We start from the raw sequence: 121,896 nt of genomic DNA on the forward strand, positions 1-121,896 counted from the left end.
ACTCGACAACGTCACGTAGAACAACTCAGGTGTTGTCATCGATTTTTTGCCTCGAAGGTTTACCTGAAGTAATAGAGTCAGACAACGGCCTTCAGTTCACGTCAAATGAATTTGAAACATTCTGTAAACACGATGGCATACATCATCTTAACTACTGCACCGTTCCATCCACAGTCAAACGGCGAAGCTCTGCACACACCAGGTATCAAGCATTGCAACTGTTCTCGCCTCGTATCGTTCGTACCCACGAGATGGACCACCGCCGGTGGAATTGCTTCTCGGCCGCCGCCATCCGACACTGCATTCTGCTCCACCCTCCTCAGCATCCGGCGCCGAAGGAAGGCCGCAAGTATCGGTTCGCGCCCCATGGTATTGTCTTTTACAGGTTTTTAGTGGCATCAGACGGTGGGCGAGAAGCGATATCGTCTGTAGACTTGGCACTTGCATGTATCTTCTTTCAGGTCCACATGGCTTGCAGCGCCACCATCAAAATCATCTTCGCCTCTGTCATGTAAACGATGATATTTCAGTGTCACTTCCCCCAGATTCGCGGATCCAGAGAACAGCGCGGCCACAGCAGCCGCCAGAGGATCACGACACCGCAGGACGACCCCATGGAGACAGAGCCTTCGCCTCCTCCATTTCCTCTCGTCCTACCGATGGAGCTGGACCCGCCCACACCGCAGCAGACGCCGCCTTCTTCATCTTGTTCATGCCAGCAGCAGGTGGACGTGTCCCCTTCTGGTCGTTTTCTGGGGGACGTTTCCGTCAGAGCACAGGCCTGATGGCGGGGTACGGCCAGAAGCTTGACGTCCCCTGCAGCCACAGCTTCTGGCCCAGCGATGCGCCCACACTCCTGCCTCCGTGGTCGCACTCCCTACCCGACGACGGTATGTTGCTTTTGGGGGGGGAGGAATGTTCTGGTGTAACCACAAGCGCCGGAACGAAGATGAAGAACGCAAGAGAATAGAAGGCGGTGAAACGACGTTGGCCAATGGTCCTCTGATTAGGACCACATCACGACAGGAGCGGCCTCCGCCTTCAATATAGGCTCAGAATTCGGACATTATTAGCAAGGCCTATCAGAGAGTGCTATGATAGCAGTGACATGTGATCCATATCAATTGCTTGCATGAACACTTATTTGCATGTCGCCCATCGCTTGCAACCACTTGTTGTAAATACAAGTTAAGTATTGTCAATCTTCTTATTTGTAATAAAAACTGTTAATGTTATTTGCTTGAATTATTTTATAGCATTCCGAGAACGCAGCATCCTTTATGCACCCTATACAAGACGAGTGGGCAGGGCCTTACATTTATGAACCCCCCCCCCCACACACACAAAAAAATACAAGCCATAAATTTATGTAAATGCAATCAACAATATAACACAGGAATCAGCTTATTTTTCAAGAAACTTCTCGACAGAACAGAAGGAGTTACCCATGAGGAAACTATTCAGATTCGATTTGAAAGCATGTGGATTACTGCAAAGTCCTTTGAATGCCTGTGGTAGCTTATTGAAAATGGATGCAGCAGTATACTGCACACCTTTATGCACAAGTGTCAAGGAAGTGTGATCTAAATGCAGATTGAATTTCTACCTAGTATGAACTTAATGAAACCTGCCAATTCTTGGGAATAATGTGATATTGTTAACAAGAAACGATAGTGAAGAATATATATATTGAGAAGCCAATGTGAGAATACATAGACTAATGAACAGGAGTCAACAAGAGGTCTGCGAACTTACACCACTTATTGCCTGAACCGCCCATTTCCGAGCCAAAAATATCCTTTGAGAATGGGAAGAGTTACCCCAAAATATAATACCATATGTCACAAGCGAATGAAAATAAGCAAGGTAGACTACTGTCCATGTTGAACTATCACTTCCTTCAGATACCGTTTGAATAGCAAAAATTCAGCATTAACTCTTTCAACAAGATCCTGAACATGGGCTTTCCACAACAGTTTGCTATCTATCTGAAAACCTAGAAATCTGAACAGTTCAGTTTCACTAATCATACACCCATTCTGTGAAATTAAAACGTCTGATTTTGTTGAATTGTGCGTTAGAAACTGTAAAAACTGAGCCTTACTATGATTTAGCGATAGATTATTTTCTACAAGCCATGAACTGATGTCATGAACTGATATTTGAAATAGTGCCAATGTTGCACACCATATCCTTTACTATTAAGCTAGAGTTATCAGCAAACAGAAATGTTTTAGTATCAGCTGTAATACTGGAGGGCACATCAGTTATATAAATAAGGAACAGGAGTGGCACCAGCACTGATCCCTGGGGCACCCGCATTTGACTGTGCCCCATTCAGACCCCACATCATAGCCATTCTCGACACTGTGGATAATGACATTTTGCTGTCTGTTGTTAAAGCAAAAAGTTTACCAGCTGTGAGCCACTTCCCATACTCCAGAATAGTCCAACTTCTGGAGCAATATTTTGTGATCAACACAATCAAATGCCTTTATTAAATCAAAAAAATATACCTAGTGTTCGAAACCTTATGTTAAATCCACCCACTGCCTCACCGAGAAAAGAGAATATAGCATTTTCAGTTGTTAAAACACTTCTAAAACTGAACTGTACATTTGATAGCAAATTATGTGAAATAAAATGATCAATTATCCTTACATACACAGCCTTTTCAATAACATTCCCAAACACTGATGGCATAGAAATCGGTCTAAAATTGTCTACATTACCCCTTTCTCGCTTTTTATAACGTGGCTTTACTACTGAGTACCTTAATCGTTCAGGAAACTGATCATTCTTAAAGGAAAAATTACAAATATTACTCAGTACAGGGCTAACATGTGCAGCACAGTACTTTAATATTCTTCAAGGCCTTCATCATATCAATGAGAGTCCTTACTCTTCAGTGATTTAATTATTGACTCTATCTCCCCTTGTCAGTCTCACAGAGGAGTATTTCAGACATCAGTTTGGGACAGGTATTTTCTAAGAAAGTTATATAATTCCCTGTAGAAACTAAGTTTTTATTTAATTCACCAGCAATGCTCAGAAAGTGATTGTTAAATGCTGTACATATGTCTGACATATCAGTAACAGCAATATTTCTACTGTGAACTGACTTTATATCATCGATCTTGTGCTGCTGACCAGACACTTCTGTCATGACTGATCATATGGTTTTAGTTTTATCCTGTGAATTAGCTATTCTATTTGTGTGCCACATACTCTTTGCCTTCCTAATATTTTTAAGCATCTTACAATACTGTTTGTAATGGGCTATTGTAACTTGATTGCGACTACTTCTAACATTTTGATATAATTCACGCTTTGTTCTACACGATATCCTTATCCCACTAGTCAGCCACCCAGATTGCCTTTTACTGCTAGTAGATTGTTTAGAACGTTCTAATGGAAAGCACTGTCAAAGAGTATGGAAAATTATTAGGGAAATCGTTATATTTGTCATCTATGTTATTGAGACTATAAATATCCTGTCACTCTTGTTCCTTAACAACGTTTAAAAAACTCTCTATTGTCATTGAATTAGCTTTTCTACATAGTTTGTAATTATATATAACATTTGTTTGAGTGCAAAAACCTTTAAGTGTTAAAATTTTCTCATCATGGTCTGAAAGGCCAGTCACCCTTTTAATAACAGAATGCCCCTCTAGTAATGAAGAATGAATAAAAATATTGTCTATGACTGTGCTCCTGTTCCCCTGCACCCGGGTTCCACTACATTATCTTTAGGTTCCTTGACCAACGTAAATTACGAGAAATCCAATCTTGTTTGCAGTCAGAACAAGAATCAACATGAAATAACTGGTGTCCATAGAGCTCTGATTTACAAAACACTATCCCTTTGTTCATCAAATGACAACTGTGAGGATACTGTTCAAACCAGAGTCGTTCTGGTTTGGATGTTGTCCTGACAGCCATTGGGTGATGAATGAAGGCATAGTGTCATGTAAAGCAGAGATCTACAGACACCAGTTATTTAACATTGGCTCCTTTGATGACTGCAAACCAGACTGGATTCCTCCCAATTTACATTGGTCAAGGGGGCTGAAGATGGTGTAATGGAACACAGAATCTGGTTGCATAGATAAATCAAATACAAAAGGGATGACTGCAGGTGTTTTATTTTTCATCTCATATTGAATAGTTCAAGTCCTTGTAACCATCTCTTACAAGTACAGACATACTAGTACAAAGAAATTTCACAGTGGTGAACCTTCATGCTTTTCCTTTCTGATTCCCGACATAGCTCATTTCCATATACACACCTACTTTCGTTAAGACATCCATGCCATGCTTGTTATTTAGTCTGTCTCGTTTTCATTTAACTTCTTCTTACACATATGTCTTGTGACAGATATGTTATTTCCTCTTAAATGAAAATATGTTTAAGATTTTTTAACTTACTCCACATCCGTTAGGACCATTTTGACTTACTCCACATCCACTAGGACCATTCACTTAAGATCTGTGGAAGGGACAATAGATGCTTCTTTTTTTAAGAATATGTGTTATGTATTCTTGATTTATGATATGTTCTACATCATTGAGAATCTCCTCACTGTAATCTATAGTACAAAAAATATATGTAATCTAATCTAATAATGTGACTAGGCACTTTCGAAAATTACTCGTATAATCGTCATTTATTGGTGTTTCACAATTTCAGTAATTTAACTTGGAAACAAGTTATCATTTGAATGTTTGAATGGAATGTTTTAGTCGACAGGTCGAAGGTTCTTGCTCAGTTCTGTATGATGCAACATGTTGATTGTAACAGAACGTACATAGTTAATCAACGATTTATTTATTTATTCATTAATTCAAGTGCAGACAAATTTCAATGTATCGAAGTAGTCAGGACATAAACAGTTTCAATTTTACTTATATACATTATGTAACATAGAAATATCTTAACTAAGCCAAAACTTAATGAAGTAATCCTTGGATAAATACCCAACACTATTCCAAGATCTCCTTACCTTAAGCTGGATACGATAAAAATATAATTAATTACACCATGATGTCTATGTGTTTCACACACTCATCCTCATATTTTCACAATTATGAACTCTCACCATTTCATTTTTGCAACATAAACCATGTACTCCCTAATGTTCACTAACTTACCTCTGGTAGCCTGACTTTGTAGCAATATGTGTGTTTAGGACACCTTGAACAAACAAGAAAAAAGAGCAAGCAGCAACAGGTTTATTATAATATAATGAGAAAGTAAACACATTATTTATTTATTATTCTTGGTTTGTCAATACACAGATTGCCTTAATAACTTCTTATTTGAAGGTGATCCTCTATACTGTTACATTCTAGCTAATCTTTTGGCTATATAGATATGAAGAGACTAAATAACTTCTTAATTTATTTTTGAATACTGATATCTTTTCCATCCATTTTAATTCTGAGTGATAATTTATTGTATGAAATGTGCCCAGCAGTACTATCGCTATCAGTTCAGTTCAACCACTTCAATGTAGATTATTTGCGGATTCCTCCACCACTTACAATACAGATAGTAATCATTTCTTAGTTATTGATTCTTCCATCTCTTCTTAATAGAATAATTCCATATTTAAGGCTGAATACCAAGTAAGATTATTTTTGTTCTACTGATTTTTGTTTATTTCTAGCTAGTTTTCGGCTTATTGGGCCGCTTTCAAGAAATAACTGACTAGCATCCCCAAGGGGCACTGGTTCTTAGGTAACCAAACCTTATAAGCAGAGAAAGTTGTGCACCAAACTTGTTTTTTAACATCGTAAATCACAGTTTATGCAATGGACGCTATGAAATGTAATAAATAATTACACTATACAATATTACAGTATAACAGATTCTATGGTTAAGATGCTATAGTTTTTGTGGTCATGACTTTGGTTCAGAACTGTCTAGTTCAGTGCTAGTCACTTATGTTGTACGAAAACCACGTTTTGCATTGTAAATTATAGTTTATGCAATGGACAATGTTAAACACAGTCATGTAATGTTGCTATAATGTTGAAATTAGTGAGGTAAGTAGGATATGGAATTTGAAATTCTTTTGTGTTTGAATTTTATGCAGCAGTATGTGTCATTATGACTGTCTGTGGACAGGTTGCTGGTTGATTGCATCATGTGACGCTTAAAAGAGCGGATGTACTCAGCTGTAATTGAGTATTTAGATGCAGTTAGAATGTTTTGAACCAAGTTTTCGTTTATCTCAAGTGCTTCGTACAGGCTTAGTTTTCTTCCTTTGTTGGCTATATGTAGCACTTTTGTATGGACTTGGTGTCTGTCTCCTTCCTTCAGCTCATGTTCAGCAAAGGTGGCGGAATCTGGCTTATGCGATCTCCAACTGCATTAATGTACAATCCTGCCTGTTTCACCAATATACAGTTTTTAGTAGTAACTGCAAGTGATTTTATAAATACAACTGTTACTTGATAAATCTGTTTCGTCCTTGCTTTTGAATTAGATATGGGTTTTAGTGTCTCTTACATAAAATGAAGTTTTAAATTGCAGGATTTGAGAGTGCTGGCTAATTTGTTGGATAGTTTTTGTAAATATGTGGTAATACACCATTGCTGTAGAGGGGGCATACACGTAGGGCAACATTTTACTTCTTTCTTTCATATGTAGAATGTTATCAATTACGTCAGGGATATAGCTACTGTTAGATGCAATGCATTTAATGACGTCTTATTCTGTCTGAAAATAACATTTTCATTGTTGTGGATGTAAGATGATGTATCATGGAATGGAAGACAGTATTTTTGTCTATAGCTGGATGTTCTCAACATGAGCGTATTACCATGTCTATTGTTATGAATTTTTTATAAATTTTGAAACTATGTATACTTTTAGTCACATCTATATTGAAATCTAGGAAGTTAATGGTTTTTTCATCAATCTCCATGGTGAACTGTATGTTTTTGTGATGCAAGATTAGATTATAGGAATGTGTTCAACTGTCTTTTGGTAACAGTCCACACAAACAGTACATCATCTACATACCTTCACCAATATTTGATATTGACACTGAGAGATTCGTATGTTGGAACTGTTTATTGAAATGGTCCATCAAGATTTCTGCTAAAATGGGATTGAGTGGAGACCCCATTGCAAGCCAGCTAACTGTATGTGTAGAGTACCTTCGAATTGAAAATAATTTTGTTGTTAACATATCTCAGTGGCCAGTCTTATGTCTTCTACTTGCACATGGTTAACACATGCTGTGTATAGTAGTTCTGTCAAACTATTGAGGCATTCTTTGACTGGTATATTTGTAAATAAGCTGCTAACTTGAGAAAATACTAGTTTTTCACTATGTGGAATAGGGATGTTTCTAATTTTGTTAATGCGGTCCACAGAATTTATGATTCCAAATTTAGATTTAAATTTTGTTTTGGCTTTGAAACAGAAATGTAATTCTTTGATAATTTTGTAGTATGATACATTGCGGGTTGGTCCAAGAGGTCATAAAGGTTGACCTTCCTTGTGTAGTTTAGGAGCTACTGGTTTCATATTGATTAGATACTTACTTATCTTCATATTCAGGTATTATGCTTTTGCAGGTCTTGGTTAAGCCTTTAATTTCTTCATTAAAGGTTTTGGTGGGATCTTTGGTCAGAATGTGGTAAGAATTTGGTGTGAATTCTTGTTTCACTTTCTCAACATAATCACTTTTTCCCACGAGAACCAAAGCACTACTTTTAGCAGGTTTCATGAGAATGTTGTTAGTTTCAGTAATTTTCTTCTTTAAGTTCTTCATTGTGTTCTGGTCCATAGATGTAGGAGTGTCTGACACAAGCCATTTTTTTGTATCATGACTTACTGTGTGTTTGGTTGCAATATCATTGATTACACTTTATTCTATATCAATTTTTAATGCAACTAACTGTTTTTGGAAAGTTTATAGGGAGAGGTTTTGAAACCTACTTCACATATTGTAATCAAGCTTGTCTATATTTAACTAAGCTGTACTATTTTCTTCTGTGTGCATTATTGTTGCTACTATATATATAGTAAAGTGACTGTCATGATATTAAGTTCTCTAAACTTATTTCTGCACGATTGTCTTGGGGTCAAATTTCCAATGCACAACACATTTCTTCTGAACCTTCACTTAACATATGTATCTGCACACGTGCAGCACATGCCTTGACTATAAGGCAGTATGATGAGTGGGAATAGATTGCAAAATTACATTGTTGTCTTTATTTGCTGTTCCAGGCATCTTTCTCAAGAAGAATATGCTAGTGCTTATTTTTGAGCATACTTTGCTGATATGATGCTGCGTTTCCAAGTGTTTATCAATGGTAACACCCAAAAACGTGTGACTCCTTACTTCTTTGAGAACTGAATTACCAAGTTTAAGGCAAATGTTGTTAATCTTTGTAGTTTTATTTGTTTGTGATTATATGTATATTGTATTATTTATTTGCATTTACAAAGAACTTGTATTCACTGAAATATTTGTAAGCCCCCTCTGATTTGCAAAGGTACTTGATACCAGTTTTTCTATTGAGTCACTTTTTACTGTGAGTGAAGTTTCATCTGTAAACATTACAAACATTACTACATCATCACCCATTGCTGATGTCATATCATTTACATACAGAATGAAAAGGCTGGTTCCCAGAACTGATCCTAAAGGTAAACCATAATTTCCTAGCTGATAATTAGAGCATGTATTTACAGTAGTGTCACTTATTGTTTTACTACTATACTCTGCTCTCTGTGTCCCACTAATTCTTTTATGATGTCAGCTGCCTTGCTTCTAATGCTGTAACAGTTTAATGTTTGTATTAATCTGCTGTGAGATACACAATTAAATGCCTTTCAAAGGTAAAGGAAAATTCCACAGACTTTTCTTTGTTCATCTAATGCCCTAATAATATCAGCTACAAACTTAGGTGTGGCAGTAGACATACTTTTTCTAAAACCTTATTTTCGTGTATAATATATAATAATCTTTCCTTGAAGGCATTTTTCATAGTTTTAGATAAGACTAATGTAACTGTAATTGGGCTATAGTTTGTAGGACTTTTCTTACAACATTACTATAAAGAGACACAATCTTACTGTTCTAGAAGCATCTAGAAAATATCCTATTTTCCTTAGCTGAGTCAATCAAAGCAGTCATAGGTCTTTCTAATCAATAACCACATCATGTTACTACACAAATAGGTATAACGTCAAAACCTTATGTGTTTTTGTGGTTTACAGTATGTATTATTTTTGCTATCTCTGCATTCTGCTACACTGGAGATATTATTTATATTTCGTGATTTTTGGGAGTTATTGGCATCTTTTACGTGCTTTTCCTCTACCTCATCACAACGTTAATTAAAATTATTGCTGGCATCATTTGGATTTCTACATACCTTCCCATCTTTCTCTAAATTTATATTACTGTTATCTTTACTATCAAAGCCATTCCCATACCAATTTTAGTGGGTCCATACAGTCCTAGAAATGTTTTTGGAAACTGAAATTCCAGTTTAGTAAAAACTAGATTTAGTTTCTGTTATTATCCTCCTATAAGTTGTCTTTTTGTCCTTGCAAGTGTCAGTGTTGACTGTAGTTTTGTTTATGAACCATGATTTGCCATTTGCAGTCCACCCTTTATTTTATAATGTTTGATGTTATCCATCTCTTAGCATTTCCCATATTCAGATTTATGGATACAATGGGACAAGCAATATTTATGTGGCTGCCTAATGTTGAGCAAAAGTATTTCCATCGTACTCTATGTCATTTGAGGAATGGATTTTTCCCCAGTGAAATATGAAATGTCATTTATTCAACTCATTACATACAATTTAAAAATATTTTGATTTTTCTGTGTGGGAGACATGTCGTATTTTTAGAAGAAATTCACAGAAGAGAAGCTCACATTATTTTATATACATTTTGGAGATACAGTTGCACAAATACTTATCACAGTTTTCAGCACACAGTAAAATAAAACAAAATAAAAAGAAAAATGGGCCTCAATGCATTCTTCAATAGAATAGTGGCACATTCTCACCTGAGAAAACAAAGAGCAATGTTTTTTAGTGAACCAGCTGCATATCTCATTTATTACTGCCTTTTACTTTACTGTAAATTTTTAACCTCATGTATTCTGGTGTCTGGGCATACAGCTTTAAAAAGTGTATTGGAGGTTAAAAACTTTCTTTGTGATGAGTTGTGGTGGAAATGAAAAACTTCAGTTGCACATTCTTTTTTTGTATAATAAAATCAACACATCGTTCATGTAAAGAAATGAAATGGATAATATTATTAAATTTTTTAGCAGTGGTCCACATGATACCCACTGTTTTGCAACACATTTGTTCCTAATTATTGCTACAATGTATAACTGACTCAAAGTGGTAGTGGTAGACTATCTTTCTGGTGTTTGTGTTTGTGGCACATGACAAAATACATATTTCAAATGCTAAGCTCTTGAATTTATTTGCTATGTAGTCAATGTATACCTTCAAATTCAAATTATTATCAAAATTTACACCAACGAACTTCACATTATTTGCTTCTGTGATGTCCTGATCATGGCAAGTTATTTTTATTTCACTCTAGCCTAACGATTTGGTTTCAGATTGCAACATTTTACTTTTAGTTACCTTTAGCTTCAGTCCATTTTGTTGAAATTGAGGTTCAGGATTTTCTAGAATATTTTTACACTTTCTGGGATTATTTCAGGTACCTCATTTTCAATTAAAGCTGATCTGTCATCACCAAATACAACTGAATGAACTGCAATTACAAGCAGTAGGTCATTTATGTTGAAGAGCAATAGACAACGACCAAATATCAAACCTTGTGGCACTCCTTGGGAAACAGTTTTCCAGTTTTAGGAGTAATTGTTTGAATTTGAAGTTACAGTTACACTAATCTTTATTTTCTATCTGTTAAGTAAGAGTTGAACCATTGGAAGCAATGTCCCTGATTCCATATATCTGTAGTTTGTGTAGGAGTGAGGTGTAGCTCACTGTATCAAATGCTTTTTGTCAGATCATAGAATATGCCTGTGACCTTTCTATCCTTATCTAATGTGGAGCGTATTTCTGAGGACATTTACAATGCTTTTGCCATTTTGGAAACGAAACTGATTTTTGAAAAGTATGTCACTCACAGCAAAAAAAAAAAAAGAATATATTTTCCTGCAATCTTTCTAAACACTTTAGAGAAGACTAGCAGAAGAGAAATGAGGCAATAATTTTACATATCTTCTTTCGAACCTTTTTTGAATAATGTTTTTATCTCAGCATATTTCAATAGATTTGGAAAAAATATGTGCTGGTTTATAATAATCAACAGTAGTATTGAAACACTACCATGGAACCCTTGATTACAGATACGTGTATTTCATTTCTGCAAAATGAGGTAATTTTTATAAACAATACTTCATTTTCCGCATCCTTTAGGGGGGGGATTTTTTCAAATTGTTTAAATGATATGTTCTGATTGTTTTCCAAAATTATTAAATTTACTTTGTCTTAATAGGCTTCCATTCTGAATCTGATCTTGATACATTTAAGAACAATAATTCGTTTACATAACTGGACACTGGAACAGGGTTTAGTATAATCAGATCCAGTTTTCTAAATTGCTTGACGTTTGACTTTGGCTCCAAATTCTGACTGAACAACTGACCACACGGCTTTCCTGAACACAGATTTTAGCATTTAATGTAGATATTAAAATGAGGATTTCTGTTTGATTTTAGTTCATTGTGAAGCTATTTCCTTTTGATAGTAGAGATTTTTATTTCTGGTGTAATCCACTTAAGTTTGCTGCTTACATTCTTTTGCCAAGTTCTGGTAGGAAAAGATTAATTGAATACAGTTAAGAAACAGTTTAGGAACTTGTCATAGTTTCTGATGCTTGACCTATAGTGGTCTACAGGTCACCTTACAACACTTACTTTACTGTTAGGAATATCCATGTTACTTTTGCTGAAATTCCTTTTTTATGCATTTCTGGAGTCTATAATTTATTTGATTTTGGGGACTCAATACCAGAAATGAATGATTTGAAATACATGGTTTGAGCAGTACTTATTTGTGTTGTCACATTTGTAGATAATAATACCAATGCACTGCTGGTTTTTCTAGTGCCTTCAGAAAAATTTAACTGGAAACCAGATTTTTAAGTGAAGTCACGGAATTTCGATGATACACTGGTTTCAACTAATACATTTTATTTTAAGTTTATTACCACGTTTCTGAATTTTTCCAAGAGACATTGGACTTTAAATACGAACACCTATGTTACAGTGTATCCAGGAATTCTACAGATTGTTATAAACACAGTATTCAGACCAGTCAACTCTACAGAACAACTCCAAAACAAAGTTTAGTCCAATGTTTAAAATTTTGTCTTTCTTTGTAATGTACTGAAGAATCAATAAGAATGCCGGACCTCCTGGATAACTTAAAATTATCAATATTATATAAAACTTTTATACAGTATTCTATTAGTTCATTAGGAAAATATTTCGATATTTACACATTACGAAAGTAGGATTTTAAATTAATCAGTTTGAGAATATTTGAGGTTTGGTAGTTCTGCTGTTAAGACAGTCTTAATTAATATTCGTTATCTACTTAAATTTTTTGACTTCAGTTGTCTAAATACAAAAATAATTTTTTCCAAGCAAACACTGATGATATTTAAGCTGCTTGTCAATGCGGTATTGATTACTTACACTATTACGTATTCTGAGGAATACTCTGTCCAGTGAATATCTCTGTGAGCGAATGACTTTGAGCGAAAGCAAGTCTTAATATGTTTTCTGCTAGTGAACATCAATAAATGATGTTTTGTGAAATTTTGTGGCGACCGAAGTTTACGATGTAGAATTGAATCTGATTTACCATTTGGTCACTCCTCCCTGTAGTAATAGGTGGAAGTCCTAAATGTAAGTTGTTGGATAATAAAAGTTTAATTAATTTTCCAGTCGATCTATTTCTTTGACGTGTAAATTAGGGAAAATAGCCAAGTAAAGAATATTTCTATCGCCTGGTCGTGGAATCGATGAGTTTATCAACATTCTCTGAGGCATTTGTAATTCATCGTGTCCAAATATTTGTAAAATTATTGACAAATAAGCTGCTGGAACTGATACTGAAAACAACAGTTGGGAAACTTTGCCACGAAATTTTACGTTAGTTGGTAGTAACTTATCTCCAAAAACTAGGGTTGTTTATAGTAACTTGTCGTGATACGGTAAATATTGATAGTATAGATAAAGCACCCTCATTAACCTGAAAAGACTAAATACATGGTACATGACGATCAAATGTAGGATAAATGACTGCATCGAAAATTACGATAATAAATACATGTGTGCAATGAGGATCGTTAAGACAGTATTAGGTACAGGTAGAAGTTATGAAACATTTTCAAATGACATTACTACCACTACTTCTACTTCTCGTTCCACTTAGCCCGTTGGTTATCAACAACCATGCCAGTGTTAAGCCGAGTAAAATAGAATTACTCCTATGTGACTCAGTCTTAACGTACCAGACTACTGATCTAAAGCTCGTGTTTTCGGTCCCCAGTCAATCTAGAATGTTTATCTGTAACTTCCACTCCCACTCACCATAAGTGTCTGGCTAAGTAGTCTCAGTTGTAGGACGAAGGCAACAGCATACCACCTCCAATAGGATGTTACCTAGCAAAGCACTGTGGTGTTTAAACTGACATATGGGTGTCACAACAGCTTTACATTTTTAACTTGCCCTCATTAAAACTAATTTCAGCAACAGAAAGCACTGTAACCAGAAGGCATAGGTCTGGAATCTCTCATGAGATGTTCCACAAGGATTATTGCATGGACCAGTGCTACTAATAATCGTTTTAAATGACATGCCCTACAATACAGGCACCTTAATGGTTTACATGACTCAATCCAGACAATGTTTTTATTTTTGGCAAAAGTGTAGCATACTAAAACCACGGAACAAAGTGTTTATTAAGTTACATAATACTTGGTTTGAAGATAATCAGCTGACTATACGGACGGGGAGGGGGGCTTTGGAGGAATGTTATTTTCAACCTATGTCCAAACTTGATATTGAGTGATTATGTACCAGAAGATGACCAGAAGATTCTACCCTGAAACAATGTGGCAGGAAGTTACATCCAGCAGTTCTCCAGATATTTCTTAGAACAGTCTAAATTTTTGGAAGTTTTGAATATCAAAATTTGAAAATAGTTCAAAAGATGATGTTATTTATTTAACATTTCAAAATATCAAAATTGTATGTTCTTTCTAAGCTATTTGTATTTTCTACTGTTGTATTCTGTCATGTATGTGAAGTTACATACTTAACAGCATGCAGCTCAACATTTAACCATTAACCACATTGTACAGAATTGAGAAATAATGTTCACTGAATCTTTGATCTTCCTTTCTCTCCATTTGTCATGTGTACTGTCATTGGCAGGGACTGATACTATTCTGTATGTAGCTAAGCTTTGTAACATGTCAACTCCCATTGTAAAATATATTTTAAGTTACTAAGAATGCTATTGATTGCCTTAAAACCCATAAGTGTGCATGAATAAATAAATACACCATAAAAGAGTTTGGTTTCGTGATATTGGTATTCACAAAGTATAATGTAATACTTCCAATAACTAGGTGTACTGGAAACGTGATGTATGCTTAGTCATAAATCTGACTCTGCTGTTATGTCTTACCAGTTTTATTTCAGATTACTCACTGAATGAAATAGTGCAGTGTTTCAGACATTGTACTCACATTTGGATGAGACACTGTTCATATCCCTGTCTAGTCACTGAGATCTAGATTTTGTATAATTTCCCTGAAATGTTTAAGATGAAATACAGACTGGTTTATTTGAAAAGCTTGATATCTGTCTCTAATGACTGTATCATCAACAAGACATTCCATAAATTATTGCAGTCTATCATATTGGAAGATAGATCATGTGAGGGTAATCATGAGATGGATGATAGACTATGGTAACAGGAGCAGTAAGTTTCCTTACATGTCTTTTGATGAATGTGACGACAGAGCTTTGATAAAGTGAGTTCTGTGCCTAGTTTTTGATTTATTGTTAACTCTTACCTTTCATCTTTAATGCATTCACTTCATTTGGCTTTACAGATTTTATAGTTTCACCATGGTGGTTGTACAGTTGTTCATTGCTGACATTTTCTAAAATTTTTGTGAAGGTATCTCACCTGAGGAACAATAATATCCTCAGCAAATTACTGTTTGGATTTAAGAAGAGATTCTCTAATGACAATGTTCACTCACAAAATTTTACATGCATTAAATAGTAAAATAGTGCTGGTTGGTATTTTGTACAACCTATCTAAAACATTTGACTGTGTGAATCACAGTATTCTTGTAGATAAATTGAAGTTTTAGGCATTTGAGGGTATAGCCAACCAGTGGATGTCATATCTATCGAAAAGAATGCAGAAAGTTGTACTTAGTAATCCAGCCAATACAGTCGGGCTGTGTTATTCCAAGTGGGAAGAAATCACTTGTGAGATTCTACAAGGCTCAGTCTTAAGTCCAGTATTGTTTCTCATAAAAACAACCTTCCATCTAATATACAATAAGCAGAATTAGTTCTTTTTACAGATGACAATAGTATTGTAATTAATCCAGGTATATGTACAGAAACAGAACGAATGGTAAACAATGTTTTCAAAAGTATCATTGACTGATTTTATGCAAATGGTCTCTCTCTGAATTTTAAAAAGGGGTACTACTCCAATGACAAATGTAACACCTGGTGAGGAAATAATAAATTTGGTGGGAACTTCGAAATTTTTGTGTGTGCATATTGATGAGAATTTAAACTTGGAAAAGAACATTCTCTACCTCCTAAATCAACTTAGTTCAGCCACATTTACACTTAGAATCGTTGCAAATCTTAGGGAGAGATAAATCAGTAAGTTGACATATTTTGCATATTTTCATTCAAAAATGTCATATGGAATTATGTTTTAGAGTAAATCAACTTTAAGAAAGAAAGTCTTCATAGCTCAAAAACATGCTGTAAGAAATATATGGTGCTCACCCACGATCATGTAGTAGGCATCTGTTTAAGGAGTTGGGCGTTCTGACTACTGTTTCATAGCATATTTATTCCCTCCTGAAGTTTTTTTGTAAATAATTCATTGCAGTTAAAAAGGAAGTGATATACAAAATTACACAATACCAGAAGGTAAAAAATGACATTCATTACTCGACATTAAGGTTGTGTTTAGCACAAAAAGGGCTGTATAATGCTGCAGCTAAAAATGTTTGAATACTTAGCTGGAGATATAAAATGTCTGGCAGCAGCAAAGTTAAATTTAAAAACAAACTGAAAAGTTTCTCCATGACAACTCCACTCTGTAGAAAAATTTCTGTTATTGTAACGTGTAAGAGGTGGTGGGTAGCAATTACTAACTCACATCTGTATGTTGTTCTTTTTGTTTCTATCTTTATTTTTTCTGTTTTTAACAAAAAATCAATGTTCAGCATGCAGCCATATTTACAAATTAATTTGCAATGTGAATGTAAAATGACTTTTTCCACATTGCTATTTATTGTACAAAATGATCTGTAGAACATGAAACTGACTGACTTCGTAATCACCAATGTGTTTGATAACATTAATGGTCAAACCTGATGGATTCTAGCATATTCATGAATACTTTTGTTTTTGTATATGTCAGTGTTCATACAAATGAGTTCCAATGGGAGAGACATTGGAATATAACAATGGGCAAATACAGCTTGAAGATATGACCTTAGCAGAAATTTTAGTCCACAGTAGCATTTGGAATGTGAAGGTATATTTCAGTTTGTGTACTAATCAAAAGTGACATTGTGGGTTCAGCCATATCCAATACATTTCTTAGAAATTAGTGAGCAAGCTGTTTTTTGTACTCTAATAATAGTAAATAGACAAGTTTCCCATTTTGTCTGTAATACCACTGCTGCTGCCAGTTATGAGTATTGAAAGTGAGTGAATATCACAGTAATTAAGAGGGGCAGAATTATTATTACAAGCTTTGTAAAGTGTGACAACCAAATGCAAAATTTTGTTGCTTGTAACTTAAATATGAGGTCAAATACATCAGAAAACTTTTAGCAGTGTGCTATATTATCTTTTGATAGCAAATAAAATTTCAGCCCTGAGAATTTGCTGTCTTAGGTTGGAATTCTGTAACTTAAACATTGACCTCATGCAAGAAGTAACAGCAGAGCCCTCGAGCAACTGAATTGTGAGATCAGCAGTGGTGCATATATATTATCCAGTTGTCTGTGAGTGCTTTGTCAGTGTTAGAGCTAGGCACCCTTTACAGGGGAGACAGGGCCCAGGGAAAACCTGAGGTGTTTTGTTACAACTATCAACTATCCCCTTAACCAACAAGTTTGAGGTGCTGTCTTCCACTGAAATAAAAACTGAGCCAGTGAGACTCATCTCACTTGTTGGGAAACCTACTGTGTTCTGTGGCAAAAAAAGGCAAATACAAATTGTTGGGGTGTATTAATCACCAGCAGTTCAAATGTATGGTCTATAATGGTACTCCTTTGGAAAATGATGGCAAGGGATGAGAAGAAACACCAGGAGCACTCAGTGTAAATATCTGGGAGCATCATTCAAGAGCCTGTTCCAACAGCCATTCAGAGAACAGAGTGCAACCAATTACAGATCGTGGCACACATTGGAACAAATGATCCCTGTTATCTGGGCTCCAAGGTCAGACTTGGATCATTCCAGCAATTGGCGGAGAAGGATGAGAAGACCAGTCTTGATCACAGAGTTTCAGTGAAGCTCACAGTTTGCAGCGTTGCTCCAAGAACTCATTGTGACCGCCTGATTCTGATCGGAATGGAGAGACTGATTCAGAGACTTTGAAGGTTCTGCGACAAGCTAGACTGTGACTCCCTGGACAAGTGTCACAGGGTTGAGAACAATAGGGTCCCCGCTAAACCTTCAGAGACTGCTTTCCAGATAGTTGATTTTTTTGGGGGTGCACCCTTTTTTTTTTTTTAGATTAGATGACATTCCAAAAAGTCTAGATAATGATAGCTGTAGAGGCTTTGAAGTGTCACTATAAGATAAAAAAATAAAATAAAAAAAAAGAAAAACCCCCTACAGGTGATACTATTAAAATTCTTGTGATTAACTGCTGGAGTGAAACTTCCTGGCAGATTAAAACTGTGCACCCGACCGAGACTCGAACTCGGGACCTTTGCCATATATATATATATATATATATATATATATATATATATATATATATATATATATATATATATATATATAAAATAGAGGGAAACATTCCACGTAGGAAAAATATATCTAAAAACAAAGATGATGTGACTTACCAAATGAAAGTGCTGGCAGGTCGACAGACACACAAACATACACACAAAATACAAGCTTCCGCAACAAACTGTTGCCTCATCAGGAAAGAGGGAAGGAGAGGGAAAGACGAAAGGATGTGGGTTTTAAGGGAGAGGGTAAGAAGTCATTCCAATCCCGGGAGCGGAAAGACTTACCTTAGGGGGAAAAAGGACGGGTATACACTCGCGCGCGCACACACACATATCCATCCACACATATACAGACACAAGCAGACAGATATCTTTAAATATATATATTTTCCTGGCAGTGCGCACAGTTTTAATCTGCCAGGAAGTTTCATATCAGCGCACACTCCGCTGCAGAGTGAAAATCTCATTCTGGAAACTGCTGGAGTGTTCAGAACAAAGTGTCATAGTTTTAAGCTCCCTGGAAAAACAATGGAGCTCATGTAATACTAGTTACAGAAAGGTGGTTAACACCCAAAATTGATAGCAGTGAGATTTTTGAGGAAAATTGAAGTGTGTATTGAGATGATATAGAAATGGAAATAGAAGTGTATTTTTCACAGTAGACAAGAAACTCAAATCCACTGAGACAGAAAATGAAACTGAGCATGAGATTTTCTCTGCAAGATTCATTAATAAAGGTGAGCATAATCTTATAATCAGATCCTTCTATCAACAACCAGACTCACCTCCAGATGTAACTTCACCAATTGCACTGTCATCGTCAGAGAAGGCATAAATCATTCAACAGTCATTTGGCAAAAGTTCCAGTTTTTGTAAGTGGTGTTTGTGACAGGAGACAAATATCCTGTGACTCATTGCAAAATGCATTCTCTGAAAAATAATGAGAGTAATAGTTCAGAAACCCATTCGTGATGGAAATAAGTTAAATCTAGTGCAACAAAGACACCTGACCCCTTTGAGGAGGTCCACAGTAAAACTGGTTGTGTGTGAAGGCTATTAATCATTCCAAGACTAGTTCCAGACCCATGTGGATGACAGGAAATGAAACTGAGGGTAGCAAAGGAAAAACAGAAATGCTGAATTCCATTTACAAATGTTCCTTTACAAAGGAAAATCCAGGAGTATTGCTCCACTTTAATTCTTGACCACTGCATATATGAGTGATATAGTAGATTTAGTCAAGTGATGTTGAAAAACAGATTAAAATGCTAAAACTGAACACGACACCAGGTCCATTGGAATTCCTATCAGGTTCTATATTGAATTTGTGGCAGAGTTAACCCCTCATTGAACCATAATCTACTGTAGAGTCCTCAGGCGAAAAACCATCCCCAGAAGCTGGAAGAAAGCACAGATCACAATCTTGTAAGAGGATTAGCCGAAATGATCCATAGAACTACTGCCCAGTACCCTTGACATCCATTTGTTGTAAAATCTTAACATGTATTCTGAACTAAAACATAATGAGGTATCTAGAACAGAATGTCGTCCTTCATCCCAACCAATATGGATTCCGAAAACACTTATCATGTGAAACCCAACTTGCACTTTTCTCACTTGACATGCTGAAAGCCATGGATGATACAGCGAGTTAGATGCAGTATTTCTTGATTTCCAACAAATAGTTGACTCAGTACCACACCTATGCTTATTATCGAATGTATGTTCATATGGGGTACTGAGTGTAATTTGTGACTAGATTGATGATTTCGTGGCAGGGAGACTGCAGCATGTTATCTTGGATGGAGGGTTATTGACAGATGTAGAAGTACCTTCAAGTGTGCATTAATCCTTGCTGTTCGCATTGTATATTAATGACCTTGCAGATAATGTTAACAGTAACCTCGGACTTCTCACACATGATGCAGTCATGTATAATCAAATACTGTCTTTTAAGCTGCACAAAAATTCTGTCAGATCGTGATAAGATTTCAAAGTATTGCAAAGATTGGCAACTTGCTTTAAATGTTGAAGATGTTAAATTGTACATTTCACAAAGTGGAAAAAAAGTAGTATCATGTGACTAAAATATCAGTGACTCATAATTAGACTTGGTCAACTCATACAAATATATGGGTGTAACAGTTCGTTGGATATGAAATGAAACAATCACATAGGCTCAGTCATAGGTAAATCAGGTGGCAGATTTTGGTTCATTGGTAGAGCATTAGGGAAATGCAATCGATCTACAAAGGCTATTGCTTACAAAACACTTACGTGACCTATCCTAGAATATTCCTCAAATATACCTCTACAAAATAGGATTTATGGAGAATTTTGAATGTATGCAGAGGAGAACAGCATGAATGTGCATAGATTTGTGTGATATCTGGGAGAGTTTCATGTAGATGCAAAAGTAACTAAACTGGTAAATACCGTAAGATAGATACAAGCCATCCCAAGAAAGCCTACTAGCAAGAACCAGCTTTAAATGATGAGTCTAGAAATATACTATATCCCCTTCATGATGCTCCCTTAAGGTTGCAAGTATAAAATTAGATTAATTACAGTGCCCATAGAGATGATTAAACAGCCATTCTCCCCGTGGTCCATATGTGAATGGAACAGGAAGAAGTGCTAATAACTAATACAATGGGAAGCACACTATGCCATGCACTTCGCTTCATAGTGGTGTGTGGAATATGGATGTAGATGTACAAAAAATCTTATGTTTGTTAACCTCGTTTTTCCCTAGCAGTTTCTCATGAGAGGCAGAATGACAAAACATGTGCACAATTAAAGGCATGTGCTGTTAGAATCATAAAAATTTTAATTAACAGGCCCATAATTTTAAAAATAAAGTAATAAAATAAAACAATGTTTTGTGTGGGGGTGGGACAGTTATAAACATTGATTTTATATACACACAATTAAAACTGAGTAATATGCCTGCATTTAGAAGAAGCAAGATTCAAACACATGTATGACATCAAGATTTAGGTTTTCCATGGTTGCTTAAGGTGAATGCTGGGGTTGCTCACAGGCACTAAAGGCCAATCTGTTGTGCCCCCACACTGACAACAACACATAATAATAATAATAATAATAATCATGTGGGATTATGCTGTTTCAATGGGTGAAATCCTGTGCAGGCTCTTCAACTATGCCATCCTAGAATTCACTTTAAGCAATCTAAGATTGTACATAAAATGCATTGTCTATTGTTTATCTTGCACATAAATTGGCTTTGTCATTGGTCCTTAATAATATAGTAGACCTACATAATAATACATTAATTACTGAAAGTAAAAGAAACATTGTTTTGGTAATGTCATTATCATGCATATAAAAAAACTTTAAGCAATGAAAACTACAGATTGTAATATCAACAATATAAGGAAAGGTGACATCTTGAATGCAGACAGACACAATGAAAACACTGCTATACATTTAGCTTTCACCCAATGCCTTCTTCAGGAAAGGAAAGCACATGCACATGCACACAAACCAAACACACCTCATACACACATAACAACCATCTCTGGCAGCTTGGACTGGCAGCAGTGTGTGTGCATGAGGTGTGATTGCTTGTGTGAATGAATGTGTATCTCTGTTGCCTTGCTGAAGAAGGCTTTGGCCAAAAGCTAAATGTGTGACAGTCTTTTCATTGTGCCTGTCTGCATCTCAAGGGGTCATCTTTATTGTGAGTTGCAATCTATACATTTCCTTATATTGGCAATACAATAAAAAAATAAAATAAAATAATAAAAAAATTTAGTGGCATGGACTCTGCAGAGTTCTTTGTAAAGTCTTCGTGGATTCACTTAGAGTTTCTGTACTTAATCTTCAGTTTAACTATCATAAATGCTAAGAGCTGGGTAAAAAAAAAGGACAATTTTTCAAAGACTTTTTTTTCATGCAATGGAAATGTTAATGTATAAGGATTGTCTTGAACAAACGTTTCCAATGAAATATAGGATCAGAATAGCACACAATAGGCACCTGAAGATAGTCATTGTTCACAATGACTGTTTCTGCATGAGATACGATACCAGAGGTAAGTTATTCCAGGTGTGAATGGTACTTTGCAATTAATGTGAGTACCTAAAAGTTTTACCCAATAAAATTTGTACATCTGTTCATAATTCCAACAGAATATAGCACGGTTTGGTTGGATTATGTGGTAGTTAATAAATGGTAAACCATTTAAAAGCAAATTTAAGACATTTTTGTTATTTGTGGCTGAAATGTTCAAGTGTGTTATAGGTAATTATATTCCAGAATGAATTTTCACATTACAGTGGAGTGTGCTCTAATTACCAACTTACATAACAAACTCATGTGTTGGACTAGGACTCAAACCTGGTCTCTTTGCTTGTTGTGGGCAAGTGCTCTAGTGACTGGGCTACCCAAGCACAATTTGCGACCTACCTTCATAGCTTTACTCCCAGCAGTACCTCTTCTCATACCTTCCAAACTTCTCAATTATTCTCCTGTACTCTTTGTGAGATTAGCACTCTAGGAAGGATATTGTGGATAAATAGCTTAGCCACAGTCTAGGAATTGTTTCCAGAACAAGCCACTGCTAGAAGGGTATGTTCCAATCCATACCAGTCACTTGTCAAGTGTGTTAATATTTAGCAAAAGTAATTGGGCAGTCATGGATACATGGTGGCTTTTATGATAATTTTATGCCAGAATTTTTTTATTGTATAGATTTATAATTACTAATGTAATTATAATTGCTTTGGCCAATACCTCACAGTAACATTGTTTTCAAGGACAAAGCATGACTGCCACGGACAGTTTTTAGGTTCTGCAGTATTTAATGAACTGGATATTAAGCCCATAATGCTTGATTTAACATAGTGAGAGGGTCATATAATAATAGTGAAACATACTGTTCAGCCTATTTCGTTCCCTATCCTTCACCAAGTAGAGCTTGTGATCAATATCTGATGACCTTACTATCAACGGGATGTTTAACACTAGTTATTCCTTCCTTCTATTATCAAGAACTGAAGTTAAATTACAATTAATACTGTGCAATCCTACACCATATAATAAAAAGGAAAAATGCAATACTGATGTGAACTATTATTATGTAATAAACATTAAAATGATGATGTAAATGAGGTTCAGTCCCTTGACAATCATGGGGGTGGGGGGACGGAGGTAAACATCATCTGTCACTCATATATCTCATCTTTTTAATTTCATTCTTGTATATGGTGCCTATTTGGGATCAACATATGCAGTTTCTTGAAGGTGTTTTACTCTTTTTAATTACTGATGGTTCATTACTCTGATGTGCTATTAGTGTAGTACTTGGAAAACCCTAATATTTTAAATAAATTATTTGGATTGAGAAAATCCAGCTGTAATTCTCTGAAGCTGGTATGAAAAGTAAACATAATTGATAGCTGCATGCTGAAAATTCTTTTCACTTATAGAATGAAGGTCTTGCCTCTAGGCTAAATGCATTCCATCATATTGTAGAAAAGATCCAAGTTGAATTAGCTGTAATGTTGCAGAGAGCATAGGCAGGTAGCAGTTTCTGCGACAAAACCTTCTAAAATACCATAGAAACCATTTATTAATGAAATAACAGTATTGATTCCAGCTATAAGGGTGTTTCTGACAAAGCATTAAATTCATGTGCTACATTTCATGTGACATGCTATCACAAATCTGTGCCCCCAGTTAACAACCCAGTGGCATTTTCTGACAGTCTGCAATGCGTATTTGTAATGCCCTTTTGTAAAAGTGTAAACAAGCACAGAATATCTGTTTACAAACATTTCACAGCTTCTAATTTTTGCAGTTTTAATTTTTTTATACAAAAGTTTTGAGAAAGTTAGCTGTAATATATTAACAATCTCTCAATTCAGCTTCCACAAGGCTTCTCTCAACAGTAAGTTTTTTTTTTTTTTCCCCCTCCCATAACTGAAGTTCTGGCAAAATGAAACTTGGAGAAAGTCTTGTTGGTATTTCTATAACCTTGCTGAGGCTTTTTATTGTGTAGAACATAAAATTTTTTTCATGCGCACCTGACAGCAGCTTATGACTGCTTCGGATAACTAAAATTGCTTGTTTATTATCTGTAAATGTTGATCTGTCTATTTATTGTAACATGAATTACAGATTTGAACTAAATCACAAAGATTGAATAGAACTGAGGATACATCCAATCTTTAAACTTGGGCTGACATTTAATATTTTCATTTCATGTCCTCATGTAGTGGTGATGTCAACCATGGCTACTTCCTAATTTTATATGAACTTTTACCAGCAGGGTTTCTTAAAAGGGCCAGCAAGTCACTGTGACCACTGTCTCACACAAATTACATGCAAGAGCCACTGAATGTATGACTACAGAGTTGTAGGGCATCCAATAAAATTCTTAGTGTAGAAGGTTCAGGAGAGTGTCTCTTTTACTGTAATACTACACCACAGCACAGTGTCAGTTGGACTTGTGATCCATTTATTGGGCCATAGGTTTTACCTCACATTTACACGGACCATGTTTCAGAAGTTAGTTTGGATCTGATAAAGACAGTAGCCAACACATGTTATGAAGTAATGTAGTAAATAATAATTCATAAGCAGTCTAGACTATTATTCAGCTATAATTTTTGTAATATTTTTACATTCCATCCTGGATTTTCCATTGTTTGATTTTGCTATTACACTTTTGCATGAGCTGTATTGACCTGTTAAGATTCTAGCGGCTTGTCTGTAAATTTTGTTTGATGGGTAGGCTCTACTGGCATACTTACTTGACAAGCACTTCAAATTCCATCAGAATTACAGTGGTATTTCCTAGACCCCTCCCAACAAATCTGAGTAGTTCTCCATTCACCTTACCACCGATTTACCCCTATTAAATGCCATTTCCGAGTACAGCCCCTGGATATGAAAACAATGTGTGACAGTCCAGAAGTTACCACTAATATTGTATTGGATGCTACTGGGTTCATTTTCTTATGGCCATTAACTTGCATGTATCCACATTTTGGAGGGTTGCTATTAATCACATGACATGGAAATTATGTTCTGCATTTCTGTATGATCATCTAGTGGTGATTCTTTTCTGTGGACAACAGCCTTTCATGGGAACAGTCTGAGCCTATCTGATATTTTTTTTCTGTGCATAGAGGACATTAGCAGTGCAACTTGTCTTCCTTTGCAGGAAACTGATGTTACTTTCATTTCTGTTGAACATTTCCTCTTCCAGTATAACATACTAAGTCTTATAATCCAAAAATTCTCTAAGCCAATCATATTTATTTGAAGATACATCATATAATATTTTGGTTATAAGTTGACACAGCAGTATAGACAATGTTGAGGTTCTGCAAGTTGACAAATGGGAATGAATGCATGATACTGTGCACTAGTGGACAAATGCTGCTATCAGAGCACAAAACATGTAAATATCTTAATTTAAGAGACTCTGACTGAAAAATGGGGTACCAGCTGCCTCATTCTACCTTCCTCAGCACCTTTTAAACATTTTCTCAAAAATTTGGCATGCAAAAATAGTCACACTTTTTTAAACATACAATTCGCCTCAAACTCCCATAAGCTCCCCTAGCTGTAATTTTCTCACACCTGCTAGCCCATTGCTGTAAGTCACTCATTCCCATCCACTCACAATTACCATTTCTCTCTCACTCATTCAGCCCATTTCATTGTCATTAACTCTTTGTGTGTGTCTCTGTCAGTGTCTCCTTTGTTACAGCCCCAGTCTCCTTCCACTGTCACTATCTCCATCTTGCTGTCTATTACTGCTAATATTTCATTTCTTCCTTTCTTCCAACTGCTGCTATCTCTTCTCACTGTCACTATCTCTCTCTTCCTCATACTAATTGTCATAGTCATATACTCTGTCTCTCATGATCACAGGCTCTCACCCATTTCCACTTTCTCTTTATTCTCACCCCCTGGCACTGTCCTCTTCACTCCTTTTCTAGAACTGGTCTGTCACTGTCAGCTATGTTCCACCGGTACTATCTCTCTCTCTCTCTCTCTCTCTCTCTCTCTCTCTCTCTCTCTCTCTCTCTCTCTCTCTCTCGGCATAAAAAAGCCTGAACATTTGCACATAAGCCGGAGAAGCACAAGTCTTCTTCAGCTTCTCTCGCTAGGAAGGGGTCCCCTTGGGTCACTCCCTCCGCAGGTTTCTTCTAGTGGGAAAGACGACACCCACCAATGGCTGAAGAACCCAAAAGCAGCTGATCGTAGGGCTTCACACTCATCCTCAGTCCTGGAGACTGAGCCAGTGAAGTTCTCTCAGCCAGGGAAACCCAAGGAGCAGCAAGAGAAATAAAAAAAGAAAACCCCTAAGACCAAGGAAATTGCAGTGGCACCCATACCGTCACTACCTACAAGCTCTGCGGTTGAGGATAGGGTGGAGATTTTGGCATCTGCTGAAGACCTAGATCTCGCCAGACCCTCAGGCAATAGATCGGTGGCAGCAGGTGACTCTGAGGCGTAAACTGCCTCATTGAATGTTCCATGTCTTCCCAGTCTCAAGATGTCATCCTCCAGTGGAATTGCAGCAGTTTTTTCCACCACCTGGCTGAGCTATGGCAACTGTTAAGCTTTACACCTGCTATCTGCATTTCCCTCCAGGAAACCTGGTTTCCAGCAATGCGGACCCCTGCACTCTGCAGCTATAAGGGCTGCACTCTGCAGCTATAATCAAGTGTCAGGTGGAGTTTGCGTTTAAGTCCTAAACTCGGTCTGTAGTAAACATGTGCCCCTTCAAACCCCTCTGGAAGCTGTGGCTGTCAGAATAAGAATGACGCAAGAAGTAACTGTTTGCAATGTGTACCTTCCTCCAGATGGTGCAGTACCCCTGAATGTATGAGCTGCACTGATTGAACAACTCCCTAAACCTTCACTACTTCCGGGAGATTTGAATGCCCATAACCCCTTGTGGGGTGGTACCATGCATACTGGCCTGGGCAGAGATGTCAAAACTTTACTGTCACAATTTGACGTCTGCCTCTTAAATATTGGGGCCGCGACACATTTGAGTGTGGCTCATAGTAGTTACTCGGCCATTGATTTGCAGTCCAGGACTTCTTCCATCTATCCACTGGAGAGCACATGACGACCTGTGTGGTAGTGACCCCTTCCCCATCTTCTTGTCATTGCCCCAGAGTCAGGCACACGGACGCCTGCCCAGATGGGCTTTGAACAAGGCGGACTGGGGAACTTTCACCTTTGCTGTCACCACTGAATCTCCCCCACACGGTAACACTGATGTGATGGTTGAGCAGGTGACTAGCACAATTGTTTCTGTGGCAGAAAATGTGACCCCTCACTCCTTAGGGTGCCTGAGGCTTAAGGCAGTCCCTTGGTGGTCGTCGGAAGTCACTGAAGCAATTAAGGAGTGTCGGCGAGCTCTACAGCAGCATAAGCGACACCCTTCCCTGGAGCATCTCATAGCCTTTAAATGGCTCAGTGCCCGTGTTTGCTACCTTATCAAACAACAGAAGGAGTGTTTGGAGAGATACGTCTCCACCATTTGGTGCCACATGTCACCTTCCCAAGTCTGGGCAAAGATCAAATGTCTTTTCGGGTACCAGGTCCCAACAGCTGTCCCTGGTGTTACCATAGATGGCGAGTTATGTACCAACACAAATGCTCCTCAGTGCCCTTGCACATAGCCCCAACACAGCTCCTGGGTCTGATCGCATCCACAGCCAGATGATTAAACATCTCTCATCTGACTACAAGCGACATCTTCTCGTCATCTTCAACCAGATCTGGTGCGATGGCATCTTTCTATCGCAATGGCGGGAGGGCACCATCATTCCGGCACTCAAACCCAGTGAAAACCTGCTTGATGTGGATAGCTATTGGCCCATCAGCCTCACCAACGTTCTTTGTAAGGTGCTGGAACGTATGGTATGTCGGCAGTTGGGTTGGGTCCTGGAGTCACATGGCTTGCTGGCTCCATGTCAGGGTGGCTTCCACCAGGGTCGCTCTATCACTGATAATCTTGTGTCGATAGTGTCTGCCATCCGAACAGCCTTTTCCAGACACCAACACCTGATTGCCATCTTTTTTGACTTACATAAAGCATACGACACCACATTATATGAGTGGGGTCTCTGGGGACCACTCCCGATTTTTATCCAAAACTTCCTGTCACTCCATACTTTCCATGTCCAAGTTGGTGACTCCCATAGTTCCATCCATATCCAGGAGAATGGAGTCCCGCAGAGCTCTGTAGTGAGTCTCTCTCTATTTTTTAGTGACCATTAACAGTCTAGCAGCAGCTGTTGGGCCCTCCGTCTCACGACTTCTGCATTTCGTACTGCTGCTCCAGTACTGTTGTTGCTGAGCAGCGCCTCCAGGGAGCCATCCACAAGGCGCAGTCATGGGCTCTAGCCCACGGCTTCCAGTTTTTAGCCGCAAAGTCGTGTGTCATGCACATCTGTCGGCATCATATTGTTCATCTGGAACCTACACTTTACCTTAATGACGATCCACTCACTGTAGTGGAGACATATCAACTCCTAGGACTGGTTTTCGATGCTCGATTGACTTGGCTCCCTCATCTTTATCAGCTTAAGCAAAAGTGCTGGCAGCACCTCAATGCCCTCTGTTGCCTGTGCAACACCAATTGGGATGCAGATCGCTGTACACTGCTGCAGCTCTACAGAGCCCTTGTCCAATTCTGAATTGACTGTGGGAGTGTGATTTATGGTTCGGTAGTGCCTTCAGCATTGCATTTACTCAACCCTGTGCACCACTGTGGAGTTCGATTAACGACAGGAGCTTTTAGGATGAGTCTAGTGACTGGCATACTGTTGGAGGCTGGTGTCCCTCCATTGCAGATCAGACGTGTGTAAAAATTACCGTCTCCTTTTCCCGCCCGTGGCAGTACATCTCCCACATCGGTGGCCCAGATCGGGCTAACAATTGCGGTTCGCGTGCGGTCCCTTCTCTCCGAGCTGGAGTCCTTCCCTTTACCACCTCTACTTGCGGTCCGTTCACATATGCCTCCATGGTGTATGCCTCAGCCACAGCTTCGTCTGGACCTTTTGCATGGCCCTAAGGACTCCATTAACCCCACCGCTCTCCGCTGTCACTTCCTCTCGATTCTTGACGTGTTGTGGGGCTCTGAAGTGGTTTACACCGATGGCTCAATGGCTGATGGTCACGTAGGCTTCACATATGTTCATGGAGGACATATTGAGTAGCAATCCTTGCCAGTTGGATGCAGTATTTTCACTGCAGAGCTGGTGGCCATATCTCGTGCTCTTGAGTACATCCGCTCATGCCCTGGCGAGTCATTTCTCCTGTGTACTGACTCATTGAGCAACCTACAAGCTATCTGTCAGTGCTACCCTTGCCACCCTCTGGTAGCATCCATTCAGGAGTCCATCTATGCCCTGGAACAGTCCCACCGTTCCATGGTGTTTGTGGGAACCCTAGGACACGTCGGAATCCTCGGCAATGAACTTGCCGACAGGCTGGCCAAAAAAGCGATGCGGAAACCGCTTCTGGAGATAGGCATCTCTGAAGCTGACCTGCGTTCTGTCTTACACCTCAGGTTTTTCCAGCTTTTGGAGATGGAATGGCATAACAGCACGCAGAACAAACTGCGTGTCATTAAGGAGACTATGAATGTGTGGAAGTCTTCCATGCAGGCCTCTCGCAGGGAATCAGTTGTTCTCTGCCGGCTCCGCATTGGCCATACCTGGCATGGTTACCTACTCCGTCGTGAGGACCCACCTCAGTGTTGCTGTGTCTCCCAAATGACAGTCATCCACCTTTTGCTGGACTGCCCACTTTTAGCTGCTCTGCGGCAGACTTTTAACTTTACTAGCACCCTGCCTTTGGTGTTGGGCGACAATGCCTCCACAGCAGCTTTAGTTTTAAGTTTTATCCGTGAGAGTGGGTTTTATAGTTCTATGTAGTTTTTAGCGCATGTCCTTTGTCCCTCTGTGTCCTCCACCCTAGTGCTTTTAGGGTGGAGGTTTTAATGTGTTGCAGAGTGGTTGGCTTTCCCTTTTTATTCTCGTGGTTGGACAGCCACTGTAATCTGCTTTCATGTTTTACTCTCTTCTGTTTCTAGCATCTCTCTGTTGTTTTCTTTTCCTCTTTTGTTCCTTTTAGTGTTCGTTGCCTTCCCTTCGTTCTTGTGGCTTTTCCTTTCATTCTGTTTTGTATTATATGTTTCGTCCGTTTTATTCTCACACTTGTGGCATTGTTTTATTAGGAACAAGAGCCCCATGACCTCATAGTTTGGTCCCTTCTCCCGCCTTTAAACCAACCAACCAATGTTTGCACACCAAAATTTTTGAGAAAATTTTTAAAGGTGCTGAAGCAGGTAGAATAAGATAGTTGCTAACCCATTTTGCAGGTATTCTTTTAAATAAACAGGGAGATATTCACATTGTAGTGTGCATTTTCTGCTGGTTCCCTTCATTACCCTGGTGCAGGAAGGCATGTAACTCATATGAAAAGAAATGTATTGGTCAGTAAAATTGAAATAATTTACTTATGTGAAACTGAAATAATGCAAAACTAATTTTTCACCTCAGATTGGATTTTATGTGCAAAAAAGTTTGGTATGTGCTTCACTACTACAACATGGGATTCCCAGATGCTAACAGAACACTTTACAGCACATTTCTCTTTGCCACATCACTTTATAAACTACATTTTCGCCTCGCACTGGATTTTATGTGCATATTTTACGTGTTCAAGTTGGATAACTTCGAACATCTGATCTTGGAAAAAGATAAAAGATATTAAGAAAATTTTCATGGTTGTTAGAGATCAAAATCTCAGGAATACATTGTAAAAATTACAGTGATTTGCTGTGTGTAGCTGTCTCTGAATCTGTGGCTGGGTTTTTGTATTCAGAAAACAAGTTTTTGGGGCATTTCTTGATAATGGATAAAGATTTTTAAAGACAGGGAGATGGCTCTTGTAGATAAATGCCTAGAAAATATACTGTTAAAATTAGAGCAAGTTATCTATTATTTAGATTTTACCTCATAGTGGATTGTACATGTAGAAGTAGTGCAACTTTGAACCTCTGTACCTTGGAAACTGATAAAGCTATCAAGAAAATTTTCAAGGTTATTAAAGAGTGGGATCTGAGGAATATATGGTAAAAATTTCAGCTATTTGCTTTGCATAGTCATCTTAGAGCCTCAACTGAGTTTTGGTCCACTGATGATGGTGAAAATATAGAAAAAAAATATTTTTGTGGGGTTTTCCGAGGGACCGCCCGTGAACTAATGGTGCCTCCACAAGTCCCATGAAGCCCACAGTAGACCATATCAAATGCAAAAAGAACCGACTGATTTGCTCCATTTGCTTAAACAGGAGGAAGTATGTAATATTCATACTTCGACCCTGTTCTGTTGGATAGTGACACTAAGACAATCCTGCAGTTGGGTATACAAATGGTCCCTAGTCCAAGGGCTATTCAAAACACTTGACCTTATCTTTTTATCACCAATAGACCCTGAGGTAGGGCACTGGAAAGTGTCATTTTTATGCATGAAACATACTAGTTGTGCATGCTTTCACATGCGTACTGCTTAACTATCTTACTTGTTATGATATTGCAAATGCTATATGGATTGCCCAAGCAGCATGAATCACCAAGTTTCTTACAGAAGTGAAGTACTGAGAACCATTTGTAATCATGTAATATAAAACTGTTTCAGTCAAAAGTAGTGTAAGAGGTGATTCCTTAAAAATATTTTTATTTTCAGGTAAAATTAAATTTATATTTTTAGATTACTAGTTTTGATTCTGTCAAAGGACACATTGCTCTGAAAATGACCACATGTTACACTCAAAATTAGTAATCTGAAAATATAAATGTGACTGTGTCTGGAAATAAAAATTGTAATAAGACAAATTGCAATAAAGCATAAGTGATAAAAATGTTGTATTTCATAAAAACAGGTAATTTCATTTTGCAATATTGCCCCCGGCATTTGTATACCCAACTGCAGGATTGTCTTAGTGTCACTATCCAACAGAACAGGGTCGAAGTATGAATATTATATACTTCCTCCTGACAAATAGCCACTAGGAACATTTTCTAAGGTTTTGGCAGAAATTGCAATTGATTGTATGTTCTCATCTTGACCTGAAGATATTCAAGATGGTTACATCAAACAAATTATCACCAGAACTGAGTAAGCAAGGCAGGTGATAAACATATAGATCTTAGACACACACTTTAATGACCAGGAGTGTTATAATGCCAAATAACAGTCAAAAAGTTACTGATGAGGTGACTTCTTATGAATTTTTTTGCACACTGTTGGAAGATGGGCTGTGAGAAAAGTCCTAAAGGATTCCATTGGTCCATACTAAATCCTGCACTGCTTGTTAGATGTCAATTTACGACTTGAAGAAGACAGAAGTAGAATGGTGTCCTGATACAGTCCTAAGCCACAAACTGATAATGAGAACTTTTGATGTAAAGCTCCAGAAGACCTACTGTCTGACTGATAAGCCTGGATGAATGGGCTGCCATAGATGTTATGATAATGGTGTGAAAATGTTAGAACACTAGGATGCTATCACATTGCTGTAGCGATTGTATTTGACAGAATCCATAACCATAATTCTGTAGGTGATTCTGAAAAGCATTTGAAAGTCAGGCCATTGTTTCCCAGGAGGGGGAATAATGCTGCAGTGGGTGAATTGTTCAGTGCTCTGTAACTCTTGGAGCTGTAATCTGGCAGTGTGCAGGTCCCAGATTCATTTCTGAATTCTTGCTGACATTAACAGTTTCATATATTAAAATTCTACTTACTTAGTATTAGAAGAATGTTTTAATGATCATACAAAATTTGACATCACACTCACTGTTCAAAAAGCAGTAAGATCTTTTTGTGCTTTGTTTTGTGTTCATGTAGTAAACCTGCTTTCAAAATTAAGTTTTGTCTTTCATTGATGAACCTTCTCTTATATTCAGTACAAGGCTTCAGTGGCTACATGACAATATTTCTTCCATTTGTTGAAACCATGCTTACTGTGAGTTGCATACTTCATCAAAATGGAGCTGATATTAATGGATGATGAAAATATAATTGTCTACATCTACAGGGTGTTCCAGGAGGAATGGTCAATATACAGCGATTAGACAAAGGAATGATCAATATACGGGGATACCACACGAATGATCCCTTGAAGCAAAAACCTTCATATGGACATATGCCCTATTCTGAATGGTTTTTTTCATATGTACTCATATGCAATGTGTATTTTACAAGTATCAATTGAAAAAGACATGTTTTTAACATATTCGTCTCTAAGCATTATCATACATCTCGGATAACAGCTGCTGTTCAGTTCACAATAAATGTTCAGATATCCTACCTTCAAGTTCAAATGCATATATGCTCTCTTGAGAGAATGTGTTGTGTTGCTTGTCTGAGTGCCTCTATACATTCCCTGATGGTGGCAGAAGTGTCCATGTTGCAACCAAGCACTTCATTTGATGTATTCACCTTTTGTTTGTATACCTCAGACTTCATCCAACCCCATAAACAGAAATCTAATAATGTAAGATCTGGCCAGTTAAGTGTGCTACTTCAACAGATCCAAAAATGTGGATAAATGCAGTTGAGATGTTCCTTCTCGTGTCTGGTAAAACGTTAAGGGGTTTTATTGTGCTAGAAATGCATTGCAGTTTGTGTGGTCAAAGTAATGTACTGAAGGTGTTCAGCAAAAACAAATTCCAAAAAATACAAGTCATGCTGCCCCTTAATTTAATCTTCTAAAATGAATGAACCTATCAACATGTTACTGATCATACTGCACCAAAAGTTGATTGAAAAACAAACTTGGAAATTGGTTTCCACTGTAGCATGTGGATTTTCCTGCGACTATTGGTGCTTACTTAGTTGTGTTGTTGGTTCCATTCCGTGTTAACATGGTTTCATCAGTGAATAGTGCTAATGGAAGCAAATGATGACCGTCACTTAACCATGGACAAAATTTAAGTAATGTGGCATCATCACCAGTGTGAAGATTGTGGACACACTGTATGTGTAATGGGTATTAAAATTTAATGTTTGGCGTACATGTTTTCTGGGATACTGATATGTGCAGAAAGTCGTGGTGTGCTGGTAGTAGGACTATGCTTTGCCATTTCAACAGTGTGTTGCTGTTTCTGCACTGGTTGTTGAACTATACTTTCAGAAGAAAAATGGAGACTTAAGAGAATACCTGTTTCATGCAATGTGCTGAAAACTCTGGTAAACACTCTAAAATCTGGAATTTGACATGTCGGAAAGTGCCGACAGTATTCCTCAACAGCAGCTGAAGCCATAAACGTAAACTATATTCGCATTTTCTTCATTAGTGCAGATGTGTGGTATTTTAGCTGGTGCATGCACAAACACAGTTAACCAATTCTTCTCTCTGATATACTCTCAATCCCTCGCACTGCTTCATTCACAACAGACCATAGACAATTGTGCATTCAGTGGGTTAGTTTAATATCAGAAAGACATCCCAAGCAAAGAGGTTGAAATCGGTGAGGTATTTTGGGTTAGAATAAAATGTCAAATGGATTGGGTGGGTAAGACATATACGTGTGTGCCACTAGCCTAAAAACAAATGTACATTAAATGTGTTCTGTCTCAAAAGTCATTCAGAGTAGACATATGTCCATATGAAGTTCTTTGGCTTCAAATGAATGTTCCTGTCACATCCCTGAATATTGAGCATTCCTCCTGGGATACCCTATATATTCCCCAAGTCATGTTATGGTGTATTACACACAGTTTAAAGTGTAAGTAAAATAATGCTGGAATGATCACCACAGCGTTAGATAAAACTCTCTTTAAAATTAGAAATTGGATATTCAGTGGAGACCTTTTTTAAATAAATTACTGAAATGGTATGTATGGATAGTAACATACTTTTATTTGAATAAACCATAATTACTTGTTAATAACAGATATCTACAAACACATTTTAAGCACTCTCATTCTCAGGTTTTGTGTGCAAGTTATTTTATTACAGCATGTATAGGAACTGTCAGTTATGTGGATCAGAAATCAGAAGTACATGGTCATTTAGGTTATGGCTTTTGACTGTGCTAACATCCTTGGCCACATTGTCTATGGTGCACCCAAATAAAATAATGGAGCAACTGATAAGAATGTGTGTTCACAAATTCCATGTTTAAAAATAAATATTCATTTGAAAAGTTTGTATCTTGCCATTTACTTTGATTGTTAATAGCCATTCAGAAAGTTCATTGCATGCAGCCAAAAAATACATTATTCACAACATTTAAAACATCCATATCCTGTTGCAGAAGCAAGGTAAAAAAAGTCATTCTGTTGGGTAATGTGATGTGTAGAAACCACTGGAAAGGAATAACACATGTAGTCACAGGAGGTCAGTGTGGGAGAAGAAGAATGGTCTTTTCCATGGGTCCTCAGAGACTTTGTCATTCTATTTCCACAACAACAGGTTAGCTGGTTCTATGCACTGCAACACTCCTGTACTTATCCAAACTGTTGTTCTAATTTTATAGTGAAGTGGAAGTGTGATGGAATATCTGCAGCTTCCATTGACACTTTACAGTTTCATCAGAGGAGACTGCTGAACTTGAAAATAATTATTCTGAAGAATCAACAAGTCTTCCACTACTGCACTACACTGAAGAACTCGACAGTGTACTACTGGCTGCTTGTAGTGTGTGTACTAACACATCACAATGAAAAATACCACATCCTTTTTTGTGGTATGTGATATGACAGTTGTGCAGCTGTTGAAAAAATTTGAATGTATGAATGTAATTGTGAATAGTGGGTGTGTCAGACTGAAAGAGCACTTGCCACACTGCAACAAACCCACACTTTGGCTTTCTGTAAATAACTAGCTCCCAGTGTCTGTAATCCCCTTATTTGCATTTTCATAGCTACCGTTTAAAAATGAAGAGTGTTGCAGATGTAATGGCCAATAGAAACCTATACTGCTCATAATTACTTAAGATGGATACATGATCAGGCTTAGACTGCATGTAGAGGTGGGAATCAGGATATTTTTATTACACACTCCAAGAGATGTCTTTATTGCTACTTAGTGGTTTTTCATAATTTCCACAAGGCCAGGTCCTGTAGCATGTGGCTCCCATCATTGACTACAACTGAACTGGTTCCTTTTTGTAGTGCCTATTAAGTCCCTCTCTTTGTCCTACCTGCTTGTTACATACTACTCCCTTTCCTATCATTTCTTCTTTTGTCTCTTCTCCTTACCATTTCACACCACGGCTGTAACCAGTAGGGCTAATGAATGGTGGGAATGATGGAATTCTACTTATTGTGAGTATATAGCATAGTGGGAGGAATACGTGATTAAATTTGTAAGTAACTTTGAAGTAAACAAGGTGTGAAAATAAGTACACAGAGCAGCCACCTGTGACTGCAACAACAGCTGTAACCAGGCTGGGTATTGGGTGACGCTGGACTTGGATAACAGATGCGGGTACATAATTCCATGTTGCTTCAACTCTGTACCGGAGCTCATCAATCTTAGTGGCTGGTGAGTGGTGACACATCAGTCACCTAGCATCCCATAACCAAACTTTTTCAGTGGATGATATATCTGGGGAACATGCTGACCAGGGCAATGGATGGAACACGCTCTTTGATGTGGTAGGTCAGGACAGCACTGACAGTCTTGCATTATCTTGTTAAAAGGTAAAATAATGGAAATCATAAATGTAGGGCACAGGCACCAGTCTTAAGACATCCAATGTAATACCTGCCCAAATAACCAGCTATGCTATGTTCATTGCAACTGATAAAAATATTGTGTCTGTTGAACAGCACAGGACTACTCTGATTTCCTAATATTAGTTGTAGGCGACTTTTCCCTAATGAGTATAGACTGAGACGTCTTGGGATTTAGTGCAGATGTTGTATACAGACAGTCTTGTGAAGTAGTTCTGAAGAGATTTTCTGAATGCTGCCTTGAGAACTTTAGTTCAACAACCCACATAAAATGGAAATATTTTAGACTGTATAGCTACAAACACATCTGATCCTATTGACAGCATCAATGTAGAGACGGGGATTAGTGATCATGTCGTCATAGTGACAATGCTTAATAAATTTAATGAATCAAAACTGAAGTAGATAGCATATTCAACAGTTTCCACAATGTGTATCTGCGTTATTTTCATGTAGGATTTCCAGTGAACAAAAAGAAGATGAAGGTGGTTAAAACAAATGTTGGATAACAAAAGGTATTATAGCTTCCAGCAGAAATGTAAAAAAAATTCTCCACTCTTTCATCACACACAATGACACTACTCCAGACATTAGAAATTATGTAAAGAAATATATCCAAATATTCAACAAGGTGATAAAAGAAGGCAAGTGACAAAATAATAACTACATTTCAACTGCAAAAAATAAAACAAAAGCTGTCTTGAAGGTTATTAGAGCAGAAACTGGTACAGAATGGTCATCATCAAAGAACATCTCTTTGCAAATTGAGAATAATGGATTTTCAGATCCAAAAGAGGTAGCTGATAAGTTTGTGTATTTTACTAATATAGCAAATCAGTTAATCCAAAATCAGTATGAAGACAGATCTGTGTGCCTACCACATTATTTAAATGCTAGCATTAAGTCTGTGTTCCTTCAAGCAGTCACAGAGATAGAGATGAAGCAAATAATGTCACTCAAAAACAAATAATCATGTGGGCATAATGGTCTGTCAGATTATGTATTTAAAAAGTTCTGCGATTATGTAATGAAACTACTAATGTATTCAGGGTAATTCATGAAGATATGCAAATATTTTAATATGTTATTCTACAAGTAAAAGTAAAGAAAAAAGTTCATATAAACACAGGTATGCAAATGGTTAGTTACGGAGTTACAGCTAATAAAGATTTTGTCTGAAATTTAGCACCTTTGCTGATATGAAGCCATTGCAAAACTGTACAAGGTTAAAGTAAAGCACGATTTCCATTTATTTTGTTGTTATTGGTCTGGTGTATCTGCAGTTGTTTTCCAGAACATCCAGAGAAGCAAATATTCATCATCATCATCATCATCATCATCATAATCATCATCATCATTTAAGACTGATTATGCCTTTCAGCGTTCAGTCTGGAGCATAGTCCCCCTTATAAAATTGCAAAATTATTATAAAAGTAAATTTGTTTACTTTCCATTAAGAATGTAGAAACCTTTGTCATTGTTGGCAACCGTTAGTGAGTTGTTTCAGTCGTTCATTTAGAAGCTCTTTTTAAAGCACTGGATGACAGACAATGCTGCTGGCATTTTTCTAGGTCTCTCAAAAGTGTTTGACATAGTTGACCATGACTTCCTTATTCACATATTAGCCGAAAAAGATGTCAGGGGGATCCCAAATCAATGGATAATTTCTTATCTAGAAGACAGGCAGCAAATGGTGGTTTTAAGAGGAAAATGTCTTTACATCAACAATAACAACACATCTATCCAGTAAATCATCAATAAAAACTTGAGTGCCACCAGGCTCTGTCCTAAGACCTCTATTGTTCCTCCTTTACGCTGATGATTTAAATGGCTTTATTGAAGTGAAAAAATAAATCTTATTTGCTGATGACACCAGCATTTTAATAATAGATGCTGACAAAATCTCTGTGAAAATGTGAATGGATACTTCAATGTCTCTAGTTGCTAGCTTGTTTCGAAAATATAAGAATAATAAATAAAATGCATGTTTGACAATGAGCTGCTTTTATTTTAACCTCAAACATTGACCGGTTTCAGTCACAGACCGTCTTCATGGATTAGGATTAAGACAGTTTAAGCCAATCACATCTGTCATTACTTAAATAATGGCCGCGTCTCATCTGTAGAGCATGTCATGAATTTCAGTATACTACACAGGACTTTTAGAAGCAGGCACAGTAATAACAAGCATGAACAGAGCAGTACTGAAGAGAAGATCAGAAGTATAAGTATTACAATTGTACAAAATATTTTGTACAGTTGTTATAATTATACTTCTGATCTTTTCTTCAGTACTGCTCTGTTTATGCTTGATATTAGTATGTTTGCTTCTAAAAGTCCTGTGTTGTATACTGGAATTCATGACATGCTCTGCACATGAGAAATGGCCATTATTTAAGTAATGACAGATGTGACGTTGTGGATTAAACTGTTTTAACCCAAATCTGAGGAGATGGTCTGGGACTGAAACCTGTTGATATTTGGGTTTAAAATAAAAGCAGCTGATGGTCAAACATGCATTTTATACATTACTTGACAGCTTTTGACAGTCACCTTCCAAAAAAATTTAAAAGAAAAAACTGTCTTAATGAATTTCCACTCTTCTCCACTTGTACAAGAATTTGATACAGTACCATATCTTTACAACACATTACTGAAATCAGTTACTGAAACTAAAGTTCTAAGGCTCTGGGTACAAGACAATTTAAAATAGAAATGTCATGTGGAAGAATGTGGAAAAACGCTTTTGAAAGCATGTTATGCTCTTTGTGTGCTAAACCAAAGTGCAAGTATTCAGGCATATTATGCATGCTTCCATTCAGGCAAAATAAGCATATCCATAGCGTAATATCCACGTCTCCATGGTGCTCCAGATATTGTTGCATTGTCCATCTGGATACTGGTATTGTTGGAAACAAGTGCATTTCTTGACTGAAAGTACATAATGTGACTGTATAATCCTGCATAGCTGAGTGATATTATGCCTGACTTCTCAGGACTGTATGCACAGAGATGTTGAAATTCTGTGTGGTGTTGAATTTGGCCCTCTTAACCTCATTGATTCTGTATTTGCCTGACAGTCGTGGGATCCCAGCCAATGTGAGCAGCAATATCACGAAGCAACAAACCACAGTCTTGAAAGCTCATGACCTGCCACTGTCAAATTCCGACACATGCTATTAAATGTTTCTCCTTCTTACATGAGGCATCACACAACCTTCTCACAAACATTTAATGTTCAAATGGGATTTTTGAATGAGAAGCCCACTACGTAATAGTTCCTTATATACAAAATGTAGATGGCTATACTCTTCTCTGCTATGTGCAGTTGTGCTGAAATGCTAATCATTTGTGTACCCAAGCATTTGGTAGACTTTATATCAGTTTGGCGTTTGTTGCATGTCCTCATCATGTTTCAGTTTTAATGGCCTGCATTTATGTCTTTACTTGTTCCCTTCTCCTTTCTTTCCTGTTGCTGAAGTTGGTTATATTCTGTGTACATATGTTGACCACTAACAACATTCTTACAAGGAAAGTTAAAAATTTTCTTCTGTGTCTTATTGCTGAATGTGCTGATGAAAGTATTAGAAACTTGGCTTAGTTGGCATACTTGGTCCACTGGCATGTGAAAAATTTTTGGATGCAATCCCAGACTTAGTAAAAAATTATACATTACACAAAAACATGCTGTGAGGATAATATCTGGTGTTTGTCTTCATCCGTTATATAGGCAACTGTTTGAAAAACATGGCAAACTAACAGTAGCATCACAATACTTTTAGCTCTTATGAAGTTTATCATGAAGCATCAACCACAGTTGGAAGATAATATCAGTGTTGTCGTATAAAACTTAAAAAAATAACCTCCACTATCCAAAATTTAACCTTGCTCTTGTAAAGAGGGGAGGAAAATTCACAGCTAGACTTACCTTGCATTGTACTACTACTACTACTACTTCTTCTTCTTCTTCTTCTTCTTCTTCTTAGTGGGCACCACAGCCATAAATTTATAAAAAATGCAATATTTTTCCACCTAAGTTTTATTTATTATTTATAAAATTTCTTTGTTCCAAATTTAGTATCACTTTTTAAGCCATTACTGAGTGTGTCATGTGGATGAAAGTGACAGTGTATTCACATGTGAAGTTTGGTACCTGATTTTGAAATGCTCTCAGTACAGCCATTACAGTCATGTATAGAAAAAGAGGTAAACAAATTTGATAGTTAGGTCACACCCATATGAACATACAAGGCGTTTCTTTAGACCAATATTCCAAACCAACCTCACAAACACCATAAAAATGTCCTAAGATGAATGTAAAGATTGCAAAGATATAGTACTCATAAAGGCGAAGTCCTGTTGAATGTTGTTGGCTATGCACCCAACACATTATCTCTGCCAAATGTGGAGAAAATTATGAAAAAATGAATTAATATTTGCATGACAGCTGATTGCATCACTAGGATGTACAAAAAGTGAGACTAAATTTACTCAGATTTTTTAAATGTATATTGTCTTTTTTTCTCGTCTTTAGCTCACATTTACTTACTGGTCTCACATTTGGTATTCTTTTGTTGCAGTTACAAGAAATGAATGAAGAAGCCGCTCATGAGTTGGAGTTAAAAAGAATATCTCCTACATGGTTGACATTTATTAGGATTTTCTTCAGACAAAGAGTTCTAATGCTTGCCTTGAAGATAAGCAGTGCAGTAGGCTTAATGATGCGTTATAAGTGTTTGGGATTCCTGCTAGTGATGTACTTTGTGGCCTTTGGTTGACTCGTTTCTTGTCAACCACCTTTTGTGTGTATGTACACAGTTGTCTTTGGATGAGTTGTTATTCCTTACTTGCACAGATATTATGGTTGTACATTGGTGTCTTTCAGTGACATAAATTTTAAATGCTCAATGAATAAACTTTGTTTTGGCATGTATATTGTAAAATGGAAATATTAGCTGTAGGTTTTAAGTCTCTGATAAAATCAATGTACCCATGCAACAGCCTAGTTCCACATAATAGACTGGGAAATGTGTCATGGCAATGCTATTACAGAAAGTATAATACTAGTCAGCATTATATCAGACAGTATTACCCAGTTCTGAGGAATGGTGGTGTTTTATGTCCACAAGTGAGGCCTCAAAGACAAACATTTGTACATTTCTCTGTGAACAATGCAGGCAACCGATATTTACATACATCATCTCCAAAGTGTGCATTGCCTCCAGCGCTGTTGTTATTTTTGAGGCCCCTGTCTAAATTTGCGGCTATTTTGTTTGGCCGCTCATTACGTATGTGGTGGAAGAAATTACCTGCTGATAAAAGACTGTTCATGTTAGAAGCATTTCGAAGCCATAGATACCTCCTTCTTGGTAAGTACTTCAAAAGAAGACATTACATTATTACTTATTATGATAAAGTAAGATTTTTGAGAAACTTTCATGGTACATTCAGCATCAGATATCTGTCAGTGTTATTTGGAAATAGATTATTGAAGCAGGTAGCATTCAAGAATCTATTAAACATAAATGTGTATTTATTGCATAATGACAAAGAAAGTTATCAGAACCTCAGGGGAAAATTTTCCCTTCAGGATCATAAATATGTGTTTGTTTCATTTATTGATTAAAAATACATTCACATTAGATGTTTACAAGTAATAGGTAAAGCAGTAGAATCAGTACTATTAAAGTTATAAACTCGGGGAAAGTACAAGGATGATGATGATGATGATGATAGGATAAGTAGGAGTGTGAATAGGAAGGATATGGTGAGAGGTATAGAGAGGAATGCTCTGTGTCAAGGAAGTAATCATAAATACAGAGAATGTGATAATATAATATTGTGACACTAAGTAAGTTACTGACTGAATCGCTGAAACTTTGTTATGAAGTTTGCAGAATGTGGAGATTGGTCAGAAGTGATCTGAAGGAGAGGTGTGAGTATGTATAGAAAATTAACTGATAGTTGTGGTGTTGGGCACTTCTGGAAAGTTAGTGATGCTGATAGGAGAAAGGATCATCAGGGTTTTCTTTTAGGGGGGAGGAGGAGGAGGAGGAGAGCTTTCTCAATAATGGATGAATTGTTTGCAGTAACAGTACTGTATGAAATTAAGACCTCAGTGAAAATTTTGTACACTAAAAGAATAATTGAAGTGGAGGAAGTTGTACATTTTTTGGTATTCTTGCGTTGTAGCATTATTATTTCATGACTTTGGATGAGACGTTTTGAATCTTATGCCTTATCTTCAGAAAGCATAATGGAATTGGCCTTTGAGTGGTTGCCTGGTGTTCTGACAGGTGGTCTTGGATATGACGTGATGATTCAACAGTTGGCAGGGGCACTGGTTCAACTTCTGTTGGGTTTAAGTACAACTATGGCCAGTTACATTGCTTTTTTCTAAATTGAATCTCCTATTCAGGTTAATTATGATGTCTGCAATTCACAGTTCTACAAATTCCCATTATCACACTAAAAATTTTACCATGAGTAATCGACTTCAGTCCATCCTAGTTCATTGCTGTAGTCTATTTGGCAAAAGAAAATCTCTGGTTCCTAGCAGTTCTGTTTCCAGCTTTTAGAACTGTGGCAAAACTGAGACATAACCATAGAAATGTAAACAAAATTGTGTTGTATGGTTGGTCATAGCAGATCAATGAAGCAACCATACCAACTTTACTTCATCTGTCATGTGCAGTCTGTCGCCAAATGGACTATATTCTCTAATCACAAGTGTCATTTACACCAGCGCAAATGAGAGTAAACACAAGTAAACAGATATTCACATAAAAACTGACTGTTCACTACCATTTGTTTGTATCTGTAAACAGATGTTTTCATTTGAGAAAATGAAAGAGGATAGGAGAGAGCAAGTGTCAAAGGATGCAAACTCTTAATATTGCTCCTTTTTCATTTCCCACCAATGGAACTGGCCCTGGAATTTCATTTAGTGCCATGTTTGTTATACTCATAATTGTGAACTGTAATATTTACATAGGATTATTTCATATGATGTGCATGCTGTTGGTGAGTAATATCAGCTGAAGAACCTGTTCTCAGGTTCCTAGCCTCTGGAGACAGTTATGACAGTTCTTTCAGTACAATTCCTCATTGAACCCATTTCCTTATTTATGCCCTCTTTACTCCATTCCCATGAGAAAGAAGCAAACATTGAATTTATTTTTTTCCTCACATTTCCAGATGCAACTTTGAGTGCTTTGGAAATTCCCTACCAGTGCAATGTGTGCTGTGGATCTCTTGGATTCTGCAAGCACCTTTGATAGCCATAGTCTTCTATTTTAACATTAAATTCTCCTCTAACCCCTCCATCAATATGCAACTCTTGTTCAATAACAAAAGTATTTATCACTTTGGGGGAATTTAATCTGGGCTATTTACACTGAGGTAAGCTTTATGATTTACTGAAAGATTACAAACCATCAAAAATGAGCCAGTACCTGTGAATACACACAAAATGTAACCAAATACTGTTTATTTGCATGTAGCTATTGTTTCTGCCTGAGGGAATACTCTTTAACTGATGCAAATTGGCATATGTGTGCTCTGTTGTGAGTCAATTTCAGGCATAAACCTTTTGAAACAAAGTATCTCATCACTGATAAAGTTATGCTCACAGTGCAGAGCTTTGAACACTGTATTATCACTTCTTTGGTGCTGAAATCATCAGCACATACGTTTCATTGGTTGCAAGAGTCGTCATAGTTCCAATACAAAACTGTGAGATTCAACTAGTGTTATTTTGTTTGACAAGAGTGCTGTTGGTGATCAGCAAACAGAATTCCACAGGAAAAGAATCCAAATTTTTGTGCAATCTTGGAACAGTTGGGAGTACTGCACTTCTCACTGAATTGCAGCGTCATCCTTACTTATCCTTATTCCAGAACGTGAGGGGATAGTTGCAAAGCAGATCACAACTATCAAAGAACATCATCAACTGAAGAAAGGAGGCAAGCACTTGTGCCCCAATTCAGAGTCTTTCATTATTCTTAATTTTGGTTTTGGATTTCTAATATTCCAGAGCTCTGCACTCATAATTATGCTCCCAGCTGAAGGAAACAAGTAATTTATCTTTTTCTTTACCTTGCCTTTTTGAAATGCTGAGTTCTACAACATACATTTCCTGCCAGTCTTTTTGAAAGTTTTGTTTGTTCTACACTTTGTGCTGTGGATCTCTTGGATCCCACAAGCACATGTGACATCTATATTTTTGAACTGGCTACTTTATTTTCTGTTCTAACTGCACTATCTCTGATGCATATTAAATTTAGAAATAAAGGTAGCTTGTGTTTAAAAATAACATATTGTGAAAATGCATGCACTGTGTGCTGCTCGCACAAAGGATGTCACCAGAACAGAGTATGTGGGATATGTGAATGAGAATCAAATAAAATCAAATTCTGTTTGCTCATATCCACTTATCATATATATATATATATATATATATATATATATATATATATATATATATATATATATATATATATGAAAGAGAGTGATTATTTCCTGATGTTTGATCTTTTGTATCGCTAAGTGTGCACGAGACATTACAGAAGCACACCAAGTCTTAAAACACAATAATAAAAGATAATTAGTTTTGTGCTAGATATATACACATCATTTTTAATGGATATATACAGTTTGCAAGTTTAATTGTGCCACATAATGAAATTCAGTTGCTAAATTGAAGGTAACTCAATCCATGTTCAGTAGTCAAGTGAGTGTTACATTAAAAAACACTGGCTGTTTGTTGCAGTTTCTCTTCCAGAGGTCTAATTGAGTGTGGTTTCTTCTATGACTATCATTGGCAAGAGAATAGTGAAATGATTTTTCATTTGGAGATAAGTTCCAGTGCGATCGACTGACACAAGTGATGTGTTATTAAGATTGAAAGTCAGGGATAAGAATATTTCGAGAAATTAAACTGTCAGGTAGTTTCATAGTTAAATATCCAGAATATTATCAAAATTTCTGGAAGTAGAAAATTTTCTGCAGTGCCCTTTCTGCCAGAACTGCTATTTGAAAAAGGTAGAGAATCAGGAAAAGTAGAGGAGAAGCACTGACGAACTGAAACTTGGATACAGGCTTTGAATTTTTTCTGATGACGCAGTTGGCAGAACATTTGTCACCATGAAAATAGTGAATAGGGTTCAAATCCCAGTCTGAATCACAGTTTTATTTTGCTAGTAAGTTTTATCATTGCAGAATGAAGTATCATTTTTCTTCTAAAAGTTAACTTTCCTTAAAAATAATTTGTTTAATGGACTGATGTTTGAAGAGACACTGATCAGACACTGGAAGAGTACAAATCTTCGCTATGTCCAAAAAAACTGTTCAAGCACTTATAGGGGTAGAATCAGATTCGTTAATTTTAGATTTTAATGAATCATAAGTATGTTGTAGAGACACCTGCCTGGAGTACCTGTTCAGGGGCTCTTCGTGTGCAAAAATTGATGTATAAGTTTTATGTGTACTTTCTATACTTGTAACTTTCGTATTTTTTTAACCAGGTGACCATAGTGCAACATCTAAATTTCATGGGTGCCACACTGACAGTACGTGTTCAAATCCCACTTGTGTGCTTTTGTTTTCTGTTGAACAATATGTCATTAAATAATGTGTGTTATGCAGGTTATTGAAAAATAGTCATTTTGCCATAGAAATTTCATTAATAAATCAGTCAGCAAACATTTTTTGATGTGTATGCAATTTGTTACAGAAAAGATTACAGGGTAATCTTGCTTGGTATCACTTGCATCCCTTGCTATGCCAGAATGCTAGAACATAATTCCGGGCCGTATTTGATGTAGAAGAAATGTGTAGAGCACCACATACATTTGATGAAAGCTACTGCTTTGAGTACATGGATTTTTCAGGAATCACATTTCATTTAAATACAGAAAGATTGTTCTTTCTGATCAACTTTGATGTGGACCACTCTTATTTGAGTATTTCTGTGAAAGCATGTGCACTACCTTGGTGCAGAATTAAAGAATTTATTTTTATGGCATCTTCCCTTGAAATGGCACTTCAGGTGCATTTTGAATTTTGTCACAAAAATTTTAACTTGCATGTAGAAATAAATATCACAGGTGTGGCAAAAAGGAGTATGTTTGGCTGGGATAATTTTTATGGTACAGTTGCATGCTTTTCTTTCATGTACAAAGATTTATCGTAAAATGTCTGATCAATCTGCATTCCCCACCAATCAGTAAGGAAACAGATATTTCTTGTCCCACGTATGGAAGAATGAAAGGTTTTAAAAACTCTTTGTGCTGCGTTTTAATGAACTTCCATATTTTTTTAATTTATGAGTCAATTCGTCAACTTTTAGTTGAACAGTCTGACTAAATTTCCTAAATGGTTTTTGCATACATCAGAAAAGGTAAGGGCATATCTTTCCTGATGAAGCTATACTATACTGTATGGGATGACTAAGCTCAAATCAGTTTTCACCCATTGTTCCACAAGGGATCTATTATGTGTTGATTATAATAATGATAATAAAAATTTGATTGTCATTTGGCCGATTACAGCAATAGACAAAGTCAAGAACATATATTTCTACATATACTACTATATTGATGTAAATTGGTTTACATAAAATAGGTACACATTAGAATACAGTATTTTCATCTTCAAAAAATTCATCAGTGATGTAAAACGGATTGTTCACCAGTAGCTTATATAATTTAGCCTTAAAAATATTTACAGGCGGTTCTTGAAAGTCAGCACTCTTCGTCTATTAAACATCCTTAGTCCAAGAACTAGGTAGGAGTTCTGCGTTTTTGATAATCTATGATATGGCACGTCTACAGATGTTCTGTTTCTAATATTATGGCTATGAATATCACTTCTCAACACAAAATTAGAGACATTGTTTCTAATGTACAGTAAAACATTGTAGATGAATAAGTTTACTACTGTAAGACACTGCAATTTAATAAACAGAGGTTTACAATGTTCTGTTTTATCAGAATCCATTATTGTTCTTATTACTTTCTTCTGTAAAAGTAAAATGTCATTTACATGACAGCTACTACCCGACCGTAAGATTCCATAAGAGATGATGCTTTGGAAGAAGGCAAAATATGCTGATCTCACATAGTCATTGGGAACATGTCTTTTTAAATTTCTAATTAGATAAATAACTCTTGAAAGCCTAACCAATATATTTTTAATGTGTGGTTCCTATGTCAATTTATTGTCAATAGTAACACCTAAAAATTTAACACTTTCTAATCCTTGGTAGTTAGGAATCTCTTTGAGGCTAAAGTAAAGTGTCTGGGTTTTGTTTTCATTTAGTAAGAAGCCATTAGCTTTGAACCATAATGAGGACTGAGCAAGGGTATTTTCGGTCAGTGTTTCAGTGTACCTAGATCAGAGCTTTTATGTAGAAAAGTTGTGTCATCAGCATACAATATTGTGTGATAATTTATGAATAAGGGCAGGTCATTGATCATTAGTACAAACAGTCAAGGTCCAAGCACCGACCCTTGAGGCACTCCCTACCTAACATTAACCAGATTTGATTTCTCCCTACCAATGCACACAACTTGTTGATGGTTCTCTAGAAAAGACCTGAACATATTTATACTGTTGTCATCAAAACCATAGTAAAAGTAGCTTATTCAGCACAGTGTCATGCTCTACACAGTCAAAGGCTCTGCTCAGGTCACAAAATTTAGCCTGGACATAGTCCCTAGCCTAGAACACATCTAGGAATAATTTTACGAGTAAGTCCATTGCATCTATTTGTGGATTTATCTTTCCTAAATCCAAACTGTTTATCACTAATTATATTTAGTTTACCCAAGTAGACACTAACTTGCTCATACATAATTGTTTCTAAAATTTTTGAAAAAACTGGTGTTATGGATATAGGTCCGTAACTAGTGGGACAGTTCTTTTCCCCTTTTTTATATATGGGCACAACTCTAGAAATTTTTAGTATGTCGGAGAACTTACTTTCAACTATGCATTTGTTAATACAAAAAGTGAAAGGATAAATCACACAATCAATAACATCTTACAACAAACTACATGACATATCATAGTAATCAACAGTAACTGAAGGTTTGAAATTTTTCACTATTTTTAGGATATTATTTGGGCTCACTTCTGTGAAAGTGAAGTGCTTGGGGGAAGCTTTTCAAAGCAGCTGTCCATAATACTAAGTGCATTTTCAGGGAGTTTGTTTATTGAGCTATTAATTTCCTCATTGGACTGAATACAATATTTATTAAATTCTTCTGGGGTAATGGTGATTTCCTCTGTGTGTTACGTGTGTGCAATGGAGTTTATTACACTCCAGGCCTTTTTGCATTTATTGTTAGATTTTTCAATGTTTACTATGTTATGCAGTTTCTTTGCTTCATTTATTGCCTTCCTATATGTGTATTTACCTTTAGCATACAGTTCTGATATGCTGATTTTGTACAGACTAGAATACAGCATAACAGTATTTTTCAGTTGTCCTAACTGTGGAGTGTACCATTTCTTCGTTTTCCTTTTCTTGTAATTACTACTAATATTCACTGTAAATTTTTTCAGAGGGATCTTATTTTCAAATATACTTAAAAATATGGAGAAAAACTTGGTGAAAACAATATCAGCTGAACAGTGTTGAAGCCTAATAAAATGTGTGTCCCAACTGAAATAAGTGAGGGCATATCTAAACCTATCCATTCTATCTCTGCTCACTGGTCTAGTAACCAAAATTTTAGATTCTGGTTTGGTGCAGTCTGGAGTTAAATTATTAAGACTAAGATATACTGCATCATGGTCTGAGAAAGGGAAACTAATTACATCAGTGGACATACAAGTTCTCTTAATATTTGTAAATATGTTGTGTAGATAGGATGAGCCTCTGGTAGGTTTGCAGTTAACATAATCAAAACTTGAATTGATATCCCCTCCATTGACAATATTGTATTTTTTTCCATTTTGGTATACATATGTACATTAAGAGTTCCTCAAGTTTCTGCAGAAAGATATGGAGGTCACCACTAGGTGACCTGTACACTACTACTACCATTAGCTTAAGGCTCTCAATTACTAGACCTGATATTTCAAAATGCATTTCATCACAAAGGGTATTGAGATCTATCCTGCCACAATTTGGTGCAAGAGGTGTTTTTGCATATATTGCTACCCCACCACTTAAGTGCAGATTTCTGCAATAGCAACTAAGTAATGTGTAATCGTCCAATACTTTGTATCCAAGCTCATCCTCTTTACACCAATGTTCACTTAAACATAGAATATCTACCACATTTTCATTTGAAAATTTGTTGACTATTAAGTTTTTATCTGCCATACCCTGAATGTTGAGGTAGCATATTTTAAACTCTTCTTTAGGCATTTCTTTTTTTGCATATTCTCTTAGTTGACATGACACCTAATGTTACTGCAGGAAAGTTGATCAGGCTGGTAGCAGGCTTGATTAGTATCAGCTACATAATCAAGGTCAAAATGAGGAGTGAGTACTTTCGTTTATATCTGGGATCCTTCCGCAGCTGCAAATACTTTGTATATTGTTGAAAACTCTTGGGAGCTGTCCAAACATTGAGAATTTTAAATGTGAACCACAAACCTAACACACATTGGCAAAAGTTTGCTGTAATGATTGATTTATTAATCAAATTACCTCAGCAAAAAATGACTATTTTTCAGTAATTTTGCATGACATATATTTTTTAATGATATTCTATACAATGAAATAAGGGGGCAAAACATGCAAGCAGGGTTTAAACACATACCACCAGTGTGGTAACCATGAATCTTAGCCATTGCACTACACTCACTGGGTCAAAACATGACTAACGTTAAGGGTAGAGGAAGTATGCATAAAACTTTCACATCGATTTTCTTGGAAACTAGGGGCCTTCACATGAAAAGCCACTAGCGAAATACTCAGGAGAGGTCCCTCTACAAAATAGCTAAGACTCATCAAAATCATGATCAACAGTTCTGATGGTCCTTTTGTCAGACGTTGGGGGAATCCTTGGAGATAGGAGGTGATACGGATAGCCGTTATGGTAATTGCTTCTATGGTCTTATTGGTTTTGAACAAAATTACTCTTACTTTGCTGTTTCTTCATCTTACTAGCAGTTCATTTCTAGTTTTATAATGACTTGCGGTCTTTTGATGTAATTAAATCTCCCTTATCTAGGAAGTTTTTGAGCAGTCTGGGAAGAATACACACAGAAGCTGCAAAATGCCTCCAATCCTTCATCGGTGTTTCATTTCAAATAACAAAGTTGTAACAAAGTGAAGCAGTATGTAGGAATGTTTCCCCTATGTCTGAAATGAAACTTTTAAGAGTGCCTATAAGGGCTCAAGAGCATAACAATATATTTCTATTATGAGAAATTGCTCTTAGTTAATCTAAAAAAATGTAATCCCATATTCTATCACAACAGGCAGATTTAACTGTGTATGCAGTAAAAAGAAGAAAGTATAAATCTGCAATTAAAAGGAAAAGAGCGGAATATATTGAGGAAGAGGCAAGAAAATTATCACTAGATGCAGAATCAGACCCATTCACACCAGTGAGGAAGAAAGTCTCACCCACAACAGAAGAAATCCATAAGAAGAAATGAGAAACACATTTCCTGGAAATATTGAACAAACAGGAAATAGACGAGGTATGTGAAATGGAAGCAATGGAGACCACATACACCTTTGAATTAAAAACGACTGCTGTACTCAGAAAAGCAATCAAAGAAGGAAGAAACAAGAAAATGGTGGGTCCGTGCAACATATAATGAAATATCTCAAAGACTCCATTGAAGGCATGGAGAACTATAAAGGGGGCTGAGCATTCCCAGATCTGTTCCAAGGAGTCGTGCTAGAAAATGCTCTTTCAGTGTATTTACAAAAATACTCAACATAAGACTACTTGATACAGTCGAGGGAAACGTCCTGGAATGCAAATTTGGCTTAATGAACGGAAAGAGCACGATACAGGCAGTGAAATACTTAAGGGACCAGGTAGAAGACACATTGAGGCACCAAAGATGAAAGTACTACATAGTTTTCATAGATCTCAAGAAAGCATTTGACTTAATAAATAGAGAAGGAATAACCAGAGATGGAGACTCGCTAGTGAGAGGTATACAGACATGCCCTCAACAAAAACTGATCCAAATTAACAACAGTGTTGAAATCTCTGAGAAAAGATGAATGGAGATCTTCAAGGAAGTTCTATAAGTGCAGCATTGTTCAACATCTATACATCAGTTGTGACAAATATAACATAGGAAGACTCAAAAGCAGGAACAATTTTGTATGCAGACGACATGGTGATAGGATCAGCAGTAAGAGAGGACGTACAGAAAGCACTACAAAGACTAGAGATTTGGGCAAAGGAAAATGACATAAAGGCAAACAAAGAGAAGACTGTTCAAACGACATTAAGGAAGGGAGGAAAAATATCACCCAAAGTTAGTATAACTTTCTACTATGAACCACAAGAAATAGTAGGGAAATATAAATTTTAAAAATGAATGTGAGCATTATATATTATATATAAATACCTGTGAATTAAGTTAGAGGCAACAGCATCTTCTTTTGGTACGCATGTCCAGGAAAGAGCAGCAGTAGCAGCAGCCGCCATCAAAAACCTTGTGCAATATCCCAAACATGATCGATATATGAACAAGCACAGTGATGACACATTCAAAGTGACAGTGGCAATAGTCATAACATAATGAACAGAGATTATATGGGAAAAATTTGAGTTCAGCAGTATGATAAGAACAGAAAAAAACAGAGATGATGATCTCAAAATGGATATTGGGAGTGGGAAAAACAGTACTACCCTGACATAGGTATGAACTCAAGAAAGAAACTTATTTCATAGAGGACCTCAGGTTGCAATACTGGCTACCTCCCACAGGACCCTATCAGGAAATGATTAACATCATGAATCATAAGGAGGAGGTGATTGATCTAGAGTTCAACAGCACACCAGCCATGCTGGACAATAGCTGGGCCAGAGAATATAGGAACCAGAGAAATGTAACAACAAGACATCTCAATAGATGTTTTTCATCATAAAATATGTATCAACAACAAATTCCATGAACCAACTGAAGAGTCTAAATGTGTGCTGTACAGACATCGATGTAAAAAATACCAGATTATAACTTGTGGATAGAATGGAAACTATAACAGACTATAGCAAAGACTGAAACTTGTATATTAATACCCAATCTGAGTGTACTTTTCTTATTAATAATACTATCACAAAAAGTTGTTCTTATGATATGACTAGTGGTTGTGGCAACTGACACAGCGTACTACAAAGGTTAAAACTCTTTTGAGTGCTTCCTTAATTGCGTCAGGTGTCTGTGGTAAATGATGGGCTGGACAAGCTGTACTGCCACATTGTTGTGAGAGGGAAGGAGCCGCCACTGCAGAACAAAGTACAGTCTTGTTACCATATTGGTCAATGAAAATATCTACTAAAATAGGGTCATTAACAGTTGTCAAAACAAAAAACTGGTTTAAATGATCTCAAAGTTTCCTTGTATGTTTGATGTAGCCAGTCCAGTGTATAAAGACCAGAACATGAAAGACAGGGCTTGGAAGGAACGTGTGAAATTCATAGAGAAGTCAGCTAAGAATAATACTGTGTGCACTCTGTTTATATGGTATATTAGTGAAATGGAGAATAGTTACACTGCATTCTCATTTTTTTAAAAAAGTGAAATAACCTAAACAGAATAAAAAGAAGTTTCAGGAACTCTGAGTGTGACATTGATGGTCATTAAAATTACTTTCTGATTGACAGCAATTGTAGCTAGGTGGGTAAAGGATGTCATCATATTTGCATTCAGTTGAAAGATCTTGTCTCCTACAAGACCACGTGGCAAATAATTGCCAGAATGAAACTTCCTGGCAGATTGCCAGAATTTATAAGTTTACAGATAGATGGTAACACCTTACTACGTAAGGTAACCCTGTATTTAATCCCAAGTTCTATTGTGTCTTCTTTTCTGCATTGTGGAACATTGAGTGAAAATGAATTTTTAATTGGGGAAATAGTCTTCATAATTGAAGAACAGGGAGCCACTGTTGACAAGGCAAAAAATTCACCGATGCTCTCTGCCAATAGCTCAAACACAATCTGGGAAATTCTGTTTGCACTGGAATTCTTCTGACTTCCTTCTAATTGTTAGATGACAATGGCTACAGAAGCATAGGCATGAATTTCATTTGAAGCATTGACATAACGCCTTGTATGATTCTGCTGATGTAACTGTGAAATGTTTTAAATGTAAACACCAGTTATTGACGTGGTGTACTTGTTGCCATGAACCAAAAAATAAAACAAAACCAAATTAAAATTTAAAAAACTAGAATGTAAATGCACATGAATCAAGGAAACAATGTATTGAGTTAGTGTGCAGTCTACTTTAGAATAGAAGACAATAGATTATCTGTACAGAATTACAGAATGTGGCGAAGTGATAACAAATAGTTAATGGTGTCACACTGTAGCAAATGGTTGTACGTCAAGATGGGCATTAAAAAACTTAAATGAGGAAACAAACTTTATTTTCCAGTTTAAGTCACTGTAAAAAATAGATGCTGGTACACTGTTAATTTCATTTTACACCACCACGGTATAGTGCAACATTTAGCATTATGATGTCGGCACTCGATAATGATGATGCAAAACAAAATGGTATGGTTTTGCAGTTTTAGGGACCTAGATGCATCAAAAGAGAAACTAATATTAAGAAATTGAACCTGTTATACACTGAAGCACCAAAGAAACTGGTATAGGCATGCATATTCAAATACAGAGATATGTAAACAGGCAGAAGATGGCAGCGCGGTCAGCAATGCCTATATAAGACAAAAAGTGTCTGGCGCAGTTGTTAGATCGGTTACTACTGCTAAAATGGCATTTTATCAAGATTTAAGTGAGTAGGAATGTGGTTTTGTAGTCGGCGCATGAGCAATGGGACACAACATCTCTGAAGTGGCAGTGAAGTGGGGATTTTGCCATATGACCATTTCACTAGTGTATCGTGAATATCAGGAATCCAGTAAAACATCGAATCTCCGACATGGCTGTGGCTGGAAAAAGATCCTGCAAGAACAGGACCAACGAAGACTGAAGAGAATCGTTCAGTGTGACAGAAGTGCAACACTTCCGCAAATTGCTGCAGATTTCCGCTCTGGGCCGTCAACAAGTGTCAGCATGTGAACCATTCACTGAAACATCGTCGATATGAGTTTTGGAGCTGAAGGCCCACTCGTGTACCCTTGATGACTACATGACACAAAGGTTTATGCCTCACCTGGGCCCATCAACACCGACATTGGACTGTTGATGACTGCAAACATGTTGCCTGGTTGGACAAGTCTCATTTCAAATTGTGTCAAGCAGATGGACGTGTACGGGTATGGAGACAACCTCTTGGATCTATGGACCCTGCATGTCAGCAGGAGACTGTTCAAGCTAGTGGAGGCTCTGTAATGGTGTAGGGCGTGTGCAGTTGGAGTGATATGGGACCCCTGATATGTCTAGATATGACTGTGACAGGTGACATGTACATAAGCATCCTGTCTGATCACCTGCATCCATTCATGTCAATTGTGCATTCCAACGGACGTAGGGAATTCCAGCAGGACAATGTGACACCCCATACATCTAGATTTGCTACAGAGTGGCTCCAGGAATGATCTTCTGAGTTAAAACACCTCGCTGTCCACCAAACACCCCAGACATGAACATTATTGAGCATATTTGGGATGCCTTGCAAAGTGCTGTTCAGAAGAAATCTCCACCCCCTTATACTCTTATGGATTTATGGACACTCTTGCAGGATTCATGGTGTCAGTTCCCTCCAGAACTACTTCAGAGATTAATCGACTCCATGTCACAACGTGTTGTGGCACTTTTGTGGATGAAAGATATCACTGTAAATGGTCATAGATGTAGAAAATTGTAATTAACCTACTCTGAATTTCAGGCCACGTGTTCAGGAACATGCAAGGCATCTATGGCATCAGTGCCTTCAAGTGAAATGGATTTACTACTGAACTGAATTGTTATTCCATGTGAAAGAAATAACAAAATGTTACTTACATTTCATCCACAATGGCGTTTACACCAAAATGCGTTAGGTGTAAAGTAGTCATTTCTGAGATGAAAGTGATATGAAATCTGTGCCTTAAGTGTACATGCTTAACCAACACCAAAATACAGGTTGTACATAAAGTTCGGGAACTCTTTCAGTTATTTATTGCACAAAAACTAAACATTGTACAGATGTCATACATATTGCATTTTGAAGAGAAAATCTGAAAGTTTTTTTACAAACATTTGATATGCGAACCATGAGTGACCTAGCAGATGTCAATACAGTAATTGAATTCTTGCCATACCCATCCCAGCATGGCTCGTTGACTGTGGCAATCGCTTCTCGTATTCTCTCCTGGAGCTCTGCTGCATTGCATGGTAGAGGCAATACATACACCTGATCTTTAATGTGTCCCCATAGAAAAAACTCACATGGAGTGAAATATGGTGATCGGGGGGGCCATTTCATGAAACAGCTGTCCCCTTCTGTAGCATGGCCGATCAGTGGATGCGGCAGCTCCGTGTTCAGGTACCCAGGAACTTTACGATGAAAGTGGGGTAGAGCCCCATCCTGCTGAAAGATGAACAGAGAGTCCGATTGCATTTGAGGCATCAACCATTGTTGCAACATGTCCAAGTAGGAATATCCAATGACAGTGCTCTTGGTGAAGAAGAATGGTCCATACAGTTTTCGCCCATGACAAGACACAAAAAACATTTACCTTTGGGGAATCACAATCAAATTCAATGCATTCATGTGGCTGCTTTGTGCCCAGATTCGACAATTATGCCTGTTCACTTTCCCATTAGTGTGAAAAGTGGCTTCGTCACTAAAAATTAAGCTATCAACAATGCCATCCCCATCCTCATTCAGTTTTTGCAACTGCGAACAAAACTCAAAATGGTTGTCTTTGTTGTCATCATTGAGCTTCTGCACTAGCTCCCATTTGAATGGTTTCATAGACAGTTTTTGTCGCAGGACTTTCCACACTCATTGGAGCCATTTTGAGTTCTCAGGATGCACAATGCACCGATTTCTTTGGACTCCTTATGAATGTCTCTTGTACGCGCTCCACATTCACGTCACTCACACTGGGACGTCCGCTTCTCTTTGCCAGGCACAAGCAACCCATCGTAATGATTTTGTTGTGCCAGTGGTAAATGACCTTCCTTGTTGGTGGCTTCTTACCATACTTGGTTCTAAACATCCATTGAACAGCTGTAGCACACTTGTTTTTGTGAAACTGCAACACACAGAAAGCTTGCTCCGCAACTGAACTCGCCATGATTTGCAACTAGTGCTGACTATTGGCAAATTACCAACCTATGCTGTGGCAGTATACATGAAAAAAATTGACATATTTATAGTATCTGTACAATGTTTAGTTCTTGTGCAATAAATAATTGAAAGTGTTCACAGACTTTACGTACACCCTGTATATAAAAACTGTGAATGATAATTATACAAAACTAAGATATTACACTAATGGGAGAGAAGAGCATATATTTGTGCAAACTTCACAAATTGATGATTCACAGGAAATGAACTGATTGTAAATTTAGTAAAGACTATGTATGCAGTGTTCAGAGATGAAGTCTGTGCACATGAATTTAGAGGTTGATGATACAAATTTGGAAGAAGTACAATCAACTAGATTCTTAGGTATTACTGTGGACAATGAGCTGGTAGGAAACAGCATATTATCTCTGTTTGTATGAAATTCAGCTCTTCCATATTCGTAATGAGGCAGCTGTTACAATATACAGACAGACAGCTTCTGTGCACAGTATACCATCGATTGTTTGAACTGTACCTGTAGTATGGAGTGACAGTGTGGGGAAACTCCAACATTCAAGAAACAAAAAGTGTGTTCACATTACAATAAAAAGCATTTAGAATCATGTTAAATAGAAGGACATCTGAAATATGCAGAACAGCTTCAAAAATCTATTCATGTTAACTTTTACATCTTTTTACATGTATAAAGCAACAATAAACATGCCAAAAGATGGTTCACAGTGGATTACAACTGCCAGTGTAGACACCCACAACACACGGAGAAAGAACAATATATGAAGCACACCACAGTGACTGACAGTTCATGGAAAAGTACCTCAGTACTCGACTGTCAAACTGCTAAGAAGTCAGCCTTGAAAACTTGTGTGGTAATATACATGCAGTAATGTTCCAAAGAAACCTAAAGACTCTCTGGTGGAAAAGGAATTCTACACCTTTAAAAGAGTGTATCTGCAAAATTAAAGTTGTTTATATTGTTTCTTACAATCAGTGATGTCAGAGGAATTATGTTTCTTGACATTTCCTGTATTACACTTACATTTACCATACGTTTACAATAGCCATTGTAATCCTACAGGATCAAGTAAAATTCAATTCAGTTCAACTAAACACAATTCAGTTCAAACAAATCCAATGGTTTTGAATCATGTGAAATCAGGAATACTGATGTCCTTTTTTTCCTGTTGAAAGTGGAACATTAAGTCTGTTGTCTTGCTTCTTTTAAATACAGATAATTTTACAGCAGGAAAATCAGGAAACTCTGCACAGGAATCACTCATTAAACAACCACCTTGAATGTGATGATCAGAGTTGTCAGCTGCATCCTAGGAGCTGCACCTTGAAGATTAGAAAAGGTTCCTTGGCATGAATCAATGTAGTGAATTTTTGTAGGTGTTCTTGTGCCATCATTCTGTATGTTGAACAGCAACAACAAATAACAAATGAACTCTACCTTGTATAAAACTACCCATAACTTTCAACTTGAGCTATCCCTGGTTGATAATTAGCATTTTTACATGGTACTAGTCAGAATGTATTTTTATTAGTTAAAAGGAAAGAGGGAAGCTGTGTCAAAGACTGATGTTTTTACATTCATTAGGGTTTAGAGGGCATTGTGTGTACATTAAAATCTGTTAAGCAGTTGTGAAATGGGACGCTCGCTATTGGTGGGAACCTGAAGTTCCCAATAAGTGACAAACTTGCAGAAAGCTGCAAAAGCCTTAGAGAGTATGCCATTGAGACTGAACTCCATACCCCATTAAACTACAGTAAAGGTATTGTGACATGGAGGGACTTGGTGGCCATCTCCAAAGAAGACCTGAAAGTTGAGTGGGCCCAGGAAGACATTGTAGACATGCAGAACATTATGAAAAGATGGGAGGGATCTGATTAAATCTGACTCTTTCATCCTCACTTTTAATAGCACAAAACTCCCAGTACATATTAGGGCAGGTTTTATTTGATTAACCGAGCAGGCCTACATACCCAACCCAATGCACCCTTACTAATGCCAGCCCTGTCTGGAGTAGGGACTGCTGTGTCTTCCTTGAAGAACAGGAGATACAGAGGTCAAGAACAAGACAGATTCCCTATGGTAAGGCCAAGAAGATATATAAGGCCATGCAGCAATGTTCACTACCTCCTTTGCTTCAGTTGTTAAACAGCGTATTCAGAAGGCTGATGCTACTATACAAATGGAGGTTGTTAGTGTCAGCACTGGTACTTAGGTTTGTCAGTGCACTTGTGCTGCTTCAGTTACTTAAAAGCTTACACTTCCTCCCAGAACATTAGACAAGGCTGTGGTAGCCAGCATTGTGGAGCTCTCTGCTCCTCCAAAGGTTTAGTCTGGTTGACTGTCCAGTGCTGCTGCCACCACGGCCATAGTTGTGGCTCCAAAGTCTACACAGGTAAAGAATTGATGACAAAGGCAAAGACCGAGCCACTGATGGAGACTGAGGGCAAGCAGTCTGACAGTTTTGATGTTCTCTCTCTTACATTTCCCATGATTCGTCTTCGGAGTTGATGGAGCCTGATGTTGGACTAGGGCACTCATCTCAACCAAACACCCCCTATGCACTCCCCTCCCTGACAGAAAGACAGAGTGAAAGTGCTAACCCCTTGATAAATGGCTCCCATACTAAAAAAAAGAAAAAAAAAAAACTCCTCCCGAACAGGCCGTGAAGGCCCAACAGTAACCAACCGGTCGCCGTGTTATCTTCAGCCCAGAGGCGTCACTGGATGCAGATATGGAGGGGCATGTGGTCAGCACACTGCTCTCCTGGCCGTATGTCAGTTTCCGAGACTGGAGCCGCTACTTTTCAATCAAGTAGTTCCTCAGTTTGCCTCACAAGGGCAGAGTGCACCCTGCTTGCTAACAGCGCTCGGCAGGCTGGATGGTCACCCATCCAAATGCTAGCCCAGCCCGACAGCGCTTAACTTCGGTGATCTGATCCGAACCGGTGTTACCACTGTAGCAAGGCCGTTGGCCTCCCATACTACAGTGGAACATAAATGGGTTCATGTCTCATGTGGAGAAACTGAAATTCCTGGCACAGGTACATTTATGGGAGATACATTTTACAACCACTAATGCCCCTGTGCTGTGGGGCTATACCATCCATCGAAAGGATGACATGACTGGGGAAAGAATCAAGGGAGAGGTTGCTGTGTTTATCAATAACACACACTACTCATCTGCTCTCTTCTTGGTTCCTGGCCTACAAGCAGTAACTGTTGCTGTTTATATGCGTCAGAAGATCACTATCTAGTCCCCGTTGTACCTCCACAGGATGCAATTGATCTGAGGCTCTTGCAGGCGTTATTGCACAGCTCCCTTGTGATTTCAGTGCCCATAATGTATTATGGGGTCAAACTATACTAGCCCCAGGGGTCGGAATTTGGAGAACCTCTCAATGTCTTGGGAGCTGTGAATCCTCAACACAGGGATTCCCACTCATTTATTGGTTGCTACTGTATCATCCTCAGCCATTGACCTCTCTTTCTGCCCTCCAGAAATTGAAGACACAGCACAATGGGGAAGCAAGTGATCACCTTCATTCCAGTGACCACTTCCCACTGTGGATCCACATATTGAATGGAGGATTGCTTGCACAGATCCACCAAAACAGATAGTCAGCAGGGCTCACTGGATGCTGTTTCACCACCCGGCTGTGTTTGACCACTGTGGCAGCTTCCAGGAATGGATGTAACCATATTAAACGAGGGATCCATCATGTCGCTGACTTATCCATCCCAAACTCTTCAGGTCATCTTAGGAGGCAACCTATAGTATTATAGAGTGTCATTCATCAATCCCAGACAGGGATGCGGCTCTTTGACTGTTTATTAAGACAAACTCACTGTCTTTTAAGTCATGAGAGTCAAGGCTTGATGTGTAGTTAACTCTCAACTATTCCGCTTGCTCTACGAAATTCTAGCAAACCATCTGGTGGATTTCTGGTGAACACAGTCATTTACCAAAAGCAGCGTGCTGAAAGAAGGGTGTCTCCAAACAGCGCCCAGAGACATCGCTCATGCACAGACTACAGATCAGTGCCAACCAGGATCCAGCACTTCATCACTACCATTCAGCTATGGAGAGGCACAAGTTGGATTTCAGCTCCAACAATTCTGAGTCTTACAACTACCATTTCTCCATGTGGGAGCTGGAATTGACACCGCCTGAGAGCCGTGATACTGCACCCAGTCACAACCATATCCGGTACTGCATGCTTCGACATTTACCTACAGCATCAAAGGCAATCCTCCTTGATTGCTTGAATTTGATGTGGCAGACAGTTAACATCCAACATGTGGAGAGAAGCAATTTTGATCCCTCTCTTCAAACCAGAAAAGGGCTGCACGTGTCCCAGTAGTTACTGGAATATTGCCTTAAGGAGCTGTGTCAGAAAGGCCCTGGAGTGAGTGGTTAACTGTCAACTGGTCTGGTTTTTAGAGACAAGGCAAGTCCTTAACTGCTCTCAGTGTGGATTCCAGAGATTACAGTCCACTGTCAACAAACTCGTGCTCCCAGAGGTGGCTGTTCAACAGGCTTTGCTAAGTCTTGGTGTATTCTTTGACATCAGAAAGGCTTATGACGCTACTTGGAGACTCAGTATTCTAGAGAAACTTCATCAATGGGCATTTCATGGTCCCCCCCCCCCCCCCCCACCTTGATATGGCCCTTGAAGCAGTTTCTTAGGTCCCACGTTGGTGACACGCTGTCAGATCATTTTGAGCAGGAGAATGGTGTACCTCAGGGCAATATTTTAAGTCTGAACCTCTTTGCCGTAGCCATAAACGGTATTACATCTGCAGTATGGAGTCCCGTACATTGCTCCATATTTGTGGATTATTTTGCATTTCCTGTTGCAACAGTGACTCTTCAGTTGCAAATTACTGAGTGGTGGTTAGAGGAGTGGGTTGCAAGGACTGCTTTTCATTTTTCTGTGGATAAGTGTATGTGTTTACCACACCTGCGTGATATGAAAGCCAGAACCCAGAAGGCACTGAATATAATAAGGTGTCCTAGCCACACATCTTGGAGAGCAGACAGAGTGAGTCTGCTCCAGTTTTATAGGGTTTTCGTGTGTTCACGGCTAGACTATGGGTGCACATTGTATGGGATATAGAAGCCTTCCTACCTGAAGGCTATTGGCTCTATCCACCATGAGGGGATTAAGCTGGCCACTGGTGCTGATAGGGCCAGCCCCATACCCAGTCTTTGTCTTAAGGATGGGGAACTACCACTCACCATCCTGTGGAAGGTCCTCATGATGCGTCAGACTTGTAAGTTTCTTGCTCCTGCAAATTCACCTGCATGCCATACTGTTGCTCGTCCACCTCTGGAATGCATTTACTACAGTTGTCCATGAGCAACAATGCTGTTTGGGATCTGCATGCTGTGTGTGCTGGAGTCACCTGGTGTGGAGCACACACAACTCTAAATCCAGCTTTTTAATAACCTTGTACCATGGGTTGTGCAGAGGTGCAGAGTAATTTCAGATTTGGTGCCATAAGGAGAGATTGCACGCCTGCATATGTTTTTAATACATTATTTTATAGCATTGTAAATGAGCACCACAGCTCCACAACTGTCTTTTATGGAAGGGTCGAAGCAGGGGAACTCCGTTGGTTGCTCTGTTGTTTTCCCTGATCATGTCCTCAAGTTACGACTGACTCGAGACTTCACTGTCTTCGATGCAGAATTATATGTGATCTTGTGGGCACAGGAGCATGTGCCTTGAATGCTAAATTCCTTGTCTGTTCTGATTAGCTGAGTGTCCTTCATTCTATGCAATGCTTATATCTGGCAGATAAAGTAGTCCAGAATATCGAGGACGCCCTCCTCCAACTGCAACGGCTGGGGAAAGTGGTGTCTTTCTGCTGGGTACCAGGGCACATGGGTATTGTGGGGAATAAAACAGAGGCTGTAGCAGCCAAGGGAGCATGTCGTGATCCTCTTTTATTTCAGTGTACCATTTCTCTGCATGCTACCATCTTGCTGTTGAGGTATAATGTCATGTATCATTGGGAAGACGAGTGGCTGGATGTGGCTGTGATGTACCTCCTCTCAACCACGATGCGTGACTTTTTGCTCTTACGAGAGGACCATCCAATATGTGGTGCTTGTGGCATACAGATCACTGTGTGCCAAATTTTTGTAGGCTGTGTTTTGTTTTCGGCCCAGAGGGCAGTGGTAGATTTTCCCCTCTGTTTTAAGTGATACTGAAATAAATGTGGTTAACATTTTAACGTTTTGTGGTCTGTCCATCTTGTTTCTGAAATTTTTAGGGAGATGTTCTTAATGTGCTAACATGGTGACTGTCTCACCCATGTTTTTTTGTAATTTGTCAGCCAGTCACATTTCCCTGTGCCATTGTTTTATCTCCTCTGTCATTTTACTTCTTTTTTCATCTCAGGTGAAGCACCTTACAGTATATCTCCTGTGTGTTGCGGCATGTGATAAGCAGTGATTGTGGCGGTCAATGCATGTGAAGTGTAAGTGGGTGGATGGATGGGTGGGTGGCTGCTGAGGGAACACGCGAGTGTGTGATTGTGCCAAACTTTTTAGCTCTTTTCCCCATTTTTGTTTTAATATTTATAAGGGTGCTGGTAACCTTGCCATTAAGTGCCCATACACCACCACCACCACCAACAACAACAACAACAACAACACCAACACCAACTCCTACTACTTTTACTACTGTTAGTACTACTTGTTTACTGTTATATTATATAATGGATAAGTACTGAATCAGCTGTTACATAATTCTGTCCATAGGTCTTGGGGCATCCATTGGAGGTGGAATTTGTTATTTTTATATAACACACCTAGAAGTTGATCCACTGACAAAACGAGAGAGGTTTATTGCCTTCTCTGATGACCAAATGAAAGCAATGGCAAAGATAGAACAAGAGACGGTAAGATACATCTTTGTCAGTCTTCTGCAACTAGTTGTTATGTATTACAGTGATTTGTGATATATTATCATTGTGCAAAGTGACTTAGAGTCTCAAGGAATTCAGTTACAGACATATTTCTAAATACTGCATAAATATATAGTGATTATGGTTATGTTTAAGGAGCCCCTGTAAAGTTTAGATTCATTGCACCAAAATTAATCTATATGTTGTACAAACATTGCATTAAGATTGAATTGCCAAACTTTTCAATGCAGCTGTTACAGTTATTAGAGCTCTGTGCTGTGCAAAAAATTCCCTCTCAACTAGTTTTTTTATGCACAGTTGACACTCATTTTGACAGTGGTAGTGATAATAAGAATAAATTCTCCACTCTCCTCAGGAAGGTCACAGGATCACTTGAGTATTGGGATAAGCTTGTATACTAGTTGTGCTGTCATGGTTGCTGCAGCGTCTCAATTCTTCACCCAGTTAGAGCTGCGTTATGTATAATAGTTGTGTGGCATACTAGTTTCCAGCATGGATGGTGCTAATAAATATTCACATGGAGATTGTTTTCGAAATGACATCAAGTGTGGTGTACAAATGTTGAAAATGCAAATTACATTGGATGCTGAAGCAAAAAGTGGCACATGGAAAAATATCCTGCTGATTATGGTATAGTTATGTACAGGATTTGTACAGAGTTTGATAGAAGTCATCTTGACTATAAGCCTAGTATCACAGGAATGATATGGTGTTATTACTGTTGAAATGGATGAGGAAGCACTTGATAAATAATAATACTCTGTCTTTGAAAAGAACTGGCATCATGGAATACATTCAAAATATTTTATTGCCTGTGTAAAAAGTACTTTCAAGTGTATTTGTGAGAGCTTAGTGACATAGAAAAGAAAAAGAAAAACCTTCATCGATGTTGAGACATATCGGAGAAAACTGCTCTCATTACACAGACTAAAATGGCAGCCATGAAAGACAAGAGGTGAATCTTAATGCACATTTCTTGTTCAGTTGTCATAAGAAGAGGCATTTTCAGATTGCAATTTAGTACACCGTTAATTAAGTTGGTAAACTGAGATGTACATTTTCATTACATAATCATTTACAGCAACTATAAAACTGAACAAATTATTCATTAGGATATTGAAAAGCAATTGCTAAAAATGGCAATCGAAATGGACTACATATTTTTTTTTAGGTTTGTTATCAGTCAGGGAGGAAACATGAAGTAGTCATTGAAAAAGTGTAAGTGACTTCCTCATTTTGATCATCCTGCTGTACGAGAGAGAATTAGGAAATTCACACATCTCAGGAAGAAATTCGTTGACCATCAGGAGCAATAAGACAAGTGAAATTTGAAGAAGTTTGATTCATCAGTTAAAGTAATTACCTGTTTATTTCACCAAAACTGAATGTTTGGATATGAAGTTCATGTCCATTGACCATCAGGAGGACAGCCACCACACTTCATAGTTTTAAAACACCGAAAACCCACCAAGCACTATAACTGTGTTCCAGTTAGTGAAATAGCATAGTAGTTTAGACAGTGGTATTGTGTTTGGGGGGACAAGATATCAGAAACCTCAGTTGGCCACCCAGACTGGCAGTTTCTGTGACTACACTAAATTAAGACAAATGTCAGGATGCTTCCTTTGAAAATGATATGACAGACATAAAGAATGTAGGTATGATTTCTGATTAATTCTGTTGTGACAATTGAAAATTTGTGAATATGCTCCCAGGGACTCTTTGGGGTAGGCCACAGGGAAAGAGAGGCCCATGGTGGTGCTTGACAAGTGGCGCATTGCAGGCAGGCTGTCATAACGCACATGATCTTATTGTCAAGACCCAGCCAAAACGTGTGGTGGTGGGTCGGCAATTTTGCGCGAGAAACACCACAATGGTTCAGGTGGAGAAGCAGCATAATGTCCAGCCACGATGCGGACAGGATCACAACATTGGGTACTGACTCTTCAGTAACCAGTTGAGAGGTGTTTTAGAGCATAATAAATATACAAAGAGTCTGACACTTGGCTTGGTGATTTATCTGGCCAGCCATGGTGAACAAATTCAACAACCTGACGTAAAACAGGATTGGCCGTGACAGGAACTGAAATCTGAGAACTGGTAATGGGAAGACCATCTGCGGTGTTTTTCGCTTTAACTTCTAAATGGAAACACAACAGTTCATCCTGAACAAATGCTGGATCAGAGGTAACTGGCAATCAAGAGAGAGCATTTGCATTTGTGTTTTGCATTGTGGGTTGGAATTGAATCTCATACTTACAGCATGGCAAAAACAGAGCCAACAAAAACAGAGCCCAGCATTGTGAGTGATGGGCTGCATTGTCCAGTAAAGATGCCAAATGAGTGGAAAGAGAAACCAGAGGTTTATGGTCAGTAACCAAATGAAACTTAGAACTATATAGGAAAACATGAAATTTTTGGAATGCAAATGCAATAGCAAGGTCTTGATTTGCTATCTGTGAGTAGTGCTGTTGCACCTGATTCAGAGTTTTGGAAGCATTTGCTATTCGGCATTCAGAACCGGCCACATATTTATGTGCAAGAATGGCCCCGAGGCCATACCGGGATGTGTCTGTGTCCAGAATGAGGTGTTGATCTGGTTGGAAGGTAACCAAGCAAGATGCTGACTGTAATTTGGACCTTAATAGGGTAAAACCATGCATGCATGCAGGCAGGCAGGTGAATAGTGGAAAGGAACATCTTTATGTAAGAGAGCATGAAGTGGCTGGGCGAATGTGGTCACACCAGGAAGAAATTTATGGTAGTATATAGTATTCCCGACAAAAGCTTGCAACTCTTTGACATATGTAGGATATGTGAAAGCAATAATGACACTGACATTCTGGCATAAAGGCTTGACTCCAGCACAAGATACTTCAAAACTGAGACAGATGATAGAGGGTGAAAAAATTATGATTTGTCCAAGTTACTTTTCAAACTGGCTGCCTGTCGCACCGTGAATGACACATGAAGTTTCCACAAATGTGATGAACCAGGGACCACAATATCTTCGAGGTAGTTAATGCACCCTAGAATGGAGGCTGTGAGTTGCTCCAAAAATTGTTGGAAAATGGCAACTGTGGTAGCCATTTTGAATGGCAGGCTATAGTATTGATGTAACCCAAAGGGGTATTCACAGCACATACATGTTTGGAATCAACATCCACAGACGGGTGTTAGTAGACTTGTGACAAGTTTATTTTGGAAAAATATTGGCCTTCGGAAATGTGTGCTAGGAGTTCATCCAGATGGGGTAATGTATAAGTATGAATAGTAGACTGTGAATTTACAGAAACTTTAAAATCACCACAGAGCCGAAGGTTGCTAGTAGGTTTTTGACAATTACCAATTGTTCACTAGAGGAGTCAGGTGTGATAATGCCCAGAGACATAAATCAATGTAGTTCCAGTGTAAAGCTACTGGGACTGAGTAAGCATGCAAAAAAAAAAAAAAAAAAAAAAACCACCTTTGGGGGGGGGGGGGGGTGAGGACATGCTGTTCGTTTAGTTGTGATGTGAGCCTTGAAATCAGTGGCACATCTTCAACTTTCTGAAAACAGGGAGGAATATTTTGAGCAGAGCATGTCTAATTGTGGGTACCAAACTTTATCTGATACCAGATGCACTTTGCCAGTAATAGAGAACCCAAAAATTTTGATGGTGTCTAACCAAAATAAGTTTTCAGTGTAGGTATCAGCCATTATTAGAAAGGTCAAAGGCCAAACAACTGCTTTGTACACTATTGAAGTAGAAAACTGTCCCAATAGGGGTATTTGTTGTAGTAACTCACCAACCAACTAGAGGCAGGCGACAATGCTGGTCATCCAAGATCCACATAGGTTTGAGAATTTAACAAAGTCACTACTGCACCCATGTCCACTTCAATTTTTAACATCTTGTCCATTATTTGTACTTCAATATAGTGTTTGTTTGGGGCTACCATCACTTGGCAAATACTGTTCATAACAATGTTTATGTTTGGTGAAGAAGGTTGAGAGTTGCCCCTTTTTTATACAGTGGTTGCATATCGCCCAACACCTTGGGCATGTGGCCTGGTCATGTTGAACTGAATAATAAGGGCACGACAAAGGAGATTCATGCAGCCGCTGTTGTGATGCTGCTGCTTCTGCTTCTTCCACTGCTTAGCACAGCACTGCCCCATGCGGCATGGAGGCTGCGGGTGCATGGCCACCACATAGTTGTCTCCCCGCTCCCCCCCTCCTATGAACTAACCAACAACAGCCGAAGAGGAGAGAAAGCAATGATAGCTACTTAACACCATGCTTCTGTCTGATTCCCTGCTGTCCTAGATACTTCAAAAGAATTAGCAACATTCAGAACCTCTGTGAGATAGGGATTTTCACATTGTAAAACATGTTCACAAGCTTCGCTATCAGTGGCCAGGTGTATTACAGCATCATGAACCACTGAATCAGCATATGAGTGCTGATGGGCCACAGTAATAAACTGCCAGTGACACCTAAGCCCATGAAGTTCTGCTGCCAAAACTCTGTACAACTGTTGTGGCTGCTTTTGGCAATGATAGAACTCAATGCAAGCAACAATAACATGAGAACATTTGGAATGATAATTAGAGAGCAACTGACACATTTCATTCCAACCGGAGTGGCCGAGCGGTTCTAGGCGCTACAGTCTGGAACCGTGTGACCGCTACGGTCGCAGGTTCGAATCCTGCCTCAGGCATGGATGTGTGTGATGTCCTTAGGTTAGTTAGGTTTAAGTAGTTCTAAGTTCTAGGGGACTGATGACCACAGCAGTTAAGTCCCATAGTGCTCAGAGCCATTTGAACCATTTCATCAAAAGAGAGACTGGCAGGTTCCTGAAGAGGAGCTAACAAACACAGAAGGTGCCTTACAAAAGTTGAGCTCGGTGACTCCAAAAGCTTGAAAGTGTTGCTGAAGGCATTGTTCATATTTGTCCCAGTCTTCCACAGAACCATGATATGTCGGAAATGGTGGAGGTTGCATCAACAGCGCTGCACCCTGGCATATCAACAAGGCTGCCACATCGTTTATTGGCATGGTGAGGGCCTGCTGCTGGTTGGTGACAGTTCATTGTTGTTCAACAGGAGGTTGAAGAACTTCTTCCACTGACATATTGGCTGTATATCACATGGAGTAGAAAACCGCACTCGTTGCCAAGTATGCTGCAATGTTGTACAGACACAATATCAGAAGAAACACCAACTAAGTTTTATAGGGCTTCCACATAAAGAGATCCACGACAACACTAAGGATACATAGAACAGTGCAAAGTCTCATAACTACAGAACACATCAGTATACAGTCTTTTAGATGAGCATACAGTTAACAAGTAAACATAAGTGAGGTTGAGGGCCAGTGCCCTGGGCTTATATTAGCCTGTTGTGCACACGGCACAGCACTCACTGCGGTGTCTGTCTAAGTTGTGAGGTGATCTGCCTGGGCCAACTGTGGAGGCACTTGTATCTATAGGGTTACGACACAAACCTAGATTCCCCACTTATCACAAGGAGTTGCCTTAACCAGTGGGACTCTGAGCACATATCCAATGTTGAGAAATTGTAGACGGAAAGATTAGTGACAATGAAGGTTTGAGTCAGGCTTGGAGGTGTACTCGGATAGCTAAATGATTAAGCTGATCTAACAATAAGTAGAAAATTTGGATCTGAATTCCAGTCTGTTCCAAGTTTTCAGTTGTTACTATAGGTTTACTACAGTTGTGGTTCACCATATCTGCACAGTTTCCACTGATGCTACTTCATGCCATCACATCTTTACTGATTTCATCCCCATTAATCTACTCATTTCATTTCAGTGCCTTTAATTAGTTTCTTTTATGAGTAAGCGTTGCTGTCACTATAAATAACTGCAGATAAATAATGAAAGCCCTTTACTGTTTCTGGATGGATATGACTGTGTTTCCTTAGCCTATAAATTACTGTAATTGAAAACAAAATACACAAACAAAAAAGAAACCAGATTTGCTATTGAGTCCATGGACATGGTTTCTTGTCCTTCTGGAAGAGTTCTTGCTTTACTCGTAAGGTTTGTTTGATCACGTAAGTGCTTAATTAGGCAAGACCCTGTTTGTTTTGATAATTACTCCATGTTTTCCTATTTGTGACATTGCTGTTTGGATACTGAGTTGGTCTGGTCAGTTTTAGGTGAAAGCTGAGGCACAGAGCAATTTGGCCATTTTCCTGTATTGTATCTTGAGGGGTGAAAATCAAGCTAGATGATACGGAAAACTTGTACTTGTAGCCAATAATAGGAACTCTAATCTGACATTTAACAAATTCAGCTGCTGAACACACAATGAAGAAATATTTGTGTAAAAATGTGGGAGAAAGCAGCAACAAATGTTAGTTAAAGATAACTGAACCATTAATGAGTTAGGAGCTGCCACAGCAAACAAATTTCACATTTAGAGCATATTTAGTTTAAGTGTAAAGACTTTGTCATTTTATTGTTGTGGTGTTATAGTTGTATGAGCTAATTTTCTTCATTTTACTATACAGTGTTATTGTGTATTGTACACTGAAGCATCAAAGAAACTGGTGTAGGCATGCATATTCAAATACAGAGATATGTAAACAGGCAGAATACGGCAGTGCATTGGCGACGTCTATACAAGACAACAAGTGTCTGGCACAGTTGTTAAATCGGTTAGTGCTGCTATAGTGGCAGGTTATCAAAATTTATGTGAGTTTGAACGTGGTGTTATAGTCGGCATACGAGCAATGGGACACATCATCTCCAAGGTAGCAATGAAGTGGGAATTTTGCCATACAACCATTTCACGAGTGTACCGTGAATATCAGGAATCCGGTAAAACATCAAATCTCTGACATAGCCGTGTTCAGAAAAAGATCCTGCAAGAAGAGGACCAATGATGACTGAAGAGAAGCTTTCAACATTTATGCAAATTGCTGCAGATTTCAATGCTGGGCCATCAACAATTGTCAGCATGCAAACCATTCAGTGAAACATCACCACTATGGGTTTTTCGGAGCCAAATGCCCACTCATATACCCTTTATGACTACACCACACAAAAGCTTTACACCTCACATGGGCCTGTCAACACCGATATTGGACTGTTGATGACTGCAAACATGTTACCTGGTCGGACAAGTCTAGCTTCAAATGGTATAGAGCGGATGGACATGTGTGGATGTGGAGACTACCTCATGAATCCATGGACCCTGCATGTCAGCAAGGGATTGTTCAAGCTGGTGGAGGCTCTGTGAATTGTATGGGGCATGTGCAGTTGGAGTGATATGGGACCCCTGATACATCTAGATACGACTCTGACAGGTGACACATACGTAAGCATTCTGTCTGATCACCTGCATTCATTCATGTCAGTTGTGCATTCCAACAGAGTTGGGCAATTCCAGCAGGACAATGTGACACCCCACACGTCCAGAATTGCTATAAAGTGGCTTCGGGAACTCGTGAATTTAAACGTTTCCGCTGTCCACCTAACTCCCCAGACATGAAAATTATTGAGTATATCTGGTATGCCTTGCAACATGCTGTTCAGAAGAGATCTCCACCCCCTTATACTCTTACAGATTTATGGACAGCCCTGCAGGATTCATGGTGTCAGTTCCCTCCAGCACTACTTCAGACATTTGTCTGCTCCATACCACATCATATTGTGGCACTTCTGCATGTCCACGGGGGCCCTGCATGATATTGGGCAGGTGTACCAGTTTCTTTAGCTCTTCAGTATATGTGAATTCAGGTTTACTCTGATGAATTTTTCTCAGGAAAGCTGGTGAGTAGTATGTTTGTTTTATAGCAACATTTTAACTAGTTCCTTACTTCTCATCTTGTAGTGAACTTACTTCACTTGAAGATGACAAGTAAGAAGTTTGTCAAAATGTTGCTCTTAAATTATATGTAACTTGCCAGATTTCTAGAGAAGAATCATCACTCAAAAATGTTGTGGGATGGTGTTGAGGGGGGGGGGGGGGGATGTAAAAGGTGTATATTATATTATGGTTTTTAGGTCGCAAAACAGCTGTGGTCGTAAGTGAAAGTTTATATATGTGATGAAAGAGAGTTAACTGTTAAAATAAAGTTAAAAATGAAGTAGCAAGAAACTAACACAGAAGGAGCAGAAGCAGAAATTGAAAAAAAAAAAAAATGTGGGCAGAATGCTGTAATTATCGAGGTATACACCACTTGGAATGGGAATATCAAAGCATAGGTCTTCAATACTCTTTAGACTTTTAAATTCTGTAGTCACAGGAAGCAGATTGACCTTTCTGTTCTTTTACAGAGCCTTTGTGTGCAACTGTTATTGCGGTATTGATTATAGGTACATAATCTACAGGTTTGTTGGACCGTTCAGTCTGTGGGTTGGTTGGCCTATTTCGATTAAAGAATAGTAGATGTGGTGTACCATGAGAGAGTATGACTGGTCAGTTGGGCTTTTAGGATGAGCCCTGTTCCTTTCTACTCCTCTGAAATCAATGAGCCAGCACTTGAGGTGGCGACTTGTCATGATTTACTGGGCCTATATAATTTCATCCAAGCCACAGCAACCAGTGAAATGCTTTTTTAATAAACATCAGTGAGCAATTAGAACTTTTCGGACTGCCTATTTCAAATGAATGTCTCATATTGGCATTTTACACCAGTATTGGATCATGTCGCCTTGATTTCTTGTAAGAGACAGAATTATTGTAGGTTTAACAGAGCCTGGAAAAGACCATGCTCTTAATGTAATTTTTGTCTTTATTTTATAATATTTCAGATAAATGTCACAGATCGACAGTAATATGAACTGGTGATTCAAAGCAAGGCTGTTCAATTGTTTACCCTGACCATATCTCCTTATTCAGAATGAAAATACAGTCTTCAGTGCAAAACTTGGTGTGATGCTAGGTATTAGAGCAAATGTGGGGTTATCAAAGTAAGAAGTTCCTCACCTACTCCATATCCACTTGTGCCTTGCATCCAATACAACAGATTTAATCAAAAGAGAGAATGACACAAATTATGTGAGGCTTTTTCCTCATTTTTTAGCAATAGTGAAAGTATGTATCATTCTACTCATAATAGCTTGTATGGTTCTCAGGGGAAATGAATGAGAAGATGTGGTGGCAAAGGAGGCTTGCAGGAAACTGTGTAGCATAATGTGCTGTTTCCCTGCAGGTTACCGTTTCACTGATGATTCACAGAGCGATGTTGCTTTGCGAGGTGAAGTTGGAGGAGATGAGGAGCAATTACAGTGCTTGCTGGAACGTACCATCTAGGCATGGTGTACATCATTCCTGTCACTGCAGCCATATGAATCACTGTGACATGCCTCTAAATTGGACTTTTGAGTTTTTAAGTGTACCCTCATAATTTGCTAGAGGATACTCCAGGCTCTTGGGTTTGTGGTATGGAAAGAGCCTGGGAGTAAACTTAGTTGGGGACCTGTCCTCCAATTTAATGGATGAAAAGATGGTTCGGGTACAGCTTTTAAAATTTTGTGTGCTGTCTGGACTCCAGCCTAAATGTACAGATGGAAGGTTTAAGTGTAATGCTGAGTGTTTGACCATATCAATTTTTAATCTAGTGATCAATGAACCATATTTATCTGCTATAATATTATATTTATTTTCATTTGGATTTTCTCCTGTGTTAATGTAAATATGAGAAGTGATGTTACATGTGCATACATACAATTTTTTTCACAGAATTTAAATTCTTATTTCAATCAAAGTTTTAAGCATTTTATTATTTTTAACTAAACTAATAACATTTTAGTTTGGGTGTTGTAGACCTAAGTGTTGGGTGCAGGGTGAATTGTGTTATGTTCTAGATACTGTAATTTTTATGTGGCAGTTATTATTATAAACATAGTTAACTAAAATTTTGAAGTAATGGGTTTATTTTGAACCTGTAAAATACACACCACATATGGATCACTACAGTAAAAATAAGGAGCTTTGGACATTCATAGGCATTTAACTAGTCACTTCTGCCACACAGCAACTGTGAATTGAATAGGATGGGAAAATAATATGGATGTATGGTGCCTTGTGTCATACAACATATAATGACTTGTGGAGTGTGAATGTAGATAGACGCAAATGCAAATGCAGGTATGGGACTTCCCCCATATGCCAGGTATTGCATAGTTACATATTACAAAATATAGTCAATGTGTAGCCTAAAAGATTAAAAGGAGTTGCAATATCACTGTTAACTTGACATGCCATAACAACACAAATATTTTCTCTGAGTCTTGGAATTATTTTGAACATAAGCATGTTCCTTCATGTGGAAGTGAATTTTGTGATCACAAACAATTTGCAGGAAAATGGAAATATTTCAAAGTATACTTCCATTTATTTCAACCTTTCACTGGCATATTTACAAGGGAACTAAACTGAGAAATTCGTACTGAGTTGAACTACCTGACAGATTAAAACTTAACACCTTGTGTGAGAGATATAATTAACCATGAAAAGCAAAGATCTGAGTTTGTCTCTGTCTGCCTTGCTTTAATGTGTCAGTCTGCTTGTCACACTGAATTGATGCACCCTGATTACAGTCCCTTTATCTGCTGCTTACAGAAATGATTTCCAGAATTTCAGTGTGGTAATCAAAAGCCTTAGTGAAACTTTTATGGTACTTGAATGCTAACCATGCTTCAAGTGTGGGAAAGAGTATACATACTTACGGCATCCAAACCAGTGGTTCTGAAAGGTAATGCTAGTAGAGATTTACTACTGAAGAAAAGAAAAACTGGAGGAATTGAAATTAGTGTCACTTATGTGTAATCTTGCTGGTTTATGCACAGAATCCTGTTTTTAGACACTAGGTTAAGAAAGGTATCTTTTGTGTTTTGGACAAATACATACAAAATATTTAACATGAATTCATTTGTTTATTTCTTCTCTTTTATTTTAATTATTGTTCTAACAAAAATTCTCTACAATCACAGATGCTAAGTAAGTTTCAAGGATGTGTCTTACCAGCCTCCCATCCAGTTTACAGAGAGGTGGCTAAAGTGGCAATGCATATTCTGGAAAGCAATATGGATATTGACAAAGTTAAACACACAAACTGGTCTCTCATTGTCATCAACAGCATTGATGATAAAAATGCATTTGTTCTTCCGGTGAGTTTATGTCAACTTTGAACTTTGAATTTAATTTATAGTGTGTTCAGTCTTTGGTCTTCTTAGTGTTGGTAGTTTCACAACAGTCTATTGTTGTTTTTGCATAATTTCTCATGTAACTATATGGCTGCAACAAATGCAGATGACCTAGGCCAGTGATGTGAAAGGTAAAAAAGCTATTTACTCTTATTCAGTTCTGAAAGGGAACTCTATACATACAGAAACATTTGTACTGTCAGACATATACACATATAGCACTTGCATGCTTTTGTCGTTATTGTTTTCCCACAGTCATAGAACCCTAGATGTCATTGCTCACTTCCTAGATGTGCTCTGCCAAAAAAATTTATTAGTTTTTTTGTTCCCCCCCCCCCTTCCCTCCACCGAATATAGTACTCCTGCTGTGTGGTTAATACCATTTGATTTTCCATAGAACTCTCGAGATTTGATCATTATATTCAGCACTCTGTTCAGTCTAACATTGTCCTGCAACAATTTTGCTTCCATCAATAATTTGATTGTGTTTTGAAAATGTAGGGAGATCATACAGTAATGTTGTATGTTGGCAGACCTGCCCATATTGCTTGTAGGTAAGAGTTGCAGATGTTTCCACTACAGTATATCAAATAGTAACTCAGGGATCAGGTGATATTATGGTTTGTTTTTTTATGAGAATATGTCTGTTTATATAAATGGTGACAAACTGCCTATTGGCTTCTGTCTCGGGTTCTGCGGCCGACGTTCATCTAATGATTTTTCTGATGTTTCGCCAGCACGAGTGGCTGGCATTGTCAAAGCTTCACCCTCTACTGCCGGCAATGGAGGGTGAAGCTTTGACAATGCCAGCCACTCGTGCTGGCGAAACGTCAGAAAAATCATTAGATGAATGTCGGCCGAAGAACCAGAGACAGAAGCCAATAGGCAGTTTGTCAACAAGTGGCCACGAAAGCCTTAACAATTTTGTATATAAATGGTCATTGAAACTTTACCATTAGATACATAATTCTCACTTTTCCTTCATGGGTGTTTAGAATTGTAACTATAAGAAAAAAACTTCAATCACTCACAATTTTGCAGAATGAGTGATGTATTTATGCATGAGAAGTAATACACTTAAATCAGTTCCCAGTTGGTGATCCACATATTTTGTGCCCCTTTCATTAAAATAACATTGTCAGTGCAAGGGAGTGCAGTGGTCTGTTAAGCCTCAAGTGAGTACACGTATGTATAAAGTGCACCAACCACAAACAACATTGTCTTGTACCAGTCCACCGTTGTTTTAAACTTGTGAGCCCATACATATTCTTTCATTATTGCATCAGCTAAGACAGTGGTAAATTGTGTTGTTGTACATACAAATGAGCAGCAGTAACATAAAATAAATAGTGAGTTATGTGAGAAAAAAATTACAACCTGTGCAAGAAAATGACCTAGATTACAAGCTAGCAGCACATCCCATAATTAGGAAATTGTCTGAGAGATAATTAGTAATAGAATAAGTGGTTGGCTGGGATCTCAAGCAACTGTGCTGTTTAATGCTTTGACTGAGTCATTACTGTGGGCTAACACTCGCACGTGGCAAAAGAGTGATATAATGTATGTTTATTTTATTATTGTCTAATTAAACATAGCTTTAGCTTATATAGTGTAAGTTTTTTATTGTTGTTGAATTAAACTAAGATTAAACTGCGAGTCTGCTCCTACATGTTTGCCTTGGTAAAATAAAGATGACTATTGTTTACATGTGTACAAAGTGTGACGCGCGCCTGCTCCTGTCATGAAAAACAATATGCTGAGTCGAGGGTTAATAAATTTAATCTATACTATTATTAACATTTATTTGTTTGTAATACAGTAAAAACTTGTATTTTTTGCAAGAATTGTTTTCAGTAACCTGAAGACAGGATAAGTCCATAAACTAATTACAGATAAATAAATGATTTGACAAAATTGTGACTGGTTGTACTGTTTCTCTCATTGGTGTAATTCTCATTTGTGTTGGTGAATGATGGATGAAATTAGTTCTATAACTTAACCCCCTCCTCCTCCTCCCCCCCCCCCCCCCCCTCCACCTCCCTGTTTCTTTATGTAGTGTTTTTAACAAACATCAGTCTTGTAGTTTCAGTGATGTTCAGATTCCATATTAAAATTAAATGCATCAAACAACAATTGTGTTGTGTGAATTTGTTTATTGTGCCTATAGATACACTGGTGAATCACAAAATTTTGACACCAATTATTAAAGAAAAAGTTTGTTGACACCAAAAAGTATAGTGCATTAGAAAATGATTGATTTGCTACCCTACTTAGCAGGCAGTTATATTAAAAGCATAATGGTACAGAATGAAAGTAATGCAACTAAACATTTTTTTTCTGTGGAGTATTCTGAGACAGATGTGAATTACATGTGTAGTCAGTTCCATACATTCAATTCATCTGAGGAAATTGGAGGAGCTTTCCATGAGTTTAAATGTATAATTCAACACATGGGAATATGCAGTGAGCATGGAAATTTGGAATTGCCAAGACCAACTGTGTTTAATAATAGCTCCAGAAAGTAGCATTGAAAGCAGACCACAGGTTCCGAACAATTTGGAATATTTAAAATATGAAAAAGTTAAATGAAATACAGAATATGCATATTCCTGTCTACATAGGTATAAATGAAAGTAGCTGATGAAAAGGAAATATTCTATCATTTTACTTACTGTTCATGCAGGCACTTAAATGGATGACAGGAAATTGTTCACTGAAAATATGAATCCTGTTTTTTCAAATTTCTTTGATCAAAGGAAACCATTCTGCACTTCCCTCGTTTACCTGTCACATAAATTCAAAGATGTGAAAATGTTGTGACTGAGTCCATCAGTTGATGTCTACTTTCACTGGCCATGAGTTTTCTCTAATTGAAGATCATTATGAAACATTAAATAGAGGTTTAAGTAATGCAGTTTTTGATACTAATATTTTATAATACATATTAAATTGATGAATGGCAAATTGAAGCTGACTGTATAAGCATGAATCTGGGACCTATAACCTTATGAGTCAGTTGATCATCTGTTGCTGCCTAATATGGCAGTGGATCCTATAATGGCACTCCATACTAGTGTATGGATGAGGAAAGCTCTTTTGTTCAGGTCACTAATTGACTTAACATTACCTCATATTCATAGATTGCAGGTCTTGTCGCTTTGCAAGTTTCAAAACTGATGATTAGAAAGAATCGAACGTATAATACAGATTATACACTGACTGATCAAAAGCCCACCCTTCACCTTTGTGACAGCTTTAACTTTATGGTATATTGATAATTTGACTTCATGAACTGTCTGACTACAACTGAATGAAACACAATTTTCGTGCCATTCACATTTTGCCTTTATTTTCTGCAAGGCATTGTCAGTAGCCTGGAATATGTACATATTTTTGCTATTTAGTTTACATTTTGGTCAATGTACCTGTAGGTTATAAACAGTTCGGGTGGTTAGTTTTTGCTACTATGTAGTAATATTTCGAAATGTACTTACAGGTTGCGTGGACGATTTTCTACATATTATTTAATATGTAGAAAATGCATATGGCATGAAAATTGTGTTTCATTCGGTTGTAGTCAGACAGTTCATAAAGTAAAAATTATCAATATACCATAATATTACACACAACTGAGGAAAACAGGACTGCAAAAGTTGAAGCAGCTTTAACTTTACTGGTAACACTTTCAATGAGGTGTCTGAATGTCTGTGGAGGAGTGGCAGCCCATTCTTCCTTAAGGGACAAAAGTAGAGAATATAGTGATGTTGCAGGCTGCAGTCTGGTGCAAAGTGAACATTCTTACTCATCTCAAAGGTGTGCTGTTGGGTTCATATCAGGACACTGGGCAGGCCAATCCATTTCAAAAAAGTTATTGTGTGCAAACCATTGTGTCATAGTTGCTGATTTATGATAGGGTGCATTATTATGATCGTAACGTCAATTCCTCCATATTTCACTGTTGGCACTACACATGGTGGCTGTTGTGTTGGCAGAAGAGCCAACACCGTGTTACTAGTGGAGGCCGAAATGCATGCGTTTTAGCTCACGCAGGCTGGCGTGAAGAGGGAAGGACTATACTGACGTGAGGTCTGGAACATGACAAGGAATTAGAATTCAGAAAGCGGACATAATTAGTTTGATACTTAACTTTAATCCATTAATGAAGAACGTCGCTCTTGATGGTACATGAGTCACAATATTATCTTTTCAGAAGACATAGTAACTGAATATGGCGCCTTGCTAGGTCGTAGCAAATGATGTAGCTGAAGGCTATGCTAAACTATCATCTCTGCAAATGAGAGCGTCTGTATACAGTGAACCATCACTAGCAAAGTTGGCTGTACAACTGGGGCGAGTGCTAGGGAGTCTCTCTAGACTAGACCTGCCGTGTGGCGGCGCTCGGTCTGCAATCACTGATAGTGGTGACACGCGGGTCCGACGTATACTAACGGACCGCGGCCGATTTAAAGGCTACCACCTAGCAAGTGTGGTGTCTGGCGGTGACACCACAGTGGCAGGTAACATTCTTCAGACATTTGCCAAAACCAAACCATTCCATTGAATTGCCACAGGTTACAGCATGATTCATCATTCCAAATCACTTATTTCCAGTCATCCACTGTCCAGTGATGTTGCTCTTTACACCACTCAGGCATTGCTTAGCACTGACTACAGAAGTCTGTGGCTTATATAAGCTCCTCAACCATTGCACCCCATTCTTTTTAGCTCTCTACACACAGACATTGTGTAAGCTGGACTGTGGTAGCATGTCAGAACTCGCAAGTGATTTCTTCTGCTGATTTTGTGATATTTTTTACAACCGTCCGCCACAATGCTCATTGGACCCTGCCTGTCAGTATGTGAGGTTTTCTTGGTGGTTGTTCTTTTGCGCTTCCATTTCATAATCACACCACCAACAGTCAATTTGGGCAGATTTAAATGGGCTGAAATATCCCTGATGGATTTGTTACTCAGGTGACATCCAATGACTAGTCCATGTTCGAAGTCACTGAGTGACCCATTCTGTTGTTACTGTTTCTCTACTGACAACACAGTACTCCTCACCTCGTTTTATAGTGGCAGGTGTGCCTCTCATGACATTTAGTGCTTATTTCTCCAGTACGTATGTGTGTTAACTAACCTGGTCGATGACAGTAGTTCCTCATTAACACAGTACTCTTGACACACCTCCCTGAAAATTGTTAGATTTGTAACCAGGTTGTTCAATAACTAACACAATACACTTGGATTAAACTTTAATTATTTGAACATGTATTGCTTCCCGAACAGGTTACTATGATCAGCTTTTGTATTAGCTGTGCATATTGTTTACATAACTGAGGTTAGTAAACACCATTGATGAACATACACACACCAAAAAAAGTTTTGCATCATCCCGGTTCCGAGAACTCCTGAAGATAGATGTTGACTATGGGTATTGTATCACAGACACAGTCCCTTTGACTGTTCAGAGATGTCACAAAACCCGACGAAAGATGTAAACAACCATGCATGAGAGGCACCTATTAGATGGAGGGGGTCCGACAGCTGATCAGTTCCAGTCATTCCACCAGGAAGGAGGTACACAGCTCATGTTGGCTATAGTCAAACCATGCCTAGACAGTCAATAACGTGGTTCAGTCATGTCTGCATTGTTTCTTTGTCCCAGGAAGGGCTCTCAACAAGGGAAGTGTCCAGGCGTCTCCCAGTGAGCCAAAGCGATGTTCTTCGGACATGGAGGAGATACAGAGAGACAGGGACTGCCAATGATATGCCTTGCTCAGGCTGCCCAAGGGGTACTACTACAGTGGATGACTGCTACCTATGGATTATGGCTTGGAGGAACCCTGACAGCAACGCCACCATGTTGAATAATGCTTTTCGTGCAGCCACAGGACGTCATATTACAACTCAAACAGTGCGCAATAGGCTGCATAATGCACAACTTCACTACCGCCATCCATGACGAGGTCCATCTTTGCAACCACAGCATGCAGCGTGGTACAGATGGGTCCAACAACATGCTGAATGGACCTCTCAGGACGGGCATCACGTTCTCTTCACCAATGTGTGTCGCATATGCCTTCAACCAAACAATTGTCGGAGATGTGTTTGGAAGCAACCCAGTCAAGCTGAACAACTTAGACACTCTGTCCAGTGAGTGCAGCAAGGTGGAGGTTCCCTGATGTTTTGGGGTGGCATTATGTGGGGCTGACGTATGCCGCTGGTGGTCATGGAAGGCGCCGTAACAGCTCTATGATACATGAATGCCATCCTTCGACCAATAGTGCAACCATATTGGCACTATATTGGCGAAGCATTCGTTTTTATGGACGACAATTCACACCACCGTCGTGCACATCTTGTAAATGACTTCCTTCAGGATAACGATGTCATTCGATTAGAGTGGCCAGCATGATCTCCAGACATGAACCCTATTGAACATGCCTGGGATAGATTGAAAAAGACTGATATGGATGATGTGATCCACCAACCACTCTGAGGGATCTACACTGAATTACCATTGAGGAGTAGGACAATCTGGACCAACAGTGCCTTGATGAACTTGTGGATAGTATGCCACGGTGAATACAGGCGTGCACCAGTGCAAGAGGATGTGCTACTGGTGCATACAGCAATCTGGGACACGACCTCTGAAGGTCTCTCTGTTTGGTGGTACAACATGCAATGTGTGGTTTTCATGAGCAATAAAAAGGGTGGAAATGATGTTTACGTTGATCTCTCTTCCAATTTTCTGTACAGTTTCCTTAACTCTCGGAACTGAGGTGATGCAAAACTTTTTTTGATATGTGTAGATGTGGGAATATACTTAAATATCAATCTGTAACCTCCTCAGCTCTCATGATTTTACAAACACTGGCACTCCACCGATCATAATTTAAAAGAAAACTGTCAGTCATTGACAGTTCTCAGACTGAGTCACAAACATTTAACACAACGATAATATCAACATCAATATCAAATGCAGACTGGTCTACACTGTTCATATGTGTATGTAACTTCATGAAGGTGAACAAAGAAAAGTAGTTGCAGCACAAATTAATTATGTATTTGGACTCATAATAACCATGAGATGTTAACTTTAACATTTAGATCTTTTCATATTGGTGACTAAATGTAGAGTCTGATACAGACATGTTACTGGAGTGGTTACTAGGTGCAGACTGTCTGAAGCAGTGTATAGTAGTACTATTTCCAAATATGTTAAGAACAAATCATATTTAGCACTTACATTTTGCTTTATAATGAGATATAAAGGTCATAATTAGGCACTATGGAATCACAATGAATCAAGTCACAGTTTGGTTTTAACTTTGTTAGATAACTATAAAATTAACAAAGTTAGATGGATATTTTGTTAATACCATGTATACCTTTGCAGGGATGTACCACGCTTCATGTAAATTTCACACATTTGCATATTTCCCGACTTGCTTAATTTCTCAATTAATACATTATTCTTGTAACCAAATGTATTTTCTAGGTCAGAAAAATTGGAGGAACAAAATTATGGCTTTAGTTCTTGGAATTAAACATGATTAATTGTAGAAATCACAAAAGTATTTTCTGGAAGATAGAAACTTTAGGTACAGATACCTTTTTTAATTAATGACTTTGCAGAAAAAGTAAAACATTTACTCAAGAAAAGGGAAATTAGGACTTTTAAATGATCTATATCATTTTAAAAACAAAGACTTATTTGTTCAATACCTTTTTATGAGTACATGATGTCTAAACATAATTAATTACAGATTTGTCTTAAAAGAAGTTTGCTGATAAACTATGTATACCATTAGACTGAGCTCAGTTAAACTGGTGAATAATAAATGTTAATGAAATATTACCTGCGTAATAAGTTTGATATTTTAAGTAAATGTATAATTACTGCCAGTATAACAGAGAAAAGAAAAAAATAGTTTTCTAAGGAGTAGAATTATAGAAAACGGAGCTACTCCACTTGCTGCATCTCCCATAGGGGTGTCTGGATACTATTGATCAGATAGAGTACATCGTCTCCATTTAGATCTTCACTAATGAGAGTCTTCCACGTTCTCTTACATGCAAATTGCTACATGGCGCAATGCTTAATGTGCTGTAGTTACATGTGGGGGGGGGGGGGGGGGGGGGAGTGGAATTTATAACCCAGCTAACCAGTGAGAATAAAAATTTTGTGTGGTTAACCAAATTCATTTCAAATGTCTGGATTGTTCCCAGAAGCATGTTACAGGCACTTTCCTTTCCACCCTTGTGCAGCTGAGCTAATGCTTTGTTTTTAATGATCTCTCTCCTCTCCCCCCACCCCCCCACCCCCCAAGTGAGAGAATGATGTGATTAAATAATTCATGATTCTTAAGAAAGCACTCTTATCATGGCATATTTAGTTCATTGCTTATGTAACATTTCTATAGCGTAATTACAAACCATTTCATTGGATGCAGACTTACTGGTAATCAATAGTAGTAGAATGTGCCCAACTCATCATCCAGAATATCTTAATTTATTTTTGAGTAAATGGAGGTGTGGCACACTTTTTATTCTAGCATAGATATGCGGTTTAAGAATCAGCTGCATTATTGGACTACATTTTTTTTTGGGGGGTGGGGGGGGGGGGTGGGCGGAGGAGGGGGGGGGGCAGACAGATTAATGCTAGGAAAAGTAATTCTCCACTGTGTGTCCATGGTATAAAAATGATAGACACTTAGATGTCCTCTGATGTATGCAAAGAAAGAATCCAAAACAGCTCTGTAATATCTTATTAATTTTGTTTTGGTGGTCATTTTTATTTTTACAGAATGTTGCCTTATGTATCTGTAGGAGTAAACTGTACATATACTGGCTTTTTACCTACATATTTCTTTCACTTTCAGAATGGCACAATATTTATATTTACGGGAATGCTGACAGTGTGCAGTAGCATAGACCAGCTGGGGATTATTATATCTCACGAAGTAGCACATGTACTTCTGTCACATATGGTAAGTTTTTATGCCTTCAAAAGAAATCCTCATCTGTGACATTCCCTGCCAAAATATGTAGTATATGATCATAAACCCCAATACATGTCAGTTTCTTGCTCCTGTATCCTTAATTAGCCATCTGTCTGCAATCATCAAAGTTCCTATAGTAAATTAAAGTTCATACACATAATGATTCAAGATAAATTCCCAGATTGCAGTATGTGGGTTTCCTATTCCAGGGTACTGATTATATTGTTTTTTCTATTTTAGGTAATCCTACAGGTATTCTTTAATTTTTATATACTCTCTAGATTAACTTTGCAGTTTACAAAGTGTTTGTGCAAAGTAATGTTGGTCCAGTCTGCTGGGTTAGATCAGAGAGACTCTTAACTTTCAAGTACTGCCTTGCCCAATCCACTCAAACCTTTGCTGGTATCGAGATGCTGTTTCTGGTTAGTGTGTATGTCATGTGATGGAGTCAGCATTTGAACAACACAGTATGACAGTTATGTGCTAATTTAAGTCATTTAAGGAGGATCTTGCTAGCAAAAGTGATCTCATGAATTCTGACCATCAAATGAGTATGAAAATGAGAGCAGAAACTCTCAGTATTCCAATAGGTTAAGAAAAAGGCTCACCTAAATGGGAAGGGAGATTGTCAAAACCTGCAGTTACACCACGATAGTGCTCCCATCCATACTTCTCTGCATTTTTTGGTATATGCTGGCCAACATGCAGTCCCGACCTGGCCCTGACAGAATTTTTTATGTTCCGGAGCACCAAGACCAACCTCAAAGTAGTCAGTTCTGTGACCACTGTAGCAATGCAGACTTCTATGGTAAGAACTCTAAATGAGAGTCTTTCCATTGCCCTCCAGGCTATTCACAGTGCATGGCATATTCACTGGAAAAAATGTGTAGATGCCAGAGGGGACTACTTGAAAGATTTGAAATGTTTGCAACAATATCTTGGATAACATGCTTTTAACATATATAATTGCATTACTTTCTGGGTGTGCCTTGTAATCTTGAGGATTTCTACTAGATATCTGAATTCAGATTTTTCAGCTTCTTTGCATAACTGAGTTGCTAAAGGCTGACTAGGTATAATGGAGACCCTTCTGCAAATTGTGTATTTACATGTTAGATTTGGAATTCAGTTTTGAGTGCGATTTAATATAGGTTTTAAGAGTGAGTTGCTTGTTGTCTATGGTTGGCCAAGACACCGGGATCATTTGCAGAGTGAAGGAATTTTCATTAGCAGTATTTGCCCAATACAGGAAGAATCATAGTGTGTAATTTTTGCATCTGAGCAACAGATGTTGAATTAATGTGCTGGGGAGATGAACAGTGTGTCTACAATGTTATGTGGAGTAATAGCATAACATACTTTATCAGAGATATTTATACTATAGATCTGGATCACTTTTACTAAAGATCCTCTCTCTTCTGATTTTAAGAAGTATACCAGTGTGACATTGGGCAAATTTGGCTTCATGGAACTGTCTGTTCTCATTGTTATTATATTTAGCATAATACTTGTCAAAATTTCAGTTTTTTCACTGCTTAAGACTGTTATGATGGCAAGGATTCTGCATTGGTAACTGTGGTTAGGCCTGTGGCTGCTTGTGGTATTTACCCCTCTTTGTGACAATATATTTGAGCAAGCTGCATAGTCAGGGTCTTGTAATTAATTCAATATCACAATCCAGTAACCCCCCAGGTGGTCCACAACTCTCTTGTGGATACGTGCATGGCGAGCACGGGGCCCTGAGCTAGTGCAGTTCTCCTTCCTTTCTGGGCTGCCCTACCCCCCTTCCCCATCCTTTCTCGTCCCCAATCCTCCCCCCCCCCCCCTCCTTACCTCTCCTACACACTCCCTCTTCTTGGGAGTAATGTATCGAGCATTCGTACGGAGACGGACGTTTGAAAACTCCAGGATCCTGTTTCCTTTGTTTTTATCCTTCCTTACGCTTTCTTCCTCTGTTGGTCTTTCCCTACATTCACTCTTCTCCTTGCTTTCATGCCCTTACTTCTATCTCTGCCTTATTCTCCTTGTCTTCTTTTCCATGTCTTATTCTCCGCTTCGGCGTTTGAGATTCTTTCTTGTATCCCTCTATCCCTCTCTCTCTTTCCTCTCTTCTTTCCTCCCTGTGCATGTCTGAAGGTCTGAAGACCGACCCACGCGTTCGCACGCGTAGCCAGTGACGGGGTAACGCGTAATTCCCTGCCCTGGGTAGACAAGTAAGGCACGCACGTACCCTCTGGTAAAGGCCAGGCCCAGGGAGGGGTGATTGCCTGAGCTGTTACCTTCCAAACGTGCCAATTGGTCCCTCCGTTCGTTTCTCGGGAGTTGTGACCTGAGGTGTGGACAATCACCTAAGGTGGGAGTGCCCTCTGAGAGGGCCCCCACAAGGAAGGAGCACCCCATCGGAGACGTTGGCAATCATGGGGGATTCATCCGCAATGGATTTCTCTTCTTCTTCTTCCCTGTCTTCTGCCCAAAAAAGAAAGCTAGATGCAGCTCCTCTTCCAAAAATTCTACCACCAGCACCGAAGTTTCTTGTTGTCACAAGATCTGACGGTCACGATTTCTCAACAGTCAACCCTTTCGTCATTCAGAGGGGTGTAGATACGATTGCAGGACCAGTGAAATCTTGTACTTAGTTGCACAACGGTACCTTGCTGTTGGAGATAGAGAGCGCCTTCCAGGCCCAAAAATTACTTCGAGTCTCACTCTTACACCCATTTCCTGTATGGATGGAGGCCCACCGCACCTTCAATTCGTCGCATGGTGTGGTGTATACCAGATCACTCAAAAGACTAACTGATGAGGAGATTCTGTCTTTTCTCTCTGATCAGGGAGTGACGGCCATCCATCGGGTCATGAAAATGGTCAACAAGGACCTCATACCGACCCGAACCATATTCCTGACATTCGACAATGTGCAATTGCCTTCACGAATTAAAGTGGGTTATGAGATCATTTCTGTTCGGCCGTATGTACCGAGCCCTACAAGGTATTACCAATGTCAGCGGTTTAACATTACACAGCAGTCTTGTCCAAGTGCGGCTAAATGCATTACCTGTGACAGGGACACCCATGAGGGGGACTGTCCACCCCCGTCCCCTCGTTGCATTAATTGTATGGGCGACCATGCTGCCTCCTCTCGCAACTGTCCCATCTACAAAGATGAGAAAAGTATACAGGAAATTTGAGTGAAAGAGAAGGTGTCGACCTCGGTTGCTCGCAAGGTATTCAATAGCAGAAAGCCCACTGTGCTTCCGGCAGGTCAATACAGTACTGTTCTCGCCTCTCCTCGGCTTACCAGGGAGGTCACTGCACAGATATGCGATCTAACATTTAGCAATTCGGTCGTCAGTTCGACCAGTGCTAAGATCGCCCGATCAACGTCTCCTCTTCCTCCCACCAACCCTAAAGCTCAAACATCATCATCTGCTACTGCTAAGATGAGGACCTCTAAATCAGATGCTCGGACCTTCAAAACAGAACCGACACATGAAGATTTCTTGTATACACAAACTTCACAGCCATCAACTGTTCTTTCGACAAAACGTAATTTTTCAAAGAAGGCTCATAGAAAAAAGAGTTCTCCGTCTCCGCTGAGGCACGTTTCTTCTCCTGCACCACCCAGTGGTTGTCGTCCCTGGCCATCTTCAGTTTTGCCAGGCCACACTGCTGGTAGCCGCTCATCTGACCTTTCACCAGCGGAGGAAGCTGCCCCTCCTGACCAGCTCAGGAAGGTGGCAGACGCAACTGTTGAGTTGATGGATCATGACTCACCACCTATCAATTGCAGCAGCAGTGCTCCCTCGAAGCCAGGCCCTCAGCGGCCATCGAGGTGACCCTTTCTTGTTTCTTCTTTTTCTTTTTGTTTTCCTAATGGCACTTCTTCAATGGAATATTCGCGACATTCGGTCCAACCGAGAGGAACTAAAATTGCTCCTTCAAATGCTCTGCCCGCTTGTCGTAGGTCTCCAAGAAACGAAGTTACGCCATGTGATCGTATTGACCTGACACACTATACCTCCATGCATTTTGACCTACCCCCTGTGGCAGGTATCCCGGCTCACGGAGGGGTCATGTTGCTGGTTCGGGATGATGTCTACTATGATCCAATCACTTTGCATACAAATCCCTCTTGGCAGACCTTTTCAACCACCTCCATCTAGTGTGCTTAAATACCAGCGCACCTACCTTCCTTTCAGACACAATGCATACCTATTCCCACTTGGACCTCTCAATATCCACTATCCAACTTGCACGTTGGTTCGAGTGGTATGCTCTGTCTGACACATACTCTAGCAACCATTTTCCCTGAGTAATCCATCTCCTGCATCACACCCCTTCTCCACATTCCACTAGCTGGAACATCTCCAAAGCCGACTGGGGGCTTTCCACCTCCCTGGCGACCTTCCATGATCAAACCTTCTCCAGCTGCGATAGTCTGGTTGCTGCTGAATATTCCATCTCTCGTACTTCCTCTTCTCTACGTCGAGTCCCAGTCCCCTGGTGGACTACAGCATGCAGTGACTCTATTCGTACTCGGCGACGTGCTTTACGCACCTTCCAATGCCACCTTATGATGGCAAACTGTATTAGTTACAAACGACTCCGTGCAGAATGTCGTCGTCGTTATCAAAGAAAGCAAAAAGGCTTGCTGGGTGGCTTTCACCAGCTCATTCAACAGATTTACTCCTTCTTCGAATGTCTGGGGTGGCCTGCGCCGGCTATCTAGCACCAAGGTCCACTCCCCGATTTCTGGCCTGAGTGTAGCGAATGAAGTCCTTGTGGATCCTGAGGATGTCTCAAATGCCTTCGGCCGCTTTTTCGCTGAGGTCTTGAGCTCTGCTCATTACCACCCTGCCTTCCTCCCCCAAAAACAAGCAGAGGAGGCACGGCCACATTCTTTCCAGTCTTTGAATCGTGAAAGTTAAAATGCCACCTTCACCGTGTGGGAACTCGAAAGTGCACTCGCCCGGTCCCGATCCTCTGCTCCCGGGCCCGATGGTATCCATATTCAGATGCTGAAGAACCTTTCTCCTGCAGGTAAAGGCTTTCTTCTTCGCGCCTATAATCGCATCTGGACTGAAGGTCGTGTTCCCACACGCTGGCATGAAGCAATTGTTCCCGTACCCAAACCAGGAAAGGACAAACACCTTTTTTCCAGTTATCACCCCATCTCCCTTACCAGCTGCGTCTGCAAGGTGATGGAGCTTTGGCTCCTTGAATCTCGATGCCTCCTTACCAATGTCCAATGTGGCTTTCGTAGGCGTCGCTCTGCTGTTGACCACCTAGTTACCTTGTCGACCTTCATTATGAACAACTTTTTGCATAAGTGCCAGACGGTGGCTGTGTTCTTTGATTTGGAGAAGGCTTATGACACCTGTTGGAGGGCGGGCATTCTCCGCACCATGCACACTTGGGTCCTTCGCGGTTGCCTCCCTCTTTTCATTAATGCATTTTTAATGGATCGAATGTTCAGGGTACATGTGGGTTCTGTTTTGTCAGATGCCTTTCGCCAGGAGAATGGGGTGCCCCAGGGCTCCATTTTGAGTGTGGCCCTTTTTGCCATAGCTATCAATCCAATAATGGATTGCCTTCCAGCTGACGTTTGAGGCTCCCTTTTTGTGGACGACTTTATGATCTACTGCAGCACTCGGAAGACATGTCTCTTGGAGCGCTGTCTTCAACGTTGTCTAGACCGTCTATATTCCTGGAGTGTCGCTAACGGTTTCTGTTTTTCTGGTGAGAAAACGGTCTGTATGAACTTCTGGCATTACAAACAGTTTCTACTACCATCCTTACATCTCAGTCCCGTTGCTCTCCCATTCGTGGAGACAACAAAATTTTTAGGTCTTACATTTGACAGGAAAATTTGCTGGTCTCCACATGTGTTGTGCTTGCCTGCTCGTTGTACCCGTTCCCTAAATATCTTCCATGTTCTCAGCGGTACATCATGGGGAGCAGATCGAATGGTCCTCCTTCACTTATATCGGTCCATTGTCCAATCAAAGCTGGATTATGGGAGCTTTGTCTACTCTTCTGCCTGGCCGTCCATCTTAGGCCGTCTAAACTCTATCCACCATTGGGGGTTACGTCTTGTGTCTAGAGCATTCTACACCAGCCCTGTTGAAAGTCAGTATGCCAAAGCTGCCGCATTACAGCTAAACTACCGGCGCAATATGTTGCTATGTCGGTATGCCTGCCGACTGATGTCATTGCCCGACCACTCGTCATATTTCTCCTTCTTTGACGACTCTCTCGACTGTCAATACGGGCTGTATGTCTCTGCCCTGTTACCTCCTGGAGTTCGCTTTCATCACCTGCTTCAGCAACTTGATTTTAACCTCCCTACGACTTTTCGAGTGGGTGAGAGCCCGACGCCACCTTGGCTTCAGGCTCAGGTTCGCGCTCACCTTGAACTCAGCTCACTCCCAAAGGAGAGGACCGCGGATTCAATATACCGCTCGCAGTTTGTCGAACTTCGTTCGAGGCTTGCTAATAATGTCTTTATTTACACAGATGGCTCCAAGACTACTGCTGGTGTCGGATGTGTGTTTGTCGTTGGGGATGATACACTCTCGTGCAACGAATTCAACAGTCCCTTCAGCCGCTAGCTGATACCAGCGCTCGTGTCCTTTTTTTGTGGATTCCTGGCCACATTGGTGTGCCTGGGAACGAAGCTGCTGATGTTGCAACCAAGGCTGCTGTCCTCCTGCCTCGGACAGCTTCCTTTTGTGTCCCATCAACTGATGTTAGTGAGGTTCTTTGTCGGTGCGTTTCATCATTGTGGCATGAGGCTTGGTCCTCTCTCCATGAAAATAAGCTTAGGGCCATCAAACCGATCCTGACGGCTTGGACAACCTCCTCATGCCCTTCCCGGCAAGAGGAGGTCATTTTGGCCAGGTTGCGGATTGGGTATTGCTGATTTAGCCACCGCTACCTGTTGTCCGGTGACCCTGCCCCCCAGTGCCCCTGTGGTCATTCATTGACAGTGCACCACGTTTTATTGTCCTGTCCCCGTTTTATTCACTCTCGTGTTGTCCTGTGTCTGCCGTCTACCTTACAGGAACTTTTAGCTGATGACGCTCGGGCAGCTGCTCGTGTACTTTGTTTTATTACATTGACTGACTTGTCCAAAGAGATCTAACTCTTTTATTTTGTTTATCTGCATCTTTGTAAGTACTTTCTGGTGTTCCCCCTTGCGTTTTTTCTACACTATTAGTGCACTAACGTTCGTGACTGGGCGCTACTGACCTTAGTAGTTGAGGGCCCCCCCCCCTCCCCCCCAAAAAAGGGGGTGGGGGCAATCCAGTAAGTGTGAGTTATTACCAGTGGGACACACACAGAATAATGCCCTGTTTTATCTCTGCTAAATACTTTCTATTGGCCATTCCAGTCTCATTGAACCTGCTGTATGAAAAATGCAAATTGCTTAAATGGAAATGACAGTTCAGATTATTGACCAAATAATAATAATAATAATAATAATAATAATAATATTCTTCTGAATGTCAGTTTATGAATTATAAATTAAGAATTTATGTTTAGCAATAAATTTACATTTTAATAGATTTTAAATTTGTTAATACACAAATAACAGTGTTGGAAAAATATTAATATGATTAGATTACTTGTGAATTACCTAAAACTATGAGCTTTGACATACTTAAAAAGTGTATTTCATAAAGATACAAAATTCATTTAGGGAATAAAATGGATTTTCAATTAAAATCCTTTTTAATTGCTCTTTTAATTTGCTGGTAGGAAGATTGTGAGACTTCTTGGTAAGGTATTGTCTAGTGCCAGCCCAGCATGGAGTTCATTTTTTTTTCGTGTAGTGCTGTCCAGTGGCTATTTACATGGTATCTTAATTTTTTGTTTTGTATTATGCTAGTGTAGGTCAGTGTTTAAGGTTGGATTAATTATGTTCATAAGCATAGTTATGTTTAGTTTAACACACCTAATTTGAAAACAAGTTTTGACATGATTGTCTGGGTTTGGTACCACAAATAATTCTGATAGTTTTTTTTCTTCTTCTTCAGTGTTAATAATGTGCTGATGTTGGTTTGTGTTGTTGCACCCTATATTTCTACTGCTTAGTTTAAATTTGATGAGACTAATGAACCATAAGCTGCTTTTAGACAGTTTACAGGCTAAGGAATCTGTATGCATGTCCCACTTCAGGTTGTCTCGGATTGTGATTCCCAAGAATTTTGTCCATTTTTCCTTTTTTTACAGTGTCATGTCCTATGGATAGGTTCATATCAATTTTTTTTTTTTTGTTTCATGGTGTTAAATTCCATTATTGCAGTCCCTGGAGCACTTTCATATAGGTGCCTTCATTGAAATACTTGGCTGGTTCATTGGTAACACTGTTGCACAGCACCTCCAGGCTGTTATAGGATTTGTGTTTGCACACAATTGATGTATCATCTGCATACAATATTTTTTCCTTAGAATTAGAACAGTACTTTATATTGTTAACATAAATCAAGAAAAGAAGGGGTCCCAACATGGAACCTTGAGGCACTCCATATACAATATCAGTAATTTTGGATTTGAAGGACCCAATGTTTGTTTTAAGCATCAAAAATTGTTTCCTTCAATATTGAGGATATTCATACCTGTTGTCAATCATGTGATCATTGCCACAGCATGTTTTGGAACAACTTTACCCCATTTTCAAGTGCTAAAAATGAGGAAACCTGATAAAACAATCCTCTTTGCCACAACATGTTTCGGGATGATATTATCCCATTTTCAAGTGAAAAAAATAAGGAAATCAGATAAAACAATCCTCAATATTGCTTGAATAACAGTTTTATGATGGCTTCACATCAATTAAATTGTTTCCCGTTGCTAATATACGATTTTATTAACTCATAGCCAGTTCTTCCTCTAATATACAGGTTCTTGTAAATGGGGGCTACTTGTGTTATCTTTAGATTGTCTGAGAAACTACCTGATGCCATTACATCTTTTACTCTTGTGGCCATGGCGTCAAATATGTTGTCCATCCACTTCTGTCAACTTGTCCTTATTTTCCACACTCTCTCTGTTAACAGTTTATTCAATACATTTATTAATAGTTTGGACATTCAGTGACTCAACTATAGGAAGCAAACATAGAATGTATGCATTTCTGCAAAAGCCAGTCATGGAATTAATTACAATGTACTAATGTGTATTTTTTTTCTTTTGTTTCCAGGCAGAGCAGATGAGCAGATTGCATTTACATGAATTATTGATGATTGTGCCAATTATTATATTATGGGCATTGTTTCCTGATGGTGTTGCCATGTTTTCTCAATGGTTGTCCAATTTGTTCGTAAATACTCTTGTTCACTTACCGTTTAGTCGCAGTGTTGAGTCTGAAGCTGATGAAATAGGTTTGCAGTTGGCTGCCAAGGTAATGTCTTAGACTGTATTAAGCATATGATATATTTGTAATGTTACATGCTCCTGTACATGGAAATTTCTCTATCCTTCATCTTTTGTGTATAAGAAGTATTGAACATAAACTACTGCTAGTAATTGAAAAATGACTGAAGTTACATTGAAGAAACTGCCTGACACATGATAAACATGTCATTTGTTATTGTGAATAAAAGTCATTTTTTTTTTATTATAAAGTTATGTTTGCTGCTGCCAGTCACAATTTTCCTTATTTATTTTCTGCAAGATGTGTTTCAGGAAATAATTCCTATTATTAAACAGAATTTTTGTGTGCTGTGGTAATATTAGATATGATGTTTACAATTTGTGAGCTGTTGAATTATTCTGGTGATTTCCCTGTACATAAATCTCACTCTTGTCCATTTTTCTTGTGAGATATTAAAAAATCAGAACATGACACACTAGTGTTTCCCATTCACCAGTGTTAAATAGGATGCTACTGCTGAAATAAGCACAAGTGGATGCATAAACTAAATATTTTGTTTCTGATCAAACTAAACACATCATCATAACTACAGTAAAAACTATTGCTGAATACTACATGTGCTTTGCAATAGCCAAGAGCCCTATCTGACAATGAAGTGAGGAAAAAAAACCCACTGAAAGCTAACCCTACACGCAAAACCTTAAAAGAGTGCTGTTACATGCAGCCTTCTAGCAAAGTGTCTGAATCACCATCTTGTGTATTGTGCTGCCTCTCCTCTGACTTACTGTCTTATTCTGATTCTCAGAAGCTACTGTAATAAAATTATTTTTTTATCTTCTTAAATATTAACAGAACCAGAATGAAAAATGCTCTTATCATAGCACAAAAAGGCGATTATATCATGGACAGAATTAGGCATTTAAAGAAAGGGAACTAGCTTTTCAACTTATTTGACAGCTTCAAAGACATTTAAATCAAAACATATTGCATATTTGTGCTTTTTCACTTGTTAGTATTAGTATCCATGTCATGTAATATAATGCATCACGTCAAGTAAAGTAATATGGTACATGATGTCACTGGCTAAACCCAGAATTAATCAAGAATACGAAAATAAAGAAATTTGTATTGGCTACTTACTACTGCAGGAAAAACAGCAAACAGGGTGGGGTAGCAATTTACACAAAGGATAATGTAGATTTTATTACACTACCTGACTTAACTAGGGCAAATGTCTAAAAGGATTATGAAATTGCTGCTATAAAAATTACTCAGTTCAACCTGGTTATTGCTACAGTTTACTGATCACCATCCGGGAATTTTGAACTTTTCTTAAACAAAATGGAGTCATTGCTAAATAAAGTAAATAAAATGTATTGTGAATTAATAATCTGTGGTGACTTCAATATTGACTTCCTCATGAATAGTGGAAATACGGAGACCATTTTGAACCTTGCAACGTCCTACAATTTAAAGGCTGAAGTAAAAGCAGCTACCTGAGTAACAGAAACTTGCCAAACAGCTCTTGATCAGTTTCTAGTCAAGAAGAGTTTACACAACACCTCACTAAAAATTTTCAATGCAGGTTTTAGTGATCATCTTGCTCAAATATTAAGCATAAAAGTACAAGGCAGTAATATTAACAACATGTCTCTCAGAACAGCATATCGAAGTTATAATCAGCATAATGTAAACTACTTAAACAACTTATTACAGAAAGAAAAATGGCTATGAGTGTACAAAATGAACGATATAAATGAAAAATTCAACACTTTCATTGATATATTAACCCATTTCTTTGAACTTGCATTCCCACTGAAAACATTAACCATGCGGAGGAACTCTAGAACAAATGGCTGGATCACAAAGGGAATAAGGGTTTCATGCCAGAAAAAAGACTCCTTCATGAAATATGTAACTCAAAAAAATTCCTCACCTGTAGTACACACATACTATAAAAAATACTCCAAAATATTGAGAAAAGTAATAAAAGCAGCAAAAATAATGCATAATGATGAAATCATTTATAATTCAGCTAATAAATCAAAGGCTATGTGGAGTGTTATAAAAAAATAATGTGGAGAATACAGACAACCTTGCAAAAATATAACACTATCACATAAAAATAAAAAAGTAACAAACCCTTTAGAAGTAGCCAACACGTTTAACAACTTTTTCCCAGGTGTTGCTGATAATATGTTACAATCAAACTTTAAGAGCACCCAGGCAAATGAATATAAAATAAGTGCATGTAGCGGATCAATGTACATCAGTTCTTTCACAAGATGAAGTAGCTAAAGCAATAAAAGGACTAAAAAATTCGAAATCGGCCGGTATTGATGGTATACCCGCAACAATGTTAAAGAAGAGCGCATCAAACCTAATTGAAGTACTCGCACACTTATGCGACTGCTCACTTCAGGCAGGCACTTTCCCCGATGTGTTGAAAACATCAAAAGTTATTCCTGTGTATAAAAAAGGGGATAAAGACAATGTAAATAACTACAGACCCATCACAATTTCCTCCTGCATCTCTAAAGTACTGGAAAAAGTTATGTATGAGAAACTTACGAAATTTATAAATAAAAACAGCATCCTATGTAATGAACAACATGGATTCAGAAATAAGAGGTCAACAACAACTGCTGTCTATGATTCCATCAATTCCATCCTAAACCTGATGGACAAAAACAATAACAGTCTTTATTGACTTGTCAAAAGCTTTTGACATGGTGGACCATAAAATTCTGCTATCAAAGCTAGAAAGATATGGTATTCGAGGCCTGTCCAACAAGTGGATCAGTTCCTTCCTGACTAATCGTATGCAGGCAGTGTGCATCAAGCACACAAATATTGAACTAAAAACTGTATCTAATCACTTATCTGACTATAAACAAATTAAATGTGGTGCACCCCAAGGATCAGTATTGGGACCCCTTCTGTTTCTTCTGTACATAAATGATTTAAGCTTAAATGTTGATGCACACAAAACAATCATATTTGCAGATGACACCATGATTCTACTAAAAGGAGATGACGATGAACAATTACAGCAGACAGTAAACATGGTCACGAAACAACTTAGCAGCTGGGCACAGAGTAATCAGCTTGTAATAAACAGTAAGAAAACCATTGCTCTAAAATTCCACAATGTTCCTAACAAGGACATGTTTATCCCATCAGTCTCTATCAATGACGAACCAGTTGGTAACAATACTGAAACCAAATTCTTAGGACTTTGGCTGTAGAGTAACATCAGATGGAATAAGCATATTGAATATCTCAATGCAGAACTGAGCAAAACATGTTACCTTCTTTGTTCATTAAAATCATGCTGTAGTGAGAAAACAGTATTGAATGCATATCATGCATACTTTCATTCTCGTCTTAGATATGGAGTCACCTTCTGGGGAAACTCTAAAACAGCTAATAGCACTTTTAAACTACAAAAAGGGCCATTAGAATCTTGTTTGGGTGCAAACCTAGAGACTCTTGTAAACTCCTGTTTAAGAAATCTGGTATTCCTCCATTACCATGTGTATACATTATGAAAACCCTTTTGTTCTTTAAATTAAATGTAATAGGCAAGGACTGGAGACTGCAAAAAAACTGTGATGTACATGATCACTTTACCAGACAAAACAGAAACTTACATATGACTCAAATCAGCACAGCACTGTGCCAAAAAGGTACTTTTCACATGGGAGTTAAGCTTTATAACAAACTTCCTGAAATCATAAAAGCTATCACTGAGGTCAATACATTTGGAAAATCTCTAAAGTCATATTTACAGCATCACTGCTTTTACTCCATTGAAGAATATTTAAATTCATGAAATGTGTTATATAAATACTTACGTGTAAAGTGTGTTATTGTAACCTTAAATATGCATGCCTTGAAATGACTTTCAGCCTGTATATTTATAACTTGACTTGTCCAATGTCTTATGCATAAGCTGCTATGTAGACAACAGGACCAATAAAAAATACAATACGATGTTGTATAACATGATACATGCCATTGTGTCATCCAACAAGGCATTTGTCATGTCTTGCAATATGACACAATGTGGATGCTCGCATCCCCACTCTGGGATACTTCCTATAATAGATGGATGCCCACTCTTGGATACTTCCTGTTGTACATGTTTTGATTTAAATGTCTCTGAAGCTGCTAAATAAGTCAAAAGCTAGTTCCCTTCTTGTATATCCCTAACTCTACACCTAGGACATATTTGCCTTCTTTTGTGCTATGATAGGAAATTTCTCATTCTGGGTCCCAACTTTTACTCTACCATAATTTGACATTAGACCACAATAGCATAGTAACCAATGTAGATTTTTGCTGACTCAGGTGACTAGTAGTCTGGTATAGGTTTTTTAAATTGACTTTTGATCCATGTTGCTTGAGTTGGGCATCATTAGTCTGGCCTTTCTACGGCTTTCTGCCTGGTATAGTTGAGCATGTCCATGTACACACACACACACACACACACACACACACACACACACACACACACATTTTATTCATTTACGCATGAGATTGTATATGCAAAAAGCAAACATATGAAAAATATCCTTATATACTTAATACAATGCACCAAATAACAGCAAACATAATATGATACCGAATGGGAACACCTCGTCATTCTTGACTTTTTAATTGTTGTAATTTTTATGATAAGCTGAATGGATATTGAATGTTGCTACTGTTATGGATAATAAAACTAAAAATTAAGAAACTGCTGCTAAGAAAACTCATATGAACAATTTTGATGCAAAATATTGCAACCACCAATGTAAATTACTTACGAGTATTACTGGCTGAAATAAGCAAAATAACTGTGAAACATTGTGGCCACAACTAAATACTATCAACTTTTCAGTCCTGTTATTAAAATTGACGAACTTAAGCTTGTTTTGTCTGAAAATAAATTTTCTGTGAGATAGCATGGAAATTTTTGAAAAATAAAAAACTGTAAAACATTTGATTCTGGTTAGAAATAAGGTGACCTTTTTTCTGACAATTATTTTTATACCCTGTTTGGGTTAGTTTAATTTTCTGTTGGTCATTGATAAAGATGAAAGTGCTCGATAAAACAGTATATCGTTTTGTACAGAGCTGGGCGTAATTCTGGTTTGCTATGTGCATTGTTTTGCACAACCAAAGATTTTTCAATGGTTCTAAGCCATTGGTGAATAAAATCTTTAACGTATAAATAATGCAATGATGATAGATTGTAATAACCATATTTTAAATTATATCCAAATGCTGCATTTAAAATGCAGTGCATTTCTACAAAACACAGTTTCATGTGCAAATGTGTGATTTTCTTTTTGCACAAAAAACCCGTCAATGAGATTTTTGCTTATGCTTCTTATAATTACCATAAGAATGTATTACCACAATCTGTGTCACTTTCTCAACATGTATGATTTGTGTAAAACTGGATTTTACATGCATTTTATGTGCAACTTTAGATTGCTATATGATGGCAATGGGTAAGCTTTCACAAAACATGATCATTAATTACATATATTTGTCCATATTATTACAAAATTTGAACCGATTCACATTAGTTTGAAACATAAAAGTCGTGCATGTAAAAAAAAAACCCACGCACACAAAAAAATGTGTTTCTTGTGCATAAAATCTGAATAAAGTCAGATTTTTTAGAGTTAGTATTCAATTTTATCTTGAGAATGCATTTTTTATTTATTTAATTCACATAAAACCATTTCGGCATTCTCAATTCGTGTAAACATGAATTTCACATGCTACATGTACAAGATTTTTGTTCATATGATTAAGAGTTGTTTTAAACCAAGGTTTGATACACCGGTGGACCAAATTTGAACCATCAGTCTCACACCAGTCTGGAGTTATTTAAGGGTGACTGCTTTTGCACATAAAATCTGAACAGTGCACATACAAGTGGTGCCATTAGCTGATCGTCCCAATTAAAATCATTTGCAAAAGGAAATAATCAATTCACACAGTTTGCATGAACCCCAGCTCCAGTTCATTTTTCAAACCTTTCTCAATATACTGTAACAAAGCTCCAGTAAGACAGATGTTTGAATGGCTAGACAAACGGCCATTGGTCTGAGCTAAACCTCCCACGCTGCAGCAATTAAAATAATCTTGATAGACCAGTAACTGCTTAGATAGTAAATCTACAGTTTCACATGGTAAAGAGAAGAAATTTGCATTTGTACATATCATAATATTTACCTGACAACAGTTGCTGATTTGACCATCTTGCATTCAGGTAATTGTTAGTTGGTAGGAAAGCAGATAGAAATAGAGAACATCAGCTGTGAAATGGAACAAAGAAATGTTAGATAGGTTTAAGAAAAATGCAGCAGACTGTAGGTTGACCATATTTAGGAAACCTGGGATGGTGGGGAGTGTTAGAAAGAAGAAAGTTCTCCAGCTAGATGATAGACACAGATATGGTGTAAGAAGTCAGTTGCTGGAAATACTAGGACAAGAGTACAAAGTCATTAACACATTCATATCAAATGCCAGTATCATTGAGGGAACAGATGATACAGGATCTCTGTTCAAGGACTTCGTACAGGAGGGTCATGTAGTGATAGTGGATTGTGTGGGTAGCGTCCTAGATATGAATGAGACATGTAATATCAGTGGTTGCCATGACAAAACATAACTTCTGAAACTCATGTCAGTGGTGTGTATTTTATCAAGTTGTTTTGGCATCATAGTTGGCCATGTTTCAACAGTCCTGTAAATCGAGTTTATTGGTTATTGGAAATGGCTGTGATGATGACTGACATGCATTTGGGCTTGCACCAGTCTTAACTATCTGTAATTGGTCCATTACAGGACATGACCAGTGCTTAAATAGGTCTGTGAAGGGAAGGCTGGTTCAGATCATTACAGTTGGAGTCATGAACAATGGCAGTTGAGTTTATGCTTGTGCTGTGCATTTATGTCTCCCATTCTCCAACAGCCAATTACCATTCAGTAATGTTCTAAGTGCTCTGCTGTGAATATCATAGCCGATGTGAGCATTAAACGTAATTGTAGTGAGTTATTTAGTGAAATTTTGTTCCCTTTGTTGCAAGCTGTCGCCGATAACAGTTGTGGTAAGGAAAAAATTCTACATAAGCAAGTGAGAGACATGATTTGTTGGCTACACACTTTCTTCAAATCTAAAGCACATGTATGCACATATCACAACTGTCACTTGGAGCTGGCCGCGGTGGTCTCACGGTTCTAGGCGCGCAGTCCAGAACCGTGCGACTGCTACGGTCGCAGGTTCAAATCCTGCCTCGGGCATGGATGTGTGTAATGTCCTTAGGTTAGTTAGGTTTAAGTAGTTCTAAGTTCTAGGGGACTGATGACCACAGCAGTTGAGTCCCATAGTGCTCAGAGCCATTTGAACCATTTTTTTTGTCGCTTGGAACCAGCAACATTGCAATCCTGGTCCGTGCCTGGACCTGTGCAAACTGCCAACATCTGTGAATCAGACAATAGCCAGTTTGTAGATGGTGGGAATGTGGTCACACATGTTCAGAGTCCTACTGTGATGGTTAGGAGAGATAGGCCTAATTAATGTGAATTTGAGTTACAGAAATGCCTGCTTAAGTGATGCATCTGTAGGTGTGTTGATAAAATATTGGGGAACTTCAGGGAAAAGTCAGTAAATTAGTAGATATTATGTTCCTCAGAACAACATCCTTGAAGTGAAGAAGTAGAGAGATACTTCCTCTGTGGAGGTATATGTGACCCAATTCCTCCTCCAGGTATTCCTTGTAGTGGGGCAGTGTTGCCAAAGATGCCTAAGAAAACATTTTATCTGCTCAGATTGATGCTTCACATTTTTGCAGTAAACGAGTGTTAATCCTGCGCAGCAGTGTTTTAATGTACTGTAAACATATATTTGGTGATTTTAACTTACAGATACCCTATATCTAATCTCAGGACATTTCTAAGCCCATTTGAGACTGTATTAATTGCTACTGAGAACAATAAAATCAGTATAATAAATTGCAGATGCTTCAGTATTGACTTAATGGGGCTTTGTATATAGGAGAAAGAAGTACAACATCTACTTCCTACATTTAATTAACTTCCAGCTGTGTCTCTTCCAATTAGAATATACAGGCGTTGGACAAAAATATGGAAACACTGTAAGAAATACATGCTTGCAGTAAACCTACACAGCTACATTTTTCCAATGCAAGAGGGACATAACAGGCAAAGGGGTGGAGTAAGGGTGTATATATATGCACTGATTTATGACCTACTGTGCTCCACTCATCCATAATTGAAAGTGCCTAACACGTGTCCTTTATGAATCTCCTAAAGTAGGCAGGTTTGCCTGCTTCGAAACTGCCCTTTCAAGTGTCAAATCGACATACAAGCTTATAATTATAGCTGTGGACTTTAACATAAATTTTGTATACTGTTGTCCTTCCAGTTTCAAGTTTAAGCAGATGCTGTCTTCTTCAAAATGTGTCGCTACGTCGGCTTGCTCCTACCCATCGTACAAACAGCAGTCACACTCTCAGATATATTTGCAATGAAATCCCCAAAAAGAGTAATTCGTACCTCTCAAATACCTGCACCTGGCAACTCTGTCCAGACAGAAATTTCATGATGTACTCACTAGAATATCCCAGAAAGAAACCACAACTGACTACCTGCCAAGACTTCAAGTGCATTAATTTATCTGAACTTGCAACTGAGGCACAAGAAATACTTTTGAGGGACATCTTCTATTCCCTTATTCGACATAAACAAAAAACTTAATCGATTTACTAACAAATGTACTCAACTCTATGACAAATATATTCCTCTTAAAGACTGGAAAAGTAAGAAGGAAATATGCACCTTGACTAACTGGAGAAATAAAACAGCTTACGAATCTAAAAGACACTGCATATTGGCCATACAAACTGCACTCCTCACCTGAAAATCATGTTGCTTACAAGCAGAAGTGGAACACATTCAGTCTAGCTGTGATAAATGCAAAACTCAAACATGCCCATATGTTAACCGACAACAGAAATACACCAGATGTCCTATAGGAAAACCTGTGTGGTCTAGGTATAGGAAAAGTAAAAGTTGCAGCTGATCTGACTGACCCAGCAGAAGAACTGAACTAGTACTGCACATTATCTACAATCACAGGTGAATACCAATAAGGTTTCTGTGAACATCGCAGCACATCATAGGTGTTAATAAAGGTAGCATATCATGAAACTTGCCCTGGATGCATAAGACACAACTATCATGTGTGTCTTAGACTTCATCAAAACCTTTGACACCTCCAACTTCAACATTTCACTTGCCAAACTTAGCAATGTACATTTCATGCCAAGTGCAGTGCAATGGTTTCACTCATACATGATATCTCACCAGCAGTGCATCATGTCCAGCACCATAAGGTCACAATGGAGGCAGGTAGTCTCAGGCATCCCCCAGGGTTTGGTACTAGGTTTTACACTCTTGTTGTATGTCAATGATGTGTCATTGCTTTGTCCTACTGCAAATACCACATGTATGCTGGTAACCTCCAATTGTACCTAAGTGAAAAAATAATGGATCTGAAGACAGCTGTTGAGAATCTGTATACTGTGTGCACTGTCAAAAGGGGGTGCAGGATATAAGGTTCAAGTCCAACCCAACCAAAACCAAACTAGTACTGGTTGGTAATTCTACACTCATTAGCCTGAATTATTGGGAATCCTTGCCATCTTGAACTCTAAATGGGACAGTTGCCAACTTCTTTCCTCAGCAAAGAATCGAGGAGCAATAATAGCTGAAAATCTAAATTGGACTGAGCATAAAACTGCAGTGTACAAGAAGGAATCAACATCTCTCCATACAGTAAAAAAATATAAAAATCTCTTCCCTCTTGAGCTGAAGAGAAACTTGCACAAACACTTACATTTCCAACTATTGATTGTAGTGATGTTATCCTGCTAGGCCTTCCTCAGGAAAGCCTGCAGCACCTGGAACTAGTCATGAAAGCATGTGTTCATTATATCTGTGGTGTTTGGCTCTTTGACCGTATTTCTCCGTCATATGCACAGCTATCCTGGCTGCGTGCAGCCGAGCACACAGATTTTCATACTCACTGTCCTCTCTACTGTCTTATCAGCATACACTATCCCCTATAACTCTCCTTGTCCTTGTCTGAACAACATGGCAGAAACACCCGTTCTCATCAGAACAAAATACTTTTGTCCCGTTCTATCATTCAATCACTTTCTCGAAGCTCTTCTCAGTAGCAGGGATCCGATTATGGAATAACCTCTCGCACAGTGGCAGCTGCTGTGTTAGAGCACATGAACACCCTAACTTTTGACACCTTGTGGAGTTATTGGTTATTTTTCTTTGAATGCTGTTAAGCGTAACATTCATGCTGCAATCTGAAAGATATGACACTTAAATCTTCCACACTACTGCTCCTCTAGACTCCATGAAACTTGGCATCAGGGTCATGAGCACACCTTCAGTTGTGCACATTTCGAGGAGCTTTCACTCATGTGCAGCTCGTGTGTTGTAATTGCCTTGTGGGCCAAATACATATAGATTTGATAAACAATGTGCATGGTTCATGATGTGCACAACTAGTCCTTGCCACTTAACTAGAAGTTTACATCAGTGCCACCAGGTGGTAGCACACTACGGCAGACTTTTACTGCTGTTCGCTTGGCATAAATCCTGCAAGATGATAGTCCACTCCTCAGATACGCTAATTCATTCACTATACACTGTAGTAAAATTAGATTGGATATCAGTAAATGTTGTAGTTGTACTGACAGTAAACCTATTATGTGAGTTTCTGAATGATTTATAGTATATCGAACTGTAAGTTTTATCGTACAGTAATCCATTTGAGGTGCTGACAAGGGAAACTCCCCATTCCACGTTCCTCAGAATTAGTGATAAGATGGTCCAGTGGATAGCCAATAAGAAACTGAAAACAGATCAAGCATGAAAACCGGAAGGAGGTGTAGTGAACTGTGAAGAAGAAAAAAAAAAAAGAAGCAAATTAGAAACAGCGAACAGTCTAAGCTTAACAAGTACAACATCAAGGGTGTTTCAACAGCCGTATTGTCATGTTCAGTGGTCAGTGTTGGTCTTCGAAATGGATAAGGAGTGTTCAAAACTCCCTAGTACTAAATTTTTTAATTTAATTTTTTTCACAAAATTTTAACTGTCCATCTGGTCATTGGAATGTTTGTTCTTTTTCTGTAGGCTTGGCAATTTTCATTCTATATATTGATGATAGAATATGAGAGTTGTGTGGTAAGAATACCTAACTTCACAAGTAAATGTGGTGAATAGTGAGAGCAGGTGAGATACCACATAGACATCTCACAGAAATGAACACAACAAACAAACATGTGTGAACAATGTTACAACAAAGGAATTTGACAGTCAAAACTTCCAAAACAGAACGCAACTTCAAAAATGCTAAAAACGTATGTTTTTTATAGATCTCGGAGAAAACTGTGTGATTGTGAAATTGTTGAATTCATTTGTTACAACTTGTATGACAGATTATTATATTTTCATCATTTCTTTGCGAATGATCACATTCATATTCACACAAACACCTAAATAGGGCAAGGAGGCATATCTAACTCATTCATCAGGCTTACAAGTTAGGTGCGTCAATAAGAGATTTCTATTATATGACACACATACTGTCACTAATGCTGTGTATGACACACCAACATGTTTTCTGGTGGAGGATCAATTGAATTGTCACCTTGTCATCAAACGTTTGCGGTTCCCATGTGAAAGCCACTTTCTTTTGGCTGCTAGCAGAGTTCACCACTTAACCACGACACCCTGGCTTTTTGTTTGTGCTCTATGTTGTACTTCTTGACCCTGGACTTTTCACTGTTTCTGTTTTGCCTTTTTCCCCAGTTCAGTACACCTTCTTCCTGTTTTCATGCATAATCTGTGTTCAGTTCTTGACAGGCTGTCCACTGGGCCCTCTTACCACTAAATCTAAGGTGGTTGCAAGGGGGAGTTTCCCTTGTGGGAATCATAAGGACCTAAAGCACATCACCGTCAATTGTGAAATTGTAGCATTTACTTATGCTTCTGAAATCCATTGACCTTATGGTGAGTTAGGTTTATCTGTGCTGTAGGCCCACATTGTACATATGAAAATTCACAAAATGCTCTATCACTGGTTTTTCTGATATTCACTTAAATGTGGGATTGACAGCAGTGTGCTTTAGGCCCTTCTGGATCGCAGTGCCTCATTTTTATTCTAGTCAAGTGACCATGCTGGTAGATATTTCTACTTGAGTGTAATCATTTCCACAAATGGCACTTTGTGTTTGGAGTTGGTTGTCTACTGTGCGGGAATCGGCTTTCATGTGCAGTGTAAACATAAACTATGTTGAATCTATTTTAAATGCTAATGGAAAAGTAAAGCTGTGAAGACAGGTCGTGAGTTGTGCTTGGGTAGCTCAGTTAGTAGACCCATTGCCTGCGAAAGGAAAGGTCCTGAGTTTGAGTCTCGGTCTGGTACACAGCTTTAATCTGACAGGAAGTTTCATATCGGTGCACACTCCACTACAGAGTGAAAATCTCATTCTGGGAACAAAAAATTAAATTACCAGGAAAAGTTAGCCGCAAAGGAACTAGAGCATCTGAGAACAGATACTTTGATCGTGAGAGTGACAAAATCAAATACATCTACGTGATTACTTTGTTATTCACAATAAAGTGCCTGGCAGAGGGTTCAGTGAACCACCTTCATGCTGTCGCTCTACCGTTCAACTCTCGAACGGCACGCGGGAAAAACAAGCACTTAAATTTTTCTGTGTGAGCCCTGATTTCTCTTATTTTATCATGATGATCATTTCTCCCTATGTAGGTGGGTGCCAACTGACTGTTTTTGCAATCGGAGGAGAAAAGTGGTGATTGAAATTTCATGAGAAGATCCCTTCACAACAAAAAACACCTTTGGTTTAATGATTACCGCTCCAATTCATGTATCATGTCTGTGACACTATCTCCCCTATTTCACGATAATACAAAACGAGCTGCCCTTCTTTGTACTTTTTCGATGTCATCCGTCAGTCCTACCTGATGTGGATCCCACACCGCACAGCAGTGCTCCAGAATAAGGGCGGACAAGCGTAGTGTAAGCAGTCTCTTTGGTAGACCTGTTGCACCTTCTAAGTGTTCTGCCAATGAATCACAGTCTTTGGTTTGCTCTACCCACAATATTATCTATGTGATTGTTCCAATTTAGGTTATTTGTAATTGTAATCCCTAAGTATTTAGTGTGACTACAAGTGAACACTTAACAAGGAAGTGTACAGTTAGCACAAGTTGTTGTGTGGGTGCAGCGTAAGATTATCTGATTTTCAGCCTGGAAGTAAATTCGTGAACTAATACATCTGTTAGGGATCTTATACATTTATCCGAAAAAATGGGAAAGCATGAAACCTCCCACTTACACAAAAATGCTAAATGGAGAGTTGCAAATGCTTACACATTATTTTGTTGTTGCCCTAAATTGTTCTTAATGATGTACAAAACAACAAAATTCCGCAAAAAGTGTTCTTTCTTTGCTGGCCGGAGTGGCCGAGCAGTCCTAGATGGTACAGTCTGGAACTGCGCGGCCGCTACGGTCGCAGGTTCGAATCCTGCCTCGGGTATGGATGTGTGATGAGTGCATTATGCTGGAGCTAGGTGAATTCGAATGTAGGCAAATTGTTGGTGCTCGTATGGTGGGTGCTTCCATAGTCAAGGTAGCCAAAGTGTTTGGTGTTTTAAGAGACACTGTATTGAACATTTATACTGCATTCAGGGAAAGCAGAAAAAACAATATGTGCTAAGTCACATAACAGATGAAAGTGTGTGTTGAGTAGTGTTGCCAGATTTTTTACCCAGTAAGGGACAAATGTTCAGTTTGGGCAAAAAAATGGGATTTCCCTTGTTTGCCTGGGACAGTTTTTTTGTGATTTATTGGTCTTTATTATATTTTAACGAATAATGTGTAAGTTTTAACATTCTTTGGTTTGATTTTACAATTAAAAAAAATCAATGCAGTTATAATCATAGTTGAAAATGGTCATTAATTCACTTTTTACCAAATTCGGGTACATTTATTTCATACACCAGTTCATTTTAATGCCATATGTAAAAAAATCCTTTTTCTGAAGAAGTTGGAACTAGGGATGTGAAAAATGTTAGGGATTTCATTCTTGAAAAACCCTTCCATGATTTTCTTGCATTTATCCATTGCACTCTTATTTTTGTCATCGAAAGACTGTGCCTTGTCCAAGCTTCTTTTAATTATTTAAAATTCTTTGTATAAGGAGTCTATACTCAGTTGATTGCTCCTTAAAAGTTACACAGCTTTTTTGAAAATGGTCGTAATTTATTGGTGATTTTAAATTTAAAAACAGCATATTGGAAAGGATGTTGTTTTCTGAGAAATCATATCATGGTAACAAATATACTACAAAATTGGTGTAGAACTGCAGAAAATCATTCCGAATAGATTCTTTTGCATTAGTGCCTTACTTCCAAAAAAAGTTGTCTTTTATTCTTTGTCAAGCTTTTTGCAAATCCCATGCATTTCAGCAACTGACAGAGAATGTGAATTAGCCTTTTTCATTATCAAAATGTTATATTATGCAGAAATGACAAATACACCAAAGTTTTTTTCCTCCTCTTCTTACATGTGATTGTCCTTCATAATAGATGAGGACATGCTTTGCAGAATTCCAGAAAATGAGATTTTAGTGCAGACCACATTTGTAATTCTCTTTCGACAGCAGGACCAAGGGAGAAAAATCTTGTGGCAACATGTTTTGTTATTTCTTCCCATTGAACCTCATTCGCTTCAAATTGGAGTTGCAAGTCCGCTCTTCATTTCACAGATCTATCGAGCTGACTGCATATTTTCTATTGAGTTGACTGCATATTTTCAGTGTCAAACTTTCTACATCCACTTTCAGTTTATCAGTTCTGTATTGTGTGGCATTGTGGAGAATATGGACATGGCAGCCAGCTTTGAGAATTCATCATTTTTAGCTAAAGGAAGTGTATAAATGGAATGCTCTCCTCTGAAGTTTACATTTGTGTTGTCAGCAGTGAATGCTGAAATTTTATTTAAAAACAATCCATTTGTCTCCAGTGTGTATATTAATAACCTCAAAACTTAATATATACTTGCATTGTTATATTCTACAAATTCCAGTGGATGGTTTACAACCCCAGTATCATAATCAAAGAATCATAAGCAAATCGGAAACATTTATTTTTTAGTTACTTGCATCTGTCACTATAGAAAAGTGTAGATTTTTTCCTTGGGTGGCCTATAAAATATTTTTAACAAATTCTTTGGCCAGTACTTCATATATAATAGCTTCCACTTTTGTTCTTCCACAGCTAAAACAGTGAGCAATTTTTGAATCACTGCAGCTATATGGTAATAATTTGTGTGAACAATCCATATTATTGTAGCTAAGAGAATACTTTACCCTGTGATAAACAAATGCAAGTCCTCCAGCAATAATCTTGTCTGTCTCCAAGGCAGATGGTTCACACTTCGCAGAATATTTGCATAAGATACTTGATGCTGTATTGCTAACAACAGTCATGTGAGATTTAGTAGATACATGTTGTTTTACACCAGCAATGCCTCAATGAGCACATGAGAAATCTGTATTGCACAGGCAACAGTACACATTGTACAAGCTTTCTTTTACTTGTCTTAACTAGGAACAACTATTGTCCCAGTTCTGTTTATACTTAGACAGCCTTTTATCTTTCTTAGAAGGTATTCCACCATTTCTGGATGAATTGTCTGTGTCACTATCACTTAAATCACTCATTTTGTCCATGATTTTAGAAATAATTCACAAGCTTAACGTGTTCAACATGTAGCAGTTCTTGGAAAACAATAAACTAGAATGGCAACCAAAAATGGAATTAAAAAATCCTTCCAGTATTGTTAACATGCATTGACATAGAATTTAAACTAGTTAGCAAACAAATGAAAATGTTAAACACAAAATTGTAGAATGAAAGTGAGATGGATAATAAACAAATAGAAGAATATAAAACAAGCAGACAGAGGCAAACAGAGAGACACGGCGCCACGCGAGTGGATGGGAATCAGTGAATATTGGCCCTGCCCGGCACTATTATAGACTGATAGCCATGCTAGTTGTATCTTCATGTGGTACATGCATAGATAATACATACTTGCCTGCTGTAGTGTGAAAGATTTCACAGTAATAATTGAACAAGGTTGAAATATGGGCCAGAACCTGTCGCAGTGTCACATTCAAAATTATGTCAGAAATACGGAATACCCCGGGAAATACGGGATGTCTGGTAGCACTAGTGTTGAGTGATAGTGACTGACAGTATTAAAGGGAGAACTCTGTAACATGGGAACTTAAGGGCGAGCTGGAATTCCAAAACCACCGGTGATGCAAAAGCCTATGCGAAAGCATGGTGTTGAAGCCATAAAACCTGGACAATGGAAGTAACTCATTTGGTCTGATGAGTGTTGTCACACTGTTTCCAACTTCCAGCTGAGTGTACATCTGGCATACGTCATTCAAAGCCTGTGATGCAGACATCTTGCTGCTAAGAGTGAAACATGACAGGAGTTTGGTAATGATTTGGGCAGCAATATCATAGTATTCCATGGGCCCAGTGGTTATTCTGCAAGGTCGCATTGCTGCCAAGGATTATCTGACCTGTTTGGCTGATCATGTCCTTCCCATGCACAATATTTGTTCGCCAGTGATGGTTCTGCGTTCCAAGATGACAGGGCCCCTCTTCACTCAGCTCCCATCATCTAGGATTAGTTTTGTGAGCATGAGGATGAACTGAGAATCTCCCCTAGCTGCCACATTCACCAGACCTCAATATTATTGAGTCTTTGTGGTCTATTTTGGAGAGAGAGAGAGAGAGAGAGAGAGAGAGAGAGAGAGAGAGAGAGAGAGAGAGATGGACAATCACTGTCCATCCACATCATCGTTACCTGAACATACCATATATTGCAGGAAGAATGGTATATAAGATTCTGTTGAAAACCATACAGGACTTATGTTTATCCATTCCAAGATGATTGGAAGCTGTTTTGAATGCCAACAGTTTTCCTGTATCGTATAGGGCAAGATAATGTTTCATGCTTTTGGTGTTGCCAAACTCGAGTTAGTTTTAGTCAATTTGTAACTGTTGTGATAGATACAGAAACTAAGCAGACAGCAATAGTTTGTCCTTGTTGGCAGTAATGGGGTGTGGTATCACAGTATATCAGTACAGTACCAATATGATCGAACATACTGATAGCTCAGAACACTTCAACAGATATTATACTAAAAATTGAAAACATAAAATAGTATAGTACTTTGCAGAGAAGTTGGAAGATTTGGACATGATAATCATATTATTTTGTCTAACATCCGAATGAACCAATCCATTCTCTCTCTCTCTGCTGCTTCCTTATTACTATTTCTGTGGCCACAATGATGTAATGCCTACCATTGGTTACTTCGTAAATTGTTTCCCCATTTTGCATAATTTAGTTAAATAATACTCTTTTCACAGGCATGTCTGGATGTAAGGGAGGCCAGTACATTTTGGGAGAAGATGAAATCACTCAGTGATAGTGAATCTGAGGAAGTAATTGAATTCTTGTCTACCCATCCTGCATATGACACGAGAAAGAAGTTTTTGGATTCGAAAGTTCCAGAAGCCATGAAACTCCGAGAAAAATGCAATGTGAGTCTGCTGTTTATTTGTTGTTGTTTCTGTATGTCTCACTGTAAAAGAGTGTGCTAAGGAAATGAATCGTAATAGGTGATGTATATAACTACAGTGAATCCATATGGAATACAAAAAGGAAAATGATGCATGCTCTAAGTTTAAAAAAAAAAATGTAATAATCTGCTTTAGAATTTGAAAATGCAGTAATGTACGTTAAAGGGTCCAAAAAGATAGGCTATTTTATATCTTCGGTAGGGGGATTGAATTAGGGAGGATAGTGAGGTGAACCAGAGCTCGTCGTATAGTGTGAGAATGTCATTGAGGGACTTGTGGAGTTAAAGGTCATAGAATAATAAATGACAGTTGTATAATTTGAGTGATCTGCTTGTTTCAGTAATATGGAGAGAGCTAGTGTAGAAGGGGGGGGGGGGGGCAGAGATAGAAGCTTGTGACTGCTGAGTGCAGAAAATTTTGGAAGAATATGTGAAAGGGTAGTACGAATGCCATGTGTCGGAGGCTTCATACACAGTAAGTTTTGTGACCATAGGAACATGAATCCAAACTTCCTGTTAAACCTTGAAAGTGAGCAAGACAGCTCACAGGTAACAAAAGATCTGAAGTGTTTACACAAGGATTGGAACTTAAATAGTGGCAACTATTTATTCACAACCGATACAAAAGAGTTACATGTTTGCACCTGTTACTGTCCTTCTAAGTAGTCACCAGTGTTGTGTAGAACCTGTTGCCAGCAATGTGGAAGGCATAGTATACCGTTAGCAGAGCCTGTTCTGTTGATGGTGCAAATGGAGCAGTGTACTGCCTGTCGAATCTCAGGAACAGTTCTGGAGCGAATGCCACGAAGTGGTTCCTTCATCTTCGTAATCAAATCAAAGTCACGAGGACTTAAGACCAGGTAGTATGGTGGATGGTACAGTACTTTCCAGTCCCATCGACTGAACAGAGCAGCCACAGCTTGCGCTGTATGCGCCCGCACATTGTCGTGCAAAATGATGGGTGGATTGCGCAGAAAGTGTTACCGCTCATTTCGCAAAGCTTGTCACGGGTGACGCTCCAAAAATGAACAGTAATACTGTGCATTGATGGTCTGCCATGGAGGAACGTAATGCGTTAGGATAACACCATCACAGTCGTACATGAGAATCACCATAACTTTCACCATACAAATGGGGCTCTGACGCACTTTTGAATTTTGCAGCGAGCCATAATTACACCATTCATTAGATTGGTGTTTCAGTTTTGGCTTTTACGATGTGGCCCATGTCTCCTACAGTGTTACGATACGGTGTAAGAAAGCCTCTCCTTCGCACTCATAGTGCTCCAAGTGCATCTGAGCAGTGTCGCAACGCAGCCATTTCTGCATTTCCGTAAAGTCATGCAGAACCCATCTTGATGCAATTTTTCACATGCCCAGGCGGTCCTTCAGGATGCGAAGCACAGTTGTAGGCACTTATCCAGTTTCGTGGGCGGGCTCACTAATCATATGGCGTCGATCACTGTCCACTAATGTGGCAACAGCATGCACTTCTTCTTCAGAGATGCTAGGACTACCTGCTCGATGCATGTCTGCCACAGTTTGCTGACCTTCGTTGAAGGCTTTTACCCAGTGTGCCACTGTTCCATACGGCAATGTTGATTCCCTGCACACCTCTTGAAGACCTCGATGACACTGTCGTGCTGTACGAGCTCTGGAACATTTAGTCTTTATCCAACTCCGCTGTTCCTGTTTCGAAAACATAGTGACACTGTTACGTTAGACCGTTCACTCACAAGTGACTGTGTTGGCCTCGATTGTGCGCACACTGGTGACGTGGGATGGGCGAGTCCATTTGCTCGGAGGTAAGGTAGGTAAGTCAACAACGTGTGCTATCAGCGACAATAGTAGATTCCATTGCATAGTGTCTCCACAGCAGTGTTACCACTATTTAAGTTCTAACCTACATATGTAGTGTATAAAGATGTCCGAGTGGTTTAATGTTTAAAGTACATTACTTGTATATTGTAAAATAATTTTGTTGTTGTTCTGGATTCTGTTATGGGGTCATTCCATGCCAAGTGAGCCAGTTTAGATGATGATCACAGCTCGACCATCTTCAATTTTGTTGAAATTTGTACAGGATGTACCTGCGGGCCCTACATGAACTTATGCAAAGTTTCAGGCTCACCTGTAATTTGGTTGAGGTGCTAGAGCCATTCTCGTGAAGACCAATTTTACAGAGACCGAAAAGTCGTGAAGAAATCGTCAAGTTTGGCATTCCACTGTTCATAATGTAAAAGAGCTAGACTCTTGCTTCTGGGTATAATGGTACAATTTTGTGTGCTCTACACACAAATGTTGCAAGTAGAGTTCAGAAAACAATGCATTTGGCATAATCTCAGTTCAAAGTGGGCAACAAATCATGTCGCAAGAAATTTGCCCCCATAGTTTAACGAGGCATAAGTAGTGGAGAAAGTGCGCTATGGACGTGGTCTTTTGCCAAACTACTGTCTGTCTGGAAGTTTATTATATCACAAATTTTGGCCTGGCTTGTGTGTTTAATTACTGTTCTCCCATCCTGTAAATTTAATAAAAAAACATGAATGTATCAAAATATACCCGTGTTCAAAGTCATGTATCTCAAAATGGACACCTAGCACATTACATTCATTAACACCATTCAACAGAGTACATTTCTTTCTATTAGAAAAACTTATTTTTATTTTGGTGCCTCTTTGGGTAAGGTGCATAAAATTTGCCTAAACTATTGACTTTTTTGGTAATTCAGAAAATCCTTCCGTTGGTCCGTGGTGGCTATGCCACTACCAATCTGAAGACTGGTAACCCTATCGCCAAGGGGCCACACCCGATAGCCATGCAAGGTCAGCCACGGGTGGGTTTCTTTACTGCAGGTTCCCAAGCCTGAAACTGGGTGTCTAGCAGGTTCCCAAGCCGCAATGCTAATATCTAGCAGGTTCCCAAGTCTGAATGTGGGTATCTTTCAGATTTCCAAGCCTCTTTTGGGTCTCTCTGTGGTTCCCAAGGTGTAATACGGAATTATTCAATTGTTAAATGTTTTAAATTTTTTGCTGATGTCCAAAACTATTGCTTCCGGCAAACTGTATTGCCGCCTCATCATTGAAGCAGCTGGGACTGGTATGACTGCAATTATCTGTTGTTCTGGGATCCAGCACATGTCTTTTCTAGTAGGCCAATGAAATGATTGAGCAGCTCCATGAGGATGCATGAAATTAATTAAGGCATCTTTTTCTTCACATGAAACTTCACAGATATTTCCTATCCGCCATTTTCCATCATAAACACAAGAAAAATACTGGCCAGGCTGTAGTTCATCAATGGCAACATGTTTAGTAGCAAATTTAGCATGCCGGTTAACATTTGCTATAAAGGACAATGTATCATTTGATACTCTGTGAATCTTAAGTCACTTTTCATCAATTGGCACAAAATGGTGATGGTCTCTTGTACCAGACACTGTACATCCATCCTCCAAACGTTTCTCTTGATCAATTTTTGCATCTTCAATAATTTCTTTTTTAATATAAATAAATTCAATGCCATGAACATTTTTTTGCAGTATTCAAACAGATCAGTTGGTGTTAAGATTTGGTTGTCAATTGGGCATTGAAGGCTAGCTCTTGATGCTAAATGCTTAACTGTGCCCCCAATTCCATCACATGGTGATTTCCCATGGCTTGTTCTGAAAAAATTCCATTCTGCAGTAATGCCAAAATATTTTTGATGATGGCAGAGATTTAGGAAGCTCTTAAAAGTTTTGTACTGAGCTGCAGAACCATCTCTAAAATAATGGCTATGCTTAATTTCTTTAAAAATGCACTTAATGGATTTGATCAAGTACGTTAAAAACACGTGAACTGCAATTGTGTCATGTCAGAGGCAATCACTGATTATGCAGTAGCTGACACTCTTTGGGTCTTCATTACCTTTGTAGTAAATGACAAATGGATGTATTGTAGCCTATTTTCCCAATGGCATCCCTGCACTGCATCTTGAACAATAAAGGAGTAATATTCTGTGAAATCCATTAATATAATCAATTCTCCTGGTTTGAGACCTTCTTTAGTGAACTGCAAATGCTTGCTCTGATGCTTTGCAATGTATTGGTGAGTAGAAAGGGCCAATAGTTTTGTAACTAATTGTTCAATGAATTCTTCAACTGTCATCTCTCTGGTTTCAAGTGTATCTCTATCACTGTTAGTCCATTGTTTGAACTGAATTGTATCCTCAGGATCAATATCTGCAAAAGTGCTTTCTAAATATTCATTTAGAGCTTCTGTTCCTGGACATACTTCACAGCGATGAAGTATGCAATCCTTTCTTTCTAAATTACAGACAATTTTGTAATCTTCTTTTATTGGGCTATGTGCCAACATTAATTGCACATTTTGATGTATTGTGCAGACACAAACTGAATGTGAACTAGCTGTCCCTCCAGTCACACACCATTTTGGCCTTAATTCACAAAATATGGAAAAGCCAATTTCCGGTCCATTTTTATTGCGGTACGCAACAAACATTTCTTTTAAGTTGCTCAGTAAGAAGTATTTCTGTTTTTTTAAAGTTTTCTCCATCTATCCGAACAGTGATACAGTCCTTTTTTACTGGACAAATCTGACTAAACTCTTCTTCATAAAAATGTTCTATGACTCTTGGCTTCAGCTTCTCAGAAAGGTTTTCCAACATTTACCTTTGGGCTGTGCCAATATTCCCTGTTCAGCTTTCGCTAGCCTTCCTTACCATTCTTTCTGAAACACAAAATTATTCCATAGTCTTTTTATAGACCAACTTTGGGGAACTAAGGTCAAAATTTGAATTTTCTCGTTATTATTTGATACATGTAATTTTTCTTTCAATTCTTGGATCAGCTCAATGTAATCTGAACAGGTCAAGCATTGCTTACTTGTGGATGGTTGCTCCAATTCACTGGGATCAAGTCCTCCCACTTCTGCAATTTTCTTAATAGTTGCACCTTCAACTTGATATATTTTGCACTTTGCATATCCTTTTGTATCCCTTGTACCAATATATTGAAATTTTAATGGTGATATTCCAACAGATGTTAAGCTTGTATTCAAATTGTGACCAACACTAGTCTCATCATCTTCATGTGACTGATATGTAACATCCATTTGTGAATGTTTCAGTGTATCAAATTCTTTTCTACAGGAAGGGCACATTTTTTGGCCTGGTTTAATATCAGACATGGTTATCCTTTTTAGTAGGTCTGCTGTTTCTATGTTGATCGAGTGCAAGCTTTCCCATGCAGCCAAATGGGCTGCAGCATGATCTTTGCAAAAAGTCAAATCTTTTTAGGAAGCATAGTTAAGTATTTTCAGTAGAGTGTGAACCACTCTGTCATGTAAGTAATTCTTGTTCTTCTATGGAAAGTTGCTTTACAGCTTTCAGTCCTTTTAAGGCATTGTATGTCGTTAAATGGCATGGGGAATCAGTATTTCCAAAACTGCATACATTATCTTGATCTTGTTCTTCCATTTTAGCAACAACTTGATATGCTTCAGACACTAAAATCAAATTGTTGAGTCCTAAATAAAGAAAAGAAATAAAATTAATAAGCATTCAGCTTCCCAGAAATTTTGTAGCAGTCTCTAGTCAGTTAAATGGTTAAATTTAGCAATGAACCTGTCACAAACAGGTTTAAAAATCACCGAATAAACAGCAAAATGAATATTTACACAATTCTGACATAATCAACAAAATTCCAAATTTTAGGCGACATTTTTGCACCTTACCCAAAGAGATATCAAAATGAAAATAAGTTTTTCTAACTGTATGAAATGTGCTCTGTTGAATGGTGTTAATGAATAAAATGTGCTAGGTGTCCATTTTGAGATACATGACTTTGAACACGGATATATTTTGATACGTTCATGTTTTTTAGCAAATTTACAGGATGGTAGCACAGTAATTAAACACACAAGCCAGGCCAAAATTTGTGATATACTTAACATCCAGACAGACAGTAGTTTGGCAAAAGACCAGGTCTATAGCGCACTTTCTCCACTACTTATGCCTCATTAAACTATAGGGCAAATTTCTCGCGACATGATTTGTTGCCCACTTTGAACTGAGGTTATGCCAAATGCATTGCTTTCTGAGCTCTGCTTGCAGCAGTTGTGTGTAGAGCACACAAAGTTGTACTACTATACCCAGAAGCAAGAGTCTAGCTCTTTTACATTAGGAGCAATGAAATGCCAGACTTGACGATTTCTTGACAACTTTTCGGTCTCTGTAAAATTGGTCTTCACGAAAATGGCTCTAGCATCTCAACCAAGTTACAGGTGAGCCTGAAACTTTGCATAAGTTCTTGTAAGGCCCTCAGGTACATCCTGTACAAATTTCATCAAAATTGAAGATGGTTGAGCTGGGAGCCCTAGGGCACTTCAAGTGGAATGACCCTATGCAGAATGTTGTTCCCACTCACTATTAGATATAACAACATAATAGCTATTTGCATTTCAGATAATGTGCTATACTTCTTTATCTACTTGTTTTATCTAATGTTTAGCTACCTTCACTTACCTTATTTACTTCCTACACCCTTATTCATCTTTCTTATTGTATTCGCCTCGCATTATCACACTGACTATTGTTCCCCAGTGTGTTGGAATTATTGTATATTGTGCCAGTGTAATTATGAACTTGGAATCTATATTCTATTTATACCAAAAATCATAAAATCCTTTCTCTTGGGAGTGCTAATCCAGTAAGATATACAGGAAAACTGATGTGGAATCTACTGAGGAGTGTGGCTCAGTGGTTAGCACACTGGACTTGTATTGGGGAAGATGAAGGTGTAAACCCACGTCTGGTCATCCAGATTTAGGTGTTCGATGATTTCCCTAAATTGCCGCTGGCAAATCTTGAGATGCTTCCTTTGAAAGTGAATGGCTGTTTTCCTTCCCCATACTTCTCTAATCCTTGCTTGTGCTCTGTCTCTAATGACCTTGTTTTTGACAGGACATCAAACACTAATCTCCTCCTCATGTGGAATTTGTACCACAGGAGAAAGATATTAGCAAATGTAAGCTGTTAAGCATGTTGAGAATCTGCCTGCATAGCTTTAGCCAATAAGAACTTTGCTGAAACAGGGCAAAGGTATTCTGATCCAGCACACAGTTTTAATGTGAAGAAGTTCCAGAATAGTGTGCACTGTACTTACTGCAGAGATGAATACTCATACTGGAAACACACGTGTGCTGTTTCCAACTGTGGCTGACCTTTATAGTCTGGCACCAGCAACAAACTCTTCTTCAGATTATATTGCAGAAACAGTAAATATTGTATTTACTGCTTTCTCAGCTGTCTCCTTTTTGTCACCATTTTTATGCAATTCTTAAATAATCTGATCCTCATTTCTTAATCTGCCTTTACATACCATCAAGTACTTCGCAGGTCTTGGAAAAAGAATTTTCGTTCCTTTCACATATGCACAGTATGAGAGCAGTTTTATTCATTTGCTGTGGTTTTGTTTGTTGACAATGTGAGAACATATTTCTTTATTATAGTTACTAGTATACGGTGATGAAAATAAAACTGACCACAAAAAGCTATTTTTACATTTCATGCCAACATAATCTAAACAACAGAGAGATAATTAGAGACTTCAAGAGGCCCAGTTGGTGTGAGAGCAGCTGTGCTTCGTAGCCTTGCACCAGCAACAATCATCTTCTTGAGATGACATTGCAGAAACAGTGAATATTACACTTACTGCTTTCTCAGCTATCTCCTTTTGGGAATTTAATGATCATGTAGAAGTGTCATAAATAACTGTAATTATTCCAGTGGTTCAGACATATGACAGCAAGTTATTTCTGTCAGTGTTACTGTGCCTACTTTTATTTTGGTCACCCTGTATATTTTAATGTTTTTCACTATTTATTATTATTGTTATTGTTGGTATTGTTATTATTTTGCATAATTATTTTTAAATGTTGTATTTTTAATTCTTTTCAGTGTCCAGCTCTTTCACCTCTTGACCCAAGAACTATTATTAAGACTGAAATTTCACGGAAAATACTCTAATAGCATTGCAAGAGCAACAGCGCAGACTCCTTGGTGACAGGAGTTTTGTCATATATGGACATGTAACACTTGAGATCAGGTCCATATGAGGTAGCACAGTGGTAAGACACTGGAACTGTGTGGGAGGACAGTGGTTCAAATCCCCATCCAGTCATGTAGACTTAAATATTCCATGGTTTCCCCAAATAAGATAAGTCAAGGTAGTTCCTTTGTAAAGGTTACACTCCTGATTTCCTTCACTCCATCTTTCTACAATTGGAGCTTGTGCTCCACCTCTAAAGGTGACCTTGTCGACTGAATGTTAAAACCTATCTTATTCTTTTATACTTGATATCAGGATGTGTGTTTTCTCAGAAAATAAATAAAATTGATCTTGTCTTTTGTCGGTTGTTAGTGCATCTTGCAAAGGAGTGTTTAACATATGCTTTGTAATAGTAGTCTATAACACATTGATGTCTATACTAAACAGAATTTCCTGTATCCCGACAGTTTAAATTTATATTGCATTTTTGTGTGCATTTGTAATTTGAAATTATAAAACAACAAAATAATGATGCTTCCATTATTTTATAGTGACAGCCACTAGTTTTTAGTGACTTGTTGGCTGTCAATTTTCCCTTAGTGTACTTGCATGAATATGTAACATATGTGGTTGCAACTCCTGCTATGGATTTTCTTGTGTGGAAATTTAATAGCATAATGTTGTCAAAGCATTCTGTATTTTTCCTGATTGCATGTCTGCAAGCAGTCCATTTCTCTTTTTCAGTCTATTCTTGACTGAAAGACAGAATTTACATTTTTAAATTTAACACTTTGGGTACAGGGTGTTTAAAATGTGTACCATGTTCATACTGGAGATAATATTTGTCAAAATCTAACAAAAGTTCTGCAAGCATATGTGTGAAAACAAAGACTTGTTAATGTATGGGCCATTCTGTCAGGACAGCCATTGGTTTCTCATCACTCCAGTAGGTGTGTGTTATCATCCTTTCTTTCATATCCTTTAGCACTTGTTAAAGAATCGTGATCTCATGCAAACACACCTGAAAGCATTCAGATTTGGTAGGCATCAATGGCCTCAATGTCATGCACCCAGACAATCTTAAAGTCATCACTATAATCATATTTAATTACATGTACAAGAAACAGGCTTGTGTAAATTGTGCATGTTGTTGAAATGTGTGTCATACACAATGCTTTTAAATGTCCCCTTTGGCATAACATTCAAGTGAACAGGGACACCACACTGCTAGACCATTTTGATGAATCCATCACTCTTAAAGTTTTTGGTTAAAGATAGAAAATGAGATGGTGGTCCATTGTGCATGAACCACATCTGTTGTTTTTCTGCAATAGTAACATTGTCCAGTAACATGGATAATTAGTCACGCAGAAGTTGTTGATGAACAGTGTTTGTTAGTGTGACGGTAAAGGGTACAGCCTTGTGACTATGTTACTATCATTTCTGCCCATTCATAGATACGAAAGTGGACCTGTTGTCTTATTTCAGTGATCACTCTCTGTTTTGAAAGTGCTCACAATGTGAGTGTTGTGAGAGTCTCTTTCATGGGAACTTCAGCAGCTTCATACAGACACTTTACTGCAGCCCTGAAACTGTATTGTATTTGGGAATTTGATGATCATGTAGGAATGCATAAATAACTATACTTCTTCCAATCATTCATGAACTGAACACTGAGTATTGGCTCTTAAGATTTTTTTTTTAGTCTTGCACATTTGCTGGTCTGAAAAAAAAATTCTTCTCAAAAATACATTACTGATTTAATTTGGTCATCATGCCTTCTCTTGGATGTATCTGTCAAGCTGATATCCCATTTCCCAATTCACTGCAATGTTTGTTTTATTAAATATGTAACTCATTCTGGTGGTTTAGGTGTATCTATAATGATATTACCTACTGGATTATTTTTATGTACAGTAGTAGTTCCACTAGGAGTGTGGAAATTGAAATGAAATTTGTAATGTCACTATTTCCACTGTTACTTATATGTTTCTTCTACACCTGCATTTATTACATCTTTTCTCTTGTGGTCTGTGTTGACATTTCTTTAACTGCCTCCATTTTGTTACAAATGGATACTGACACAATGT

General features: G+C 38.3%; 1 protein-coding gene across 1 annotated transcript; it reads left to right on the forward strand.

Moving 5' to 3' along the window:
• Positions 1 to 12,774: 12,774 nt before the first annotated feature.
• On the forward strand, positions 12,775 to 121,509 carry LOC126248777 (metalloendopeptidase OMA1, mitochondrial-like). Its single transcript, XM_049950146.1, has 8 exons — positions 12,775 to 12,944; positions 41,620 to 42,408; positions 64,239 to 64,378; positions 75,357 to 75,533; positions 84,458 to 84,565; positions 93,783 to 93,983; positions 111,546 to 111,719; positions 119,716 to 121,509. Exons 2-8 carry the CDS (start codon positions 41,982 to 41,984, stop codon positions 119,782 to 119,784), a joined length of 1,296 nt encoding a protein of 431 aa, XP_049806103.1. The 5' UTR covers positions 12,775 to 12,944; positions 41,620 to 41,981; the 3' UTR covers positions 119,785 to 121,509.
• The last annotated feature ends 387 nt before the right edge of the window (positions 121,510 to 121,896 follow it).

Source organism: Schistocerca nitens, chromosome 3, assembly GCF_023898315.1.
Source record: "Schistocerca nitens isolate TAMUIC-IGC-003100 chromosome 3, iqSchNite1.1, whole genome shotgun sequence".
Taxonomy (NCBI): domain Eukaryota; kingdom Metazoa; phylum Arthropoda; class Insecta; order Orthoptera; family Acrididae; genus Schistocerca; species Schistocerca nitens.

Coding starts and splice junctions, on each gene's coding strand:
- LOC126248777 (XM_049950146.1), top strand. CDS start 41,982: ATGGAAATATTAGCTGTAGGTTTTAAGTCTCTGATAAAATCAATGTAC. Junction 42,409..64,238: donor CCATAGATACCTCCTTCTTG/GTAAGTACTTCA, acceptor TTCTGTCCATAG/GTCTTGGGGCATCCATTGGA. Junction 84,566..93,782: donor ATGTACTTCTGTCACATATG/GTAAGTTTTTAT, acceptor TTTTGTTTCCAG/GCAGAGCAGATGAGCAGATT.